This window comes from Taudactylus pleione, unplaced genomic scaffold (assembly GCF_031769625.1).
Source record: "Taudactylus pleione unplaced genomic scaffold, aTauple2 ptg000781l, whole genome shotgun sequence".
NCBI classification, from domain to species: Eukaryota; Metazoa; Chordata; class Amphibia; order Anura; family Myobatrachidae; genus Taudactylus; species Taudactylus pleione.
Window position 1 is genome coordinate 4,546,037 of NW_028285183.1, and position 123,668 is coordinate 4,669,704.

A 123,668-nucleotide genomic window follows, 5' to 3' on the forward strand; every position below is an offset into this window, starting at 1 on the left:
GCAGACATAGAGCACACCTCACTGATACGGTCTCGCATTGAGGCTGACATAGAGCACACCTCACTGATACGGTCTCGCATTGAGGCAGACATAGGGTACACCTCACTGATACGGTCTCGCATTGAGGCTGACAAAGAGTACACCTCACTGATACGGTCTCGCATTGAGGCAGACATAGGGTACACCTCACTGATACGGTCTCGCATTAATGCTGACATAGGGTACACCTCACTGATACGGTCTCGCATTAATTATGACATAGCACACCTCACTGATACGGTCTCGCATTAATGCTGACGTAGAGTACACCTCACTGATACGGTCTCGCATTGAGGCAGACATAGAGCACACCTCACTGATACGGTCTCGCATTGAGGCTGACATAGAGTACACCTCACTGATACGGTCTCTCATTGACACTGATATAGCACACCTCACTGATACGGTCTCTCATTGACACTGACATAGCACACCTCACTGATACGGTCTCGCATTGAGGCTGACATAGGGTACACCTCACTGATACGGTCTCGCATTGACGCTGACATAGGGTACACCTCACTGATACGGTCTCTCATTGACACTGACATAGCACACCTCACTGATACGGTCTCTCATTGACACTGACATAGCACACCTCACTGATACGGTCTCGCATTGAGGCTGACATAGGGTACACCTCACTGATACGGTCTCGCATTAATTATGACATAGCACACCTCACTGATACGGTCTCGCATTAATGCTGACGTAGAGTACACCTCACTGATACGGTCTCGCATTGAGGCAGACATAGAGCACACCTCACTGATACGGTCTCGCATTGAGGCTGACATAGAGTACACCTCACTGATACGGTCTCTCATTGACACTGATATAGCACACCTCACTGATACGGTCTCTCATTGACACTGACATAGCACACCTCACTGATACGGTCTCGCATTGAGGCTGACATAGGGTACACCTCACTGATACGGTCTCGCATTGACGCTGACATAGGGTACACCTCACTGATACGGTCTCTGATTGACACTGACATAGCACACCTCACTGATACGGTCTCGCATTGAGGCTGACATAGAGCACACCTCACTGATACGGTCTCGCATTGAGGCAGACATAGGGTACACCTCACTGATACGGTCTCGCATTGAGGCTGACAAAGAGTACACCTCACTGATACGGTCTCGCATTGACACTGACATAGCACACCTCACTGATACGGTCTCGCATTAATGCTGACGTAGAGTACACCTCACTGATACGGTCTCGCATTGAGGCAGACATAGAGCACACCTCACTGATACGGTCTCGCATTGAGGCTGACATAGAGCACACCTCACTGATACGGTCTCGCATTGAGGCAGACATAGGGTACACCTCACTGATACGGTCTCGCATTGAGGCTGACAAAGAGTACACCTCACTGATACGGTCTCGCATTGAGGCAGACATAGGGTACACCTCACTGATACGGTCTCGCATTAATGCTGACATAGGGTACACCTCACTGATACGGTCTCGCATTAATTATGACATAGCACACCTCACTGATACGGTCTCGCATTAATGCTGACGTAGAGTACACCTCACTGATACGGTCTCGCATTGAGGCAGACATAGAGCACACCTCACTGATACGGTCTCGCATTGAGGCTGACATAGAGTACACCTCACTGATACGGTCTCTCATTGACACTGATATAGCACACCTCACTGATACGGTCTCTCATTGACACTGACATAGCACACCTCACTGATACGGTCTCGCATTGAGGCTGACATAGGGTACACCTCACTGATACGGTCTCGCATTGACGCTGACATAGGGTACACCTCACTGATACGGTCTCTGATTGACACTGACATAGCACACCTCACTGATACGGTCTCGCATTGAGGCTGACATAGAGCACACCTCACTGATACGGTCTCGCATTGAGGCAGACATAGGGTACACCTCACTGATACGGTCTCGCATTGAGGCTGACAAAGAGTACACCTCACTGATACGGTCTCGCATTGACACTGACATAGCACACCTCACTGATACGGTCTCGCATTAATGCTGACGTAGAGTACACCTCACTGATACGGTCTCGCATTGAGGCAGACATAGAGCACACCTCACTGATACGGTCTCGCATTGAGGCTGACATAGAGCACACCTCACTGATACGGTCTCGCATTGAGGCAGACATAGGGTACACCTCACTGATACGGTCTCGCATTGAGGCTGACAAAGAGTACACCTCACTGATACGGTCTCGCATTGAGGCAGACATAGGGTACACCTCACTGATACGGTCTCGCATTAATGCTGACATAGGGTACACCTCACTGATACGGTCTCGCATTAATTATGACATAGCACACCTCACTGATACGGTCTCGCATTAATGCTGACGTAGAGTACACCTCACTGATACGGTCTCGCATTGAGGCAGACATAGAGCACACCTCACTGATACGGTCTCGCATTGAGGCTGACATAGAGTACACCTCACTGATACGGTCTCTCATTGACACTGATATAGCACACCTCACTGATACGGTCTCTCATTGACACTGACATAGCACACCTCACTGATACGGTCTCGCATTGAGGCTGACATAGGGTACACCTCACTGATACGGTCTCGCATTGACGCTGACATAGGGTACACCTCACTGATACGGTCTCTCATTGACACTGATATAGCACACCTCACTGATACGGTCTCTCATTGACACTGACATAGCACACCTCACTGATACGGTCTCGCATTGAGGCTGACATAGGGTACACCTCACTGATACGGTCTCGCATTAATTATGACATAGCACACCTCACTGATACGGTCTCGCATTAATGCTGACGTAGAGTACACCTCACTGATACGGTCTCGCATTGAGGCAGACATAGAGCACACCTCACTGATACGGTCTCGCATTGAGGCTGACATAGAGTACACCTCACTGATACGGTCTCTCATTGACACTGATATAGCACACCTCACTGATACGGTCTCTCATTGACACTGACATAGCACACCTCACTGATACGGTCTCGCATTGAGGCTGACATAGGGTACACCTCACTGATACGGTCTCGCATTGACGCTGACATAGGGTACACCTCACTGATACGGTCTCTGATTGACACTGACATAGCACACCTCACTGATACGGTCTCGCATTGAGGCTGACATAGAGCACACCTCACTGATACGGTCTCGCATTGAGGCAGACATAGGGTACACCTCACTGATACGGTCTCGCATTGAGGCTGACAAAGAGTACACCTCACTGATACGGTCTCGCATTGAGGCAGACATAGGGTACACCTCACTGATACGGTCTCGCATTAATGCTGACATAGGGTACACCTCACTGATACGGTCTCGCATTAATTATGACATAGCACACCTCACTGATACGGTCTCGCATTAATGCTGACGTAGAGTACACCTCACTGATACGGTCTCGCATTGAGGCAGACATAGAGCACACCTCACTGATACGGTCTCGCATTGAGGCTGACATAGAGTACACCTCACTGATACGGTCTCTCATTGACACTGATATAGCACACCTCACTGATACGGTCTCTCATTGACACTGACATAGCACACCTCACTGATACGGTCTCGCATTGAGGCTGACATAGGGTACACCTCACTGATACGGTCTCGCATTGACGCTGACATAGGGTACACCTCACTGATACGGTCTCTCATTGACACTGACATAGCACACCTCACTGATACGGTCTCGCATTGAGGCTGACATAGGGTACACCTCACTGATACGGTCTCGCATTAATTATGACATAGCACACCTCACTGATACGGTCTCGCATTAATGCTGACGTAGAGTACACCTCACTGATACGGTCTCGCATTGAGGCAGACATAGAGCACACCTCACTGATACGGTCTCGCATTGAGGCTGACATAGAGTACACCTCACTGATACGGTCTCTCATTGACACTGATATAGCACACCTCACTGATACGGTCTCTCATTGACACTGACATAGCACACCTCACTGATACGGTCTCGCATTGAGGCTGACATAGGGTACACCTCACTGATACGGTCTCGCATTGACGCTGACATAGGGTACACCTCACTGATACGGTCTCTGATTGACACTGACATAGCACACCTCACTGATACGGTCTCGCATTGAGGCTGACATAGGGTACACCTCACTGATACGGTCTCGCATTGAGGATGACATAGAGTACACCTCACTGATACGGTCTCTCATTGACGCTGACATAGGGTACACCTCACTGATACGGTCTCTCATTGACACTGACATAGCACACCTCACTGATACAGTCTCGCATTGAGGCTGACATAGAGTACACCTCACTGATACGGTCTCGCATTGAGGCTGACGTAGAGTACACCTCACTGATACGATCTCGCATGGACGCTGACATAGCGTACACCTCACTGATACGGTCTCTCATTGACACTGATATAGCACACCTCACTGATACGGTCTCGCATTGAGGCTGACATAGAGCACACCTCACTGATACGGTCTCACATTGAGGCTGACATAGAGTACACCTCACTGATACGGTCTCGCATTGAGGCTGACGTAGAGTACACCTCACTGATACGATCTCGCATGGACGCTGACATAGCGTACACCTCACTGATACAGTCTCGCATTGAGGCTGACATAGAGTACACCTCACTGATACGGTCTCTCATTGACGCTGACATAGGGTACACCTCACTGATACGGTCTCTCATTGACACTGACATAGCACACCTCACTGATACGGTCTCGCATTGAGGCTGACATAGGGTACACCTCACTGATACGGTCTCGCATTGACGCTGACATAGGGTACACCTCACTGATACGGTCTCTCATTGACACTGACATAGCACACCTCACTGATACAGTCTCGCATTGAGGCTGACATAGAGTACACCTCACTGATACGGTCTCTCATTGACGCTGACATAGGGTACACCTCACTGATACGGTCTCTCATTGACACTGACATAGCACACCTCACTGATACGGTCTCGCATTGAGGCTGACATAGGGTACACCTCACTGATACGGTCTCGCATTGAGGATGACATAGAGTACACCTCACTGATACGGTCTCTCATTGACTCTGAAATTATTACATTTGTGATTGCAACTGCTGCACATAAAACAAGTGTCTGCTCAAAACAATCTCCCTTGTGTTTAAGGAGTGAATGAACGGTTGTTATATTATAGTAGTTGTCATATTATATATGAGTATTTTTCGTCTTCTCACTCACTCTCCAGCTCTCTCTCTGTAACACGGGATGCCCGTACTCTCACACGCTTGCTCACTCGGTCACACTCTCCCACTGTGTTTTGATTGCTGTGTTGCTTTCTCTCTCTCTTGCTGTCTCTCTGTCTCTCTCACTCTCTCTTACTCTCTCTCACTGTCTCACCCTCGATCACTTTCAAGCTCACTCTTACACGCATTCTTGACCGCACTGTCATGCAATCTCTCACTTAGGGGCCTAGTTATCATTGAATATTTGCGGGATATGTTTCGGGGATACCTGCAAATATTTAATATCCTCCGGATGTACTATGGAGGGGCCTCAGCAGATTATCTCCAGTTTCTGCTGCGGTCCCGCCATTTCCGACAGCAGCCCCAGCCCCCATAGGTTAGCAACTTTGGTCCCCGCAGCTCACGCTATGTAAAGATAACATGGTGCTGCTGTAGCCTACGGGCTACACTTCGTACTATCAACTGCCCCCACCCAGCAATGACTGCCGCGCATACGTGATCTGTAGACGTGCAGGCGCAGGATTCCCAGCACAGAAGTGCACATTGCAGGGACAGGGGCTTTGGAAGGAACCAGTCCCTGCGATGTGCAATTTGATGCATCCTGGCGCTATCATTGCATCCTGGAATGCCATCCAGGGCGCCAATCTCCTTCCCAGATCGCAGTGCAAATAGCAAATGGCATCATTGATAAATGGGCCTGTTAGACTCTCGCTCTCTCACGCCAGACTTGTTCTTGCTAACTTAGTCTTACTCGCTCTCCCCATCCCCCGCAGCTGTGGAAATGTGTAAAACCAGTAACTTGTGTCCTTCAGGAAGACGGACGAGGGGCTCATTTATCAATGATCACATGCTGCAATGCGGTCTGGGTGCGTTATTCCTGCCCATGATTGCGTTGCAATATGCCATAATGGCGCACAAATGTATGATATTACGCATGGACAGGAGCTTGTGCCTGCGTTGTGCTCAGGGTGAAGTCGCGACGCATTAGCGATCTCTTCACTCTTCTCTCAAGACTACTGCGCAGGCGCGGTCTACAGGTCACACGTGTGTGGCCATTTCCGGGGGAGGGCTCTGGAGGAACCCTTTTTACTGGTAATTTTTGCGACGTGCAGTCCATAGGCCGCAGCAGGTACCGCCATCTTCAGCATCTTTGCATTCCGGAGCTTTGTAAATCCAACAGCATCACATCCCCCATAGAAACCTCAGGGATTTGTGGCTACTGTTGGGAATGAAGAGACTATGGCCCTCATTCAGAGCAGTACGCTCTGAGCAGAGCGCACGCTCTGAATGAGGGCCGCCCTCCATGAAAATGGAGCGTCCTCCTGGACGCTCGTATAGCTGTGGGTCACCACCCACAGCCTATACGAGCGTGCATTTTGATGGCCGCGATGGTCATGACCATCGCGACCATCGAAACTGCGAGCCGGAGCCTGCGGTTGAGGTTTTCAACCGCAAGCTCCGGAGTTATTTTGGTTCTATCAGAGCCAAAATCACTCCCACTGACATCACTAGTGATGTCAGTGGGCCGGCTTCTGACGGGAGGCGTTCCCGTGGGAACGCCCCTGTCAGGGAGGCACGCCCACCAAAGGGGGCGTGCTGTCAATCAACATCGACAGCACGCCCCCTTTGATCAGACACAACGAGCGAAGGACTTTCCTTCGCTCGTCGCGTCTGGCGCATGCGCACGACGGAGCTCCCTCCGTCGTGCGCATGCTCAGTGCATAACATCGACCCACTTGCGAGCGGACAGCCGCTCGCGAGTGGGTCTGAATCAGGCCCAATATCTGCTATGATCCCTACATAATACATACAGGGGATACTTACTATATGCCACGGGAATATCCTGCAAATGGAATCGGTATGATTTACCGCCAGACGCATGGAATCACACCAGCATCCCGGCAGCAGTGGAAATCCTGATCGTCCTCAGGTAAGTATTGGCTAACTTAATTCTACCCCCTAACCCTCCCTTAGGGGTGCCTAACCCTAATCCCCCCTCAAAGTGCCTAACCCTAATCCCCCCCTCAAAGTGCCTAACCCTAATCCCCCCCTCAAAGTGCCTAACCCTAATCCCCCCCTCAAAGTGCCTAACCCTAATCCCCCCCTCAAAGTGCCTAACCCTAATCCCCCCCTCAAAGTGCCTAACCCTAATCCCCCCCTCAAAGTGCCTAACCCTAATCCCCCCTCAAAGTGCCTAACCCTAATCCCCCCTCTAAGTGCCTAACCTCCCCCCCCAGTACCTAACCCCCCCTCTAAGTGCCTAACCCTAACCTCCATCTAAGTGCCTAACCCTAATCCCCCCTCTAAGTGCCTAACCCTAACCTCCATCTAAGTGCCTAACCCTAATCCCCCCTCTAAGTGCCTAACCCTAATCCCCCCTCTAAGTGCCTAACCCTAACCTCCCCCCCAGTACCTAACCCTAATCCCCCCTCTAAGTGCCTAACCTCCCCACCAGTACCTAACCCCCCCTCTAAGTGCCTAACCCTAATCCCCCCTCTAAGTGCCTAACCCTAATCCCCCCTCTAAGTGCCTAACCCTAACCCCCCCCTCTAAGTGCCTAACCCTAACCTCCCCCCCAGTACCTAACCCTAATCCCTCCTCTAAGTGCCTAAACCTAAGCCTCCCCCCCAGGGGTGCCTAACGCTATCCCCCCCTCCCCTAGCCTAAACCTACCCTCCCTGGGGGGTGCCCAACCATAAGTCCCCGCCCCCGGGAACCCTAAACCTAACCAAGCCCCCACCCCCCCCCCCCGGCGGCTATCCGTGCTCAGCGCCTGGCGGCTCTTCGATCAGGATTCCCGGTGTATGTCTAATGACAGGTGTCGGCATATCGACGCCTCTCTTTAGAGCCTTGCCGGGATATGACAGTCGGGAAGCCAGCTGTCGGGATTAGGTCTGCCAGCTTCCCGGCTGCATACCGCTGCAAATATATAATGATAAAATAACACCCAAAGACCCCGTATATCTGCAATAAGTTAATGGTGATTTGCTGCAGAGTGAAGTCTTTGAGACTAAAGAAAAGCTACAGTGATAACACCTGCAGCACCCTTAGCAGTAACATACGAAGCTCTGCATCTAGTGCTCATTGTAACATCGGTTGAGCATTCGGGGCATATTTACTAAAATGAGAGTGTCTAGAAGTGGAGATTTTGCCCATAGCAACCAAGCAGGTTCTAGCTATTATCTGCTAAATTGTTGCTGGTATAATATTAACTAAAATCTGGTTGCTATGGGCAACATCTCCACTTCTAAACACTCTCACTTTAGTAAATATCCCCCTTAGACTTTATTCTGTTCTGTTTTCAGTGTGTTGAGCCCCTGAGAGTCTGATTGTTAATTTGTTTAGTTAATTCCTCCCTTCCTGGGCCACTAATTCCCACCCAGTAGCTGAATGTCAGGAAAAGACCTTTTACACAGTTTCTGTGCCGTGTCTGCTGTGCCCACGTCCGATATCTGCTCTGTTCCTGTACACAGCGCAGAAGCTGGGTTATCTTACATTCAGTCATTGTCACGCTTTATAGAAATGCCCCAGAACCTCCCCAGACATTTCGCTGAGTATTTTTTGTTCTTGAAGACGTCATTAAGCAAACACAATGTACACGACATGACGACCAAGTAGTATTATAATTTAGTGTAAAATAACAAACCTTTGTGCGGATTTGAACTACGGCCCTGATTCAGAGCCGGACGCTCTGACCAAGCGCTCGCTCTGAATCAGGGCCGGCCTTCTAGTTTTTTAGAGCGGCCTCCTGGCCGCTCGCATAGCTGTGGGTAACCACCCAGAGCTATAGCGAGCGGCCAGGAAGATGGTCGCGATGGTCAAGACCCTACACCAAGCATCTCGTTGCCGCAAGCCCCAGAGAGATTTCGGCTCTAACAGAGCCGAAATCTCTCCCACTGACATCACTCGTGATGTCAGTGGGGCCGCCCCCAAACGGAGGCGTTCACATGGGAGCGCCTCCGTTTGAGCAGCCACTCCCCCGGCCAGCCCACCCAAGGGGGCATGCTGTCACAACATCGACACCACGCCCCCTTTGCTACGAGACCCAGAGCGACGGATTGCCCGTCGCTATCTGGATCTCGCGCATGCGCACGACGGAGCCGGCTCCATCGTGTGCATGCACACTGGGCCACCATCGACCCGCTTGCGGGCGCTATGCGCTCGCGAGTGGGTCTGAATCAGGCCCTATGATCAAGACGAGCGGAATTCATAACACAAGTTTACAGATTTTCTTTTTCGCCACATAGACGCTCCGCCACGGATAGCGATTCCCTAACTTTTTTTTGTACTCTTACCTAAATGTAACATCTTATTTGCATTGTAGCTGCGTAGAAAAGCCACTTATAGTGTAGCAGGCACTGGGATTAGTGTTCTTGTTGCAAAGGAATTGGCACAAAGTCGCAGATTAAGCACAACAATGCGTTGCGTGAAGCTGGCGCAGCTCACTCTTATCTGACCTCCCTCTTCTGACACAGGTTAGCGTCTGAGTCGCACACCGCAGCTGTGCGCATTGGCAAAGTCATTGTCTAAGGTTCTCATGCATTGTACTCTTGTCGCATTTGCAATTATACAAAGATGCATATTTTGTGAAAAAGTCTGTGGTGAGATGGCGTGGCTTAGTCGGAAAGTCTCTAGCGAGATGGCGCGGCTTAGCTGGAAAGTCTGTGGCGAGATGGTGCGGCTTAGTCGGAAAGTCTGTAGCGAGATGGTGCGGCTTAGTCGGAAAGTCTGTAGCGAGATGGCGCTGCTTAGTCGGAAAGTCTGTAGCGAGATGGCGCGGCTTAGTCGGAATGTCTGTAGCGAGATGGCGCGGCTTAGTCGGAAAGTCTGTAGCGAGATGGTGCGTACTAGACAGAACCACCAAATGTACTATTCACAGTTCATTATAATCCATAGAGTAAATAGGATTTATACAGAATATACACAGCGGCCGATCACATAAACTGTACAGACTTACCGATCCGCAGCTCGAACTGTGTTCCCTGACATGACAACTGGGCGGGCATTGAGCTGTCAGTCACTGGCGGTCCCTGAAGCAAGTGTACGGGAGGTTGGCGTACACACAGCCAGACGCACCGATATGTCTGCAAATATATCCGCCATCTGCTGTGCTGCAGAGCTGATGCGATATGTCTGTGAACGACGTCGTTCACAGACATATTGGGGGTACATAGCCGCCAACGTGCTCGCGATATGTCGCCCATACGATTGAACGGCTGATTTATCGCCCAGTGTGTACCCAGCGTTAGAGGTATTGCAATGCCTTATGATGTGAGATATGTGTGTGTATTCTACTTAGATTACCTAGATGTCTGTAACAGGATTTAGCTGCAGGCTAGATGCGGGAACAAAGGACAGGTCTGAGTCAGGGTTAGCACCTAGGGATCAGGTGACTTATTGTTGTGTTGCCAGGTCGGTAACTTCTGTTGACTAATGGGAAAATGATTAGATTTGTTTTTGACTGAGGGCCTGATTCAGTAAGGATCGCTATTCTGCTAATACGCACGTAACGCAGTTGCTAATATCAGTGGTGATATGCAAATAATTGCATTTGCATTGCGATCGCAGCCTGACATAAGGACGCCCCCTTACTCGCATCCGTATACTTTGGCAGCATAGCAAAGTAATCGGTAACATCGGACCCAGACGCACAGTTAAGGCAGGTCAGACCTCATTCCGGAATTGCGAACTTCAGCGCACGCTATGAGGTCTGACCTGATGTAAACTCATACCAGGCTGCGTATGGTAATGCAGTGGCCAATTTATGCACGCCTCTGCAACGCCATTGAAACGCACTAGCACGCCTGCGTTCGCCCGACACCACCCACAAATGGCACTTTCCGTCAGTTACTCTGCGATGGATCTGTGTAGTCCCTGTGGTCGCAGTTCCGATCGCAGCGGCTGGTTTGCGCATGCGCACTGCAATGCATGCACAGTGCAAAACAATCGGCCGGTTACGTGCGCATAAGCAACTGCCATCCTTGCTGATTCAGGCCCTGAGTGTGAGATGACCTACAAGATGAAATGGCAGAAAGGCAAATCAGTACCTGGGGAGGATAGGTAAATTTGGGCACCATCCGCACAGAGCAGATCCTCGAATCCATAAAAGAGCTGCTTAGTCTTTCCTAGAGACGTGGTATAGATAAAGAGCGGAGCGCCTAGGCCTGAGATTGTGGTCTCCAACTGACAGAGGAAGTGGAGATAAAGTGGTTATAGACGAATGAACACTGGACTAGGCGTATGAGAACAAGGATAGGACGGTATACTAAAAATCTAGGATTGTAGTGTTTGCTGCATATGATGCTGTGATCACATCAATGACCACAAAAGTCAGTGCAGTCTCTGCTGCGGAATATTGGGAACGAAAGCTGGACTGAGTTGTGTGGGGATGTAGTTTTGAGAACGGTGGCCGCAATGCCGCCGGTCCCGATACCTACACTGAAATCCCAACAAGGGACTTAAGATAGGCATTGTAATACCGACGCCTATCTTAATCCTGACAGCGAAGGACGCCAGACCGAATGAGGTAAGTCCGGGGCACCGTTAGTCGCTGGGGTGGGTTGGGGTTTTAGGTTTAGGGAGCGTATCGGGGTTAGGTTTTGGGGTTAGGCTCTAGAAGGGACGGTTAGGGTTAGGCACTTACTGGAGGGTTAGGTTTAGGCACTAGGAGGGATGGTTAGGATTGTGCACTTACCGCATGGTTAGGCACTTGGAGAGGCTGTTGGAGTTAGGCACTTACTGGATGGTTAGGCAATTACTAGAGGGCTAGGTTTAGGCACTAGGAGGGACGGTTAGGGTTATGTAACAAGGATGGATGGTTAGGGACGAGGATGGACGGTTAAGCTGGGCATCCACTATACAATTTTGCTCCCATACATTACCAGGTTTTCATTCCAACCAGCCAGATTGGTCAGATATCTGACAGATAATTGTATAGTGGATGCCCAGCTTTAGGGTTAGGCTCTAGAAGGGACAGTTAAGGGTTAGGGTTAGGCACTAGGAGGGATGGTTAGGCACTAGAAGAGCCTGTTAGGGTCAGGCACTTACCGGAGGGTTAGGGTTAGGCACTAGGAAGAACAGTTAGGATTAGGCACTTACCGGATGGTTAGGCACTAGAAGGGACGGTTAGGCACAGGAGCGATGGTTAGGATTGCGCACTTACCGGAGGGTTAGGTTTAGGTACTAGGAAGGATGGTTAGGGTTAGGCACTAGAAGGATTGGTTAGGCACAGGAGGGACGGTTAGGAATAGGCATTTACCAGATGGTTAGGTGCGAAGAGGGACGGTTAGGATTGCACAGTTACTGGATGGTTAGGCACTAGGAGGTATGGTTAGGGTTAGGCACTAAGAGGGTTGGTTAGGGTTAGGCACTTACCGGATGGTTAGGCACTAGGAGGGATGGTTAGGGTTAGGCACTAGGAGAGACTATTAGGGCTAGGCACCAGGAGGATTGGTTAGGGTTAGGCACTTACCGGATGGTTAGGAACTAGGAGAGACTGTTAGGGTTAGGCACTAGGAGGGAATGTTACGGTGAACAAACCGGACACAGATCAGACTGAGGGCCACACACCGTTATATTGTGATAATTTCAGACGGAAACAGTTCAAATGTCCTCCCATACAGCTCATTAAACGCCGGATACACAGCGAACTCTCCCAGTTTCCCCAGTTGAAAAACGTTTTGTGTTTTTTACCCTCATCCGCCACTATCTGGACATCTATGTATAACCAGCGCAATGGCACAGAGGTATGCGCCTTGTATTAGGACACATTCACGACCTGTCAGCAGTTTTACTGCTTCATAAATTACCTATAAATCCGCCTTTTCGCTGGGCCTGGATTTTTTGGGCTTCGCCTAAAACCTCTCAGTGGAGTGAAAGCATTAAGTCCTAGTTATTAAGAATTGCATCAAGTTCACAGAACATAAGAAGTGATAGAACAGCATATCGGTATGACGTGCTTCTACGGCTTACATCCAGTATGTGACTGTATGTATGTATGTATGTATAGAGAGAGAGAGAGAGAGAGAGAGAATTACATCTACTATACATGACAAGAGAGGTGGAAATGTGCATTAACAGGATGATACTGAGAATTGCATAAACAATATGAGAAGTGTGACCATGCGGTAAGTATAGAAACCGATACTGAGAATGACATGTAATATACAGAATAAGGGGAGTGTTCTGGGCTGTGACTATAGGAACAGATACTGAGAATGACGTAATATACAGAATAAGGGGAGTAAGACTATGAGGTAACTATAGGAGCTGATACTGGGAATGACATGTAATATACAGAATAAGGGGAGTAAGACTATGAGGTAGCTAGGAACAGATACTGAGAATGACATGTAATATACAGAATAAGGGGAGTAAGACTATGAGGTAACTGGAACAGATACCGAGAATGACATGTAATATACAGAATAAGGGGAGTAAGACTATGAGGTAACTATAGGAACAGATACTGAGAATGACATGTAATATACAGAATAAGGGGAGTAAGACTATGAGGTAACTATAGGAACAGATACTGAGAATGACATGTAATATACAGAATAATGGGAGTAAGACTATGAGGTAATTATAGGAGCTGATACTGAGAATGACATGTAATATACAGAATAAGGGGAGTAAGACTATGAGGTAATTATAGGAACAGATACTGGGAATGACATGTAATATACAGAATAAGGGGAGTAAAACTGAGGTAACTATAGGAACTGATACTGAGAATGACATGTAATATACAGAATAAGGGGAGTAAGACTAGGAGGTAATTATAGGAGCTGATACTGAGAATGACATGTAATATACAGAATAAGGGGAGTAAGACTGAGGTAGCTAGGAACAGATACTGGGAATGACATGTAATATACTGAATTAGGGGAGTAAGACAATGAGGTAACTATAGGAACAGATACTGAGAATGACATGTAATATACAGAATAAGGGGAGTAAGACTATGAGGTAACTGGAACAGATACCGAGAATGACATGTAATATACAGAATAAGGGGAGTAAGACTATGAGGTAACTATAGGAACAGATACTGAGAATGACATGTAATATACAGAATAATGGGAGTAAGACTATGAGGTAATTATAGGAGCTGATACTGAGAATGACATGTAATATACAGAATAAGGGGAGTAAGACTATGAGGTAATTATAGGAACAGATACTGGGAATGACATGTAATATACAGAATAAGGGGAGTAAGACTATGAGGTAACTATAGGAACAGATACTGAGAATGACATGTAATATACAGAATAATGGGAGTAAGACTATGAGGTAATTATAGGAGCTGATACTGAGAATGACATGTAATATACAGAATAAGGGGAGTAAGACTATGAGGTAATTATAGGAACAGATACTGGGAATGACATGTAATATACAGAATAAGGGGAGTAAAACTGAGGTAACTATAGGAACTGATACTGAGAATGACATGTAATATACAGAATAAGGGGAGTAAGACTAGGAGGTAATTATAGGAGCTGATACTGAGAATGACATGTAATATACAGAATAAGGGGAGTAAGACAGGTAGCTAGGAACAGATACTGGGAATGACATGTAATATACAGAATAAGGGGAGTAAGACTATGAGGTAATTATAGGAACAGATACTGGGAATGACATGTAATATACAGAATAAGGGGAGTAAGACTGATGTAACTATAGGAACAGATACTAGGAATGACATGTAATATACAGAATAAGGGGAGTAAAACTGAGGTAACTATAGGAACTGATACTGAGAATGACATGTAATATACAGAATAAGGGGAGTAAGACTAGGAGGTAATTATAGGAGCTGATACTGAGAATGACATGTAATATACAGAATAAGGGGAGTAAGACTAGGAGGTAATTATAGGAGCTGATACTGAGAATGACATGTAATATACAGAATAAGGGGAGTAAGACTGAGGTAGCTAGGAACAGATACTGGGAATGACATGTAATATACTGAATTAGGGGAGTAAGACAATGAGGTAACTATAGGAACAGATACTGGGAATGACAGGTAATATACAGAATAAGGGGAGTAAGACAGGTAACTAGGAACAGATACTGGGAATGACATGTAATATACAGAATAAGGGGAGTAAGACAGGTAACTAGGAACAGATACTGGGAATGACATGTAATATACAGAATAAGGGGAGTAAGACTATGAGGTAATTATAGGAACAGATACTAGGAATGACATGTAATATACAGAATAAGGGGAGTAAGACTGAGGTAACTATAGGAACAGATACTAGGAATAACATGTAATATACAGAATAAGAGGAGTAAGACTATGAGGTAACTATAGGAACAGATACTGAGAATAACATGTAATATACAGATTAAGAGGAGTAAGACTATGAGGTAACTATAGGAACAGATACTGAGAATAACATGTAATATACAGAATAAGGGGAGTAAGACTATGAGGTAACTATAGGAACAGATACTGAGAATTACATGTAATATACAGAATAATGAGAGTAAGATTATGAGGTAATTATAGGAACTGATACTGAGAATGACATGTAATATACAGAATAAGGGGAGTAAGACTAGGAGGTAATTATAGGAACAGATACTGAGAATGACATGTAATATACAGAATAAGAGGAGTAAGACTATGAGGTAATTATAGGAACAGATACTGGGAATGACATGTAATATACATAATAAGGGAAGTAAGACTGAGGTAACGAACAGATACCGAGAATGACATGTAATATACAGAATAAGGGGAGTAAGACTATGAGGTAATTATAGGAGCTGATACTGAGAATGACATGTAATATACAGAATAAGAGGAGTAAATCTATGAGGTAATTATAGGAACAGATACTAGGAATGACATGTAATATACAGAATAAGGGGAGTAAGACTGAGGTAACTAGGAACAGATACTGAGAATTACATGTTATATACAGAATAATGGGAGTAAGAGTGAGGTAACTATAGGAGCTGATACTGAGAATAACATGTAATATACAGAACAAGGGGGGAAAGACTATGATGTAACTATAGGAACAGATACTGAGAATGACATGAAATATACAGAATAAGGGAAGTAAGACTGAGGTAACTAGAAACAGATACTGAGAATGATATGTAATATACAGAATGGGAGTAAGACTGATGTAACTATAGGAACAGATACTGAGAATGACATGTAATATACAGAATAAGGGAAGACTGAGGTAACTAGGAACAGATACCGAGAATGACATGTAATATACAGAATAAGGGGAGTAAGACTGAGGTAATAATTATAGGAGCTGATACTGAGAATGACATGTAATATACAGAATAAGGGGAGTAAGACTGAGGTAGCTAGGAACAGATACTGGGAATGACATGTAATATACATAATAAGGGAAGTAAGACTGAGGTAACGAACAGATACCGAGAATGACATGTAATATACAGAATAAGGGGAGTAAGACTATGAGGTAATTATAGGAGCTGATACTGAGAATGACATGTAATATACAGAATAAGAGGAGTAAGTCTATGAGGTAATTATAGGAACAGATACTAGGAATGACATGTAATATACATAATAAGGGAAGTAAGACTGAGGTAACTGGAACAGATACCGAGAATGACATGTAATATACAGAATAAGGGGAGTAAGACTATGAGGTAATTATAGGAGCTGATACTGAGAATGACATGTAATATACAGAATAAGGGGAGTAAGACTATGAGGTAACTATAGGAACAGATACTGAGAATGACATGTAATATACAGAATAAGGGGAGTAAGACTATTTGGTAACTATAGGAACAGATACTGGGAATGACATGTAATATACAGAATTAGGGGAGTAAGACTATGAGGTAACTATAGGAACAGATACTGGGAATGACATGTAATATACAGAATAAGGGGGGTAAGACTATGATGTAACTATAGGAACAGATACTGGGAATGACATGTAATATACAGAATAAGGGGAGTAAGACTATGATGTAACTATAGGAACAGATACTGAGAATGACATGTAATATACAGAATTAGGGGAGTAAGACTATGATGTAATCTATAGGAACAGATACTGGGAATGACATGTAATATACAGAATAAGGGGAGTAAGACTATGAGGTAACTATAGGAACAGATACTGAGAATGACATGTAATATACAGAATTAGGGGAGTAAGACTATGAGGTAACTATAGGAACAGATACTGAGAATGACATGTAATATACAGAATAAGGGGAGTAAGACTATTTGGTAACTATAGGAACAGATACTGGGAATGACATGTAATATACAGAATTAGGGGAGTAAGACTATGAGGTAACTATAGGAACAGATACTGGGAATGACATGTAATATACAGAATAAGGGGGGTAAGACTATGATGTAACTATAGGAACAGATACTGGGAATGACATGTAATATACAGAATAAGGGGAGTAAGACTATGAGGTAACTATAGGAACAGATACTGGGAATGACATGTAATATACAGAATAAGGGGAGTAAGACTATGAGGTAACTATAGGAACAGATACTGGGAATGACATGTAATATACAGAATAAGGGGAGTAAGACTATGATGTAACTATAGGAACAGATACTGAGAATAACATGTAATATACAGAATAAGGGGAGTAAGACTATGATGTAACTATAGGAACAGATACTGGGAATGACATGTAATATACAGAATAAGGGGAGTAAGACTATGATGTAACTATAGGAGCTGATACTGAGATTAAGGCCACTGATTACAGGGATACATTTCCTGTCAGTGGGAATAACAGGGACAGCGTGTAAAGGTCGGGACTGTGTGATGGGGGCCGGCTCTGCTGTCTCCTCCCCGTCCTCCCCGGTCTCACTGTGCTCAGTGACCGCTCCATGCTGCTCCGGGGGCCGCTCCCGCATGATGCTCCCCGGCTCCTGGCTGCTGCTCCGGGCTCTGCTGCTGCTGGGCGCCGCCCATGGTGCTCCGGCTCTCCGGGACAGGCTCTGGTCCACACCGGGGACCCCATCTCCCAGCGACCGTGCAGCAGAGCCTCCAGAGCCCGGGGGGACTGACTCCTCTCCTCCGCCAGGTGCAGGGGGGACTCTCCTGTCTGCTTCATCAGTATCTGGGTCCCACATCCCGGCGGGGAGATCCGAGGTATGGAGCAAGAACAGCTCATTGCACGGAGCCAGGACCCAGGCTGGTCCAACATGGAGAACAGCTGACACAGGAGCCAATTCCTTATCAGGACCGAACCGGGCACAGACCGACCCACCATCCGAACTAAACCAGACCGACCCACCACCAGAACCACACCGGACACAGACCGACCCACCAGCAGGACCACACCGGACACAGACTGACCCACCACCAGGACCACACCGGACACAGACCGACCCACCACCAGAACCACACCGGACACAGACCGACCCACCACCAGAACCACACCGGACACAGACCGACCCACCACCAGAACCACACCGGACACAGACCGACCCACCAGCAGGACCACACCGGACACAGACTGACCCACCACCAGGACCACACCGGACACAGACCGACCCACCACCAGAACCACACCGGACACAGACCGACCCACCACCAGAACCACACCGGACACAGACCGACCCACCACCAGAACTACACCGGACACAGACCGACCCACCACCAGAACCACACCGGACACAGACCGACCCACCACCAGAACCACACCGGACACAGACCGACCCACCAGCAGGACCACACCGGACACAGACCGACCCACCACCAGAACCACACCGGACACAGACCGACCCACCACCAGAACCACACCGGACACAGACCGACAAACCACCAGGACCACACCGGACACAGACCGACCCACCACCAGAACCACACCGGACACAGACCGACCCACCACCAGGACCACACCGGACACAGACCGACAAACCACCAGGACCACACCGGACACAGACCGACCCACCACCAGAACCACACCGGACACAGACCCACCCACCACCAGAACCACACCGGACACAGACCCACCCACCACCAGAACCACACCGGACACAGACCGACCCACCACCAGAACCACACCGGACACAGACCGACCCACCATCACAACCACACCGGAAACAGACCGACCCACCATCACAACCACACCGGACACAGACCGACCCACCACCAGAACCACACCGGACACAGAGTGACCCACCATCACAACCAAACCAGACACAGACCGACCTACCTTCCGTGCCTCACAGATCAAAGACAGCTTCACCATCAGACAGGACCGACACCATTCCATCATTCAGTGGTGACATAGACAAATCCCAGACAGTGTCAGAGCACCGGGGACCCCAGGTTTATTTTAAATCGAAACCTGGCTGGACAGAGGTGGATGTTACACGTACAGAAAACCAGACAAGTTCAGGTGAGTGACTCCTTAACCCTATAAAGACAGAGACACTCAGGGGGGGGAGGGGATGCATTATATAATTTAAGGTTACTATGGGAGGAACGGAGACCACTCATTTGCGCTTTATAATCTGTGTGCAAACAACAAATCCCAAATATTCTTTCTACCGTGGTTGCAAATTGTCCGTTTAACGTAAGCTGGGTCCACACTGTACCATGTGACACAAGGCGACGGTCGTCCCAAATTCACGAAAGTCCCGGAACACACTATACGGAGCGTACATACTACACAATCTTCCAAGCGACAGCGATATATATTGTGCCGGTGGTCGTATGCAGTTGATGGTTTCTCCTGTACACTAATGTGCGGTCGTGCGTACAGACTGCACCATGTTCATCGCGGCGTCCCATCTGCTTTGCAGCACAGCAGGTGGGACAACGCAGTGAACGACAGTCGGGAATGACGGAATGGGCTTACACACTATACGATGAATATAACATATCGTTCCGATCCACGTTGGGTATATAGTGTTTGTGAGATGAAGGTGTGTGGCTTGATGTCACCAGCATGTTATGTACAGGATTGGTGTAGACCTGTGCCCTGCAGGTGAGGTTGGTGCAGAGATAAATGGGTGATGAGGGCAGGCCAGGTGGTGGAACGTAAGTGAGTAAGGGCAGGTAATATAACATAGGTGAGGAAATACGGCCCCCACACACTTCATATTCATGGGTCGCCCGGACCTCAGAGCTCTGCGTCTCCTGTACACAATTCTCATTTCCTCTAACAAAAAAAAAAAAAAAAGTGTTTCCTCAACTCTTTCCCTTCATTTACCAGCAATAAGGGACCGTTGGGTTCTCTATCACACTGATCGGAACAGGGCGCTCAGATTCCACAGACGAACATACACTACAACACGGATTGTAAGCTTATAAGCACCACTTTGTCCCTTGATATTCAATCTTGTTTTATTACTGTGTGTAAAGTGCTGTAGAGTCTGCTGGCGGCTATATATAGAAACTTTATTAAGAATCATTAATAATGCTTTGTCAATACAGGCTATATAGCGCTGTACACAACGGGCGGACACAGTGCTGGGTACACTAACAGGACAGGGGCTACATAATTAGTGTACAAATCAATTTACATGGTTCACACAACACGGCGTTCCTCCTCCTTGTACACCTGCGGAAGAGCGGCCGGTTGTGTCCAGACCACATGAACGCTCTGCTATAACAAGATTGTTATATTACCTATTATTAGGTATATTGTTATGTGCCATGTATTATCATGTATTAGTTTTTCACCCACCCACCAACAGGCTTTACAGAATAAATAGTACATACGATCTGCTGTTCTATATGTGGCACCATATAATTCTGCAGCGCCAGCTACAGTATAGAGCACCGAGCAAAGATATAGGGAGACAACCGGAAGAATACTTGTCACTATTCATAGTGATATATGGAATGAACCATAATAATTCATACTGAGGCCGTTACCAGTCATAACAGAAGGTATGGAGAAACTATCGGAGTGAAGTGCTACTCACAAGAGCTTACAATCTAAAAGAGGTGCGCCGCACCGTAATAATGAGGCTTCTGAGTTACATACATCTGTCACAGACACTTTGTACATATTTGATGATAAGGAGAGTTACTGTAGGTGTACAGCGATGGTAATACAGGTTCAGTAATCCTTATCCAAAATGCTCCAAAATCCGGATCTGTGGCTGAGATAGCGACTCCTTTGCTTTCTGATGCTTCAGTGTACACAAATTTGACCTCATGCACGCAATTGTTAAAACTATTATATAAAATTACCTTCAGGCTATGGAGCTCATTCAGAGCCACTCGCCAGATGCGATCACTCGCACCCAGCGTACGCAAATTCGGCTAATTTACACCACGGCAGGCGCTCGCTCGGAAAGGCATAAGCAAGTCCACTTTGTGTTGGTGAGCGGTCACTTTGCGTCTATAGACGTCCATTAGCATATGTGGAGACGCCCACTAGCGCACGTCATCTCCTGGAAGTGTATTAAAACATTGGTACATCGAGGACCATCAGAAGGGCTCGCAGCGCTTGTGGTTGCCTTACTTTACCGCAAGCACTGCGAGGACTTTAGTGTTAAAAACAGGCAGGTGACGTGTACTATGACGCTGGCTGATAATTATGCACGCCTCTGAAACGGTGTTGCTAAACTCAGGCACGCCTGCGCGTCTCCACTCCCCCGTTATTAGTGTCCTGCCCCTGTTACCACCCACAAACGGCCTCTCCTTTCACGCATTACACTGGGCTGTCTTTCCTTAGCGAGCGAACGGATTCCGATCGCTCCGAGTAGTTTGCGCACACGCAGAACGAAGCGTACGCTTGCGCGGTCTGACATCGGCCGCATATGAGCGAGCGTCCGCTTGCGAGCAGGTCTGAATCAGGTCCAATGTGTATTATTATCATTATCCTTTATATGGCACCAAAAGGGTTCCGCAGCGCCTTACAAAGTACATAAACAAATGAGTACACAAGAAAAAACAGTTATTAACAGTACAAACAATGCAGGACAAGGACACGGTGTATACACATTGCTGCATAACACTGATATACGCTGCTGGGCGTCAGCAACCAAGTGTTAGGTGCTGCCGTTGTGGAGAGTTAGTAGTAAATGATAGTATAAGTGAGGGAAGAAGGCCCTGCTCGTGAAAGCTTACTTCTAAAGGGGGGGTCAGACAAACGGGTGAAACACAGATGGGGTAGGTAGTGAGGAAAGAGCATGGAGCAGTGGGTTAGGATGAGAGCTGGAAAGCGTTGAGGAAGAAATGGGTCTTGAGAGCCCATTTGAAGATTTGGAGCCAGGAAGCAAAGTTTTCAATGAATTTGGAGCTAGGGCAGAGGGGCGATAAATGACAGCTACTCAGAGGGAACTATGGCCAGGGGGGCGATAAATGACAGCTACCCAGAGGGAACTATGGCCAGGGGGACGATAAATGACAGCTACTTGAAGGGAGCTAGGGCAGGGGGACGATAAATGACAGCTACTCAGAGGGAGCTATGGCCAGGGGAACGATAAATGACAGCTACTTGAAGGGAGCTAGAGCTAGGGGGATGATAAATGACAGCTACTCAGAGGGAACTATGGCCAGTGGGATGATAAATGCCAGCTACTCAGAGGGAACTATGGCCAGGGGGATGATAAATGACAGCTACTTGAAGGGAGCTAGGGCAGGGGGACGATAAATGACAGCTACTCAGAGGGAACTATGGCCAGTGGGATGATAAATGACAGCTACTCAGAGGGAACTATGGCCAGGGGGACGATAAATGACAGCTACTTGAAGGGAGCTAGAGCCAGGGGGACGATAAATGACAGCTACTTGAAGGGAGCTAGGGCCAGGGGGACGATAAATGACAGCTACTCAGAGGGAGCTATGGCTAGGGGGACGATAAATGACAGCTACTCAGAGGGAACTATGGCCAGTGGGACGATAAATGACAGCTACTTGAAGGGAGCTAGAGCCAGGGGGATGATAAATGACAGCTACTTGAAGGGAGCTAGGGCCAGGGGGACAATAAATGACAGCTACTCAGAGGGAACTATGGCCAGGTAGACGTTAAATGACAGCTACTTGAAGGAAGCTAGGGCCAGGGGGACGATAAATGACAGCTACTTTAAAGGAGCTAGGGCCAGGGGGACGATAAATGACAGCTACTCAGAGGGAACTATGGCCAGGGGGACGTTAAATGACAGCTACTTGAAGGAAGCTAGGGCCAGGGGGACGATAAATGACAGCTACTTTAAAGGAGCTAGGGCCAGGAGGACGATAAATGACAGCTACTTGAAGGGAGCCCGAGCTAGGGGGACGATAAATGACAGCATCTCAGAGGGAACTATGGCCAGGGGGATGATAAATGACAGCTACATGAAGGGAGCTAGAGCTAGGGGTACGATAAATGAGAGCTACTTGAAGGGAGCTAGGGCAGGGGGACGATAAATGACAGCTACATGAAGGGAGCTAGAGCTAGGGGGACGATAAATGACAGCTACTTGAAGGGAGCTAGAGCTAGGGGGACGATAAATGACAGCATCTCAGAGGGAACTATGGCCAGTGAGATGATAAATGACAGCTACATGAAGGGAGCTAGAGCTAGTGGGACGATAAATGACAGCTACATGAAGGGAGCTAGAGGGACGATAAATGACAGCTACTCGAAGGGAGCTAGGGCCAGGGGGACGATAAATGACAGCTACACGAAGGGAGCAAGGGCCAGGGGGACGATAAATGACAGCTACTCGAAGGGAGCAAGGGCCAGGGGGACGATAAATGACAGCTACTCGAAGGGAGCAAGGGCCAGGGGGACGATAAATGACAGCATCTCAGAGGGAAATATGGCCAGTGGGACGATAAATGACAGCTACTCAGAGGGAACTATTGCCATTGGGACGATAAATGACAGCTACTTGAAGGGAGCTAGGGCCAGGGGAACGATAAATGACAGCTACTTGAAGGGAGCTAGAGCTAGGGGGAAGATAAATGACAGCTACATAAGGGAGCTAGAGCTAGTGGGACGATAAATGACAGCTACTTGAAGGGAGCTAGAGCTAGAGGTACGATAAATGACAGCATCTCAGAGGGAACTATGGTCAGTGGGACGATAAATGACAGCTACTTGAAGGGAGCTAGAGCTAGGGGGAAGATAAATGACAGCTACATAAGGGAGCTAGAGCTAGTGGGACAATAAATGACAGCTACTCAGAGGGAACTATGGCCAGTGGGACGATAAATGACAGCTACTCAAAGGGAGCTAGAGCTAGGGGGACGATAAATGACAGCTACTTGAAGGGAGCTAGGGCCAGGGGAACGATAAATGACAGCTACTTGAAGGGAGCTAGAGCTAGGGGGAAGATAAATGACAGCTACATAAGGGAGCTAGAGCTAGTGGGACGATAAATGACAGCTACTTGAAGGGAGCTAGAGCTAGAGGTACGATAAATGACAGCATCTCAGAGGGAACTATGGTCAGTGGGACGATAAATGACAGCTACTTGAAGGGAGCTAGAGCTAGGGGGAAGATAAATGACAGCTACATAAGGGAGCTAGAGCTAGTGGGACGATAAATGACAGCTACTCAGAGGGAACTATGGCCAGTGGGACGATAAATGACAGCTACTCAAAGGGAGCTAGAGCTAGGGGGACGATAAATGACAGCTACTCAGTGGGAACTATGGCCAGGGGGACGATAAATGACAGCTACTCAGAGGGAACTATGGCCAGTGGGACGATAAATGACAGCTACTCAGAGGGAACTATTGCCAGTGGGACGATAAATGACAGCTACTTGAAGGGAGCTAGGGCCAGGGGGACTATAAATGACAGCTACTTGAAGGGAGCTAGAGCTAGAGGTACGATAAATGACAGCATCTCAGAGGGAACTATGGTCAGTGGGACGATAAATGACAGCTACTTGAAGGGAGCTAGAGCTAGGGGAAAGATAAATGACAGCTACATAAGGGAGCTAGAGTTAGTGGGACGATAAATGACAGCTACTCAGAGGGAACTATGGCCAGTGGGACGATAAATAGCTACTCGAAGGGAGCTAGAGCTAGGGGGACGATAAATGACAGCTACTTGAAGGGAGATAGGGCCAGGGGGACGATAAATGACAGCTACTTGAAGGGAGATAGGGCCAGGGGGACGATAAATGACAGCTACTTTAAAGGAGCTAGGGCAGGGGGACGATAAATGACAGCTACTTTAAAGGTGCTAGGGCCAGGGGGACGATAAATGACAGCTACTTTAAAGGTGCTAGGGCCAGGGGGACGATAAATGACAGCTACTTTAAAGGAGCTAGGGCCAGGGGGACGATAAATGACAGCTACTCGAAAGGAGCTAGGGCCAGGGGGACGATAAATGACAGCTACTCGAAAGGAGCTAGGGCAGGGGGATGATAAATGACAGCTACTCGAAGGGAGCTAGGGCCAGGGGGACGATAAATGACAGCTACTCGAAGGGAGCAAGGGCCAGGGGGACGATAAATGACAGCTACTCGAAGGGAGCAAGGGCCAGGGGGACGATAAATGACAGCATCTCAGAGGGAGCAAGGGCCAGGGGGACGATAAATGACAGCTACTCGAAGGGAGCAAGGGCCAGGGGGACGATAAATGACAGCATCTCAGAGGGAAATATGGCCAGTGGGACGATAAATGACAGCTACTTGAAGGGAGCTAGAGCTAGGGGGACGACAAATGACAGCTACTCAGAGGGAACTATGGCCAGGGGGACGATAAATGACAGCTACTCAGAGGGAACTATGGCCAGTGGGACGATAAATGACAGCTACTCAGAGGGAACTATTGCCAGTGGGACGATAAATGACAGCTACTCGAAAGGAGCTAGGGCCAGGGGGACGATAAATGACAGCTACTCGAAAGGAGCTAGGGCCAGGGGGACGATAAATGACAGCTACTCAAAAGGAGCTAGGGCCAGGGGGACGATAAATGACAACTACTCGAAAGGAGCTAGGGCCAGGGGGACTATAAATGGCAGCTACTCCAAAGGAGCTAGGGCAGGGGGACGATAAATGACAGCTACTTGAAGGGAGCTAGAGCCAGGGGGACGATAAATGACAGCTACTTGAAAGGAGCTAGAGCCAGGGGGATGATAAATGACAGCTACTTGAAGGGAGCTAGAGCCAGGGGGACGATAAATGACAGCTACTTGAAGGGAGCTAGAGCCAGGGGGACGATAATTGACAGCTACTTGAAGGGAGCTAGGGCCAGGGGGACGATAAATGACAGCTACTTGAAGGGAGCTAGGGCAGGGGGACGATAAATGACAGCTACTTGAAGGGAGCTAGGGCCAGGGGGACGATAAATGACAGCTACTTGAAGGGAGCTAGAGCCAGGGGGACGATAAATGACAGCTACTTGAAGGGAGCTAGAGCCAGGGGGACGATAAATTACAGCTACTCGAAGGGAGCTAGAGCTAGGGCGATGATAAATGACAGCTACTCGAAGGGAGCTAGAGCCAGGGGGACGATAAATGACAGCTACTCGAAAGGAGCTAGGGAAGGGGGACGATAAATGACAGCTACTTGAAGGGAGCTAGGCCAGGGGGACGATAAATGACAGCTACTCGAAAGGAGCTAGAGCCAGAGGGACGATAAATGACAGCTACTCGAAAGGAGCTAGGGCCAGGGGGACGATAAATGACAACTACTCGAAGGTGAATAGGTTGTAAGAGGCAAAAAGTATAAATCTCGAATGGAAAGAATGAAAGGGAGGGTTCAGAGGGTAAGAGTTGTTTGGTCACTTCTCAGGATAGAAAGACCGCAACATCACCACCATGGCTACCCCCAGGCCGGGGTGTGTAAGAGAATGGTGTATATGAGACATAAATTAATTTTGTGTGTAGACTTGGTCCCATCCCCAATATATCTCATTATGGGGTCTATTTATCAAGCAGTGAGAAGTGGACCAGTGGAGAAGTTGCCCATATCAACCAATCAGCTCCTACCTATTATTTTATCGACTGCACTTGATCAATGCTATTTGAAAGCTGATTGGTTGCTATGGGCAACTTCTCCACTGCTCCACATTTTTCACTGCTTGATAAATAGACCCCTATGTATATGCAAATATTCCAAAGTCCAAAACACGGAATCGGTATGAAATACAGATGGACAGGATTCCGGCTGTCAGTACACCGATGGTGCAAATCCCGACAGGGGAACGGTGAGTAATGTTCCCCTGTCCTATTTACCCCCTAACCCTCCTTTCCTGAACCCTTATACTAAACTTCCCTACCCCGCACCCTAACCTTTCCGATAAGTGCCTAAACCTAACCCTCCCCCCCTTAGTGCCTAACCTTCCACCCCCCCCACGGTGGTGCCTGAACATAACCCTCCCCCCCTTAGTGCCTAACCTTCCACCCCCCCCACGGTGGTGCCTAAACCTAACCCTCCCCCCCTTAGTGCCTAACCTTCCACCCCCCCCATGGTGGTGCCTAAACCTAACCCTCCCCCTCTTAGTGCCTAACCTTCCACCCCCCCCACGGTGGTGCCTAAACATAACCCTCCCCCCCTTAGTGCCTAACATTCCACCCCCCCCCCACGGTGGTGCCTGAACATAACCCTCCCCCCCTTAGTGCCTAACCTGCCACCCCCCCCCCCCCACGGTGGTGCCTGAACATAACCCTCCCCCCCTTAGTGCCTAACCTTACACCCCCCCCCCCACGGTGGTGCCTGAACATAACCCTCCCCCCCTTAGTGCCTAACCTTCCACCCCCCCCCACGGTGGTGCCTGAACATAACCCTAACCTTCCTCAACCTAACCCTATCTCCCCCCCCCCCCCCCACGAGGCTGATACTTACCTGTCCCAAGTGTCCTTATGATCAGGACGGCATCCCGAGTCTTTTCAGGATTTCTGCGCCACTGTTGTCTCGGCGATTGGGATTCCGATGACGGCATCCCGGTTGTCAGGATCTTGACCTCATCCCCCAAAACACTTGTATTCCCAAGCATAACAGGTATGGGATACTCAGCCTGTAGAATGGAAATGGTGCGTATTCAGCATCGCCCTGTAGCCCCCACCTGCTGCTGGACATGTAAATGAGAGAAGGTTAACGTCTGTCTATGGCAGGGGTATTAATCATGCAGCTCTCCAGCTGCTGTGGAACTACACATCCCAGCATGCCTTGCCTCAGTTGTATGCCCTAATAGCAAAATTATGGTAAGGCATGCTGGGATGTCTAGTTCCACAGCAGCTGGAGTGCCGCATGTTAATTACCCCTGGTTTATATAGCATAATTAGCTCTCATTCGTTTCCCATTTATTATACTGATATAATCAGTTAGCCAGTGCGCACGCGGTGAAAGTCATACTAACGGCTGGTTTGTGATTACGCTGGCATGGAAGACTCACTAACAAAGTGAGTGGCAGGTAGTCAGCGTTTGGGGGAGGTAAAGGGGGGTGGTTAAGGAAACAGGTGTGTTGGGACCGTTTAAACGCTGTTTCATGGATGTGCATAAATTAGCTATTGCGATCTCTTTCGCAGCGTGAGACCTATCAGCGTGTCAGGAGAGACGCTGCGTTTGCGGCTGATCGGACTTCACCCAGACGCTGTGTGGCTGCTATATCTGCGTCAATGTTTACGCAGTTGCACGTCATCGGACAGATATAAGAAGGCAGCAGTGGGCGGCCTATGCTCTGGGAGGCATTAGCGTATTTTCGCAATTGTGATCCGTAAGAGATCGTACTTGAGATTGCATTAGCATAAGTCCCGGAATCGGTCCCACTGAATGAGGATCTATAGGAGGCCAGTATTCACAGTACTGTGTCGCTGTTTGATGATCTCTTCCAATGTTATTACTGGTGACGGAACCACGTTACAAGAAGAAAATGATGAGAAATCATTAAGTGTAACACAGTTTAGTCAGACAGGAACAAACCTGTTTCCATGACAACTAACTCTGAGCAGATTCCATACACTGATGCTGCTGGACAGGGAAGCTTACTAGCTGAGAAATTGTTCTGTGCATCCAGTAACTTCCTCTGTATACGGGGATTCTCTAGCTGCATTGTACTCATCAGATACATTGGCTTAATAACCTGTGAGTGAGCAATGAGAACCTGTCACCCTGTGAGCCATTCAGAGAGATAAGGATATTGTGGAGACAGAATGATGACACATACTTGGTAGATTAAACAGACCAATTGGTCTTTATTTGTGATAAACTTTCTACATCTACAAAAGCACTGTATTGCAGCAGGGAGGGACAATGCTGCCCAGCCAGCTGGTAGAATATTAGGCACATTTTGTTTAATGAACATATCAGTAATCTTTTTAAATGAAGCTTTCTAAGAGGCCTCGTTTATCAACGAACTTTATCATATGCAGCGAGTGATGAAACGTGTTGCGTATAATACCGGTGCTCCAGCAGTGTTGGAAAAATGACGGTTGGGAGCTGATTGGCTGGAGCACTATTTATCATGCGCAACAAGTTTTATCCCTCGTTGCATATGATAAAACTTGTTGATAAATAGGCCCCTAAGAGTCTCTATTTAAAAAGCAATCTCTACCCCACTACATGGCTGATATTTCTCACTGCTTCTGACGCCCCACAAGAACCTGAACACTTCTATCACAATAACAAGAAAACACGCTGTAGCTGTGGTTACCTCTGTGTGTGTGTGTCTGCACTCTATATGGGGACAGTCGCATACATAAAATATCCATATGTCACTTCACATATAGGGGCCTATTCAAGATGTTAAATATCGAGGTTCCGAACGGCAAAAAAAAAAATTATAGATCGCCCAGATATATCAATAATCAACCACAGGGACAGTGGCTCCGAAAGGAGTCCTTTCCTGCGGAGGGCTCCGAGCAAAATTAAGAGGATTCGGGCTCAGAACGGGTAGCGAACCTCGCAACCTTTGCATGGAATAGGATTGACCCTTAAGTTTGTGGTTGGTATATCAAGTGTGCCAAGTAGCATTGCATCTGTTTGTGGTCTATGAACAGTGATGGTTATCACTTGTAATGTGTGACTGGTACATTATTTATAACCATATATAATCTATTGGTCTAGTAAAACAGTATTCTCTTCGGGGGCTGTGTGCACTATTGCGCTTGTGCGGCCTGCTGATCATGCGTGCGCGAGGGGTACTTTTATGCGAAGTGTAGCCAGTAGGATACAACAGCTAAGGCCAAATAAAGACGCCGTTGGCTACTGGGGCTAAGCTTGGTATATTTGGCATTGAAGCAGCCCCCCATGGAAACCTATGGGGGATTTCTTCTTTGAGTGTAAAGGGGGGGGGGGGGGCTGCAAGCAGATGGCTGCTGTGGTCCCCTGTACATACATTCAGGGGGTTCTTACAAAAGGGTGTTTTCAGGGTATATTCCACAAATATTAATTGCTAAATAGACCCCCATAGTCTGAAAATGGAAGGTCATGATTTAATGGGGAAAGCAGGATGGCCCCTGTATGTCCCTGGAGTCCCCATTTCCTGCTTCCTCCCTTTCTCTATGAGAGTGTAGGTGGCCGGGGAGCAGAGAGTCTGGCCTCGTACAATGGTCGCCTTCCTGCAATTTGTTATGCGGCTTATTAAGTGTCTTGTTCCACTTGTGACACAAATATAGATGCAGTGATATAAAGAGGCCGCCGTGTACCAGGAAAGCGTTGCCGTACTGTATATAGGTATTTATTGTACGTAAATCACCTGATCCGTATCTGTCTGACGGAAACTGTTTTCCTTTGCTTAGAAATCCAGACTCCGATCATTTCGTCTCCGGTACCCGAGTCTGTGAGAATGATTTTCAGCAGCCGGGGGTTCAGCAGATGTTTAAGATCGGGCCATGACCTTGATGGCTCAAACTGCGCACACTAGGACTGGTTCGGAAGGTGGACGCAGCGCCGATGGCGGACGCAGAGGAGCGAAACTTTGCTATGTGCGTGCGTCGAAGTCGCTTTGTGTCCAGATTGTGTCCGTCCAAGTGGCAGTTTCAGTGGTGCGACCGATGGCGGCGCCTTAGGACGCACCAATCGGTATTACTGCGTGCATGGACGCTGGCAGCGGGCGCCTCAATCCTTGCACATGCGGATGCACAGATGTACACCATGGAAGGACAAGGTAGCGGCATTTGCTTAATGCGCAGCTGTGGCCACGTCTGTGTGTAAGCCGACTTACGTGCGCAGTCGTAGCGTGCGGACAGAGGTTGGGCGCTTGTCTCAGGCGGACCTTTTGTACCCAGCATGGGGCAGGTGCAAGTGCAGATATTAATGATGGCGGCTGCCCATGGAACAACAGTGGGTGGAATAGGTTAGTACATGCGGGCGCAGGGGTTTTCAGTATACACGAGGCGATTCGTGCACTGGCATAAGAAAGTAAGCAGTCTGCTGCTAATGAGGCCCTTTCACCGCAAGCGCCATTAGTGCAGGGCAGTGCTGCATAATGTTATGGATATAGCTATATACTGTAAAGGGTAATAATATACAGTATGTGTGTGTGTGTGTATACACACCCTAACCCTCCCTTAGGGGTGCCTAACCCTAACCCTCCCCCCCAAGTGCCTGACCCTAACCCCCCACTGTGTGCCTAAATCTAACCCCCCTTCCTCGTAGCCTAAACCTAAGTCTCCCGGGGGGGGGGGGGGGGCATGCCTAACCCTAACCTCCCCCCGGGGGTGCCTAACCCTAATCCCCCTAGCCTAACCCTAACCCTCCCGGGGGGTGCCTGACCCTAAGTCACCCCCCGGGAGCCCCTAACCTAACTCTCCCCCCACCCCCTCCCCCCCCCCCCCCACCCCCCGCGGCTATCCCCACTCGTCTTACCTTCGATCGGGATGCCGGGCGTCGTGCTCCCGGCGTAGGCAAAATGACAGGCGTCGGGATTTCAATGCATACTATATATATATATATATATATATGCACATACATACATACATTAAATTAACTTTAGTCACTGTTTAGACCCAGCTGTCCATATCAGTAATCTCTATCTCATTGCCAGTACAGTGTTGTGGGTTCAATTTATTACACTACTTTTGCGGTAGAAGTCTTCCTGCAGTGGCGTGGCCATTTACTGGGGTTGTTGCTGTGACCGATTTACCGTGTTCATTATGTGTCCATTTTGGTGGCACTGTGTGCTGGGGGTGATTTGTGGCACTGTGTGCTGGGGGTGATTTGTGGCACTGTGTGCTGGGGGTAATTTGTGGCACTGTGTGCTGGGGATAATTTGTGGCACTGTGTGCTGGGGTAATTTGTGGCACTGTGTGCTGTGGGTGATTTGTGGCACTGTGTGCTGAGGGTGATTTGTGGCACTGTGTGCTGAGGGTGATTTGTGGCACTGTGTGCTGGGGGTGATTTGTGGCACTGTGTGCTGGGGGTAATTTGTGGCACTGTGTGCTGGGGTAATTTGTGGCTCTGTATGCTGGGGGTGATTTGTGGCGCTGTGTGCTGGGGGTGATTTGTGGCACTGTGTGCTGGGGGTGATTTGTGACACTGTGCTGTCTGTGATTTGTGGCACTGTGTGCTGGCGGTGATTTGTGGCACTGTGTGCTGTCGGTGATTTGTGGCACTGTGTGCTGGGGTGATTTGTGGCACTGTGCTGTCGGTGATTTGTGGCGCTGTGTGCTGGGGGTGATTTGTGACACTGTGCTGTCGGTGATTTGTGGCTCTGTGTGCTGTCGGTGATTTGTGGCTCTGTGTGCTGTCGGTGATTTGTGGCTCTGTGTGCTGTCGGTGATTTGTGGCACTGTGTGCTGGGGGTAATTTGTGGCGCTGTGTGCTGGGGGTAATTTGTGGCTCTGTGTGCTGGGGGTAATTTGTGGCACTGTGTGTTGTGGGTAATTTGTGGCACTGTGTGCTGTGGGTGATTTGTGGCACTGTGTGCTGAGGGTGATTTGTGGCACTGTGTGCTGAGGGTGATTTGTGGCACTGTGTGTTGGGGTGATTTGTGGCACTGTGTGCTGGGGGTAATTTGTGGCACTGTGTGCTGGGGGTAATTTGTGGCACTGTGTGCTGGGGTAATTTGTGGCTCTGTATGCTGGGGGTGATTTGTGGCACTGTGTGCTGTCGGTGATTTGTGGCACTGTGTGCTGGGGTGATTTGTGGCACTGTGCTGTCGGTGATTTGTGGCGCTGTGTGCTGGGGTAATTTGTGGCTGTTTGCTGTCGGTGATTTGTTGCTCTGTGTGCTGTCGGTGATTTGTGGCTCTGTGTGCTGTCGGTGATTTGTGGCACTGTGTGCTGGGGGTAATTTGTGGCGCTGTGTGCTGGGGGTAATTTGTGGCTCTGTGTGCTGGGGGTAATTTGTGGCTCTGTGTGCTGGGGGTAATTTGTGGCACTGTGTGTTGTGTGTAATTTGTGGCGCTGTGTGCTGGGGGTAATTTGTGGCACTGTGTTGGGAGTAATTTGTGGCGCTGTGTGCTGGGGGTAATTTGTGGCACTGTGTGTTGTGGGTAATTTGTGGCGCTGTGTGCTTGGGGTGATTTGTGGCGCTGTGTGCTGGGGGTAATTTGTGGCACTGTGTTGTGGGTAATTTGTGGCGCTGTGTGCTGGGGGGTGATTTGTGGCACTCTGTGCTGGGGGGTGATTTGTGGCGCTCTGTGCTGGGGGTAATTTGTGGTGCTCTGTGCTGGGGGTAATTTGTGGCACTGTGTGTTGTGGGTAATTTGTGGCGCTGTGTGCTGGATGTGATTTGTGGCGCTGTGTGCTGGAGGTAATTTGTTTCACTGTGTTGTGGGTGATTTGTGGCGCTGTATGCTGGGGGTAATTTGTGGCACTGTGTTGTGGGTAATTTGTAGCGCTGTGTGCTGGGGGGTGATTTGTGGTGCTCTGTGCTGAGGGTAATTTGTGGCGCTGTGTGTTGTGGTGATTTGTGGCACTGTGTGTTGTGGGTAATTTGTAGCGCTGTGTGCTGGGGGGTGATTTGTGGCGCTCTGTGCTGAGGGTAAGTTGTGGTGCTGTGTGCTGGGGGTAATTTGTGGCGCTCTGTGCTGGGGGTAATTTGTGGCACTGTGTTGTGGGTAATTTGTGGCACAGTGCTGTGACTGTAAATTGCACACAGAACGTCCCGTGCTATGTAAGGGGCTGCCAGTTGGTCAGAAATGAGGATTACAGATTAGATTTAGCATGGGGCAGTCTGGCTGAGAAACTGGTTTATAATTGACTACAAAGAGGTGTCACCTCCCCCCACCATCCTCTAATCCGGGTCCACCTGTCTTCACCCGCTGAGGACCTCTCACCAGCCTCTTCCTGCTGCAGATGCCCACTTAATCCTATTACATTATCCGGGCAGCCAGGATTAACCTCTTTAGTGCTGGAACAGATGCCGCTGACAGTCTTGCACTTGGCCAGCGTCAGACACTGATAACTCTGGCACCTGTCACAGCAGCAGGGGCCCCGGGTGTAACGTGTCAGGCAGAGGACTGTGACAATAACCAGCTCTGACACCTGTAATCTGGGAGCAAGCACTGCACCTCCTCATGGGCCAGGGGCCATAGTATAGACCCTGTCTGAGTACTTCATACAATGTCTCTAAATAGACTTTGTGTTTAGAAGCAGGAGTGCAGCGGAAGGGGAGAGGGAGGCAGAGGTGGGAAATATTTATGTGACTGTATAATATCCATTTATCAGAGATTTAACACACACTGGAGCGATCCGCGGGCCAGGAAGAGAATACACTCACTAGAGTGATCCGCGGGCCAGGAAGAGAATACAATCACTAGAGCGATCCGTGGGCCAGGAAGAGAATACACTCACTGGAGCGATCCGCGGGCCAGGAAGAGAATACACTCACTGGAGCGATCCGTGGGCCAGGAAGAGAATACACTCACTGGAGCGATCCGCGGGCCAGGAAGAGAATACAATCACTAGAGCGATCCATGGGCCAGGAAGAGAATACACTCACTAGAGCGATCCGCGGGCCAGGAAGAGAATACACTCACTAGAGCGATCCGCGGGCCAGGAAGAGAATACACTCACTTGAGCGATCTTTAGGCCAGGAAGAGAATACACTCACTAGAGGGATCCGCAGGCCAGGAAGAGAATACACTCACTAGAGCGATCCGCGGGCCAGGAAGAGAATACACTCACCAGAGCGATCCGCGGGCCAGGAAGAGAATACACTCACTAGAGCGATCCGCGGGCCAGGAAGAGAATACACTCACTAGAGCGATCCGCGGGCCAGGAAGAGAATACACTCACTAGAGCGATCCGCGGGCCAGGAAGAGAATACACTCACTAGAGCGATCCGCGGGCCAGGAAGAGAATACACTCAGTAGAGCGATCCGCTGGCCAGGAAGAGAATACAATCACTAGAGCGATCCGCGGGCCAGGAAGAGAATACACTCACTAGAGCGATCCGCGGGCCAGGAAGAGAATACACTCACTAGAGCGATCCGCTGGCCAGGAAGAGAATACACTCACTAGAGCGATCCGCAGGCCAGGAAGAGAATACACTCACTAGAGCGATCCGCGGGCCAGGAAGAGAATACAATCACTAGAGCGTTCCGCGGGCCAGGAAGAGAATACAATCACTAGAGCGATCCGCGGGCCAGGAAGAGAATACACTCACTAGAGCGATCCGCAGGCCAGAAAGAGAATACAATCACTAGAGCGTTCCGCGGGCCAGGAAGAGAATACAATCACTAGAGCGATCCGCGGGCCAGGAAGAGAATACAATCACTAGAGCGATCCGCAGGCCAGGAAGAGAATACACTCACTAGAGCGATCCGCGGGCCAGGAAGAGAATACAATCACTAGAGCGTTCCGCGGGCCAGGAAGAGAATACAATCACTAGAGCGATCCGCGGGCCAGGAAGAGAATACACTCACTAGAGCGATCCGCAGGCCAGAAAGAGAATACAATCACTAGAGCGTTCCGCGGGCCAGGAAGAGAATACAATCACAAGAGCGATCCGTGGGCCAGGAAGAGAATACAATCACTAGAGAGATCTACATGCCAATGTCTAGATAGACACCAGATGTTAGACAGTCAATAGTTAGACAGGGAAAAAAGTTAGACACAAACAAAACTCAGACAGATTAAAGTTAGACATGTTAAAAGTTTGACAGGTACAAAAGATCGACAGGGTCAAAAGTTCGACATGAAAAAGATTGACACAAAAATGGTCGACAATTTTTTTTACTTTTTTTTTTTTAGCCCTAATCTTCACCCTAACCCTTGGTGCCTAACCCTAACCCTCCCTCCTGGTGCCTAACCCTAACCGTGGGGGTAAGTGCCTAACCCTAACCCTCCAGTAAGTGCCTATCCTTAACCCTAAACCTAACCCTAATCCTAAAAATAATAATAAAAAATGTGTCGACCATTTTTGTGTCGATCTTTTTCATGTCGAACTTTTGACTCTGTCGATCTTTTGTACCTGTCGAACTTTTTACATGTCTAACTTTAATGTGTCTGACTTTTGTCTGTGTCGAACTTTTATTCTTGTCTAACTATTAACTGTCTAACAACTGGTGTCTATCTAGACATTGGCCCGTATTCAGTTTGAGGCGAAAAGTCCCGGACTTTTCGCCAGCCGGACTTTCCGCCTACATCGCGTGTTTTTGGAGAAAACACTTTCCACGTGCGCCCGCTTTTCACTGTATTCAATTTCAGAGGACGCGAAATCAGGACCCGGCGACACTTAAACAAGCGGAAAGTACTGTCAGATTTGGGGAAATCAGCCTGACACCCCCTAAAAGATGCTCTGACATGGGGGTTCCCTATGGTACCCCCCGATTTGGCTTGCTGAAGGTATTTGGTGTTTTTAAACAGGCTCAATAGCTGCTAAATTGTGTTTTTGTATAAGTGGTGCAGAATGGTATTCAGGAGGTTTTTTTGCAGAAAATAACTTATCCCAGCAAATTTGGGGTACTTGAAAATGGGGGAAAATCGTGAAAAATCCACCTGCCGCAAGCACCTGCAATGAAAAAAACACCTGGGGCATACTTGGGGACCCCCCATAGTCCAGTTCCCTAATTTTTATCTTTGTCCCCCATTAATTTTTTTTTCGCCCCCAAATTCAAAGTGATTTTTTGGGGTGTTCTTAAGTGTTGTTTTACAAAAAAATTTGGCACAGTTTACCTTTGGGGACTATCTGAAGGCTGCAGGGGGGTTCCTGCAACGTTGCACCCCAAAACCCCAATTGTGCACTTTTTTCCGCCTGCTATTCATAGGCGAAACTTTTCCGCCTATTACATTGTATTGACTTTCCGCCTAGGCAGAAAGTCTTTCAAATTTTATACAACAATACTTTTCTGCTTGGCGAAATGACGTTAGCGGCAAAACTTTTCCATCAAAAACACGTGAAAACGGCTTTTCGCTCCAAATTGAATATGGGCCATTGTCTAATTACTGTCTGTCTATAGTATGGAACCCAGAAGGGAATACATTCACTAGAGCGATCCGCGGGCCAGGAAGAGAATTCAGAGGACAAGGCATGGTACAAGGAGTCTCAGAACACTTTCATAGAGCAGGTAACGATAACACAGGACAAGCAGAGGTGCTGGAAATTGCACCCAAACTGCAAGGCATACAGATATCCTGGGCATTGCACCTTACATACAGAACAAGTAGATATCCTGGGAATTGCACCTTACATACAGGACTAGAAGAGATCCTGGGCATTGCACCTTACATTCAGAACAAGTAGATATCCTGGGAATTGCACCCAACATACAGGAATAACCTGGGAATTGCACCTAACATACAGGACTAGAAGAGATCCTGGGCATTGCACCTTACATTCAGAACAAGTAGATATCCTGGGAATTGCACCCAACATACAGGACTAGAGGAGATGGGCATTGCACCTTACATACAGGAATAACCTGGGAATTGCACCTAACATACAGGACAATAAAAACTATACTGTGCCGTTTTCTTTACATACAGATAAGAACCGATACTGGGAATTGCATACAGCATCCGCCTTGTCTTGTGCACTACCGGCGCCTCGCATTCGCCGCTTACGTCCAAAAGCAGACATCTGTCGCAGATGGAATGTCTGAGTAAGTCTATGGGATCTCTGACAGAGCGGCTCTCCTAAGACGCCGGGGCCTCTGCAGCTGCGTACGAATATGCAGAGTCTCACTAGCGGTGTCTAGACGCCTGAGTTTTTCTAACCACCCCCAAACACTGACTACCTGTCACCCACTTCACAAAGAAATCCTCGCCGGTGATCCATCGCTGTGTGCGCAGTGTGGCTTTGTCGCATGTGCAATGGCAAAAAAAAAAAATCGCTCCACTGCGTCTAACATCAACATTGCGTCCATCTCAGGCCCTCAGTCCGCTATCTCCACGGTGATGAAAGTCTCCGGTCAATCTCTGCAGCCAAAAATCCTAGCAGGATAGCGACCCTTGCTGAATCAGGCCCTCAGAACGCTCTCTGAGACAATGAGACACGTTCTGTACTGGGCATTGCACCTTACATAGAGGACAAGCAGAAATCCTGAGCATTGCACCTTACATATGGAACTACCAGAGATCCAGGGAATTGCACTCAATATATATAGGACTAGAAGAGATCCTGGGCATTGCACCTTACATAGAGGACAAGCAGAAATCCTGAGCATTGCACCTTACATACGGAACTACTAGAGATCCAGGGAATTGCACTCAATATATATAGGACTAGAAGAGATCCTGGGCATTGCACTTTACATAGAGGACAAGCAGAAATCCTGAGCATTGCACCTTAAATATGGAACTACCAGAGATCCAGGGAATTGCACTCAATATATATAGGACTAGAAGAGATCCTGGGCATTGCACCTTACATAGAGGACAAGCAGAAATCCTGAGCATTGCACCTTACATATGGAACTACCAGAGATCCAGGGAATTGCACTCAATATATATAGGACTAGAAGAGATCCTGGGCATTGCACCTTACATAGAGGACAAGCAGAAATCCTGAGCATTGCACCTTACATATGGAACTACCAGAGATCCAGGGAATTGCACTCAATATATATAGGACTAGAATAGATCCTGGGCATTGCACCTTACATAGAGGACAAGCAGAAATCCTGAGCATTGCACCTTACATACGGAACTACCAGAGATCCAGGGAATTGCACTCAATATATATAGGACTAGAAGAGATCCTGGGCATTGCACCTTACATAGAGGACAAGCAGAAATCCTGAGCATTGCACCTTACATATGGAACTACTAGTAACATCTGTTATAGAGAGCGAGTTAGACAGCAGACACCTGTCCTGTAACTGAGCCCTGAGATCAGTCATTATGTGTCATGTTAGAGGCTGGAGCTGGCCTGGGAGCCCTGACAATATCGCGGTCCGGTTCCTTTTCCCAGCCTCTGTGTGTAAGGGACAAAGTCATCATTGTACAGCTCAGCGCTTTGTGTGCTGGGAACGTCAGGTAAATGTCCGGGAGACGAGAGGATCCTCTTGCTGGCCCTGACAATGCGGCCTCTCAGGGATCGATAACGTGGTTAGGGCTCTAAAAGCCGCTTTGTGTAATGGAATCGCTGCTTCTCTCATCTCTGAGCTCCGGGTATTGTCCAAAACCATCTCACTTCCTGGCACGATGGCTGCGCAGGGACACGGTGCAGGAATCACACAGATCTAAGATCACATCACAGGGATACAGTGTTACATCGCACAGATACAGCGTTATTCCACAGGGATACAGTGTTACATTGCACAGATACAGCATTATTCCACAGGGATACAGTGTTACATCGCACAGATACAGCGTTATTCCACAGGGATACACAGGTTACATCGCACAGATACAGCGTTATTCCACAGGGATACAGTGTTACATCGCACAGATACAGCGTTATTCCACAGGGATACAGTGTTACATCGCACAGATACAGCGTTATTCCACAGGGATACAGTGTTACATCGCACAGATACAGCGTTATTCCACAGGGATACACAGGTTACATCGCACAGATACAGCGTTATTCCACAGGGATACAGTGTTACATCGCACAGATACAGCGTTATTCCACAGGGATACACAGGTTACATCGCACAGATACAGCGTTAATCCACAGGGATACACAGGTTACATCGCACAGATACAGCGTTATTCCACAGGGATACAGTGTTACATCGCACAGATACAGCGTTACTCCACAGGGATACACAGGTTACATCGCACAGATACAGCGTTATTCCACAGGGATACAGTGTTACATTGCACAGATACAGCGTTATTACACTTGTTACATCGCACAGATACAGCGTTATTCCACAGGGATACACTTGTTACATCGCACAGATACAGCGTTATTCCACAGGGATACAGTGTTACATCGCACAGATACAGCGTTACTCCACAGGGATACACAGGTTACATCGCACAGATACAGCGTTATTCCACAGGGATACAGTGTTACATCGCACAGATACAGCGTTATTCCACAGGGATACACTTGTTACATCGCACAGATACAGCGTTATTCCACAGGGATACACTTGTTACATCGCACAGATACAGCGTTATTCCACAGGGATACACTTGTTACATCGCACAGATACAGCGTTATTCCACAGGGATACACTTGTTACATCGCACAGATACAGCGTTATTCCACAGGGATATACAGTGTTACATTGCACAGATACAGCGTTATTCCACAGGGATACAGTGTTACATCGCACAGATACAGCGTTATTCCACAGGGATATAGTGTTACATCGCACAGATACAGCCACAGGGATACAGTGCTACATTGCACAGATACAGCATTATTCCACAGGGATACAGTGTTATATCGCACAGATACAGCCACAGGGGTACAGTGTTACATCGCACAGATACAGCCACAGGGATACAGTGTTACATTGCACAGATACAGCGTTATTCCACAGGGATACAGTGGTACATTGCACAGATACAACGTTATTCCACAGGGATACAAAGGTTACATCGCACAGATACAGCCACAGGGATACAGTGTTACATTGCACAGATACAGCATTATTCCACAGGGCTACAGTGTTACATCGCACAGATACAGCGTTATTCCATAGGGATACACAGGTTATATTGCACAGATACAGCGTTATTCCACAGGGCTACAGTGTTACATCGCACAGATACAGCGTTATTCCATAGGGATACACAGGTTATATTGCACAGATACAGCGTTATTCCACAGGGATACAGTGTTACATCGCAAAAATACAGCGTTATTCCACAGGGATACAGTGTTACATAGCACAGATACAGCCACAGGGATACAGTGTTATTCCACAGGGCTACAGTGTTGCATTGCACAGATACAGTGTTATTTCACAGGGATACCGTGTTACATCGCAAAGATACAGCGTTATTCCACAGGGATACAGTGGTACATTGCACAGATACAGCGTTATTCCACAGGGATACAGTGTTGCATCGCACAGATACAGCGTCATTCCACAGGAATACAGTGTTACATCGCACAGATACAGCCACAGGGATACACAGGTTACATCGCACAGATACAGCCACAGGGATACAGTGTTACATTGCACAGATACCGCGTTATTCCACAGGGATACAGTGTTACATTGCAAAGATACAGCGTTATTCCACAGGGATACAGTGTTACATCGCACAGATACAGCGTTATTCCACAGGGATACAGTGTTACATCGCACAGATACAGCGTTATTCCATAGGGATACACAGGTTACAATGCACAGATACAGCGTTATTCCACAGGGATACAGTGTTACATCGCACAGATACAGCGTTATTCCACAGGGACACTGTTACATTACATGGGTACAGGTTCATATAATACATTGTTACATTACATAGGTACGTTGTCACACCGTCCCTATACATTGTTACACTGCATTGTTACACGGTCACACCGTCCCTATACATTGTTACACTGCATGGGTACACAGTCACACCATCCCTATACATTGTTACACTGCATGGGTACACGGTCACACCGTCCCTATACATTGTTACACTGCATGGGTACACAGTCACACCGTCCCTATACATTGTTACACTGCTTGGGTACACGGTCACACCGTCCCTATACATTGTTACACTGCATGGGTACACAGTCACACCGTCCCTATACATTGTTACACTGCTTGGGTACACGGTCACACCGTCCCTATACATTGTTACACTGCTTGGGTACACGGTCACATCGTCCCTATACATTGTTACACTGCATGGGTACACGGTCACACCATCCCTATACATTGTTACACTGCATAGGTACACGGTCAAACCGTCCCTATACATTGTTACACTGCATGGGTACACGGTCACACCATCCCTATACATTGTTACACTGCATGGGTACACGGTCACACCGTCCCTATACATTGTTACACTGCATGGGTACACGGTCACACCGTCCCTATACATTGTTACACTGCATGGGTACACGGTCACACTGTCCCTATACATTGCTACACAGCATGGGTACACGGTCACACCGTCCCTATACATTGTTACACTGCATGGGTACACAGTCACACCGTACCTATACATTGTTACACTGCTTGGGTACACGGTCACACCATCCCTATACATTGTTACACTGCTTGGGTACACGGTCCTATACATTGTTACACTGCATGGGTACACGGTCACACCGTCCCTATACATTGTTACACTGCTTGGGTACACAGTCACACCGTCCCTATACATTGTTACACTGCTTGGGTACACGGTCACATCATCCCTATACATTGTTACACTGCTTGGGTACACGGTCACATCATCCCTATACATTGTTACACTGCATGGGTACACGGTCACACCGTCCCTATACATTGTTACACTGCATGGGTACACAGTCACACCGTCCCTATACATTGTTACACTGCTTGGGTACACGGTCACACCGTCCCTATACATTGTTACACTGCATGGGTACACGGTCACACCGTCCCTATACATTGTTACACTGCTTGGGTACACGGTCACACCGTCCCTATACATTGTTACACTGCTTGGGTACACGGTCACATCGTCCCTATACATTGTTACACTGCATGGGTACACGGTCACACCGTCCCTATACATTGTTACACTGCATGGGTACACGGTCAAACCGTCCCTATACATTGTTACACTGCATGGGGACACGGTCACACCGTCCCTATACATTGTTACACTGCATGGGTACACGGTCACACCGTCCCTATACATTGTTACACTGCATGGGTACACGGTCACACCGTCCCTATACATTGTTACACTGCATGGGTACACGGTCACACTGTCCCTATACATTGCTACACAGCATGGGTACACGGTCACACCGTCCCTATACATTGTTACACTGCATGGGTACACAGTCACACCGTACCTATACATTGTTACACTGCTTGGGTACACGGTCACACCATCCCTATACATTGTTACACTGCTTGGGTACACGGTCCTATACATTGTTACACTGCATGGGTACACGGTCACACCGTCCCTATACATTGTTACACTGCTTGGGTACACGGTCACACCGTCCCTATACATTGTTACACTGCTTGGTACACGGTCACATCATCCCTATACATTGTTACACTGCTTGGGTTCACGGTCACATCGTCCCTATACATTGTTACACTGCATGGGTACACGGTCACACCGTCCCTATACATTGTTACACTGCTTGGGTACACGGTCACACCATCCCTATACATTGTTACACTGCTTGGGTACACGGTCCTATACATTGTTACACTGCATGGGTACACGGTCACACCGTCCCTATACATTGTTACACTGCTTGGGTACACGGTCACACCGTCCCTATACATTGTTACACTGCTTGGGTACACGGTCACATCATCCCTATACATTGTTACACTGCTTGGGTACACGGTCACATCGTCCCTATACATTGTTACACTGCATGGGTACACGGTCACACCGTCCCTATACATTGTTACACTGCTTGGGTACACGGTCACACCATCCCTATACATTGTTACACTGCTTGGGTACACTGTCACACCGTCCCTATACATTGTTACACTGCTTGGGTACACGGTCACACCATCCCTATACATTGTTACACTGCTTGGGTACACGGTCACATCATCCCTATACATTGTTACACTGCATGGGTACACGGTCACACCGTCCCTATACATTGTTACACTGCATGGGTATACGGTCACACCGTCCCTATACATTGTTACACTGCATGGGTACACGGTCACACCGTCCCTATACATTATTACACTGCATGGGTACACGGTCACACCGTCCCTATATATTGTTACACTGCATGGGTACACGGTCACACCGTCCCTATACATTATTACACTGCATGGGTACACGGTCACACCATCCCTATACATTGTTACACTGCATTGTTACACGGTCATACCGTCCCTATACATTGTTACACTGCATGGGTACATGGTCACACCGTCCCTATACATTATTACACTGCATGGTCACACCGTCCCTATACATTGTTACACTGCATGGGTACACGGTCACACCGTCCCTATACATTGTTACACTGCATGGGTACACGGTCACACCGTCCCTATACATTATTACACTGCATGGTCACATCGTCCCTATACATTAATACACTGCATGGGTACACGGGCACACCGTCCCTATACATTGTTACACTGCATGGGTTCACGGTCACACCGTTCCTATACATTGTTACACTGCATGGGTACACGGTCACACCGTCCCTATACATTATTACACTGCATGGTCACACCGTCCCTATATATTGTTACACTGCATGGGTACACGGTCACACCGTCCCTATACATTGTTACACTGCATGGGTACACGGTCCTATACATTAATACACTGCATGGGTACACGGGCACACCGTCCCTATACATTGTTACACTGCATGGGTACACGGTCACACCATCCCTATACATTGTTACACTGCATGGGTACACGGTCACACCGTCCCTATACATTGTTACGCTGCATAGGTACACGGTCACACCATCCCTATACATTTTTACACTGCATGGGTACACGGTCACACCGTCCCTATACATTGTTACACTGCATGGGTACACGGTCACACCGTCCCTATACATATATTACACTGCATTGTTACACGGTCACACCGTCCCTATACATTGTTACACTGCATGGGTACACGGTCACACCGTCCCTATACATTATTACACTGTATGGGTACACGGTCACACCGTCCCTATACATAGTTACACTGCATGGGTACACGGTCACACCGTCCCTATACATTGTTACACTGCATGGGTACACGGTCACACCGTCCCTATACATTATTACACTGCATGGGTACACGGTCACACCGTCCCTATACATTGTTACACTGCATGGGTACACGGTCACACCGTCCCTATACATTGTTACACTGCATGGGTACACGGTCACACCGTCCCTATACATTGTTACACTGCATGGGTACACGGTCACACCGTCCCTATACATTATTGCACTGCATGGGTACACGGTCACACCGTCCCTATACATTATTACACTGCATTGTTACACGGTCACACCGTCCCTATACATTGTTACACTGCATGGGTACACGGTCACACCGTCCCTATACATTATTACACTGCATGGGTACACGGTCACACCGTCCCTATACATTATTACACTGCATGGGTACACGGTCACACCGTCCCTATACATTATTACACTGCATGGTCACATCGTCCCTATACATTATTACACTGCATGGGTACACGGTCACACCGTCCCGAAACATTGTTACACTGCATAGGTACACGGTCACATCATCCCTATACATTGTTACACTGCATGGGTACACGGTCACACCGTCCCTATACATTATTACACTGCATGGGTACACGGTCACACCGTCCCTATACATTATTACACTGCATGGGTACACGGTCACACCGTCCCTATACATTATTACACTGCATGGGTACACGGTCCTATACATTGTTACACTGCATGGGTACACGGTCACACCGTCCCCATACATTATTACACTGCATGGGTACACTGTCACACTGTCCCTATACATTATTACACTGCATGGGTACACAGTCACACCGTCCCTATACATTGTTACACTGCATGGGTACACGGTCACACCGTCCCTATACATTATTACACTGCATGGTCACACCGTCCCTATACATTATTACACTGCATGGGTACACAGTCACACCGTCCCTATACATTGTTACACTGCATGGGTACACGGTCACACCGTCCCTATACATTGTTCTACTGCATGGATACACGGTCACACCGTCCCTAAACATTATTACACTGCATGGGTACACGGTCACACCATCCCTATACATTGTTACACTGCATGGGTACACGGTCACACCGTCCCTATACATTATTACACTGCATGGGTACACGGTCACACCGTCCCTATACATTATTACACTGCATGGGTACACGGTCACACCGTCCCTATACATTATTACACTGCATGGGTACACGGTCCTATACATTGTTACACTGCATGGGTACACGGTCACACCGTCCCCATACATTATTACACTGCATGGGTACACTGTCACACTGTCCCTATACATTATTACACTGCATGGGTACACAGTCACACCGTCCCTATACATTGTTACACTGCATGGGTACACGGTCACACCGTCCCTATACATTATTACACTGCATGGTCACACCGTCCCTATACATTATTACACTGCATGGGTACACAGTCACACCGTCCCTATACATTGTTACACTGCATGGATACACGGTCACACCGTCCCTAAACATTATTACACTGCATGGGTACACGGTCACACCATCCCTATACATTGTTACACTGCATGGGTACACGGTCACACCATCCCTATACATTGTTACACTGCATGGGTACACGGTCACACCGTCCCTATACATTATTATACTGCATGGGTACACGGTCACACCGTCCCTATACATTATTACACTGCATGGGTACACGGTCTCACCGTCCTTATACATTATTACACTGCATGGGTACACAGTCACACCGTCCCTATACATTATTACACTGCATGGGTACACGGTCACACCGTCCCTATACATTGTTACACTGCATGGGTACACGGTCACACCGTCCCTATACATTATTACACTGCATGGGTACACGGTCCTATACATTGTTACACTGCATGGGTACACGGTCACACCGTCCCCATACATTATTACACTGCATGGGTACACTGTCACACCGTCCCTATACATTATTACACTGCATGGGTACACAGTCACACCGTCCCTATACATTGTTACACTGCATGGGTACACGGTCACACCGTCCCTATACATTATTACACTGCATGGTCACACCGTCCCTATACATTATTACACTGCATGGGTACACAGTCACACCGTCCCTATACATTGTTACACTGCATGGGTACACGGTCACACCGTCCCTATACATTGTTACACTGCATGGATACACGGTCACACCGTCCCTAAACATTATTACACTGCATGGGTACACGGTCACACCATCCCTATACATTGTTACACTGCATGGGTACACGGTCACACCATCCCTATACATTGTTACACTGCATGGGTACACGGTCACACCGTCCCTATACATTATTACACTGCATGGGTACACGGTCACACCGTCCCTATACATTGTTACACTGCATGGGTACACAGTCACACCGTCCCTATACATTATTACACTGCATGGGTACACGGTCACACCATCCCTATACATTGTTACACTGCATGGGTACACGGTCACACCATCCCTATACATTGTTACACTGCATGGGTACACGGTCACACCGTCCCTATACATTATTACACTGCATGGGTACACGGTCACACCGTCCTTATACATTATTACACTGCATGGGTACACAGTCACACCGTCCCTATACATTATTACACTGCATGGGTACACGGTCACACCGTCCCTATACATTGTTACACTGCATGGGTACACGGTCACACCGTCCCTATACATTGTTACACTGCATGGGTACACGGTCACACCATCCCTATACATTGTTACACTGCATGGGTACACGGTCACACCGTCCCTATACATAGTTACACTGCATGGGTACACGGTCACTCCGTCCCTATACATTGTTACACTGCATGGGTACACGGTCACACCGTCCTTATACATTGTTACACTGCATGGGTACACGGTCACACCGTCCCTATACATTGTTACACTGCATGGGTACACGGTCACACCGTCCCTATACATTGTTACACTGCATGGGTACAAGGTCACACCGTCCCTAAACATTATTACACTGCATGCAGTGGTTACATGGTTATAGCACACAGGTTACACTATTACTTGGAAGCACACCACAGATGTAGTGTCACATGACCAAAATGTTACATCACACTGATAACATGCCGCAGTATGACATCATATGGCTACAATAGTAAATCACACACAGAGTCAGAAGTCTGGTTACTCTTGGACACAGCTATACCGGGAAGAAGATTATGTCCTTTTAATTATAGTAAATGTTGATCTTTGTGGTAATAATAAATATTTTCCAACTGGGTGATAAACGACTATAAATTCATTAATTATTACAAAAGAATGCATAAGAATTGTTAAACGGCATTCTATAGTCTCCAGTACATGGTGCGTTTTGTGGGTCATAAATAGCTTCATCAAATTGTACTTAAAATGCTAGTTTCAGATATGTTGACACCCTGTGTGGTCTTTAATTCCCCAATAGCTGCCATTTCTTATAATATGCCCTAAGGGGCCTATTTATCAATCTTTGGGGTCTATTTACTAAGCCTTGGATGGAGGTAAAGTGAACGGAGATAAAGTACCAGCCAATCAGCTCCTAACTGCCATAATAGGCTGTGTTTGAAAAATGACAGTCAGGAGTTGGTTGACTGGAACTTTACCTCCCTCCAGGGCTTAGTAAATAGACCTCTTTGTCTTCATAAAATTATGTAGAAACGACGATTTCCCCGCTATGTACTAACAGCGTAATGCAGGCGATTTCACAGAAATCTCCTCCAAAAGGCTGCAGAGTGCAGACCACAATCCCTATTCATATCTATGGCAACTACGGTCTGACCCTTATGTAGATTGGTCCCGTTGGTTTACGCCATCCTTCCCCCTCAGCCTGCGTCCGGCTTCGGGAACTGACACCGTGCGCATGCGCTGCATCAGATTCTCATGATGAGGTTTTCGGAAATGTGACAGATTCCTCCAATTGTGGTCGGGATGTAACTCGCAGGGACCGCGGCTAGCGCTACTGCTGTCTCCGCTAGTTACACTTAGTACATAGGGCTTTATTCAGAGGCGGCCGTACGGTCTACAACCGCATGGCCACCTCGATGTTTGTCTAGTGCGCATGCGCACGAGGGAGCCGGCTCCCTCGTGCGTGTGCGTGAGACCCGCTATGACCGACAGCGCCGGTCGTAGCGGGTCTCTTTCCAAAGGGGGCGAACTGTCGATGTTGATTGACAGCTCGCCCCGTTTGGAAGGCCCCATGGGAACGCCTGCCATTTGGGGGAGGCCCCACTGACATCACTAGTGATGTCAGTGGAGAGCTTCCGGCTCTGACAGTGCCAGAAGCTCTCCGGGGTTTACGACATGTGAGACCCTATCCTAGGGTCTCGTCGTAAGCCCCAATGGTCGCGATGGTAAATGACCATCGCGACCATCACCCTAGCGGTCGTTAGAGCTGTGGGTGTTAACCCACAGCCTAACGACCGAAACAGAGGCGGCCGGTCAGGATGCAAGCGGCCGCCCAGTTTCTGAGCGACCGCTTGCATCCTCCGACCGCCTCTGAATGAGGGCCATAGTGGGGATACTTTAATAATTAAAAAGTCAGTCACGATACTGACTGATAATGTTCTTGGCACTTATTATTAATACGTAAGCCCCTAGATCACTGAAATCCTGCTGCTGCTGCTGCGTGCTACTCGCAGGCTATTACATTTGCCCCCTGCCTGGTGACCACTTATTAGAGCACAGGGTAACTTTGTAATTATCACCCCCGCCTGCTGATCACCCACATCTTTCCTTCTGACATGATGCTATTAGTTCATAATATTATATCATCATTCTATATGACGAGGGTGAGTCAAAAATGATCCGCACTCTGGCTGTAAAATTTATTTTAATCAACAAATACATTATTTTTCGACATAATCTCCCAGCTTTTCTGTACACTTTATCCATCTGTCAACAAGCTTTCGTATTCCCTCATTAAAAAATGTTTTAGCCTGAGCTGCGAGCCACGAATGCACCGCTGTCTTCACCTCTTCATCAGACGTTAATCTTCGTCCTGTTAGGGCTGCTTTCAGGGGACCAAACAGGCGATAGTCCGATGGGACAAAATGAGAACTATAGGGAGGATGCTTTAACACCTCAAAACTACATTTTTGGAGAGTGTCGACAGTATGAACAGCGGTGTGCGGACATGAATTGTCATGCAACAACACAACACCCTTGGATAACAGTCCTCTGCGTTTTGTTTGAAGTTTAGGCTTCAGCTCCTCACTGTAACGAGCACAGTTGTTGATTGTTGAACCTTTTTTCCTGATAATGTTCCAATACTGGCCCTTGAGAATCCCAGAAAACTGTAAGCGCCAATTATCCAGCTGATAGGTGACTTTTTAACTTTTTCTTGGTCGGTGATTGAGGATGTTTCCATTCCATACTCTGCAGTTTACTGTCAGGCTCGTAGTGATGATCCATGTCTCGTCACCAGTAATGATTCTTTTTAAGAAACTTTAATTTTCCTTAGCGGATCTGTCCAAATTTTGTTTGCAGATGTCCAAACGTTTGTTTATGCTCTTCCAGGAGTTGTTTCGGTACCCATCTCGCACAAACCTTTCGAAACCCTGATGTGGATTATTGCATAGACAGAGCCATGGCTGATTTGCAAATGATTTGCAACATAATCCACTGTCACTTGTCTATCCAGCAAAATAAGTCCACGTGCGCGCTCAATGTTCTCATCAGTTGTGAATGTGGACTGGCGTCCGGCTCCTTCTTCATGACTGACACTTGTGCGACCTTCTTTGAACTTCTCTATCCATTCATACACACTTCTTCGTCACAAAACACTTTCTCCATACTATGTATAAAGTCTTCGATAAATATCGGCACCAGACGCACCCTCAGGCCGCAAAGAACGAATCACTGCGCGCAACTCTTTCGTGCGAATCACAAGTGGGGCAGCCATATTTTTTTTGCACTACAGCCACAAATGAACGGACGGAACACCTACAAGCCTGCACAGCAGCGACTGGGGAGACAGCGACCTAGTACGGAGAGCTTTGATAAGAAAGTGTGGCCAACAGAAGATTTAATATAACTGGAGTGTGGATCATTTTCGACTCACCCTCGTATTTACACCAACACGTCCGGCTGCATTGATAGGGATGACCGTGTGCTGTGCAGCCACATCACCAGAAGGGGGCGATGTAACATTGCATCTGAGAGGTCCTGCTGCATTGGTCGTTATCAGACATTCAGCGCTGGGAGCAGAGACAGGAGATTTGCTATGGTATTTCCTGGTAACACCCAGTATGTGAGGAATCCAATGTATTAATAGAGGGTGACAGTAACAGAAGCAGAAATTAACCCATTCACTGCCCCCCTTTCCCCCCAATTAGCAGCCAGAGTGCCGTCCTGCTCCGCAGACTGACAGGGTTAATGCCGTGTTTACTGATGAATATGCAGCTATTGATTCCAGTCGCTGGATCTCCAGGATCCTGCGCTGTCTGATGTGATGCCCAGGCTGTAATATTGCTGCTGATCTGGGATGGGATTGTAGCAGCCTCTCTGCAAACTATGGAATGGGCTAGCGGGTAACTGTCCAAGGCTGCTATTTATCGGGGTGGGGGTCGGCAGAAGCGAAATGAAGCGGGCAGATTTGGGAACAATTAAGTTTGCGTTCGTTTGCGCAGTTCGTCAAGACGCTGTTTCTGAAATGCCAAAACAGTCAACTGTATTTACATTACATTTGAACCAGCCATTTATATAAAAATAACCGTATATAGGGGTAGCGTCAGGGACTTGGGCTCAATTAATTAACGGATGTAAAATTCTTGCGTAGCTCATATTTGTTAATTCATTGTCCCCAGGTTAATTCAGCCAGAAAATTGGCGATTAGGCAGATTCCCAGGGGCGCTTCATAATACTGCAATGGCGGCAATACATAGTGATGCTTTGCCTCTTAGCGTGTCTTTCACGTGAATGGGAATAGCTCTTCCCCAGCTGCGCCAAAGTGATTTTACTGACAAAACGCCAACATGCAGCACTTTAATTGCGGCCTTACTTTGGCAAGACAGAGACAGCATATTAATCTGTATAATGCGCTGACAGGTGGCGCGTCCTCGCTTTGGCACAATGGACCTCATTCAGAGCCGCTCGCAAAATGCGAGCGCTCGCTCTGAATAATGGCGGCCGCATTTATTTATTTTTTAGCCGGCCTCCTGGCCGCTCGCTAAGCTGTGGGCGCACGCACATGCTGCACCAGCAACCCGCTTGCGAGCGGGTCTGAATGAGGTCCAATGTCTTTTGAAATAGCCATTGATTTAGGAGCACACAAATCTTTTTGGGCGAAATGCGTCAGCTTTATGTCTTTGTTGTTGTAGAAAGCTGCCTGGAGCCGCTTTGAGCCTGTAATGGCTGTATTCATGCAGGTTGCTTTGAGTATTTTACCAGATATGTTTATAAATGCTAACAGAACCAGCCACGTCTCAGCCAAACGCATCAGGTTGATTTCTTTTCAGATCAATTTTTTTTTTTTTTAAAGTAGAATTTTCCAGACTAGGATTTGTTTTTAAGCTTTTATTTCCTGCATAATGCAGCTGACCAGGAATGCTTTTACCATCATCGCTGCCGTAGGCATTGTGATTACGCCATAGGTTCACAAACTTTTTTGAATCACATAAAGTACCTACCAATCAGCTCCTGTCATTTTTTAGCCTGTAAAGTGACAGTTAGGAGCTGAACTGTCCATTAACCTGGTCTGAATTAATTAACTAATTAATAACAGACCAAAACACTTTTCCACCCAATTTGACACAAGAAAGTGTCTCTGAAATACGCAAGACAGATGCCTGATAGCTGGGTCATTTATGAACACTATAGGAATTGAAGTTTTCCACACTCTGGGATGGGATGTAGTCAGGAAGCCGATGGTCTAAATGCCGACTGCCGGCTTCCCGACTGTCAAATCATGGCAAGGTACTAATGACAGGCGTGGAAAACCGGACACCTGTCATTAGACCTACGCTGGGAGCCCGACGGCCTGTATACTGAACGAAGGTAAGCCGGGCGCGGACAGCCACGGGGGTAGGGTTAGGTTTTAGGGCTCCCGGGAGACTCAGGGTCGTGCACCACCCCGGGAGGGTTAGGTTTAGGCTAGGGGAAGGGGATTAGGGTTAGGCACCCAGGGGAAGGGGATTAGGGTTAGGCACCCCCTGGGGGACTTAGGGTCAGGCACCCCCCGGGAGGGTTAGGTTTAGGCTAGGGGAAGGGGATTAGGGTTAGGCACCCCCTGGGGGACTTAGGGTCAGGCACCCCCCCGGGAGGGTTAGGTTTAGGCTAGGGGAAGGGGGATTAGGGTTAGGCACCCCCCCTCCCCGGGAGGGTTAGATTTAGGCTAGGAGAAGGAGCGGTTATGGTTAGGCACCCCCTGGGGGGAGGTTAGGGTTAGGCACACCCTCGGGAGACTTAGGTTTAGGCTGCGGGGAAGAGGGGGTTAGGTTTAGGCACTTAGAGGGGGGTTAGGATTAGGCATTAGGGGGGGAGGTTAGGGTTAGGCACCCCTAAAGGAGGGTTGGGGGGAGTAGGGTTAGTAGCAGTTACCTTAATTAGCGATCGGGATCTTCACCCCTGCCGGACTTCCGCTGTCGGGATTTGAACCGCCGGCTATGCGGCCGGTGGTAATACCTACTACCCCTTCTGGGACATTGATCAGACTGATATAAATGTTACTACAATGAGACCTACCGACAGGACCAGGGGACTGATTCACAGCTTTTACCTTTGCGAATGAGTCCGAGTCGCCCTGCGCATATGTCAAGGTACATCTCCCGTAGTCGCACGCTGCAAGTCTTTATTCGCAATGTGATTGGCAGGCAGGGAGAATTTGGGGGAGGCAACGGGGAGTGTCAGATAAAAACGCAGGCGTGTCTTGACCATTTCGGGAGGCGTTTCACATCCTGCGCCTGCGATCCCGTATGCAGGAACTTGGCTCCGTCCTCTCAGTTATGACGCCCAATCTGAGAGACCACAGACACACTCAGGAAGTCGATGTTTGCATGATCCGCGTCCAATGCTGCATACGTGTGCGTAATTGCGGGCAGCCGCGATGGCTCAGGAGGACATCTCATTACCGTACTGGCCCCTGTTGCATTAGCGTATCTTCGCAAACCCAGAGCTGCAAAAAAATCGTGGATGCAGGAGCATTAGCAAACAGCTCTGAATGAGGCCCCAGGTACCCCTGTGAGACAACATACTGCTTCTGATTTTCCTACTTCTACTTAATCAGCCCCAGTTATTAGAAAGCAGGTTGGAAAGTGACATCACTAAGTCCCACCTGTCCCTGATTTCATGGTGCTCCCCTTTGCATCTGATCAGAATAAGCAGCTGTGATTACATGTGTCAGACGTGTTTCTGCAGCTGTCTGGGGCTTTGGATACCAGTTCATAGGTCAGAAACCCAGACACGTATGAATTACACATGCTGCACGGCTGACATTCAGGGCCGTATTCAATTAGTTTCGCACCCGCGATACATTTTCGCATGCCGCACTTTTCGTCGACTTCACGTGTTTTAGCCGCGGAACCTTATCGTGCGCACTCCCGCTATTTGTCATATTCAATTCCGAAGGACGCGAAAACGCATCCCGGCGAAACTCTAACAGGCGATAAGTGTTGGCAGAATTGGGGAAATCAGCCTGACACGCGTATGCGAAAAGTCGCAACAATTGAATATGGTGGAAACTTTCCGACTGGCGAAATGACGTCACTTGCGATACTTTACCGTGGATTCTGACTTTTCGCTTGGAATTGAATACGGGCTCAAATTAGATAACACAAACCACCAATCTGATCCAGAGGTATAAAGCAGGCATCCTCAATGCCCCTCGAGTGGGTCAGATACCAACTGACAATATGGTTGTCAATGCCCCTCTCCCATGAGGTCCCAATTCATTACAGGGACTCTTTAATGTTGCAAGCCGGCAGATATTACTATATGCACTAACATATCCCATGCCTGTGAATTAATAGCAGTGCTATGAAAGTCATATCTGCATTTATATGTCTGATCTGGTATCTCTGTATAGCTGCAGTCTGCCCAGCTGTTTGCTCTGCCTGTTTTGCCCGTGCCTAGCCACAGGATAAACAGCAGGGGGCGACCCAGTGCTGGGGGGGGTCAATCCACCCATTTATTGTGTGACCGCTCTGGAAGTGCAGTTCTGTCCCAGTGTTACCGCTAAGTTCACGGCCTGGCTTTCACACATTGCAGTGACGCTTCCTGTGCATTTTATACTGAGTTTATGCAAAAAGCGCACATATATACGTAGCATTGGGATCTATAGGTGAATGAAGACTAAATCAAACCAGTTTTGCCAGGAACGCCCGCAAAAAGGCGTATCCATGGGATTGTGGTTCCTCACAGATTAGCCTGGACAGTGAAGGGTTAAACTATATATCTGCTTTTCCCATTTAACTCTGTCTGATCCCAGCCGAGGTGTTTGACATTTGGTTGCTATAAAATGAAATAACATGCAGGAGCCAGGGGTTACAGTGTCCTGCACCTGCCAGAGAGTCTGTCCCGCCATAGGTGATGGGGATCTGGGGCTCTTTGTTCCCTGTAATCAGAATTTAGGATGTTTATAAGAGCTGTCTAGACAATGGGCGGGCCGTGATAAAGCTGGGTCCTGGGGCTGGATCTGTCACTAGGAAGGAAACCTCAGGACACTCCGCAGACTGACCTCCGCCTTTGTAACACAAATTCCTCTGGACGCCAAATCTCCTCCACCCAATTCGTGACATCCGTAGCTGAGGCCTCACAACATTCACATGATGCGGGGGGCGCTCTAAATTTTAGGCAGAATAATGGAGACCCATATTACAGAGTGGCCAACTAACCTGATCGTCAAAGAGAAAACCATCTCTCCTCTCTCTCCCTCTCTCGCCTCTCCCCCTCTCTCTCTCTCCCCCTCCTCTCTCTCACCTCCTTCCTCTCTCTCTCCCTCTCTCTCCTCCTTTCTCTCTTCTTCTCTCCTCCTCTCTCTCTCTCCCTCTCTCTCTCTCCTCTCCTCCACCTCTCTCACCTCTCCTCCTCTCATCCACCTCTCCTCTCTCTCTCTCTCTCCTCCCTCCTCCTCTCTCTCTCCCTTCCTCTCCTCTCCTCTCTCTCTCCTCTCCTCCTCTCTCTCTCCTCCTCCTCCTCTCTCTCCTTCTCTCCTCCTCTCTCTCTTCTCTCCTCCTCTCTCTCTCCTCCTTTCTCTCTCTCCTTCTCTCCTCTCTCTCTCTCTCCTCTCTCTCTCTTCCTCTCCTCCTCTCTCTCTCTCTCTTCCTCTCCTCTCCACTCTCTCTCCTTCTCTCCTCCTCTCTCTCTCTCCTCCTCTCTCTCACTCTCCTCTCTCTCCTCTCTCTCTCCTCCTCTCCTCCTCTCTCTTCTCTCTCTTCTCTCTCTCTCTCTCTCTCCTTCTCTCTCTCCTTCTCTCCTCTCTCTCTCTCTCTCTCTCTCTTTCTCTCCTCCTCTCTCTCTCTCTCTCCTCTCTCCTCCTTTCTCTCTCTCTCCTTCTCTCCTCCTCTCTCTCTCTCCTCCTCTCTCTCTCTCTTTCTCTCCTCCTCTCTCGCTCTCATCTTCCTCTCCTCTCTCACTCTCTCTCCTTCTCTCCTCCTCCTCTCTCCTCCTCTCTTTCTCTCTCTCCTCTCTCCTCCTCTCTCTCCTTCTCTCCTCCTCTCTCTCTCTCTCTCTCTCTCTCTGTCTTTCTCTCCTCTCTCTCTCCTCTCCTCCTCTCTCTCTCCTTCCTCCTCCTCTCTCTCTCTCTCTCTCTCTGTCTTTCTCTCCTCTCTCTCTCTCTCTCTCTCTCTCTCTCTCTTTCTCTCCTCTCTCTCTCTCTCTTTCTCTCCTCTCTCTCTCTTTTTCTCTCCTCTCTCTCTCTCCTTTCTCTCCTCCTCTCTCTCTTTCTCTCCTCCTCTCTCTCTTTCTCTCCTCCTCTCTCTCTCTCTCTCTCTCTCTTTCTCTCCTCCTCTCTCTCTTTCTCTCCTCTCTCTCTCTCTCTCTCTCTCTCTCTCTCTCTCTCCTCTCTCTCTCTCTCTCTCTCTCTCTTTCTCTCCTCTCTCTCTCTCTCTTTCTCTCCTCTCTCTCTCTTCTCTCCTCTCTCTCTCTCTTTCTCTCCTCCTCTCTCTCTTTCTCTCCTCCTCTCTCTCTTTCTCTCCTCCTCTCTCTCTCTCTCTCTCTCTCTCTCTCTCTCTTTCTCTCTCTCTTTCTCTCCTCCTCTCTCTCTTTCTCTCCTCCTTTCTCTCCTCTCTCTCTCTCTCTCTCTCTCTCTTCTCTCCCAATTTCCTACTTCCCTTTTTCTGCCTGTCTATCTGGTGATGACTGATTGGTTGGATATTGCTCAGTCCCTCACACCCCAGGTCAAACAAGTTAAAACAGGAAAACTGGAACCCATGCAGATGAGATGTAGATGAAGTACAGGTCAGATATAGGTGAGTACAGGTGAGATGTAGATGAAGTATAGGTCAGATATAGGTGAGTACAGGTGAGATGTAGATGAAGTACAGGTCAGATATTGGTGAGTACAGGTGAGATGTAGATGAAGTACAGATCAGATATTGATGAGTACAGGTGAGATGTAGATGAAGTACAGGTCAGATATAGTTGAGTACAGGTGAGATGTAGATGAAGTATAGGTCAGATATTGATGAGTACAGGTGAGATGTAGATGAAGTACAGGTCAGATATAGGTGAGTACAGGTGAGATGTAGATGAAGTATAGGTCAGATATTGATGAGTACAGGTGAGATGTAGATGAAGTACAGGTCAGATATTGGTGAGTACAGGTGACATGTAGATGAAGTACAGGTCAGATATTGGTGAGTACAGGTGAGATGTAGATGAAGTACAGGTCAGATATAGTTGAGTACAGGTGAGATGTAGATGAAGTATAGGTCAGATATTGATGAGTACAGGTGAGATGTAGATGAAGTACAGGTCAGATATAGTTGAGTACAGGTGAGATGTAGATGAAGTATAGGTCAGATATTGATGAGTACAGGTGAGATGTAGATGAAGTACAGGTCAGATATAGGTGAGTACAGGTGAGATGTAGATGAAGTACAGGTCAGATATAGGTGAGTACAGGTGAGATGCAGGCCAAATTCCATTGAGATCTAGATGGCATACAGGTGAGATGAAGGCAAAGTACAAAGAAGATATAGATGAGTTACAGGTTGCATGTAGGTGAAGTACACATGAGATATAGGTAACGTACAGGTGTGACATAGATGATTTACAGATGAGAAACAGGTGACATACAGATGAAGTTAAAGTGAGACACAAGCCTCAATGGATGTAGTACATTTGACATTTAGATGAGGTACAGGAAAGATGTCAAAGAAGTGCAGGTAAGATATAGATTAACTATAGGTGGTATATAGATGAATATAGGTGGTATATAGATGAATTATAGATGAGAAATCGGTGAGATAAAGATGAATAAGAGATGAAATACATTCAAGCTATTACTGCAGGTGAAATACTGGTGAGCTACAGATGAATTACAGGTTAGCTATAGATGAGGTACAACTAAAATATAGGTTTGAATGGACGTAGTACACGTGACATATAGACAAGGTACAGGTGACAGATGAAGTACAGCTGAGATATATGTTTGAATGGACATAGGGCCTGATTCAGAGGCACTCGCAAAAAGCAAGCGCTCGCTCTGAATCAGGGCGGGTGCAGGTTTTTTTAGTTGTGACCTCTTGGCTACTAGCATAGCTGTGGGTTACCACCCACAGCTATTGCGAGCGGCCATGATGATGGTCGCGATGGTCAAGATGGTCACCTTGTGGTAGGGTCTCGTGGCCGCAAGCCCCAGAGAGCTTCTGGCTCTAATAGAGCCGGAAGCTGTCCCACTGACATCACTGGTGATGTCAGTGGGGCCGCCCACAAACGGCAGGCGTTCGCATGGGAACGCCTCCGTTTGTGAAGCCACCCCCCCCGCCACGCCTACAAAATGGTGCGAGCTGTCGATCAACATCGACAGCCGCCCCTTTCGCTGTGAGTCCTGGAGCGAGTGCTTTTTGCGCTCGCTCCGGAGCTTGCATGCGCACTGAGCCACCATCGACCCGGTTGCGAGCGCTCAGCGCTTGCGACCGGGTCTGAATCAGGCCCATAGTACACGTGACATATAGACGAGGGACAGGTGACAAATGAAGTACAGCTGAGATATAAGAGTGGACGTAGTACACGTGATATATAGACAAGGTACAGATGAGCTGTAGGTTTGAATGGATGATTTACACACCCATAGAAATGTAATAAAATATCTATTTTTTTTTTTCCATCTTATTTCAGGAACTGGCATCACCCAGAAATCAGCAACACGAAGACATGTCAATAAAAGGACCCCACATATGGACACTACATACATTTCTACCACCTTCACAAGAACCCTATTATCTGTGACTAATGAGAGCAACTTGGCAGACATCACGGAGATTCCCACCGCTTACACATCTGCTTTGGACTCGGGTTCCACAAATACTGGTAGTCAGAAAACTAGATCTACAACAAAGGAACTGGGGAACACAACACAGGACTCGCTGGCAACAGCAGAAGATGCTGGAAACTCAACAGAACAAACAGTTTCTGATTCTGAATCGTCCGTGCCCAGCACATACCCTCTACAGACTCCTTCTTACCTCGTGACTACCTACCCATCCTCCACATCTCACCATTTGTCAGATTCCACTGTCCCTTTCACCAGCGTCTCAGTCACTGCTCCGAACACAACAAACTATTTCAAGGAGACAGATTCTCCAGCTGACAGTTCATCGGTTTTCCTGCCATCATCATCATCATCATCCTCAGATCCTTCTTCATCCTCCAACTCTTCATTGTCCACTGTTGAATCCCCATTCTCTACATCAACATTTGCAGCTTCTTCTAGTGAGTCATTTTCTTCTCTTCCTGGACATTCGAACCAATCTTCATCGGAAGTCTCCTCGTCATCTCCCATTTCCTCCACGTTAGTTTTTTCACCTCACTCCTCTGTCACCCAAACACCCTCTGAGAACTCCCCAAGGTCTTCCACAAAGTCTTCTGTCCCTCTGACCACCCAGTCAACAACCCCTTCGCTGTCACCTTCCTCATCGCTGCCAACGTCTTTCCAGACATCATCATCATCTTCTGCCAGGAGCACAGTGATAGGTACCACTTATCTTTCTTCTGTATCTCCAACTCAGACTAGTGAGCCGTCTAGAGCTTACAATAGTTCTGTAACTGGTGTGGTTGAGTCGTACCACACGGCCACTGTACCTGGAAGTACAATGTTTGATGGAACAACTTCCACCGTAACATTATCATCAACCACTCTAGAGTCAGTGACTGATACACATATGACGGTCTCTTCCATGGAAGACAAGAGAACCCAAAGTGTCATTACTGTAACGGATCTCGGTGGACCTCCAGCACAGCCTACTGATAATGTGCCATCTACAACGACTGGCAACAATCAATTGTTACCTTCATCAAATGATAGTACACACGGAATCAAGCATGAGTCTGTGAAGACAACGGCATCAGGAAGCCCAACATTGCCAACTGGTGATGACAACAGGCAGGTTGTGACTGTCCGAACAACCAGAATGGACCTTAGAACTGAAACCCCAAGACTGGACACCACAACCAGTGCTAAAGACAAGAAGTTACCCATTTACACTACCTATCCACCGGACATAGTCATTGTACAGTACCCATCTACCAAAGCAACTATCTCCCCTGGAGGTCCCAGAGCTACTGTAACAGGTGCGGCATTGACTGTATTGTTGATTGCGTTGTTTGGGCAGTAGACTGTCGCAAATAGTCGTCTCACCCTGTTTTCTCATACCCCCAGCTAGCTTCTGCTCCCCCAGCCCTTGTCACAATGGAGGCCTCTGTGTGGACAGTAGCGAAGGCTACAGGTGTGACTGCCCATCAGCCTGGCATGGAGACCACTGTGACAGAGGTGAGTTCCCAGAGGTTTGTTCAGGGCACTGTCTATTCCCTTATTTAAGAGACATTGGGGTGATATATTGACGATGCAGAGAGGCAGAATAACTCCGAGCATCCAATCGGCAGTAACCTTGTATCAGACCAGAATAAGTACGTCATGAAAAGGAGTCGTCTGACTAATTTGCGCTATGGGGCTTATTCTGAGTTGGGAGCAAAGCAAAAAAAAGTAACTTTGCACCTGGAGAAACCATGTTGCAATAGAAGGGGCGCAAATACATTTATTTTATTTTTTTCATGCTGGTTAATGTATGCATTCAGAATGTCTCCCCCCACGATGTGGACATTCATGAAGTCACAAGTTTGGGTTGCGGAAAATCCCCCTCTGCTATGGGACTGAGGGTTCATTCAGACCCGGTCGTTAGCGCCGATGCGATTGGACCTGGTCGATGGCTCCCCCACAGAGCATGTGCACGACGGCGCCGTTGTGCGCATGTGTGAGACCCGCTACGACCGACAGCGCTGGTCGTAGCGGGTCTTGATCCAAAGGGGGCGAGCTGTCGATGTTGATTGACAGCTCGCCCCGTTTGGAAGGCGGACCGGGGGGGTGGCAGCCCCAACGGGGGCGTTCCCATTCAGACAGAGCCAGAAGCTCTCCGGGGTTTACGACAAGGGAGACCCTACCCTAGGGTCTCGTCGTAAGCCCCGACGGTCGCGATGGTCTTGACCATCGCGACCATCACCTTAGGCAGTCGTAAGGCTGTGGGTGTTAACCCACAGCCTTACCACCGCAAAGGAGGACGTCTTGAAAATTCAAGAGGTCCTCCCCTCATTCAGACCGACCGCACGCTCTGTGCGACCGGCTCTGAATGAGGTCCTTATTGTACCAGGGGTTGTCAGAAGTCATTTTTTTTTATAAAGTTATAATCTTGGGGGTAGATATTTTCCTACGCACTACAGACTTCCTGTTCAGTAATTCCATGGACGGACACTGCAGCCAGACTCTCCCCAGCCTGATATGGCTGATAACAGAGAACAATGGCCCTGATTCACTACGGAACGCAACTGCGAATGGAATAGCGATTACACACCCAGTTCAACTGTGATAGTATGCTAATTCATTGCGATCGCAATGCCATACGCAGCACTACATAAGGACGCCCACCTTACCTTACACATCCGTAATGTTTAGCAAGACTGCGAAACCATCGGTACAATCGAGTACCATCGCAACCTCACACACACTTGCACAAGCTCTGACCTTACTCAGGAATTGATAACAACCACACACTATGAGACCTCAGGATGCATATGGCATCGCAGTGGATAATTTATGCACGCCCCTGCAACAGCGTTCAAACGCTCTGGCACGGCTGTGTTCGCCCGACCACCCCCCGTCACCCCCCACAAACGGCACTTCCTGTCAAACACTCTGCGATGGGTCTGCTTAGTCACTGCGATCGCAGTGGCCAGTTTGCGCACGTGCACTGAGATCCATGCCCACTACGCAACAATCGGCCGATTGCGCACGTTATCGCAGTTGCGTACAGTAGTGAATCAGGCCCAATAGCAACAAATGTCCATGCGAACTATCCAGGCCTAGGACTGGAAACTTTTACTTCTATTTTTGTAAATGTTTATAATAACTTCTTTATTTAAGGCATCTTGTGTAGTAAATATAGTGGTCCTGTAAGCAAGAGATGTTATACAGATATAATTTACAGGCCATGGTAATGACACTTGTCTACATAGCATGTATTTGTCTTGTGTATGGACAGTAGCTAAACATACGTTAATATATAATATTTCCTCTCCCCCAGACGTGGATGAATGTCTCTCAGACCCATGTCCAGCACAGACCACGTGTGTAAATTCCAAAGGGTCCTTCAGCTGCCGCTGTCCCCTGGGGTATATTCTGGAGAAAGGAGCCGGCTGCGTTCCGGGTAAGTGCAGCGCAACATGGCGATTCAGTTCTCTCTGTCTGTGACTTCCATCTAGGATAGATAATAATGTCACTTTATAGAACATAAGGAAGAAACAGAGATATAGAGAGAGGTACAGCAGCGACTCCTACCCACTTGCATGAGGGTGACTGCCGATGCTGGGCCGGCCGGCTTCCGGCACCTGCGCAATGGATCTGGCAGGCCCCGGGACCGGTGGCTCCGCGCATGTGCATAACACCGGCTTCTAGGGACTGTCCTTGAGGCTGCCATTAGCAGCGGCTTCCATCGGAAGTCTCTCTCTGCTAATGGCAGCCTCAAGGGGGAGAAAACACCTTCCCATAGGGCCGTCTGTCCTGTCTGTGACTGGCAGGTAGCGCTTCCAACGGGAAGTCACTGGCTCACTGAGGTGGCTGATTTTACTGGGGGTATCTGCAGCTCTGTAGCCCCTAGGTAAAGTCTGCCCCAGGATACGTATTTGCCTATTACCATGTAAAGTGCAAGAAACAGTGTTATTTGCATTAGCAAGAAAAACGGGAATTCTTATACAGCGCTACACCTGAAAGTGAGCAGCTAACAGTCAGATCTCAGTCCCCCCAAGGACTAATAAACTTTGAACTAAAAAATTGATTGAAAAACTGACACAAGCGCTACCTCTTTAACCAAAAAAGTTCATGATAGATGATGATAAAGATGGTAGAATTACTTATGTAACTATGTCTGGTACATTGAAAACAATCATAGGGTGTACACTATTTATTGACATGGAACATATAAGTATAAAACACAATACATATGAAACATAAAAACTTCAACTTGGTAACTCTGATGTAAATAACTATGTCACCAAGAAATCACGGTTTGACGACTCGAACTTCCGGTTTGACGCTATAAACAAGCGTTCATAGAAAATAAATAAAGGGAATCTTCGGAATAAACAAGAACATGTCTACATGCTGCTTTCAAGCTGGGAGGATATACAGAATGTTTTAGAGGGACTGCAATTAGAAACGGACGACCACTTCCGGTCCGCGATAACCGGAACCGGAAGTCATCATCAAAAGGGGTATTTAAGAGAGCCCAATCATCTACACCTCCAGGCCTTGATAAAGGTACACGGAGTACCGAAACGCGTTGGCAGGAGGGAGTTAGAACCACTGCAGCACCAGGATTGTGGAGAATCAATGGACCTGTGGATTTGAGGGACCCGGACTACCTCTCCGCAATTTTTTACACCTATGCCCATGACCTGCATAATTCTGGTAAAGCAGCCACCTTATATTATAAACACCGGGATTGGACTTATATGTATTATATATGTCATGCATCTGTGATTTCTTGGTGACATAGTTATTTACATCAGAGTTACCAAGTTGAAGTTTTTATGTGTCATATGAATTGTGTTTTATACTTATATGTTCCATGTCAATAAATAGTGTACACCCTATGATTGTTTTAAATGTACCAGACATAGTTACATAAGTAATTCTACCATCTTTATCATCATCTATCATGAACTTTTTTGGTTAAAGAGGTAGCGCTTGTGTCAGTTTTTCAATAAATTTTTTAGTTCAAAGTGTTATTTGCATGGTCACGCCCACCCATATATTGGGCGGGCGTGACCATGCAATATATAACATATAGTCAAATATTGTTCTCTTTATACCAGTCTATGCTTTCACGTCCTCCCTTGTATTTTCCCTGGTGGTATTGTGGCCACTAATGTAACCTTCGCCCTGAGCTCACTAATGTGGCGTAATACTGAATGTTTTATTGTGTATATAATGTTCTTGTCTTACAGTGCGGACATTCCTGGGACACATTGAGATACCGCGAAGTCTACTCAACGGCACTAGTGAGAAATACAGCCGCTTACATCAGATCGAGGAGCAGATTATACACATAGTGAGTATGAGCGCAGGTGATGTGGGTGGGCGTGGCCATGTAAATAGCGGGGGAGGCACTAGTGAGAAATACAGCCGCTTACATCAGATCGAGGAGCAGATTATACACATAGTGAGTATGAGCGCAGGTGATGTGGGTGGGCGTGGCCATGTAAATAGCGGGGGAGGCACTAGTGAGAAATACAGCCGCTTACATCAGATCGAGGAGCAGATTATACACATAGTGAGTATGAGCGCAGGTGATGTGGGTGGGCGTGGCCATGCAAATAGCGGTGGAGGCACTAGTGAGATATACAGCCGCTTACATCAGATCAAGGAGCAGATTATACACATAGTGAGTATGAGCGCAGGTGATGTGGGTGGGCGTGGCCATGCAAATAGCGGGGGAGGCACTAGTGAGATATACAGCCGCTTACATCAGATTGAGGAGCAGATTATACACATAGTGAGTATGAGCGCAGGTGATGAGGGTGGGCGTGGCCATGTAAATAGCAGGGGAGGCACTAGTGAGATATACAGCCGCTTACATCAGAGCGAGGAGCAGATTATACACATAGTGAGTATGAGCGCAGGTGATGTGGGTGGGCGTGGCCATGCAAATAGCAGGGGAGGCACTAGTGAGATATACAGCCGCTTACATCAGAGCGAGGAGCAGATTATACACATAGTGAGTATGAGCGCAGGTGATGTGGGTGGGCGTGGCCATGCAAATAGCGGGGGAGGCACTAGTGAGATATACAGCCACTTACATCAGAGCGAGGAGCAGATTATACACATAGTGAGTATGAGCGCAGGTGATGTGGGTGGGCGTGGCCATGCAAATAGCAGGGGAGGCACTAGTGAGATATACAGCCGCTTACATCAGAGCGAGGAGCAGATTATACACATAGTGAGTATGAGCGCAGGTGATGTGGGTGGGCGTGGCCATGCAAATAGCGGGGGAGGCACTAGTGAGATATACAGCCGCTTACATCAGAGCGAGGAGCAGATTATACACATAGTGAGTATGAGCGCAGGTGATGAGGGTGGGCGTGGCCATGCAAATAGCGGGAGAGGCACTAGTGAGAAATACAGCCGCTTACATCAAATCGAGGAGCAGATTATACACATAGTGAGTATGAGCGCAGGTGATGTGGGTGGGCGTGGCCATGCAAATAGCGGGGGAGGCACTAGTGAGATATACAGCCGCTTACATCAGAGCGAGGAGCAGATTATACACATAGTGAGTATGAGCGCAGGTGATGTGGGTGGGCGTGGCCATGTACATAGCGGTGGAGGCACTAGTGAGATATACAGCCGCTTACATCAGAGCGAGGAGCAGATTATACACATAGTGAGTATGAGCGCAGGTGATGTGGGTGGGCGTGGCCATGCAAATAGCGGGGGAGGCACTAGTGTGATATACAGCCGCTTACATCAGATAGAGGAGCAGATTATACACATAGTGAGTATGAGCGCAGGTGATGTGGGTGGGCGTGGCCATGTAAATAGCGGGGGAGGCACTAGTGAGATATACAGCCGCTTACATCAGAGCGAGGAGCAGATTATACACATAGTGAGTATGAGCGCAGGTGATGTGGGTGGGCGTGGCCATGCAAATAGCGGGGGAGGCACTAGTGAGATATACAGCCGCTTACATCAGATCGAGGAGCAGATTATACACATAGTGAGTATGAGCGCAGGTGATGTGGGTGGGCGTGGCCATGTAAATAGCGGGGGAGGCACTAATGAGATTTACAGCCGCTTACATCAGAGCGAGGAGCAGATTATACACATAGTGAGTATGAGCGCAGGTGATGAGGGTGGGCGTGGCCATGCAAATAGCGGGGGAGGCACTAGTGAGAAATACAGCCACTTACATCAGAGCGAGGAGCAGATTATACACATAGTGAGTATGAGCGCAGGTGATGAGGGTGGGCGTGGCCATGCAAATAGCGGGGGAGGCACTAGTGAGAAATACAGGCGCTTATATCAGATAGAGGAGCAGATTATACACATAGTGAGTATGAGCACAGGTGATGAGGGTGGGCGTGGCCATGTAAATAGCGGGGGAGGCACTAGTGAGAAATACAGCCGCTTACATCAGAGCGAGGAGCAGATTATACACACAGTGAGTATGAGCGCAGGTGATGAGGGTGGGCGTGGCCATGCAAATAGCGGGAGAGGCACTAGTGAGAAATACAGCCGCTTACATCAGATCGAGGAGCAGATTATACACATAGTAAGTATGAGCGCAGGTGATGTGGGTGGGCGTGGCCATGCAAATAGCGGTGGAGGCACTAGTGAGATATACAGCCGCTTACATCAGATCGAGGAGCAGATTATACACATAGTGAGTATGAGCGCAGGTGATGTGGGTGGGCGTGGCCATGTAAATAGCGGTGGAGGCACTAGTGAGATATACAGCCACTTACATCAGAGCGAGGAGCAGATTATACACATAGTGAGTATGAGCGCAGGTGATGAGGGTGGGCGGGGCCATGCAAATAGCGGGGGAGGCACTAGTCAGATATACAGCCGCTTACATCAGAGCGAGGAGCAGATTATACACATAGTGAGTATGAGCGCAGGTGATGTGGGTGGGCGTGGCCATGCAAATAGCGGGGGAGGCACTAGTGAGATATACAGCCGCTTACATCAGATCGAGGAGCAGATTATACACATAGTGAGTATGAGCGCAGGTGATGTGGGTGGGCGTGGCCATGTAAATAGCGGTGGAGGCACTAGTGAGATATACAGCCACTTACATCAGAGCGAGGAGCAGATTATACACATAGTGAGTATGAGCGCAGGTGATGTGGGTGGGCGTGGCCATGTAAATAGCGGGGGAGGCACTAGTGAGATATACAGCCGCTTACATCAGAGCGAGGAGCAGATTGTACACATAGTGAGTATGAGCGCAGGTTATGGTGGTGGGCGTGGCCATGCAAATAGCGGGGGAGGCACTAGTGAGATATACAGCCGCTTACATCAGATAGAGGAGCAGATTATACACATAGTGAGTATGAGCGCAGGTGATGTGGGTGGGCGTGGCCATGCAAATAGCGGGGGAGGCACTAGTGAGATATACAGCCGCTTACATCAGATCGAGGAGCAGATTATACACATAGTGAGTATGAGCGCAGGTGATGTGGGTGGGCGTGGCCATGTAAATAGCGGTGGAGGCACTAGTGAGATATACAGCCACTTACATCAGAGCGAGGAGCAGATTATACACATAGTGAGTATGAGCGCAGGTGATGTGGGTGGGCGTGGCCATGTAAATAGCGGGGGAGGCACTAGTGAGATATACAGCCGCTTACATCAGAGCGAGGAGCAGATTGTACACATAGTGAGTATGAGCGCAGGTTATGGTGGTGGGCGTGGCCATGCAAATAGCGGGGGAGGCACTAGTGAGATATACAGCCGCTTACATCAGATAGAGGAGCAGATTATACACATAGTGAGTATGAGCGCAGGTTATGGTGGTGGGCGTGGCCATGCAAATAGCGGGGGAGGCACTAGTGAGATATACAGCCGCTTACATCAGAGCGAGGAGCAGATTGTACACATAGTGAGTATGAGTGCAGGTTATGGTGGTGGGCGTGGCCATGCAAATAGCGGGGGATGTACTAGTGCGATATACAGCCGCTTACATCAGAGCGAGGAGCAGATTATACACATAGTGAGTATGAGCGCAGGTTATGGTGGTGGGCGTGGCCATGCAAATAGCGGGGGAGGCACTAGTGAGATATACAGCCGCTTACATCAGAGCGAGGAGCAGATTATACACATAGTGAGTATGAGCGCAGGTGATGTGGGTGGGCGTGGCCATGCAAATAGCGGGGGAGGCACTAGTGAGAAATACAGCCGCTTACATCAGAGCGAGGAGCAGATTGTACAGGTAGTGAGTATGAGTGCAGGTTATGGTGGTGGGCATGGCCATGCAAATAGTTTAGCCGGGCATCGCAATGTGTTAGCCGCAGGGGTGGAGGGTTAGGTTTAGGTACTCCCGGGGGTACTTAGGGTTAGACACACCCCTGGGAGGGTTAGGTTTAGGCTAGGGAAAGGGGAAGTTAGGGTTAGGCACCACTGGGAGGGAGGTTTGGGTTAGGCACCCCCTCGGGAGGGTTAGGTTTAGGTTGTGGGGAGGGGAGGTTAGGGTTAGGCATGCCCCCGGGATGGTTAGGTTTAGGGTGCGGGGAGGCAGGTTTAGGGTTAGGCCCCACCCCCGGTTCTTAGGGTTAGGTACCCCCAAGGGAGGGTTAGGGGGGGAGAGGGGAGGGTTAAAGATACTTAGAAGCCGACGTCAGGATTTTCATCTATCGGGCTTCTCTCGTTGGGATTTGAACCGGCGGCGTGTAAGCTGTCGGTATTTCATACGCAACCCGTCTCTTGGCCGGATTCAGCAAGGATCATTATTCTGCTTATACGCACGTAACGCAGTTGCTAATATCAGCGGTGATATGTAAATGTACATTCGGATTGCGATCACAGCTTACCATAAGGACGCCCACTTCCCCTCACTCACATCCGTATACTTGGGCAACATAGCAAAACAATCGGTAACATCGAGTAACATCGGACCCATACGCACAGTTATGGCAGGTCAGACCTCACTCCGGAATTGCTTACTTCAGCGCACGCTATGAGGCCTCAAGCGGCGTCTGGTACCGCAGTGGCTAATTTATGCATAACCCCTGCAACGGCGTCCCAATGCACAGGCACGCCTGCGTTCGCCCGAACGCCCCCTCGTCACCACCCATAAACGTCACTTCCTGTCAATCCCTCTGCCACGGGTCTGCGTATCCTCTGCGATCCGCGATATAATCGGCCGATTGCGTGGGTATAAGCGATTGCGATCCTTGCAGAATCAGGCCCACTGTACGTTAGAAGGCGGTCTCGTTTAAGGGGAGGTCTCATGTCTCTGGAGATAACCAATTCATGACTTTCTTCCCACAGCTGAATTCCTCCTTCTCCACAATCAGTGGCTATTACCAGTCAACGGTCACCAATACCAGGTGAGCGGTTCAGCTTTTATGTAGCCCTACAGACCTCTGTCCCGCTGCTTTCCATGTCATTCACAGAAAACATTCTTGTGTAAGCCATTCAGGCAGGACCGCCGAGACCTATATTAGCGAGTATTGTATAACACGCCCCCTCTTAAATCACTGGCCCCCAGCACTAGGGAACTGCTTGTGATTGGCTGATTTTGTATGCATCACAGATATGGATTGGTGCTTTTATCGTAGCTAATGATATGTTATGTTTTTGTGTACATGTTTTAGCAATTTGTTTTGTTTAGTTATTTTGGTACACGAGTTGTTTCTGCTGAGTTATTCAGTTTTTCTTTATTAAGTTTTATTGAGGCCTAACTGCGAATGCAACTCTTCATTATAAACACACTTTGTAACCTTTAGAAGAGATCAGATCTGGAAGTGCCAGATATACGCTAAACATATGGACAATTGTGACACTAATTCTGGTTCTGTTCACTTTTAGTTACGGCAATACTATTGTGCTCACCGTTCAGAATATTTTTTCTCTGGCCTCCAACGTTACAATGTTTGATCTAAAACGCAATATCCAGAAATATATAAAAGTGTGTGAATCAACGCTGGAGAGCTCCCTGGCCTGCCGGCTGGTACTGCACCCCCAGCTGTATTACCGAGGTAATGTCATATGTCCTGTACGCTACCTGCACCCTCACCTGTATTACATAGGTAATGTCATATGTCCTGTACACAGCCTGCACCCTCACCTGTATTACATAGGTAATGTCATATGTCCTGTACGCAGCCTGCACCCTCACCTGTATTACATAGGTAATGTTATATGTCCTGTACGCTGCCTACACCCTCACCTGTATTACATAGGTAATGTCATATGTCCTGTACACAGCCTGCACCCTCACCTGTATTACATAGGTAATGTCATATGTCCTGTACGCAGCCTGCACCCTCACCTGTATTACATAGGTAATGTCATATGTCCTGTACGCAGCCTGCACCTTCACCTGTATTACCTATGTAATGTTATATGTCATATGTCCTGTACGCTACCTGCACCCTCACATGTATTACATAGGTAATGTTAGATGTCCTGTACGCAGCCTGCGCCCTCACCTGTATTACATATGTAATGTTATATGTCCTGTACGCAGCTTGCACCTTCACCTGTATTACCTATGTAATGTTATATGTCATATGTCCTGTACGCTACCTGCACCCTCACATGTATTACATAGGTAATGTTAGATGTCCTGTACGCAGCCTGCGCCCTCACCTGTATTACATAGGTAATGTTATATGTCCTGTACGCAGCTTGCGCCCTCACCTGTATTACCGAGGTAATGTCATATGTCCTGTACGCAGCCTGCGCCTTCACCTGTATTACATTGGTAATGTCATATGTCCTGTACGCAGCTTGCGCCCTCACCTGTATTACATAGGTAATGTTATATGTCCTGTATGCAGCCTGCACCCTCACCTGTATTACATAGGTAATGTTATATGTCCTGTACGCAGCCTGCGCCCTCACCTGTATTGCATAGGTAATGTTATATGTCCTGTACGCTACCTGCACCCTCACCTGTATTACCTATGTAATGTTATATGTCCTGTACGCAGCTTGCGCCCTCACCTGTATTACTGAGGTAATATTATATGTCCTGTACGCAGCCTGCACCCTCACCTATATTACATAGGTAATGTTATATGTCCTGTACGCAGCCTGCACCCTCACCTATATTACATAGGTAATGTTATATGTCCTGTACGCTACCTGCACCCTCACCTGTATTACATAGGTAATGTTAGATGTCATGTATGCAGCCTGCGCCCTCACCTGTATTACATAGGTAATGTTATATGTCCTGTACGCAGCTTGCGCCCTCACCTGTATTACCGAGGTAATGTCATATGTCCTGTACGCAGCCTGCGCCTTCACCTGTATTACATAGGTAATGTCATATGTCCTGTACGCAGCTTGCGCCCTCACCTGTATTACATAGGTAATGTTATATGTCCTGTATGCAGCCTGCACCCTCACCTGTATTACATAGGTAATGTTATATGTCCTGTACGCAGCCTGCGCCCTCACCTGTATTGCATAGGTAATGTTCTATGTCCTGTACGCTACCTGCACCCTCACCTGTATTACCTATGTAATGTCATATGTCCTGTACACAGCCTGCGCCCTCACCTGTATTACATAGGTAATGTCATATGTCCTGTACGCAGCCTGCACCCTCACCTGTATTACATAGGTAATGTCATATGTCCTGTACGCAGCCTGCACCTTCACCTGTATTACCTATGTAATGTTATATGTCATATGTCCTGTACGCTACCTGCACCCTCACATGTATTACATAGGTAATGTTATATGTCCTGTATGCAGCCTGCACCCTCATCTTTATTACATAGGTAATGTCATATTTCCTGTACACAGCCTGCATCCTCACCTGTATTACATAGGTAATGTTATATGTCCTGTACACAGCCTGCACCCTCACATGTATTACATAGGTAATGTCATATGTCCTGTACGCTACCTGCACCCTCACATGTATTACATAGGTAATGTTAGATGTCCTGTACGCAGCCTGCGCCCTCACCTGTATTACATAGGTAATGTTATATGTCCTGTACGCAGCTTGCGCCCTCACCTGTATTACCGAGGTAATGTCATATGTCCTGTACGCAGCCTGCGCCTTCACCTGTATTACATAGGTAATGTCATATGTCCTGTACGCAGCTTGCGCCCTCACCTGTATTACATAGGTAATGTTATATGTCCTGTATGCAGCCTGCACCCTCACCTGTATTACATAGGTAATGTTATATGTCCTGTACACAGCCTGCGCCCTCACCTGTATTGCATAGGTAATGTTATATGTCCTGTACGCTACCTGCACCCTCACCTATATTACATAGGTAATGTCATATGTCCTGTACACAGCCTGCACCCTCACCTGTATTACATAGGTAATGTTATATATACTGTACGCTACCTACGCCCTCACATGTATTACATAGGTAATGTTATATGTCCTGTACGCAGCCTGCGCCCTCACCTGTATGACTGAGGTAATGTTATATGTCCTGTACTCAGCCTGCACCCTCACCTGTATTACATAGGTAATGTTATATGTCCTGTATGCTACCTGCACCCTCACCTGTATTACATAGGTAATGTTATATGTCCTGTATGCAGCCTGCACCCTCACATGTATTACATAGGTAATGTTATATGTCCTCTATGCAGCCTGCACCCTTACCTGTATTACATAGGTAATGTCATATGTCCTGTACACAGCCTGCGCTCTCACCTGTATTACATAGGTAATGTTATATGTCCTGTACGCAGCCTGCGCCATTACCTGTATTACCTATGTAATGTTCTCTCCTGTACCCAGCCTGCAACCTCACCTGTATTACCTATGTAATGTTATATGTCCTGTACGCAACCTGCACCCTCACCTATATTACATAGGTAATGTTATATGTCCTGTACACAGCCTGCACCCTCACCTGTATTACCTATATAATGTTATATGTCCTGTACGCTACCTGCACCCTCACATGTATTACCTATGTAATGTTATATGTCCTGTATGCAGCTTGCACCCTCACCTATATTACATAGGTAATGTTATATGTCCTGTATGCAGCTTGCACCCTCACCGGTATTACATATGTAATGTTATATGTCCTGTACGCAGCCTGCGCCCTCACCTGTGTTACCTATGTAATGTCATATATCCTGTACCCAGCATGCGCCCCCTCTTGTATTACCTATGTAATGTTATATGTCCTGTACGCTACCTGCACCCTCACCTGTATTACATAGGTAATGTTATATGTCCTGTACGCTACCTGCACCCTAACCTGTATTACATAGGTAATGTTATATGTCCTGTACACAGCCTGCACCCTCACCTGTATTATATAGGTAATGTTATATGTCCTGTACCCAGCCTGCACCCTCACCTGTATTATATAGGTAATGTTATATGTCCTGTACGCAGCCTGCACCCTCACCTGTATTACATAGGTAATGTCATATGTCCTGTACGCAGCCTGCACCCTCAGCTGTATTACATAGGTAATGTTATATGTCCTGTACGCTAACTGCACCCTCACCTGTATTACCTATGTAATGTTATATGTCCTATACACAGCCTGCACCCTCACCTATATTACATAGGTAATGTCATATGTCCTGTACACAGCCTGCACCCTCACCTGTATTACATAGGTAATGTTATATGTCTTGTACGCAGCCTGCACCCTCACCTGTATTACATAGGTAATGTTATATATACTGTACGCTACCTACGCCCTCACATGTTTTACATAGGTAATGTTATATGTCCTGTACGCAGCCTGCGCCCTCACCTGTATGACTGAGGTAATGTTATATGTCCTGTACCCAGCCTGCACCCTCACCTGTATTACATAGGTAATGTTATATGTCCTGTATGCTACCTGCACCCTCACCTGTATTACATAGGTAATGTTATATGTCCTGTATGCAGCCTGCACCCTCACATGTATTACATAGGTAATGTTATATGTCCTCTATGCAGCCTGCACCCTTACCTGTATTACATAGGTAATGTCATATGTCCTGTACACAGCCTGCGCCCTCACCTGTATTACATAGGTAATGTTATATGTCCTGTACGCAGCCTGCGCCATTACCTGTATTACCTATGTAATGTTCTCTCCTGTACCCAGCCTGCAACCTCACCTGTATTACCTATGTAATGTTATATGTCCTGTACGCAACCTGCACCCTCACCTATATTACATAGGTAATGTTATATGTCCTATACACAGCCTGCACCCTCACCTGTATTACATAGGTAATGTCATATGTCCTGTACGCAGCCTGCACCCTCACCTGTATTACATAGGTAATGTTATATGTCCTGTACGCTGCCTGCACCCTCATCTGTATTACCTATGTAATGTCATAAGTCCTATACACAGCCTGCACCCTCACCTGTATTATATAGGTAATGTTATATGTCCTGTACGCAGCCTGCACCCTCACCTGTATTATATAGGTAATGTTATATGTCCTGTACGCAGCCTGCACCCTCACCTGTATTACATAGGTAATGTTATATGTCCTGTACGCAGCCTGCACCCTCACCTATATTACATAGGTAATGTTATATGTCCTATACACAGCCTGCACCCTCACCTATATTACATAGGTAATGTTATATGTCCTATACACAGCCTGCACCCTCACCTGTATTACATAGGTAATGTCATATGTCCTGTACGCAGCCTGCACCCTCACCTGTATTAAATAGGTAATGTTATATGTCCTGTACACAGCCTGCACCCTCACCTGTATTACATAGGTAATGTTATATGTCCTGTACACAGCCTGAACCCTCACCTGTATTACATAGGTAATGTTATATGTCCTGTACGTAGCCTGCGCCCTTACCTGTATTACATAGGTAATGTTATATGTCCTGTACACAACCTGCACCCTCACATGTATTACCTATGTAATGTTATATGTCCTGTATGCAGCTTGCACCGTCACCTGTATTACATAGGTAATGTTATATGTCCTGTACACTGCATGCACCCTCACCTGTATTACCTATGTAATGTTATATGTCCTGTACGCAGCCTGCACCCTCACCTGTATTACCTATGTAATGTCATATGTCCTGTACACAACCTGCACCCTCACCTGTATTACATAGGTAATGTTATATGTCCTGTACGCTACCTGCACCCTCACCTATATTACATAGGTAATGTTATATGTCCTATACACAGCCTGCACCCTCACCTGTATTACATAGGTAATGTTATATGTCCTGTACACAGCCTGCACCCTCACCTGTATTACATAGGTAATGTTATATGTCCTGTACGCAGCCTGCATCCTCACCTGTATTACATAGGTAATTTTATATGTCCTGTACGCAGCCTGTGCCCTCACCTGTGTTACCTATGTAATGTCATATATCCTGTACCCAGCCTGCGCCCCTTCTTGTATTACCTATGTAATGTTATATGTCCTGTACACTACCTGCACCCTCACCTATATTACATAGGTAATGTTATATATCCTATACACAGCCTGCACCCTCACCTATATTACATAGGTAATGTTATATGTCCTATACACAGCCTGCACCCTCACCTGTATTACATAGGTAATGTCATATGTCCTGTACGCAGCCTGCACCCTCACCTGTATTACATAGGTAATGTTATATGTCCTGTACGCTGCCTGCACCCTCATCTGTATTACCTATGTAATGTCATAAGTCCTATACACAGCCTGCACCCTCACCTGTATTACATAGGTAATGTCATATGTCCTGTACGCAGCCTGCACCCTCACCTGTATTACATAGGTAATGTTATATGTCCTGTACGCTGCCTGCACCCTCATCTGTATTACCTATGTAATGTCATAAGTCCTGTACTCAGCCTGCACCCTCACCTGTATTACATAGGTAATGTTATATGTCATATGTCCTGTACGCTTCCTGCACCCTCACTTGTATTACATAGGTAATGTCATATGTCCTATACGCAGCCTGCACCCTCACCTGTATTACCTATGTAATGTTATATGTCCTGTACGCTACCTGCACCCTCACCTATATTACATAGGTAATGTTATATGTCCTATACACAGCCTGCACCCTCACCTATATTACATAGGTAATGTTATATGTCCTATACACAGCCTGCACCCTCACCTGTATTACATAGGTAATGTTATATGTCCTGTACACTGCCTGCACCCTCACCTGTATTACATAGGTAATGTCATATGTCCTGTACACAGCCTGCACCCTCACCTGTATTACATAGGTAATGTTATATGTCCTGTACGCAGGTAGAGGCCTCACCTATGTTACCTGAATTATGTCCTGTACACTGCATGCACCCTCAGCTGTATTATTGTATTTTGTATATATGTAGTACACATATATACATGTTTGTCTTTCTCTGTTTTGTAGCTATCAGTCTGTGTAATGTGAAGAACCCAGGATGTGACAATGAGACCGCTGAGTGCACAGACCCCGGCGGTGTAGCTCTCTGCCAGTGTAAGCAGGGATATTTCAAATACAGCAAAACGGATCACTCATGTCGTGGTGAGAAACTGACAGTGCAAATATGTATCTAGTATTGTTATTATGCAGGCAAGTGTAGATGTGACTGTATGTGGACAGGTGTGGATGTGACTGTGTGTGGACAGGTGTGGATGTGACTGTATGTGGACAGGTGTGGATGTGACTGCATGTGGACAGGTGTGGATGTGACTGTGTGTGGACAGGTGTGGATGTGACTGCATGTGGACAGGTGTGGATGTGACTGTGTGTGGACAAGTGTGGATGTGATTGTATGTGGACAGGTGCGGATGTGACTATATGTGGACAGGTGCGGATGTGACTGTATGTGGACAGGTGTAGATGTGACTGCATGTGGACAGGTGTGGATGTGACTGTATGTGGACAAGTGTGGATGTGACTGCATGTGGACAGGTGTGGATGTGACTGCATGTGGACAGGGTGGATGTGACTGCATGTGGACAAGTGTGGATGTGACTGTATGTGGACAGGTGTGGATGTGACTGTATGTGGACAGGTGTAGATGTGACTGTATGTGGACAGCTGTGGATGTGACTGTACAGTATGTGGACAGGTGTAGATGTGACTGTATGTGGACAGGTGTGGATGTGACTGTATGTGGACAGGTGTGAATGTGACTGTATGTGGACAGGTGTGGATGTGACTGTATGTGGACAGGTGTGGATGTGACTGTATGTGGACAGGTGTGGATGTGACTGTATGTGGACATGTGTGGATGTGACTGTAAGTGGACATGTGTGGATGTGACTGTATGTGAACATGTGTGGATGTGACTGTAGGTGGACAGCTGTGGATGACCATGTGGTTAAATTTTTCCTTTGTATTTACGCTGATTATTATATATCAATTACTTTAATCTCTTTATTTTATTCTTTCTCAGCCTGTGATGATGGCTACAAACTTGAAAATGGAGCTTGTGTGAGGTGAGATGGGGATTGTGCCTATGGAACATGAGAACTAAGGTGTGTTAGAACTATGTCATGTGATCATGAGGTCTGAGGCTTGTTATAATTATATCATGTGATCATGAGGTCTGCTGCGTGTGTATAAACTGGTGATGGGTGAGATGTGTGTAAGCTGAGGACAGGGTATCCGTCTAATCTCAGCCCCACTACAATCACCGCTCTGTCATTTCTCCATCACTTCTCAGTTACCGCTCTGTCATTTCTCCATCACTTCCCAGTTACCGCTCTGTCATTTCTCTATCACTTCTCAGTTACCGCTCTGTCATTTCTCCATCACTTCCCAGATACCGCTCTGTCATTTCTCCATCACTTCCCAGTTACCGCTCTGTCATTTCTCCATCATTTCCCAGTCTGAATATGTTCCAGGTATAACTCCTCTGTGTCTTTCGTACTTTCCCCCTAGACCTAATATATCCATCCTATGTACCAGACTGTTCTGTTTGAATTTTTCATTCAGTATATAACCACATATCACATCAGTTACACTAACAAGATCCAGTTTGAAACATACTGTCTCATAAAAGCTAATTCTATGCAAGTGGGATGCCGGCGCTTAGAATACCGGCAGCGAACTCCCGACACCTGTCAGAATCCCGGAGCCGGCATCCCTACTGTGGGCATCAACAAGGTAAGTATTGTGGTTAAAGGGGGGGGTTAGGGTTAGGCACTAGGGGGAAGGGTTAGGTTTAGGCTGCGAGGGAGGAATGGTTAGGTTTAGGCTGCGGGGGAGGAAGGGTTATGTTTAGGCTGCGGGGGTGGATTAGGTTTAGGCTGCGGGGGGGGGGAGGGTTAGGTAAAGGTTGCAGGGGTGGATTAGGTTTAGGCTGCGGGGGGAAGGGATAGGTAAAGGCTGCGGTGGGGGGAAGGGTTATGGTTAGACTGCTGGGAGGGAGGGGTAGGGGTAGGAGAAGGGTTATGATACCTACCGACATGTGTCGGTATCCTAACCCTTTTGGGATGCCGACGTCAGCATTCTGACCGACGGGATCCCAAGCACCGGCATCCCGTACCCAACCCAATTATGATTGTCACGTATGCCTGGTCGTCATTAAAACAAGCTGACACTGTGACATCCGGATATTGGGGCTGAGTTAGAGCTGTGAGTTATTTGAATGATAACGCACGTCTCCGATGTTGTAAGAGCCGCACTGCGCATGTTCAGGTCAGGGTCTTGTGATGTCATCCTCAGTGCCCCTTAAGCTGCAGCGTGATTGACAGGCTGTTGGTGTTTGGGGGGGGCGGTGACGGCCAGCGTTCCAGGAAACGGGAGGGTGTTCTGCCTCGTTATCTGGGCCAGTGTCTGCGTCCCAGCTTCACCGGCCCCGGCAGCGTGATTTCACCGGTCATGCCGAGTAACCGGAGGTTGCACCAAACCCTCTTCCCAGCCCAGCGTGACCTCTGGGTGATTCACTTTTACAGCCAAATTCCTTGTTATTATTTTGAGCTCTGTTCACGTAACGTTGCTCCTGTTACCGATATGTAACGTGTCCACTGGTTCTCCCAACAATCTACTGACCTGATCCACCTGCCCAGCACCCAGGGTATAGCGCCCGGCGATAGACCCTTAATCACTTCTTAATCACCTTTTAATCGTTCCATAGTCTCCTCTCATTAACTTTCCCTTCAGCTCTCTGTCATTTCACAATCGCCTCTAAGTCATGTCCAATAAATGAGATTATTTCTCTTATTTATAGCTAATTATTAATATTATTTTAGGTGCCCTTTTGGTCTGGGAGGATTCAACTGCTCAAACCGTAAGTCTGATCCTCTCTGCAGGGCTGTGGCTCTCTGCATTCTATTAGCTTTAATATTGACAGCGCTATAGAAAGAGACAGTCAAGTTATTATGTAGTGTTATGGGAGTATTATCGTATAAAGTGCTATAATAAAGTGCTATGGCGCTGTTATATAGAATGTTTTATCGGAGTGTTACTATAAAGTGCTATAATAAAGTGCTATGGCGCTGTTATATAAAATGATATATCGGAGTGTTACTATAAAGTGCTATAATAAAGTGCTATGGTGCTGTTATATAAAATGATATATCGGAGTGTTATTATAAAGTGCTATAATAGAGTGCTATGGCGCTGTTATATAGAATGTTATATTGGAGTGTTACTATAAAGTGCTATAATAAAGTGCTATGGCGCTGTTATATAAAATGATATATCGGAGTGTTACTATAAAGTGCTATAATAAAGTGCTATGGCGCTGTTATATAGAATGTTATATCGGAGTGTTACTATAAAGTGCTATAATAGAGTGCTATGGCACTATTATATAGAATGTCATATCGGAGTGTTACTATAAAGTGCTATAATAGAGTGCTATGGCGCTGTTATATAGAATGTTATATTGGAGTGTTATTATAAAGCGCTATAATAGAGTGCTGTTATTATAGAATGTTATGTCGGAGTGTTATTATAAAGTGCTATAATAGAGTGTTATGGCGCTGTTATAATAGAATGTTATATCGGAGTGTTATTATAAAGTGCTATCGGAGTGTTATTATAAAGTGCTATAATAGAGTGCTATCGTGCTGTTATTATAGAATGTTATATCGGAGTGTTATTATAAAGTGCTATAATAGAGTGCTATGGCGCTGTTACATAGAATGTTATAACGGAGTGTTATTATAAAGTGCTATAATAGAGTGCTGTTATTATAGAATGTTATGTCCGAGTGTTATTATAAAGTGCTATAATAGAGTGTTGTAGTGCTATTATTATAGAATGTTATATCGGAGTGTTATTATAAAGTGCTATAATAGAGTGCTATGGCGCTGTTATAATAGAATGTTATATCGGAGTGTTATTATAAAATGCTATAATAGAGTGCTATGGCGCTGTTCTAATAGAATGTTATATCGGAGTGTTATTATAAAGTGCCATAATAGAGTGCTATGGCGCTATTATAAAAGAATGTTCTATCGGAGTGTTATTATAAAGTGCCATAATAGAGTGTTACTAGAGCAATTTTATGATAGACTGACATATGGTACAGTTATAATACAATGTTACATGGGACCATTATTATATACTGTAGTGTAATAGGGCCTGATTCACAGATTTACGCAATGCCGATATTTACTCAGATCAAGCGATTTTTTATCATTGCGCATTAGTGTAAGCCGCACCGCACACAAGCAGCGTTTGGTTTGCGATTACACTCGCACAGAGGACTCAGTCGCAAAGTGAGTGACAGGTAGTCAGCATTTGGGGAAGGTAACGGGGGGGTGTGACTAGGCAAACGCAGGTGCGTCAGACCATTTAAACATCGTTTCATGGACGTATAATAAATTGCCCATTGCGATCTCCTTCGCAGCATGAGAGCTCTCTGCGTGGCAGGAGAGACGCAGTGTTTGCGGCTGGTCAGACTTGCCGCATATGCTGCGTGACTGCCCGATCTGTGTTGATGTTACCGATGTTTGCGCTGGTGTACGTCGTCTGATGAGTATGAGAAGGCGGCAGTGGGCATCCCTATGCCAGGGAAGCTTTGGAATCATTAGCCTGTTATCGCAGATGTGATTGCATTAGCGTAAATCTCTGAATTACGCCCATAGTACAGTGGTATATGAGAGTGATACAATTGACTGTTTAATGGCAGCGCTACATGGTACAATTATAACTGAACATTGTATGTGAGGGTTATTATATAGTGCAATATGGTTTTACTGGTGCAGTTATAAGAGCGTTATTTGTGAACTTATTATACAGTGTTATAAATTTACAGTATAATCTGAGAGTGTTAAAATGGACTGTTATCCGGTACAGTTCTAAAACAGTGTTATATGAAAATGTTATTATATAGTGTTATATGATAGTGTTATAATAAAGTCTTATATGGTATAAGAGCATTATCTTTGACTTTATCATATAGTGTTATTATAGAGTGTTATATGGGAGTGTTATAATACGTCATCTGGTATAGTTATAAAACAGTGTTATATGAAAATGTTATTATATAGTGTTATATGATAGTGTTATAATAAAATCTTATATGGTATAAGAGCCTTATTTGTGAATATAGTGTTATTATAGAGTGTTATATGGGAGTGTTATAATAAGTAATCTGGTATAGTTAGACCACAGCGTTATATGGAAATGTTATTACATAGTGTTATAATATAGTCTTATATGGTACTGTTACAACAGTGTTATATGTGAGTGTTATAATATACATGAGTGTAATAATAGACTGTTATCGGGTACAGTTATAGAGCTTTATATAGGAGTGTTATTATATAGTGTTATATTTCAGAGTTAAAAGAAAGTCTTCTATGATTCCGCTACAGTACAATAGAGCATTCTATGGGAGTGATATTATATAATGTTATAATAGAGTGTTACATGGCAGGGCTATAATAGTGTTTTATGGGCCTGTACAGTTGGATATTACATATATGTCTCTCGGGTCCTCTGACCACGCTCAGTAATAAGCCCTGCCAGGAATGAGAGGTCAGATTGGATGCGGCTCTCTGGAGAGTAGGTGGATAGCGCAGCTGTCAGGAAGAAAATATTTACTATGAGAATGAGGAAGGCGCGGAATCCTGTGCTGTTATTCTACCCTCCGATCAGAAAGGGGCACGGATTGTGTCAGGTTACCCGTGTCATCTGCTGGACCTGAGGGTAACATATTGTAATCACTGCATTATAAAGTGCAGCAGGGCCCTCACAGGGCAGATGTAGGGGTGCAGCTTGGATTGTAATGTGGTCACACTAATCAGTACTGGGAGGTTTAAATGTTCCTTTTATGAGAGAGACACCTAGTGGCCATGCTTTGTAATGTCACAGAACAGCAATCATCCAATGGGTGTATCCTGAGGCTAATATTTACTTTCTCTCTAACCAAGGGGCCAATAAATGTAAATATACAGATATACAGAGATAAGGAAGCTCTGCAGAAAATAAATGACACACCTGTAATAAGATAAACATTCATATAAAGTAACAAAAAGTACGTCCTAGACCAGCTGCAGCTTTGGTCACTTATTAATGAATTCTTGAGATAAAAGTGAGATAATAAAACTCTCTGGGGCACATTTATCCCCTGTACCCTGAGCTGGATTTTATATATAAGAAGTATTTCTGTAGTAGAGTCTTCCGCAACAATATACTCCTAAAAAAAAAAAATCATGAAGCGCGTAAAAATGGGTAATACAAATAGGTCATCCCAGAGCGTCCCCATTGGACCGTACATAACACATACACAGGTGGGTCATCCCACAGCGTCCCTATTGGACAGTACATAACACATACACAGGTGAGTCATCCCACAGCGTCCCTATTGGACAGTACATAACACATACACAGGTGGGTCATCCAACAGCGTCCCATTGGGCCGTACATAACACATACACAGGTGGGTCATCCCACAGCGTCCCTATTGGACAGTACATAACACATACACAAGTGGGTCATCCCACAGCGTCCCTATTGGACAGTACATAACACATACACAGGTGGGTCATCCAACAGCGTCCCATTGGGCCGTACATAACACATACACAGGTGAGTCATCCCACAGCGTCCCTATTGGACAGTACATAACACATACACAAGTGGGTCATCCCACAGCGTCCCTATTGGACAGTACATAACACATGCACAGGTGGGTCATCGCACAGCGTCCCTATTGGACAGTCCATAACACATACACAGGTGGGTCATCCCACAGCGTCCCTATTGGAGAGTACATAACACATACACAGGTGGGTCCATCGCACAGCTTCCTTATTGGACAGAACATAACACATACACAGGTGAGTCATCCCACAGCGTTCCTATTGGACAGTACATAACACATATACAGGTGAGTCATCCCACAGCATCCCTATTGGACAGTACATAACACATACACAGGTGAGTCATCGCACAGTCTCCCTATTGGACAGTACATAACACATACACAGGTGGGTCATCGCACAGCGTCCCTATTAGACAGTACATAACACATACACAGGTGGGTCATCCCACAGCGTCCCTATTGGACAGTACATAACACATACACAGGTGGGTCAATCCCACAGCGTCCCTATTGGACAGTACATAACACATACACAGGTGGGTCCATCCCACAGCGTCCCTATTGGACAGTACATAACACATACACAGGTGGGTCCATCCCACAGCGTCCCTATTGGACAGTACATAACACATACACAGGTGGGTCCATCCCACAGCGTCCCTATTGGACAGTACATAACACATACACAGGTGGGTCATCGCACAACGTCCCTATTAGACAGTACATAACACATACACAGGTGGGTCATCGCACAGCCTCCCTATTGGACAGTACATAACACATACACAGGTGGGTCATCGCACAGCCTCCCTATTGGACAGTACATAACACATACACAGGTGGGTCATCCAACAGCGTCCCTATTGGACAGTACATAACACATACACAGGTGGGTCATCACACAGCGTCCCTATTGGACAGTACATAACACATACACAGGTGGGTCATCCCACAGTGTCCCTATTAGACAGTACATAACACATACACAGGTGGGTCATCGCACAGCCTCCCTATTGGACAGTACATAACACATACACAGGTGGGTCATCACACAGTGTCCCTATTGGACAGTACATAACACATACACAGGTGGGTCATCCCACAGTGTCCCTATTAGACAGTACATAACACATACACAAGTGGGTCATCGCACAGTGTCCCCATTGGACAGTACATAACACATACACAGGTGGGTCATCGCACAGTCTCCCTATTGGACAGTACATAACACATACACAGGTGGGTCATCCCACAGCGACCCTATTAGACAGTACATAACACATACACAGGTGGATCATCGCACAGTCTCCCTATTGGACAGTACATAACACATACACAGGTGGGTCATCCCACAGCGTCCCTATTGGACAGTACATAACACATACACAGGTGGGTCATCGCACAGCGTCCCTATTGGACAGTACATAACACATACACAGGTGGGTCATCGCACAGCGTCCCTATTGGACAGTACATAACACATACACAGGTGGGTCATCGCACAGCGTCCCTATTGGATAGTACATAACACATACACAGGTGGGTCATCGCACAACGTCCCTATTGGACAGTACATACATACTCAGGTGGGTCATCGCACAGCGTCCCTATTGGACAATACATAACACATACACAGGTGGGTCATCCAACAGCGTCCCTATTGGACAGTACATAACACATACACAGGTGGGTCATCGCACAGCGTCCCTATTGGACAGTACATAACACATACACAGGTGGGTCATCGCACAGCGTCCCTATTGGACAGTACATAACACATACACAGGTGGGTCATCGCACAGCGTCCCTATTGGACAGTACATAACACATACACAGGTGGGTCATCGCACAGCGTCCCTATTGGACAGTACATAACAGGTGGTTTGCACACATGGACAAGTTTATATTTCCAATTCTCAAGACCTGTTATTGTCTTGTTTTTCATTTTCCCAATACATTTTACCCTGTACAAATAACGCATCAGCCATGTTGCCGCACATCTGCGCATTTCTTTATAAAATGGTCGGTAAAAAGTAGCCGTAACTGTTAGTGTAATATCTTCCATATTGTCATCCTGTATTTACTGTCTGCAGCCTCTGATAGTTATTCCGCCCCTGTCGTTTTATCTCGCAGCCTACCAGCTCATCACCGTGATAATAGCGGCTGCCGGTGGCGGGATCCTTCTCATCCTGGTTGTCGCTCTGGCTTTTACTTGTTTCAGGTTTGTAGAGAATTATTCCTAACAAGCAAGAAAGGGATGCCGTCAAGAAGTCGACAGTGACCTTCATGGCGTCAACATGGCTAAAATGTCAACATAAATGTCGATAACCTGGAAAAGGACAGTGAGAGAATGTTGACATCAAAATCGACCGTTGCATTAGGGTTACCGTTAGGGTTAGGGATAGATTGACATGAAACAGACAGTGTCGACATTCTCATGTCGACTTTATGAATGGAGACATTTATACTATCCCGAACCCAGCAAGAAAATCTCTGTATTCCCCTAAGCATGCACTGACCCATAGCATAGCTCACTAACTGTATAATAGATGATGTCATTATCCGTCACTCTATGGGGCATATTCAGACCCGCTCGCTAAGGCGCGATCACTCGCTCTGAGCGATTTTCGCCAATTTGCGAATGCGTATAATTCGCAGTGGGCGTGCGCAAGCCATTCGTTGCAATCTGATTTTGGTTGCTCGTAAGCCACTATCAGTTCGCTGCTTTGAGTGAGAGAATGCGCCGTTTGTGGGTGGTAACAGGGGAAGGTGCTTGTGAAAGGGGGAGTGGATGTGCGAACGCAGGCGTGTCTGGCCGCCAAAAACGCTGTTTAAAGGGCGTGCATAATTAGCAAAGTAGCGTCATTGTACACGTCACCTGCATGAATTTCAGCCAGCGCTGATCGCTGTGCTTGCGGCAGGCTAAGGCAACCCCAGGGGCTGCGAGCAGCTCCGATGGCTCACGATGGTCCCGATTAATCCTACATTTCCCGGAGATGACGTGTGTTGCGAGTGGCTAGGGGGCGTCTACAGACATTTGCGAGCGCACTTTGCCGTAGCTCGCTAAAACATAGTGGGCTTCCTTACGCGAGCGCTTAATTTAAATATCCGTCTCCTTTTTGCCAGCGAGCGATCGCATCTTGCAAGCGGGTCTGAATGAGCTCATATGTGTATTAGGGCAAGGGCGCCATAAGCAGATGATGGCGGCTGTATAAGTCAGGTGATATGGGAGCAATAACGCAAGTCATAAAAGTGCTTCAATGAAAAGTAAAACTACGTCGTCCATCTGTAGGAAGCTTCACGCTATTTAGTTACATCCCCCCCCCGGCTGGTATTCTCGCCCAGTTTAGGATGGATGAACCGACACAATAATAATTCTGCTTTTTCCAAACTTTTCAGGAAGAACAAACATGACATCAGCAAACTTATCTTCAAGAGCGGAGATTTCCAGATGTCTCCTTATGCCGAGTACCCGAAAACCCAGAGGTCCTCCGAATGGGGACGAGAGACCATCGAGATGCAAGAGAACGGGAGCACCAAGAATCTGCTGCAGATGACGGACATTTACTACTCTGTGAGTGCTCACGTGAGCCAGGGATTATACGCGGGGACAATGTCAAACAAAGGGCCTGGTATTAATGAGGTAGTAATCACAGTCAGCAGCCAACCAGGCATTTGCTTTTATCATCCAACTTGCACAACAGATAAAAGCTTGTTTCTGATTGGTTGCTGTACATTAACACCAACAATTCGCCCTATTCCTGGCAACCACAATCTACATGCAAAGCCGCGCCACTGGGGGAGACCTGCGATATTTTCCAGGTCACCACCGGGGGCAGCTGAACCCACTTTCCCATGTTAGGCATTACTAGCCGATTGCCGCTATGGCTGTAATAGTAATGAGAATAGTAGAGGTTCCGGCGACTGCTGATTTTCTCCTCTATGTAAACATATAAATATATATAAAATGACAAAAAAATAAATAAATACATTTCCCAGCAATAAACTGACTTGTTATAAGGCCATTAGCTATAAAATACACTGAAATGCAGAGAATTCTTATTACGCCTCCAGGGACAAGTTCGCCAGCAGTAAATATATAATCCGTCCCCTTTAATACTAGGTGATAGATACACAGGACCTGATCATGAGTTACGCGGAAGCATACGCCGCAGCGCCTGTTAGCGGCCGCCCATCGGCGAGTTTATGCAAATGCCGCTGCAAACTCCTCCCCTTCTGTCTCTATCCGTGCGTCGGAATGTGCAAGGACTGAGATGCGCACTGTCAGCGCCCGTTCATGCTGTAATAGCAGTTGGCACGTCCTTATACGCCGCCAGCAGTCGCACCATCGCAACTTCCACGCCCTGTGACAGGTGCAGTATCACCGTCTGACCATGCCCTCCTATGCCCACGGCTGTGCGTCTGGGAATGTAGACGATTCCACTAGCAGCCGCCTCCCAGCCATCACCCAGGAACGCCCGTCATTTTTGAGCCCCATTTCCGGTACCATCTGTCCCGATCGCAACAGCACTCTGTGTAACGCATGCGCCATGGGGGTTTTCCGAAATGTTTGCATATATGAGCAGTAACAAAACATCGCTCAGCTACGCGACCATCGGGATCGCGTGCGACACAGAATCCGCACCACAGCCATTAACATGAGGTCAGGGTGTTTGTATGTAAATATAACAGACCTGTTCCCCTGTGACCCATCCTGGGATCACTGTGTCCCATCTGCTGCTGCCGGGCGATTCCTAAACACTGACCATGTTTTTATTACCTCTTACAGCCCGGATTACGGAACTCGGAGATTGAAAGGAACGGACTTTATCCCTACACGGGCCTGCCAGGATCTCGCCACTCCTGTATTTACCCCGGACAGTACAACCCATCATTTATTAACGAGGAGAACAGGAGAAGAGACTATTTTTAGAACACAATGTAGACTAGATCTGTATTAAAAGATCACAAGCTGCGCCAGAGTCACCCCAATACCGCAATCACCCCTGAAACCTGAGAACCTTCATCTAATACGTGATTATTCAGCAGCGTTTCCCAGTATGTTACCACAAAGATGGATCCTAGCGCGGTGTCTGGTTATTAGACCATCTACTAGGCTCGGAGGCAGCGCGGTTTAAATAACAGGCCTGGCAGTTTTTGGAATAATTGCGCTGGATTAACGCAGATGTTCCAGTTGGTTCTCGTAACGTTATTTTTTTATGTGTGTTTCCTGTGGAATCAGACAGTTTAGCGTGTGTCATGATAACGTGTCTTATCAAAGAGCCGACCTTGCCTCAGCTTTCAATGATAACACGGCCTCGTCTCTGATCAGTTATTTACAGCAATTATTGATTATCCTGCGTGAAGAATGCGAGCCAGGCCGCTGGGGCTCAGCCACGGACACTCAGGAGAGATGTTTCTTCCCGCGTTTTCATTCTCTTAAATGTGTTAAGAAAACTAGGAATTGTCCGCTGTGCGTTACAGCGCTGCTCCTGTATCCGCAGTTCTGTAGGTGTCCACAAGTGTTTGTATTACAGTCATACATTAAGGCGGAATGATTTGTCCACGGATACCGCCAGACATCGGGGCCATGGCGGACTGTATATGGGAGGAGCCTAGAGTCACCGGGTCCTATTCTCTTCCACCCCGGGTTGTGAGACCATTGTTACTGCAAAATGTATTATTTATTTATTAGACGACACAAAAGTGTACACGGCGCCATACGTAGCGCAGACCTAAAACAACCAGCGTTTGGGGTAATGGGCAAACTGCACCCTTAGAGAGCTGGATAAATAGCATTAAAATATAAAACACATACTAAGAACGGGGAGCATATGGCTGTCCTGGGTATTATAATACACTCTGCGCTATACAAAGCACAACGTTATTACTATACTATCCACGCACTATGAACCGTCAATCACAGCGATCGGAAACAACGCGGATTCATTCCCTTATAATGCGTTTATTCACCAGGATAAAGTGATAACGGTTCTTCATTAGTGAGAATAGCGCGGCTGTGTGCGTGACATAAGTGCCGGGCTATATGCGGGTTTCTATCATATATAATACCGTCATTTTCTCTGCACTACAATATATACCAGGCTCGGGTCTGATTCAGAGCTGTACGCTAATGCCGCGTCTATGAAAATATGCAAATGGCGCAGCCGCCATGGAATGTACTGAGGCTCCCGCTGGCAGCTAGGCAAGTCCCCGCATCTACGTACAAAGACGCATCATTGGGCACAGGGCCCGATTCAGACATAGTCGCTAAGCCGCGAACGCACGCTATGGCCGATAGTCGCCCGTCTGCGCATGCGCTAGTCGCTCACTGCGATCGGGAATCGTGCACTCGTAGTACACAGAATGGACGCTGCTTTGAGTGACAGTGCCGTTTGTTGGTGGTAACGGGAAGGTGCTTGTGAACGGGGGAGTGGATGTGCGAACGCAGACGTGTCTGGGCGTCTAAACGGCGTTTTATGGGTGTGCATAATTAGCATGGAAGCGTCATTGTACATGTCACCTGGTTGTATGTCAGCCTGCAGTGATCGCAGTGCTTGCGGCAGGGTAGGGTCTACCTCAAGCGCTGCGTGCAGCTCCGATGGCTCGCGATGTTACTGACTAATCTCATACACTTCCTGGAGATAACGTGTGTTATGAAAGAAAAGTGGCCGTCTTTACACCAGCGTGCATTCGCTCGGCCGTCGCTCTTTAAGACATAGAGGGCGTCCTTACACCAGACAGTGCGATCGTGGAATTTCCGTACCTGGCCCCTTTTGGCTGCGATAGAGTGCAGCTTAGCGTCCGGGTCTGAATCGACCCCACAGATCATTCCATTCTCGTAGTCCTGAGTAACTCTATAGTAGCGCAGAATGGCAGCAGGAGCCATATTTCTTGCGTACCTCATCAGAGTCGCAGGGTGTGACACGCCCCCGAAACAGTCGCAACGTGCCTGCGTACTGTATCGCCACTCCCCCAAACGCTCCCTGACTGTCAATCACACTGCGAGTAAATAATCGCTACATGTGACTACAGTGATGTACCTTGACACTTGCGCAGTTTGCGATTATCGCTCAAAATGTGAAAAACATCGGAGTAGCGTACAACTCTGAATCAAGACCACCTCCCTAATTTGTGTCGGCAGAATGGACGGAGCCCCTTGGAGCTCACATGTGGTTCTGCGCGGATCTGCGTGTCCGTGCCTGGCCCATACAGCATTAATACATCTCGAATATGGTCCTATTCCCTATGTACAGCGCACGCAGCCATCATGAGAATCCGGCCTGTCAATTCACTAGGTACTCGTGCCATCCCTGAGGCATGAGGCACCCACCGTGCAGGAAACGGGAACACTGTAAGAGGCGGTCACAGTCCTTGTGTTTGATTGTCCTCATTGTAGTTAAATAGAAAGACATCGGCCTGTTAGAAAAGACAGTCAGCTATTGGGGCTCAGTGAATTATTATTTTATTTTTGCCATGCTGTTAGAAAAGGCCCCCAAAATCATCATGGCGATGTGGGTGTGTTTGTATTACCTGCATTGGATTCTTGTATTACGTGCATTGGTCTCTCCTAGTCAGGCCCCATTCAGGTTTTGAGGGCTACAGTTTAATCCCGGAAGCCCCATCCCTGGAGTCTGTTTAACCGATGTTACAATGTTCTTTCTCTTGGGGACACAAACTGTAAACTAGTCGCTTGTTTGGCAGAAGCTGTTACCCACAAGAACCCAGCCACTAATTATTGTATTTATATCGTATATATATTTATCATATTGTCACAAACAGCAGCCTAGTATCCCTGCACTGGCATCTCTCCGCTCTACGCTTCCAGTTTTCATACGGCAATTCGTGTAATGGCGGAGCAGCTGGGCAATCCTGCGCCGTCGGGACATGGGCCGTCATTCAGAGCCGCTCGTAAGCGACAGCTCGTTCTTTATGAGTGATGTTCGCTCATCTGCGCATGCGTACGGATTGTAATACGCATGCGCGAACCAGTCAGTGCGGCCGAAAATCGTTTGTTCGCTAAATAGCGAATGCCTGCTATTGTGAGTGACAGGAGGAGGCGTATGTGGGTGGTACCAGGGGAAGGTGCTTGTAAACGGGGAGTGGAGTTCACAACGCAGGCGTGCTTAAAGGTCAAAACGGGCGTTTTAAGGGTGTGCATAATTAATACAGCAGCGTCATTGACCACGTCACTTGGTTTTTTTATAGTCAGAACTGCTCACAAAATAGCGGTAGGAATAACCAGCCACAAGAATAGCGAGCAGTTCATACGCTGTACGATGTACTCGATTAATCTAATAAATAGCGGACATGACGTATGGTGCGAGCGGCCAGGGGGCGTCTTTTTCAAAATTACGACCGCAAGTTTTGTTCGATCGTTCAGACTTAGAGGCGTGAACAGACCGCAAAGAGCGAACGGTTCATTTGAATAGCCACCCCTTTTTTCTGAACGAGCGAGCGCAAATAGCGTCCGTCTCTGAATCAGGGCCATGGTCAGGTGACGTCTGTATCCACATCTGTGATCAGTTAGAAACACTGTATTAACCCCTCTAGCGCTGCCGGCCGCGGTGGGGGGCCGCAATCTGTATGAACATATGATCCTGCTGCAGCAAAAATGTCATTTTGTAGAAATTGGATTATTTTTATACTGTGTTGTGTAATTAAGCCTGGCGTTGTAGTCAGGGACATCATTAATATTAATAAAGACGGTTGTGATGATTATTTCCCGATTCTGGTCTGCTTCGTTGACATTAGGACTTTGCTTCCAAACGGGTGATAACATTTATACTATTGCCACGGTGTTAGTAATCCCGCCCCAGTCTGCGTTTAACTTTATCCCTCATGTACCGGCGGAGGGAGGGTGGGGGGAAGCTAGTTTTCCTTTTGCAAAGACAAAATCAATCAGTGAGACAATGTAATTTAGGCCCGGATTCAATTTGAGGCGAAAAGTCCGGATAGGCGATTTCGCTTTTTCGCCGATGACGTCATTTTCGCCTGTTTTGCGCTTACCCCTGTATTCAATTTGAAAGACTTTTCCGCCTAGGCAATGTACTAGTCGAAAAAGTTTTGCCTATGAATAGCAGGAGGAAAAAAGTGCAGAATTGGGGTTTTGAGGTAGAACATTGCGGGAACCCCCCTGCAGCCTTCAGACAGTCCCCCAAAGGTAAACTGTGTCAAAATGAAAATAAAAAAACACTTAAGGACACCCCAAAAAATTACTTTGAAAAAGGGGGCAAAAAAAATAATATTTTGGGGTACAAAGTTAAAAACTAGCGAACTTGACTCCGGGTGGGGTCCCCAAATATGCCCCAAGTGTTTTTTTGATTGCAGGTGCTTGCGACAGGTGGATTTTTCACGATTTTTTCAACTTAACTTTAGCAACTTTAAAATATGCTGACCCCCATTTTCAAGTACCCCAAATTTTCTGGGATAAGTTAATTTCTGGTATAAATACTCCTGAATACTATTCTGCATCACATATAGAAAAACGCTATTTAGCAGCTATTGAGCCCGTTTAAAAACACCAAATACCTTCAGCCAGCCAAATCGGGGGTAACCATAGGGAACCCCCATGTCAGGCTCATTTCCCCAAATCTGACAGGACTTTCCGCCTGTTCAAGTTTCGCCGGGTCCCATTTTCACGTACTTTCAAATTGAATACGGGGTAAAGCGTGCACGCGCGCGACACTTTTCCACCTACAAAACAGGTGAAGCAGGCGAAAAGTCCGGGACGCAAAAAAGTATCGCGGCTCGGTTCAAATTGAATACGGCTCTTAGCTGGAGACTGCCCGGATATCTCTGTGTCATTCACAGAACTAGAAAAATTAAGGGGTCTGTAATGTCTGTAATCCATATTATTATCATTATTCGAAATTAATGTAAAGGGGAAATATTGGGCCTGATTGAAAGCGGCACGAAGTACATGCGCGGTTGCGATTTTTCATGCACTCGCAAGTGCAAAAATGTCATTATCAGCTTCAGCGTTCCCGGTGTGTACTTGTGTGCGACGGAATGAGCTAACCCTACGACGCCCACTTTGCATAGCTGAGCGATGCTCCACCATCGAAGCAAAAATCTGTTGCAACATCGACTCCTAGAGAAGCACCTGCCCAGCACTGCCTCCATTGTAACTTTCTCAAAATATGGGCACAGTGAATGCGTTTGTGCGAATGAGAATGTAGCCACGTGCTGAAATGCGCCCATAACACGCCCTCGACACCTCCCACTTTTTGCAATCACTTTAGGTCACCTCCCAGTCTCCACCCTGACCCTCCCATGGATTGCAGACGCCGTCCCAAGTCATAGCGATGTTGTACTGTACGCAAATATGTACGCTATTGCACACATTGGTTTACGCATCTGCAGTACGAGTTTTCTAGACTTTCCGTGCATGAGCAGTAGCAAATAATCACTCAAACAACGGTACTGCATGTGCGCATAAACTGGGCTCATTGTTTCAAACTTTTTGTTGTCTTTGCTCTTAGTAATAAATTAATAATAACAGAGCATGTTATTAATATTAGCTTTTATTTATAAGGTGCCTCAAAGTGCCTGTAGCACCTTACAAAGGAAAATTACAGTAGGACACACAAATATATTCAAACAGACAGTACAGAGGCAAAACAATCACAGGTAGAATTAGTAGCATTCAATGGCCCAATGCCCTGGGAGGGGCAGATAGAGAGGATCACAGCTGCTTACTGTGAAGGGGAGCACACTGGGGACAAGGATATTGCAGGGTGAGAACCAAGAGGGCGAAGGGTCCTGCCCATGAGAGCTTACAGTCTACTAGATGCCCCCAACTGATAGTTGAACTGGGAAGAGGGGCATTTATCAAGCTTGGAGAAAGATAAAGGGGTAGATGAACTAAGCCATGGAGACATAAAGTACCAAGCAATCAGCTCCTGTCATATTACATGCTGTGTTTGAAAAATGACAGGAGCGGATTGGTTGATACTTTGGGGTAAATTTACTAAGATGGGAGTTCTATTAAGAAGTGATGTTGCCCATAGCAACCAATCAGATTCCAGGTATTATCTTCTAGAAGGTGCTAGATAAATGAGAAATAGAATCTGATTGGTTGTTATGGGCAACATCACTTCTTAAATAGAACTCCCATCTTAGTAAATTTACCTCTTTATCTACATAAACTTTATTGCTCTCCAAGTTTAGATACATCTCCCCCAAAGAGAGAGGACGGAGGCCATTAGTTAGGAATGTGTGGAGACCTTGTAGGCGCTGATGAGAATATGCGTTTTCAGGGCACATTTTGAAGCCCGGCAGGCTGGCAGAGAGTCTTATATAGGGCTAGGGAGTGAGATATTTTAAATCCCAATATCATATTCTACTGAATGTATATATACTGCCTACAAATTCTAGCAGAATAAACAGTAGCGAGGTACACGGTGGACGGGAACATCTCACTATAACTAGAAGAGACAAGCAGGAGAAGTGAGGGGAGAGGACAGGGAGCAAATCAGCGCGAGTCAATGTCCAGGAGCTTGGGTGGAACAAAGAGGGACCATAGCCGCTGAATGGCATAGGAGACAAGCGAGGCATGGAGGCCAGAGGGCAAGGAGGGTGTCGGGATGCAGCCTGGGATCGGCCACTACTCACCACTGTGCCGGCGTCCTTGAGCTTAGGTGTTCAGTCGTCAGGGGTGGAGGTGAGTGGTGGGCTGAGTATTCTCCCCAGGTTCTGCTAGGGCTTCCGCGCCTGCATCCTGGTTCCCGTGATGGCGGGCATGGGCGCAGCCATGTTGGTCCGTATCACCTGACTAGTCTCTACCAATGGTAGTCAGCTGATCTTCTGATCCAATGACCAACTACCTAAGGGTATTTAGTCTGACTCCAGGAACAGGAAGCTGCTGTTCAACTTCGCTACTCCCAGTGAATTCTAGCTATTGCAGCTTTCCAGCTTCCACGTTCTTTCCTACCAGTGTTATATCCTAGTGTCTGGATTCACTCCTAGCTTTATACTATTTATTTCCAGTGACTCCTTCCAGTGCCTCTCAGGATCAGACTCATCCAGTTATTTCTTTAGTACTTGTCTCTGTGCTGAAACTCCAGCACTAATCAGCGTCTAGTTCTCTTGTGTATATGTCAGCACCTGTCTCTGTGCTGAAACTCCAGTTTAACTAATTCGGCACCTGTGTATATGCTGACCAGCGTGCGTACTTAGTACAGCATCTGTGTACTAATTCCAAGGGCAGAATTTGCGAAGCAGCAGCTTCTGTAAGCCGCTGCTTCCCGGCGGGTTGCAGGTACATATTTAAAATGGCACCCGGACTCAGTGTAAAGCACACCGGGCTTTACACTGACTCCGAGTGCCGTTTGAAATTCTGCCCCAAGTATCATTTTCCTGTACCTGTGCCTGCGTCTGAATCACCAGCATGTGTACTCAGTTCAGCATCTGTGTACTGATTCCAGGTGTCATTCTCCTGTGCCTGCGTCTGAATCACCAGCGTGTGTACTTAGTACAGCATCTGTGTACTAATTCCAGGTGTCATTCTCCTGTGCCTGCATCTGAATCACCAGCATGTGTACTCAGTTCAGCATCTGTGTACTAATTCCAGGTGTCATTCTCCTGTGCCTGCGTCTGAATCACCAGCGTGTGTACTTAGTACAGCATCTGTGTACTGATTCCAGGTGTCATTCTCCTGTGTCTGTGCCTGCATCTGAATTACCAGCGTGTGTACTTAGTACAGCATCTGTGTACTAATTCCAGGTGTCATTCTCCTGTGCCTGTGTCTGGATCACCAGCGTGTGTACTTAGTACAGCATCTGTGTACTAATTCCAGGTGTCATTCTCCTGTGCCTGCACCTGGATCACCAGCGTGTGTACTTAGTACAGCAGCTGTGTAAAAATTCCAAGTGTCATTCTCCTGTGCCTGGATTTCCAGCGTGAGTACTCAGTACTGCAATTGTGTACTAATTCCAAGTGTCATTCTCCTGTGCCTGCGTCTGGATCACCAGCGTGTGTACTCTGTACTGCATTCGTATACTGACTCCTAGTGCTGCTCTTCTATACAGTCCTGTGTCCGGATCATCAGAGATACTCTCTAGTGCAAACCCCTGCTGGGATCTCCAGTGTTCTCATGTTTCAAGTTCCCTTCATTGTAGTCCAGTGTACAAACTCAGTATTCTTTACATTCATTATCCTGCGTATTTATTCCTGCTATTCTCACAGTCTCCTCGTCACTCCCAGGTACCTGACCAGAGGGCCATGACCTGCTCACTTGGTGTGGCGAAACCCAAATCCCAATAGGAGGGGTCACTGGTGAAGACCACCAAGTGCGTTAGACTCCGCACCTCTGGTCAGGTTGAGCCAACACCTGGATTTGACCAATAAAGAGGACATTATTATTTGACACCCCATCAGTTGCCTCCTAGCCACCCTAACCCCCCGGCTCCCAGTCCTCCAACTGAGGAATCCCTTGTAGCGGACCTTGACAGAGGGGATCTAGGGCATAGTTGTGCTGGTAACGTGGATAAAGGTAGAGAGCACGAAGGAAGTGAGACCTTACAAGGAGAAGGGTCTACAGCAGAGGGGGTATCACAGGACGGAAGAGTAGTATGGGAGGGAAGGTGGCAGATTACAAGGAAGGCTGATAGCCTTTTATGATAAGGTGACTTTATAGAGAGAGTTTAAAGCTTTAAGTTGAAATTCCGATTGAGGGGTCTATTTACTAAGCCTTGGATGGAGACAAAGTGAACGGAGAAAAGTCCCAGCCAATCAGCTCCTAACTGTCATTTCTCAAACACAGCTTGTGACATGGCAGTTAGGAGCTGATTGGTTGGTACTTTATCTCCATTCAGTTTATCTCCATCCAAGGCTTAGTAAACAGACCCCTGAGTTTCAGAGATGGAGAGAAATTCAGGACAAGTCTTGGAGATGGGAGTGAGAAGAGTGTCAGCGAAGGAGCGTAAAGGGCAGGAGGGAGTCTGGATGGAAATGAGAGTAGAGGGCAGGCGGGAGTGGGGATGGAAATGAGAGTAGAGGGCAGGAGGGAGTGTGGATGGTAATGAGAGTAGAGGGCAGGAGAGAGTGTGGATGGAAATGAGCGTAGAGGGCAGGAGGGAGTGTGGATGGAAATGAGCGTAGAGGGCAGGAGGGAGTGTGGATGGAAATGAGAGTAGAGGGCAGGCGGGAGTGTGGATGGAAATGAGAGTAGAGGGCAGGAGAGAGTGTGGATGGAAATTAGCGTAGAGGGCAGGAGGGAGTGTGGATGGAAATGAGAGTAGAGGGCAGGAGGGAGTGTGGATGGAAATGAGCGTAGAGGGCAGGAGGGAGCGTGGATGGTAATGAGAGTAGAGGGCAGGAGGGAGCGTGGATGGAAATGAGCGTAGAGGGCAGGAGGGAGCGTGGATGGAAATGAGCGTAGAGGGCAGGAGAGAGTGTGGATGGAAATGAGCGTAGAGGGCAGGAGGGAGTGTGGATGGAAATGAGCGTAGAGGGCAGGAGGGAGCGTGGATGGAAATGAGCGTAGAGGGCAGGAGAGAGTGTGGATGGAAATGAGCGTAGAGGGCAGGAGGGAGTGTGGATAGAAATGAGAGTAGAGGGCAGGAGGGAGTGTGGATGGAAATGAGAGTAGAGGGCAGGAGAGAGTGTGGATGGAAATGAGCGTAGAGGGCAGGAGGGAGTGTGGATGGAAATGAGAGTAGAGGGCAGGAGGGAGTGTGGATGGAAATGAGAGTAGAGGGCAGGAGGGAGTGTGGATGGAAATGAGAGTAGAGGGCAGGCGGGAGTGTGGATGGAAATGAGAGTAGAGGACAGGAGGGAGTGTCGATGGAAATGAGTGTAGAGGGCAGGAGGGAGTGTGGATGGAAATAAGATTGGAGGGCCAGAATTTAGCCGGCGCCGACCCAGGATATTCCTGAGTGCGCGCCGTTCACAGCCGAGCCGGGTCCGCGTGGAAGTGGACACTTTAAGATGAAGAAATCTCCAAGCACCACTGAAGCCGGCCAATCGTCCGGGATGCGACGTTTACACTGCAGAGTTTTACGGGTTATTCCCCTGTTACATCCTGCAAGTTACCTAGGTTGGATTGCCGGGTCACTCTGTCCCCTTTTACACCAAGGAGCTGCATGGGTTAACCCTGCAATAACCCGAGTTTTAGCTCTGGTGTAAAAGGGGTATAAGCCTAGGATGAAGATAAAGTCAATGGAGGTAAGGTACCAGCCAATCAGCTCCTAACTGCCATGTCACAGGCTGTGTTTGAAAAATGACAGTTAGGAGCTGATTTGCTGGTACCTTATCTCCGTTCACTTTATCTCTCTCCAAGGCTTACTAAATAGGCCCCTATATCAGAACCACCTGGAGTTACGCAAAGACAAATATGTTCACTATGGCGCATTGGACCCTAGCTCCGTCTCAGAATCAGGCCCATAGGGAGGAATGGACTCACAGAGGGCCAGGAAAGTTATTTGCAGGGAGAGGATGTTGATGCAGAGCAATGGGAAAAGCAGCGCCCCGGGAATCGCTATGCTGGAGGAACCCTCTTTAACAGGAGAGACATGTTGGAGGATTGCAGAGTCGGAGTGTGAGACGCATACTGAGATCGGAGTGTTGCACAGCTCCCGTCACCACTTAATGACTGTCGTTGTATACAGACAGACAAGGCAACTACAGAATCTAGTGGCTGCTGAAAAGGCCCAAAGAAGCGGTTACAGTGCAGCTGCGAGCACTCACCTAGGTTACAGTGCAGCTGGGAGCACTCACCTAGGTTACAGTACAGCAGCGAGCACTCACCTAGGTTACAGTGCAGCTGCGAGCACTCACCTAGGTTACAGTGTAGCTGCGAGCACTCACCTAGGTTACAGTACAGCTGCGAGCACTCACCTAGGTTACAGTACAGCTGCAAGCACTCACCTAGGTTACAGTACAGCTGCAAGCACTCACCTAGGTTATACAGCTGCGAGCACTCACCTAGGTTACAGTACAGCTGCGAGCACTCACCTAGGTTACAGTACAGCTGCAAGCACTCACCTAGGTTATACAGCTGCGAGCACTCACCTAGGTTACAGTACAGCTGCGAGCACTCACCTAGGTTACAGTACAGCTGCGAGCACTCACCTAGGTTACAGTACAGCTGCGAGCACTCACCTAGGTTACAGTACAGCTGCGAGCACTCACCTAGGTTACAGTACAGCTGCGAGCACTCACCTAGGTTACAGTACAGCTGCAAGCACTCACCTAGGTTACAGTACAGCTACGAGCACTCACCTAGGTTACAGTGCAGCTGCGAGCACTCACCTAGGTTACAGTGCAGCTGGGAGCACTCACCTAGGTTACAGTACAGCAGCGAGCACTCACCTAGGTTACAGTGCAGCTGCGAGCACTCACCTAGGTTACAGTGTAGCTGCGAGCACTCACCTAGGTTACAGTACAGCTGCGAGCACTCACCTAGGTTACAGTACAGCTGCAAGCACTCACCTAGGTTACAGTACAGCTGCAAGCACTCACCTAGGTTATACAGCTGCGAGCACTCACCTAGGTTACAGTACAGCTGCGAGCACTCACCTAGGTTACAGTACAGCTGCGAGCACTCACCTAGGTTACAGTACAGCTGCGAGCACTCACCTAGGTTACAGTACAGCTGCGAGCACTCACCTAGGTTACAGTACAGCTGCAAGCACTCACCTAGGTTACAGCTGTGAGCTATCCCGGGATTTGATCTGTGGATGAGCTGCATGAGAGAGACTTTTTATCACAGGCCAATACCGACATCTGAATCTATTATACACAAGTCTGTATTTCTATGCAAAGAATATATCCAGTACTGGCAGTGATTGACAGCCCAAATGGACAGGTGCTGTCGATCTGCAGATAGATCGGTGAGGCGTGTACCCACCTTTAGATTTGGGAGGACGTGTCCAAACTGACATCTAAATTGCAGTGTAACAATAAAGCTGTCCAGCATTTGTGGGCTACTTGCAGAAGCAGCCGGTATTTACCCCACATGCAAACATAATGTACAGTATGTCTTTGCACCACTTACATTGCAATATGGTTTGTCTAGGTTCACAGTTGCTTGCTCTATCATATGGGCCCCATACATCTGCGATGGATTGCCGCGATCCCGCGATGCGGCAACCTGGCATCGCAGGATCGCAGAAATCCAACATGTTGGATTTCGGCAATTTGACGATCGCGATCAAAAAAATTATCGCAATCGTCAAATCGGTGACATTTAACATTTCAAATGTCCGCGATCAGGCGATGGATCGCAGAACATCGATGGTGGGTGATCGGAAATATCCGATGGGCGATCAGAAATTTACGATCGCATGCCTGCATCACGGCGATCTGTCGCAGATGTATGGGCACCTTTACTCTATTCCAGAGGTTCCCAAACGCGGTCCCAGGGCTCCCCAACAATTCATGATTTAGAGATATCCATGATTGAGCACAGGTGACTTAATTAGTACCTGGGTCAATTTGATTTAACCACCTGTGCTCATCCATGGATATCTCTAAAAACATGAACCGTTGGGGAGCCTTGAGGACCGCGTTTGGGAACCTCTGCTCTATGCCCAAATCTGGATCAGGCCCTATGTGTTTTTACTGTGGCTATCTTGCAACAGTCTTATCGCTTCCCTGCAGAGGGCAAAGCATCTTGTAATGGATGAGATCACCAGGAAATAACATACAGTAGTTCATATCCTTGAACGTGTTTTTTTTTTCCTTTATTTCCCTGTTGACTTATTCCCTTTTGCTTCTCCCACTTCTTATCTGATTTTTATTTTTATTTTTTTTCCCACGCTGGTAGACATTTATCTATTTTACATTTTATGTTAGGTGCAGGAGAACTCCTCCACCTAGCTGGCGGCTTCTTTTCTCCCTGCCCCCATATCCCCAATACTACAGGCTCAGCGGGGAAGCAGCGCGGCTTCACACTTTCACAAATTTCAATGGTGAGAAGTTTGAGGCAGGTCTGACGGAGCGAGGCGGAGAGTTCCTGAGGACAGGATCAGCACTAGAAATGTCCTAAACAAGTCAATAGGAGGCATCCAGTGAGGCGCAACATGCGAGGATAATTACAGGCCACACATCCATTGTGGGGCAAAATTGTGACTTTGGAGGACTGAAATTGCCCCAGGGCTGGGGGGGTTGGGCTGGCAATGGGGGCAGCTGAGGTTGTGCGACCAATGAGATGAATAGGCCTGGCAGCAGACTGCAGTGGGGTCAGTTTGTGTTGGAGAAATTTAATTGCCTTAGCAGGGCCGGCTCTACCATTAGGCAGCTGCCTAGGGGTGCCAGGATCTAGGGAGGTGACACACCGTCTGCACCTCACAATATTAAGGATGTCTCTGAGAGACACAGTCTTATTGTACTAAATTCAGGTGGCAGCTCTGAAACTAAGATGACGCTTCCTCACTTTCGCCTGAACGGCTGGAAAGTGGGTATTGGTGGTGGTGGTGGTGGGGGGCAGTTCAGTAGGCTGCAGTTTTGCCTAGGGTGCCAAGAAACCTTGGACCGGCCTGTGCCTTAGGGTTACAATGGATAAAATATGTGCTCATTTGCTCCCTGTATCATAAATCGGTGTAAGTGACAACAGCAGCAGGTAATCGGTAATTATATAAGTGACAGGAGGTAATGCTGGAAAGAGAGGTACATACATACTGTGGGCCTGATTCTGAGACACGAGCAAAGTGGCCGCAAGTGCGGGCGGCAGCCAGACTTCCTTATGCTAAGTACCCGTAGTAGGGCTTCATGCTTATATTCGCACCACCCACTTTTTATCCATCATAGATATAGGTATACGTACATATATACAGTATATATTATATTATATAGTATAAAATAAAGTTCCTGGCAGGCGCCTGTTTGATCGGGCAAATCTCGAGAACCACTGGACGGACTATGTTGCAGTTGTCACTATTCTATAGAGCATGTGTGGAGGAAGGATTAGGTGTATGACACAGTAATGTATGACAGAAGAGAGCAGAGCAGTGATGATATTAGTGATAAAGCTGTCACTAGTGTATAGAGCATGTGTGGAGGAAGGATTAGGTGTAGGACACAGTAATGTATGACACAAGGGAGCAGAGCAGTGATGATATTAGTGATGTAGCTGTCACTAGTGTATAAAGCATGTGTGGAGGAAGGATTAGGTGTATGACACAGTAATGTATGACACAAGGGAGCAGAGCAGTGATGATATTAGTGATGTAGGTGTCACTAGTGTATAGAGCATGTGTGGAGGAAGGATTAGGTGTAGGACACAGTAATGTATGACACAAGGGAGCAGAGCAGTGATGATATTAGTGATGTAGGTGTCACTAGTGTATAGAGCATGTGTGGAGGAAGGATTAGGTGTAGGACACAGTAATGTATGACACAAGGGAGCAGAGCAGTGATGATATTAGTGATGTAGGTGTCACTAGTGTATAGAGCATGTGTGGAGGAAGGATTAGGTGTATGACACAGTAATGTATGACAATAGGGAGCAGAGCACTGATGATATTAGTGATGTAGCTGTCACTAGTGTATAGAGCATGTGTGGAGGAAGGATTAGGTGTAGGACACAGTAATGTATGACACAAGGGAGCAGAGCAGTGATGATATTAGTGATGTAGGTGTCACTAGTGTATAGAGCATGTGTGGAGGAAGGATTAGGTGTAGGACACAGTAATGTATGACACAAGGGAGCAGAGCAGTGATGATATTAGTGATGTAGCTGTCACTAGTGTATAAAGCATGTGTGGAGGAAGGATTAGGTGTATGACACAGTAATGTATGACAATAGGGAGCAGAGCAGTGATGATATTAGTGATGTAGGTGTCACTAGTGTATAGAGCATGTGTGGAGGAAGGATTAGGTGTATGACACAGTAATGTATGACACAAGGGAGCAGAGCAGTGATGATATTAGTGATGTAGCTGTCACTAGTGTATAGAGCATGTGTGGAGGAAGGATTAGGTGTATGACACAGTAATGTATGACAATAGGGAGCAGAGCAGTGATGATATTAGTGATGTAGGTGTCACTAGTGTATAGAGCATGTGTGGAGGAAGGATTAGGTGTATGACACAGTAATGTATGACACAAGGGAGCAGAGCAGTGATGATATTAGTGATGTAGCTGTCACTATTGTATAGAGCATATGTGGAGGAAGGATTAGGTGTAGGACACAGTAATGTACTTTATTTATTTTTTATTTATTAACAGTTTCTTATATAGCGCAGCATATTCCGTTGCGCTTTACAATTGTAAACATTAATTGAACAAAACTGGGTAATAACAGACAGATATATAGGTAGTAAGGCCCTGCTCGCAAGCTTACAATCTATAGGGAAATAGGCATTGACACACAAGGATAGGTGCTATATATTGCATTTTGGTCCAGCCAGAATGCAGAGTTTCTTGGTTGGCTGCATGATCCAGTCACACAGGAATGTCGACCAAATGTCAGGAGGATGTGAAAGAAAGACGATGTGTGAGGTTGTGTGTGGACTGTGAAAGGGGATGTAATTACATATGGAGGCTATGAAGGTTATGTGGGTGGTTCTGGGATCTGATAAGCTTGCCTGAAGAGGTGAGTTTTCAGGGATTGCTTGAAGGATTGGAGACTAGATGAAAGTCTTATTGTGCGAGGTAGTTCATTCCATAGAGTGGGTGCAGCCCGAAGAAAGTCCTGTAACCGTGAATGGGAGCAAGTAATGCGTGGGGATGAGAGACTCAGATCTTGTGCTGAGCGGAGAGGTCGGGTTGGGAGATATTTTGAGATGAGTGAAAAGATGTATATGTTGGTGTGGGGAGGCAATCGGGAAGCCGACTGCCTATATACCGGCAGCCGGCTTCCCGACTGTCTTATCCCGGCAAGGGTGAAATGCCGGGCATCTAGATGTAGACGCCCGCATTTCCCCGATGCCGGGAGACCGGCATCACGATCGTAGTGATGCCGGGCGCCGCAAGCGGACAGCCGCGGGGGGGGAGGGTCAGGTTTATGGCTCAAGGGGGGTCCTAGGGTTAGGCACCCCCCCGGGAGGGTTAGGGTTAGGCTAGGGGGAGGGAGGGTTAGGGTTAGGCACCCCCAGGGGGGACTTAGGGTTAGGCAACCCCCGGGGGGGACTTAGGGTTAGGCAGCGGGGAAGGGGTTGGTTAGGGTTAGGCACTTGGGGGGGAAGTTAGGGTTAGGCACCCCTAAGGAGGGTTAGGTTAGGTTAGTGGATACTTACCTATCCACGATCGGGATTTTCAGCGCTGTCGGGCTTCCGCTGCATCGCACTCTGCTCCTGTCAGGCTGCCGCTGATGGGAATCGAACCGCCGGCCAGGCGGCCAGCGGTATTTCATTCCAATCCCGTTGGTGTGGTTTGGTTAATAGCCTTATGTGTAAGTAAGAGTATTTTGTATTGAATACGGTAGAAAACCGGCAACCAATGGTGGGACTGACAGAGCGGGGCAGCAAAAGAAGAACGTTTGGCAAGGAAGATAAGCCTTGCAGCTGCATTCATAATGGATTGTAATGGCGATAGCCTGTTTTTGGGAAGACCAGTAAGGAGGCTATTGCAATAGTCAATGCGGGAAATAATAAGTGCATGGATTAGAGTTTTTGCAGTGTCTTGTGTGAGATATGGTCGAATTTTGTATATGTTTTTTAAGTGCATGTAACATGATTTTGAGACAGATTGAATGTGGGGAACAAAGGACAGTTCAGAGTCAAGGATGACACCAAGGCAGCGAGCTCGTGGGGTGGGGTGGATTGTCCAGTTATCAACAGTGATAGAGAGATCAGGTTGGTAACTGTTATTGGCCGGTGGAAATATAATTAATTCTGTTTTAGAAATATTAAGTTTCAGGTAGCAAGATGACATCCAAGATGAAATGGCAGAAAGACATTCAGTGACACGGACCAATACAGATGGTGATAAATCTGGAGAGGATAGGTAGATTTGAGTATCATCCACATACAGATGGTACTGAAATCCAAAAGAGCTGAGTAGTTTGCCAAGAGAGGTGGTATAGATTGAGAATAGCAGAGGACCTAAGACAGAGCCTTGCGGTACTCCAACTGATAGAGGTAGCGAAGAGGAGGCAGAATCAGAAAAATGAACAGTAAAAGAGCAAACATATAGGTTGGAAGAAAACCAAGAAAGAGCTGTGCCCTTAAGACCTAGGGATTGTAGTGTTTGTATGAGAAGAGAGTGGTCAACAGTGTCAAAAGCAGCAGAGAGATCTAGAAGAATTAGGAGTGAGTAATGGCCTTTAGCCTTGGCAGTGACAAGATCATTTACTACCTTAGTCAGTGCTGCCTCTGTGGAGTGTTGGGAATGAAAGCCGGATTGAAGTGGGTCCAATAAGTTGTGTGAGTTAAGAAAGTGTGTGAGGTGGGTGTAGACAAGTCTCTCAAGTAGCTTGGAGGGGCATGGCAGCTGGAAGATAGGATGGTAATTTGAGAGAGTACTAGGGTCAGAATTTTGTTTTTTTTCAGAATGGGAGTAATCACTGAGTGCTTGAACAGTAATGGAAAGTTGCCAGTAGAGAGAGAGAGATTACAGATTTTAGTTAGGGTTGGGATAAGCACAGGAGACAAAGCTTTACTGATTTGTGAGGGTATAGGATCTAGAGGAGAGGTAATAGAGTAGGAGGATGAGAAGAGTGTAGATACTTCATCTTCGTTTGTGAGATCAAATGAGGAGAATGTGCCAGAGGGTTCAGGTAGGGAATTGAGCAGGTCACTAGCTGAGGAAGAGCCTACTATTTCATTTTGGATCTTATCAATCTTGTCCCTAAAATAGGAAGCAAGATCTTGTGCACAGATAGTAGCAGGTGGTTTGGGTGATGGAGGGGTAAGAAGCAGTTTAAATGTATTAAAAATTTGCTTTGGGTTAGAAGCTTGAGCAGAGATTAGAGATTGGAAATATGTTTGTTTGGCAGTGTCCAGAGCAGTACGATAAGAGTTGTAGATAGTCTTATACGTGAGGAAGTCACTTGGAGTATGAGACTTTCGCCACTGACGTTCAACTTTACGCAAGAGTTTTTGTAGATGCCTTGTTAAGCTAGAATGCCACGGTTGACGTCTAACTCTACATGGTGTGTGATGGGTAGCTGGAGCTACTTCATCAAGGGCTTTTTCTAGAATCTGGTTTAGGTGTGATGCCGCAGTCTCAGGAGAAGTGAATGTAGAAATTGGTGAAAGTTGTTGTTGTAGAGAGGTAGATAGTTGTTGAAGGTTAATGGCATTAATATTTCTACGGGTTTTGGGTTTATGTTTGGTTGATTTCAATGATGTTGATGTAATGGAGGAGAGTGTGCAGGTGATAAGGTTATGATCTGAGAGAGGGAAAGGAGCATTAGTGAAATCAAAAACTGAGCATAGTCTGGTGAATACAAGATCAAGACAGTGGCCTCCTGATGAGTAGAGGAGTCAGTCCATTGGGAGAGGCCAAGAGAGGATGTTAAAGAGAGTAGTTTGGAGGCATGAGGAGATTGTGGGCCTGTTTCAGAGCCGGACGCTATTTGCGGACGCTCGTTCAGAAAAAGGGGCTGGCTATTTAAATTGAGTGCTCGCTCTTTGCGGTCTGTTGACGCCTCTATGTCTGAGCGAGCGAACGAAACATGCGCTCGCTATTTTGTAAAGACGCCCCTTGGCCGCTCGCATCATACGTCATCTCCGCTATTTATTAGATTAATCGAGTACATCGAAAGGCATATGAACTGCTCGCAGTGCTTGTGGTTGGATATTCCTACCGCAATCATGTGAACAGTTCAGGCTAAAAGACAACCAAGTGACGTGGTCGATGACGCTGCTTTGTTAATTATGCACACCCATTAAACGCCAGTTTTGACCGTTTGGCACACCTGCATTCGGATCTCCACTCCCCATTTTCAAGCACCTTCCCCTGTTACCACCCACAAATGCCTCATTCTGTCACTCAAATTAGCAGGCACTCGCTATTTTGCGAACACACGATTTCCGACCACACTGACTGGTTGGCGCATGCGCATTACGACCCATACGCATGCGCAGTTGTGCGAACATCACTCGGAGCAAACGAGCGGCCGCTTACGAGCGGCTCTGAATCAGGCCCTGTGTACTGTCAATGGGGATATTGAAATCACCCATAATGATGGTGGAGATGTCTGAGGATAGAAAGTGAGGGAGCCAGGCAGAAAAGTGTTCCAGAAATTGTTGGGGTGGCCCAGGTGGGCGATAGATAACAGCAACTCGCAGAGAGAAAGGGGTGAAAGTCCTGATAGAATGCACTTCAAATGATGTAAATGTGAGTGAAGGTACCTGTGGGAAAACTGTGTATGTGAAAGATTGGGAGAGTAATATTCCTACCCCACCTCCTTTACAATTACCAGGCCTGGAGGTGTGTGAGAAGTGTAGGTCACCATGTGAAAGTGCAGCAGGGGAGACAGTGTCTGATTGTGTTAGCCATGTTTCTGTTATTGCCAGAAGGTTGAGGTTGGTTGAAATAAAGAGGTCGTGGATGGATGTTAGCTTATTGCAGACAGAGCGTGCGTTCCATAAAGCACATTTTAGTGACTTGGATGGTGAAGGGAGGCACGCAATGTTTATGAGGTTAGCTGGATTTATAGCTCGCTGTGGGTGTGGCATGTGGGTTGGGCCTGGATTTGGTGATATGTCACCAGCTAATAGAAGCAGCAGGAGAGAGATATAAATATAATTGTTGGATTTGTCCGAAAGATTTTTATGGCGACAGGTTGTAAATGTTATTTTCAGTGTATGTAGATAAGCTAAAAGCTCATGTGTGTTCATAAGTGGAGAGTTGATTAATGGGGTAGCAATATGTACAGAAGGGTGAGCTGCAGGAAGAGTAAAGGATGTAGTAGCCTTAAGCTGCATACACACACAACAATTGAGTTAATGAACGATTTTAGTAAACGATTTTCCACCTTGAAAAAATTAACTAAAATCATTTACTAAAGTTGTTCATTTACTATGTTCATTTAAATGTAATGAACAATTTTTATGAACTACAAACGATTTTTGCATATTAACTTAATGAAAATCGTTGAGTTGACAAGTCTGACTGAACTACAAACTACAAACTACAAACGTGAACGCGCATGAACAATAATCGTTCATCGTTTGACTCAGAAAGTGAACGATTTTTTCAAACGATTATCATTAAACAATATCGTTAAACGATAATTGTTCAAAAAATCGTTGTGTGTGTATGCACCTTTAGAGAGGATTCCATTGAGTGAGATTATAAAAAGAAGTTTTGGATACATTGTCTTTTTTTGTATTTGTTCAAAATAAAATTTTCTAAGTAATGGGTTTGTAATTACCTGGTCTTCAATGTTGATCAACTGTTATTTAACTGTTCAGAAAGCACACTTGATTTTAACCACTTAATGCATAACCACATCAAGCTGCTACCCTCAGCAATCTGCCCTAAGCCTGAATGGTAAGAAATAGTATGCCTGATTAAGACCCTAGCTTACATCTGAGCCAATTGGTTGAAATGCAGATTGATCAGTGGACATACATTGCACTAAGTTTAAGTAAACAGGCAGTATGACACTATAAACTATGCTTCAGTGATCCCCATCCAAACACATGTCATGACTATGGCTAGCAAGTCAAAAAAGATTCACAGACATTTAAACAATACTAATAACAAACATGTACAGCATTAAACACATACTTTAAATACACAGCTAATTTTGCATTAATGCAACTATAGATTAGGAGTTGTACTTTGCAGGATGTCAAATAATATCACATACATTGCCTAGACAAGGTGCATGGGGGTTAATTCAGACTCAAGGGAGCACAGCAATGTTAATATATGACAATATGGAGCAGAGCAGTGATGATATTAGTGATGTAGATGTCACTAGTGTATAGAGCATGTGTGGAGGAAGGATTAGGTGTATGACACAGTAATGTATGACACAAGGGAGCAGAGCAGTGATGACATTAGTGATGTAGCTGTCACTAGTGTATAGAGCATGTGTGGAGGAAGGATTAGGTGTATTACACAGTAATGTGTGAAACAAGGGAGCAGAGCAGTGATGATATTAGTGATGTAGCTGTCACTAGTGTATAGAGCATGTGTGGAGGAAGGATTAGGTGTATGACACATTAATGTATGACAATAGGGAGCAGAGCAGTGATGATATTAGTGATGTAGATGTCACTAGTGTATAGAGCATGTGTGGAGGAAGGTTTAGGTGTATGACACAGTAATGTATGACACAAGGGAGCAGAGCAGTGATGATATTAGTGATGTAGATGTCACTAGTGTATAGAGCATGTGTGGAGGAAGGATTAGGTGTATGACACAGTAATGTATGACACAAGGGAGCAGAGCAGTGATGATATTAGTGATGTAGCTGTCACTAGTGTATAGAGCATGTGTGGAGGAAGGATTAGGTGTATGACACATTAATGTATGACACAAGGGAGCAGAGCAGTGATGATATTAGTGATGTAGATATCACTAGTGTATAGAGCATGTGTGGAGGAAGGATTAGGTGTATAACACAGTAATGTATGGCACAAGGGAGCAGAGCAGTGATGATATTAGTGATGTAGCTGTCACTAGTGTATAGAGCATGTGTGGAGAAAGGATTAGGTGTATGACACAGTAATGTATGACACAAGGGAGCAGAGCAGTGATGATATTAGTGATGTAGCTGTCACTAGTGTATAGAGCATGTGTGGAGGAAGGATTAGGTGTATGACACATTAATGTATGACAATAGGGAGCAGAGCAGTGATGATATTAGTGATGTAGATGTCACTAGTGTATAGAGCATGTGTGGAGGAAGGTTTAGGTGTATGACACAGTAATGTATGACACAAGGGAGCAGAGCAGTGATGATATTAGTGATGTAGATGTCACTAGTGTATAGAGCATGTGTGGAGGAAGGATTAGGTGTATGACACATTAATGTATGACACAAGGGAGCAGAGCAGTGATGATATTAGTGATGTAGATATCACTAGTGTATAGAGCATGTGTGGAGGAAGGATTAGGTGTATAACACAGTAATGTATGGCACAAGGGAGCAGAGCAGTGATGATATTAGTGATGTAGCTGTCACTAGTGTATAGAGCATGTGTGGAGAAAGGATTAGGTGTATGACACAGTAATGTATGACACAAGGGAGCAGAGCAGTGATGATATTAGTGATGTAGCTGTCACTAGTGTATAGAGCATGTGTGGAGGAAGGATTAGGTGTATGACACATTAATGTATGACAATAGGGAGCAGAGCAGTGATGATATTAGTGATGTAGATGTCACTAGTGTATAGAGCATGTGTGGAGGAAGGTTTAGGTGTATAACACAGTAATGTATGGCACAAGGGAGCAGAGCACTGATGATATTAGTGATGTAGCTGTCACTAGTGTATAGAGCATGTGTGGAGGAAGGATTAGGTGTAGGACACAGTAATGTATGACACAAGGTAGCAGAGCAGTGAAGATATTAGTGATCTAGGTGTCACTAGTGTATAGAGCATGTGTGGAGGATGGATTAGGTGTATGACACATTAATGTATGACACAAGGGAGCAGAGCAGTGATGATATTAGTGATGTAGCTGTCACTAGTGTATAGAGCATGTGTGGAGGAAGGATTAGGTGTATGACACAGTAATGTATGACAATAGGGAGCATAGCAGTGATGATATTAGTGATGTAGGTGTCACTAGTGTATAGAGCATGTGTGGAGGAAGGATTAGGTGTATGACACAGTAATGTATGACAATAGGGAGCAGAGCAGTGATGATATTAGTGATGTAGGTGTCACTAGTGTATAGAGCATTAGTAGAGGAAGGATTAGGTGTATTACACAGTAATGTATGACACAAGGGAGCAGAGCACTGATGATATTAGTGATGTAGCTGTCACTAGTGTATAGAGCATGTGTGGAGGAAGGTTTAGGTGTATGACACAGTAATGTATGACACAAGGGAGCAGAGCAGTGATGATATTAGTGATGTAGCTGTCACTAGTGTATAGAGCATGTGTGGAGGAAAGATTAGGTGTATGACACAGTAATGTATGACACAAGGGAGCAGAGCAGTGATGATATTAGTGATGTTGCTGTCACTAGTGTATAGAGCATGTGTGGAGGAAGGATTAGGTGTATGACACAGTAATGTATGACCATAGGGAGCAGAGCAGTGATGATATTAGTGATGTAGCTGTCACTAGTGTATAGAGCATGTGTGGAGGAAGGATTAGGTGTAGGACACAGTAATGTATGACAATAGGGAGCAGAGCAGTGATGATATTAGTGATGTAGATGTCACTATTGTATAGAGCATGTGTGAAGGAAGGATTAGGTGTATAACACAGTAATGTATGACACAAGGGAGCAGAGCAGTGATGATATTAGTGATGTAGCTGGCACTAGTGTATATAGCATGTGTAGAGGAAGGATTAGGTGTATTACACAGTAATGTATGACAATAGGGAGCAGAGCAGTGATGATATTAGTGATGTAGCTGTCACTAGTGTATAGAGCATGTGTGGAGGAAGGATTAGGTGTATGACACAGTAATGTATGACACAAGGGAGCAGAGCAGTGATGATATTAGTGATGTAGCTGTCACTAGTGTATAGAGCATGTGTGGAGGAAGGATTAGGTGTATTACACAGTAATGTATGACAATAGGGAGCAGAGCAGTGATGATATTAGTGATGTAGCTGTCACTAGTGTATAGAGCATGTGTGGAGGAAGGATTAGGTGTATGACACAGTAATGTATGACAATAGGGAGCAGAGCAGTGATGATATTAGTGATGTAGATGACACTAGTGTATAGAGCATGTGTGGAGGAAAGATTAGGTGTATGACACAGTAATGTATGACACAAGGGAGCAGAGCAGTGATGATATTAGTGATGTAGGTGTCACTAGTGTATAGAGCATGTGTGGAGGAAGGATTAGGTGTATGACACAGTAATGTATGACAATAAGGAGCCGAGCAGTGATGATATTAGTGATGTAGGTGTCACTAGTGTATAGAGCATGTGTGGAGGAAGGATTAGGTGTTTTGCACAGTAATGTATGACACAAGGGAGCAGAGCAGTGATGATATTAGTGATGTAGCTGTCACTAGTGTACAGAGCATGTGTGGAGGAAGGATTAGGTGTATGACACAGTAATGTATGACACAAGGGAGCAGAGCAGTGATGATATTAGTGATGTAGGTGTCACTAGTGTATAGAGCATGTGTGGAGGAAGGATTAGGTGTTTTGCACAGTAATGTATGACACAAGGGAGCAGAGCAGTGATGATATTAGTGATGTAGCTGTCACTAGTGTATAGAGCATGTGTGGAGGAAGGATTAGGTGTATGGCACAGTAATGTATGACACAAGGGAGCAGAGCACTGATGATATTAGTGATGTAGCTGTCACTAGTGTATAGAGCATGTGTGGAGGAAGGATTAGGTGTAGGACACAGTAATGTATGACACAAGGTAGCAGAGCAGTGAAGATATTAGTGATGTAGGTGTCACTAGTGTATAGAGCATGTGTGGAGGAAGGATTAGGTGTATGACACAGTAATGTATGACACAAGGGAGCAGAGCAGTGATGATATTAGTGATGTAGCTGTCACTAGTGTATAAAGCATGTGTGGGGGAAGGATTAGGTGTAGGACACAGTAATGTATGACAATAGGGAGCAGAGCAGTGATGATATTAGTGATGTAGATGTCACTAGTGTATAGAGCATGTGTGGAGGAAGGATTAGGTGTATGACACAGTAATGTATGACACAAGGGAGCAGAGCAGTGATGATATTAGTGATGTAGCTGTCACTAGTGTATAGAGCATGTGTGGAGGAAGGATTAGGTGTATGACACAGTAATGTATGACACAAGGGAGCAGAGCAGTGATGATATTAGTGATGTAGCTGTCACTAGTGTATAGAGCATGTGTGGAGGAAGGATTAGGTGTATGACACAGTAATGTATGACAATAGGGAGCAGAGCAGTGATGATATTAGTGATGTAGATGACACTAGTGTATAGAGCATGTGTGGAGGAAAGATTAGGTGTATGACACAGTAATGTATGACACAAGGGAGCAGAGCAGTGATGATATTAGTGATGTAGGTGTCACTAGTGTATAGAGCATGTGTGGAGGAAGGATTAGGTGTATGACACAGTAATGTATGACAATAAGGAGCCGAGCAGTGATGATATTAGTGATGTAGGTGTCACTAGTGTATAGAGCATGTGTGGAGGAAGGATTAGGTGTTTTGCACAGTAATGTATGACACAAGGGAGCAGAGCAGTGATGATATTAGTGATGTAGCTGTCACTAGTGTATAGAGCATGTGTGGAGGAAGGATTAGGTGTATGGCACAGTAATGTATGACACAAGGGAGCAGAGCACTGATGATATTAGTGATGTAGCTGTCACTAGTGTACAGAGCATGTGTGGAGGAAGGATTAGGTGTATGACACAGTAATGTATGACACAAGGGAGCAGAGCAGTGATGATATTAGTGATGTAGGTGTCACTAGTGTATAGAGCATGTGTGGAGGAAGGATTAGGTGTTTTGCACAGTAATGTATGACACAAGGGAGCAGAGCAGTGATGATATTAGTGATGTAGCTGTCACTAGTGTATAGAGCATGTGTGGAGGAAGGATTAGGTGTATGGCACAGTAATGTATGACACAAGGGAGCAGAGCACTGATGATATTAGTGATGTAGCTGTCACTAGTGTACAGAGCATGTGTGGAGGAAGGATTAGGTGTATGACACAGTAATGTATGACACAAGGGAGCAGAGCAGTGATGATATTAGTGATGTAGGTGTCACTAGTGTATAGAGCATGTGTGGAGGAAGGATTAGGTGTTTTGCACAGTAATGTATGACACAAGGGAGCAGAGCAGTGATGATATTAGTGATGTAGCTGTCACTAGTGTATAGAGCATGTGTGGAGGAAGGATTAGGTGTATGGCACAGTAATGTATGACACAAGGGAGCAGAGCACTGATGATATTAGTGATGTAGCTGTCACTAGTGTATAGAGCATGTGTGGAGGAAGGATTAGGTGTAGGACACAGTAATGTATGACACAAGGTAGCAGAGCAGTGAAGATATTAGTGATGTAGGTGTCACTAGTGTATAGAGCATGTGTGGAGGAAGGATTAGGTGTATGACACAGTAATGTATGACACAAGGGAGCAGAGCAGTGATGATATTAGTGATGTAGCTGTCACTAGTGTATAAAGCATGTGTGGGGGAAGGATTAGGTGTAGGACACAGTAATGTATGACAATAGGGAGCAGAGCAGTGATGATATTAGTGATGTAGATGTCACTAGTGTATAGAGCATGTGTGGAGGAAGGATTAGGTGTATGACACAGTAATGTATGACACAAGGGAGCAGAGCAGTGATGATATTAGTGATGTAGCTGTCTCTATTCTATAGAGCATGTGTGGAGGAAGGTTTAGGTGTATGACACATTAATGTATGACACAAGGGAGCCGAGCAGTGACGATGTTAGTGATGTAGATGTCACTAGTGTATAGAGCATGTGTGGAGGAAGGATTAGGTGTATGACACAGTAATGTATGACAATAGGGAGCAGAGCACTGATGATATTAGTGATGTAGCTGTCACTAGTGTACAGAGCATGTGTGGAGGAAGGATTAGGTGTATGACACAGTAATGTATGACACAAGGGAGCAGAGCAGTGATGATATTAGTGATGTAGGTGTCACTAGTGTATAGAGCATGTGTGGAGGAAGGATTAGGTGTTTTGCACAGTAATGTATGACACAAGGGAGCAGAGCAGTGATGATATTAGTGATGTAGCTGTCACTAGTGTATAGAGCATGTGTGGAGGAAGGATTAGGTGTATGGCACAGTAATGTATGACACAAGGGAGCAGAGCACTGATGATATTAGTGATGTAGCTGTCACTAGTGTATAGAGCATGTGTGGAGGAAGGATTAGGTGTAGGACACAGTAATGTATGACACAAGGTAGCAGAGCAGTGAAGATATTAGTGATGTAGGTGTCACTAGTGTATAGAGCATGTGTGGAGGAAGGATTAGGTGTATGACACAGTAATGTATGACACAAGGGAGCAGAGCAGTGATGATATTAGTGATGTAGCTGTCACTAGTGTATAAAGCATGTGTGGGGGAAGGATTAGGTGTAGGACACAGTAATGTATGACAATAGGGAGCAGAGCAGTGATGATATTAGTGATGTAGATGTCACTAGTGTATAGAGCATGTGTGGAGGAAGGATTAGGTGTATGACACAGTAATGTATGACACAAGGGAGCAGAGCAGTGATGATATTAGTGATGTAGCTGTCACTATTCTATAAAGCATGTGTGGAGGAAGGTTTAGGTGTATGACACATTAATGTATGACACAAGGGAGCCGAGCAGTGACGATGTTAGTGATGTAGATGTCACTAGTGTATAGAGCATGTGTGGAGGAAGGATTAGGTGTATGACACAGTAATGTATGACAATAGGGAGCAGAGCACTGATGATATTAGTGATGTAGCTGTCACTAGTGTATAGAGCATGTGTGGGGGAAGGTTTAGGTGTATGACACAGTAATGTATGACACAAGGGAGCAGAGCAGTGATGATATTAGTGATGTAGCTGTCACTAGTGTATAGAGCATGTGTGGAGGAAAGATTAGGTGTATGACACAGTAATGTATGACACAAGGGAGCAGAGCAGTGATGATATTAGTGATGTAGCTGTCACTATTCTATAGAGCATGTGTGGAGGAAGGTTTAGGTGTATGACACATTAATGTATGACAATAGGGAGCAGAGCAGTGATGATATTAGTGGTGTAGATGTCACTAGTGTATAGAGCATGTGTGGAGGAAGGATTAGGTGTATGACACAGTAATGTATGACAGTAGGGAGCAGAGCACTGATGATATTAGTGATGTAGCTGTCACTAGTGTATAGAGCATGTGTGGAGGAAAGATTAGGTGTATGACACAGTAATGTATGACAATAGGGAGCAGAGCACTGATGATATTAGTGATGTAGCTGTCACTAGTGTATAGAGCATGTGTGGGGGAAGGTTTAGGTGTATGACACAGTAATGTATGACACAAGGGAGCAGAGCAGTGATGATATTAGTGATGTAGCTGTCACTAGTGTATAGAGCATGTGTGGAGGAAAGATTAGGTGTATGACACAGTAATGTATGACACAAGGGAGCAGAGCAGTGATGATATTAATGATGTTGCTGTCACTAGTGTATAGAGCATGTGTGGAGGAAGGATTAGGTGTATGACACAGTAATGTATGACCATAGGGAGCAGAGCAGTGATGATATTAGTGATGTAGCTGTCACTAGTGTATAGAGCATGTGTGGAGGAAGGATTAGGTGTAGGACACAGTAATGTATGACACAAGGGAGCAGAGCAGTGATGATATTAGTGATGTAGCTGTCACTAGTGTATAGAGCATGTGTGGAGGAAGGATTAGGTGTATTACACAGTAATGTATGACACAAGGGAGCAGAGCAGTGATGATATTAGTGATGTAGCTGTCACTAGTGTATAGAGCATGTGTGGAGGAAGGATTAGGTGTATGACACAGTAATGTATGACAATAGGGAGCAGAGCAGTGATGATATTAGTGATGTAGCTGTCATTAGTGTATAGAGCATGTGTGGAGGAAGGATTAGGTGTATGACACAGTAATGTATGACACAAGGGAGCAGAGCAGTGATGATATTAGTGATGTAGGTGTCACTAGTGTATAGAGCATGTGTGGAGGAAGGATTAGGTGTAGGACACAGTAATGTATGACACAAGGGAGCAGAGCAGTGATGATATTAGTGATGTAGGTGTCACTAGTGTATAGAGCATGTGTGGGGGAAGGATTAGGTGTATGACACAGTAATGTATGACAATAGGGAGCAGAGCAGTGATGATATTAGTGATGTAGCTGTCACTAGTGTATAGAGCATGTGTGGAGGAAGGATTAGGTGTTTTGCACAGTAATGTATGACACAAGGGAGCAGAGCAGTGATGATATTAGTGATGTAGCTGTCACTAGTGTATAGAGCATGTGTGGAGGAAGGATTAGGTGTATGACACATTAATGTATGACAATAGGGAGCAGAGCAGTGATGATATTAGTGATGTAGATGTCACTAGTGTATAGAGCATGTGTGGAGGAAGGATTAGGTGTATGACACAGTAATGTATGACACAAGGGAGCAGAGCAGTGATTATATTAGTGATGTAGCTGTCACTAGTGTATAGAGCATGTGTGGAGGAAGGATTAGGTGTATGACACATTAATGTATGACAATAGGGAGCAGAGCAGTGATGATATTAGTGATGTAGATGTCACTAGTGTATAGAGCATGTGTGGAGGAAGGATTAGGTGTATGACACAGTAATGTATGACACAAGGGAGCAGAGCAGTGATGATATTAGTGATGTAGATGTCACTAGTGTATAGAGCATGTGTGGAGGAAGGATTAGGTGTATGACACATTAATGTATGGCACAAGGGAGCAGAGCACTGATGATATTAGTGATGTAGCTGTCACTAGTGTATAGAGCATGTGTGGAGGAAGGATTAGGTGTAGGACACAGTAATGTATGACACAAGGTAGCAGAGCAGTGAAGATATTAGTGATGTAGGTGTCACTAGTGTATAGAGCATGTGTGGAGGATGGATTAGGTGTATGACACATTAATGTATGACACAAGGGAGCAGAGCAGTGATGATATTAGTGATGTAGCTGTCACTAGTGTATAGAGCATGTGTGGAGGAAGGATTAGGTGTATGACACAGTAATGTATGACAATAGGGAGCATAGCAGTGATGATATTAGTGATGTAGGTGTCACTAGTGTATAGAGCATGTGTGGAGGAAGGATTAGGTGTATGACACAGTAATGTATGACAATAGGGAGCAGAGCAGTGATGATATTAGTGATGTAGGTGTCACTAGTGTATAGAGCATTAGTAGAGGAAGGATTAGGTGTATTACACAGTAATGTATGACACAAGGGAGCAGAGCACTGATGATATTAGTGATGTAGCTGTCACTAGTGTATAGAGCATGTGTGGAGGAAGGTTTAGGTGTATGACACAGTAATGTATGACACAAGGGAGCAGAGCAGTGATGATATTAGTGATGTAGCTGTCACTAGTGTATAGAGCATGTGTGGAGGAAGGATTAGGTGTATGACACAGTAATGTATGACAGAAGGGAGCAGAGCAGTGATGATATTAGTGATGTAGCTGTCACTAGTGTATAGAGCATGTGTGGAGGAAGGCTTAGGTGTATGACACAGTAATGTATGACCATAGGGAGCAGAGCAGTGATGATATTAGTGATGTAGCTGTCACTAGTGTATAGAGCATGTGTGGAGGAAGGATTAGGTGTAGGACACAGTAATGTATGACACAAGGGAGCAGAGCAGTGATGATATTAGTGATGTAGCTGTCATTAGTGTATAGAGCATGTGTGGAGGAAGGATTAGGTGTAGGACATAGTGATGTATGACACAAGGGAGCAGAGCAGTGATGATATTAGTGATGTAGCTGTCACTAGTGTATAGAGCATGTGTGGAGGAAGGATTAGGTGTAGGACACAGTAATGTATGACAATAGGGAGCAGAGCAGTGATGATATTAGTGATGTAGATGTCACTATTGTATAGAGCATGTGTGAAGGAAGGATTAGGTGTATAACACAGTAATGTATGACACAAGGGAGCAGAGCAGTGATGATATTAGTGATGTAGCTGTCACTAGTGTATAGAGCATGTGTGGAGGAAGGATTAGGTGTATGACACAGTAATGTATGACACAAGGGAGCAGAGCAGTGATGATATTAGTGATGTAGCTGTCACTAGTGTATAGAGCATGTGTGGAGGAAGGATTAGGTGTATTACACAGTAATGTATGACAATAGGGAGCAGAGCAGTGATGATATTAGTGATGTAGCTGTCACTAGTGTATAGAGCATGTGTGGAGGAAGGATTAGGTGTATGACACAGTAATGTATGACACAAGGGAGCAGAGCAGTGATGATATTAGTGATGTAGGTGTCACTAGTGTATAGAGCATGTGTGGAGGAAGGATTAGGTGTTTTGCACAGTAATGTATGACACAAGGGAGCAGAGCAGTGATGATATTAGTGATGTAGCTGTCACTAGTGTATAGAGCATGTGTGGAGGAAGGATTAGGTGTATGACACAGTAATGTATGACACAAGGGAGCAGAGCAGTGATGATATTAGTGATGTAGCTGTCACTAGTGTATAGAGCATGTGTGGAGGAAGGATTAGGTGTTTTGCACAGTAATGTATGACACAAGGGAGCAGAGCAGTGATGATATTAGTGATGTAGCTGTCACTAGTGTATAGAGCATGTGTGGAGGAAGGATTAGGTGTATGGCACAGTAATGTATGACACAAGGGAGCAGAGCACTGATGATATTAGTGATGTAGCTGTCACTAGTGTATAGAGCATGTGTGGAGGAAGGATTAGGTGTAGGACACAGTAATGTATGACACAAGGGAGCAGAGCAGTGATGATATTAGTGATGTAGCTGTCACTAGTGTATAGAGCATGTGTGGAGGAAGGATTAGGTGTATGACACAGTAATGTATGACACAAGGGAGCAGAGCAGTGATGATATTAGTGATGTAGCTATCACTAGTGTATAGAGCATGTGTGGAGGAATGATTAGGTGTATGACACAGTACTGTATGACAATAGGGAGCAGAGCAGTGATGATATTAGTGATGTAGCTGTCACTAGTGTATAGAGCATGTGTGGAGGAAGGATTAGGTGTAGGACACAGTAATGTATGACACAAGGGAGCAGAGCAGTGATGATATTAGTGATGTAGCTGTCACTAGTGTATAAAGCATGTGTGGGGGAAGGATTAGGTGTAGGACACAGTAATGTATGACAATAGGGAGCAGAGCAGTGATGATATTAGTGATGTAGATGTCACTAGTGTATAGAGCATGTGTGGAGGAAGGATTAGGTGTATGACACAGTAATGTATGACACAAGGGAGCAGAGCAGTGATGATATTAGTGATGTAGATGTCACTAGTGTATAGAGCATGTGTGGAGGAAGGATTAGGTGTAGGACACAGTAATGTATGACACAAGGGAGCAGAGCACTGATGATATTAGTGATGTAGCTGTCACTAGTGTATAGAGCATGTGTGGGGGAAGGTTTAGGTGTATGACACAGTAATGTATGACACAAGGGAGCAGAGCAGTGATGATATTAGTGATGTAGCTGTCACTAGTGTATAGAGCATGTGTGGAGGAAAGATTAGGTGTATGACACAGTAATGTATGACACAAGGGAGCAGAGCAGTGATGATATTAGTGATGTTGCTGTCACTAGTGTATAGAGCATGTGTGGAGGAAGGATTAGGTGTATGACACAGTAATGTATGACCATAGGGAGCAGAGCAGTGATGATATTAGTGATGTAGCTGTCACTAGTGTATAGAGCATGTGTGGAGGAAGGATTAGGTGTAGGACACAGTAATGTATGACACAAGGGAGCAGAGCAGTGATGATATTAGTGATGTAGCTGTCACTAGTGTATAGAGCATGTGTGGAGGAAGGATTAGGTGTAGGACACAGTAATGTATGACAATAGGGAGCAGAGCAGTGATGATATTAGTGATGTAGATGTCACTATTGTATAGAGCATGTGTGAAGGAAGGATTAGGTGTATGACACAGTAATGTATGACACAAGGGAGCAGAGCAGTGATGATATTAGTGATGTAGCTGTCACTAGTGTATAGAGCATGTGTGGAGGAAGGATTAGGTGTATTACACAGTAATGTATGACAATAGGGAGCAGAGGAGTGATGATATTAGTGATGTAGATGTCACTAGTGTATAGAGCATGTGTGGAGGAAGGATTAGGTATAGGACACAGTAATGTATGACAATAGGGAGCAGAGCAGTGATGATATTAGTGATGTAGCTGTCTCTAGTGTATAGAGCATGTGTGGAGGAAGGATTAGGTGTATGACACAGTAATGTATGACAATAGGGAGCAGAGCAGTGATGATATTAGTGATGTAGATATCACTAGTGTATAGAGCATGTGTGGAGGAAGGATTAGGTGTATGACACAGTAATGTATGACAATAGGGAGCAGAGCAGTGATGATATTAGTGATGTAGCTGTCACTAGTGTATAGAGCATGTGTGGAGGAAGGATTAGGTGTATGACACAGTAATGTATGACAATAGGGAGCAGAGCAGTGATGATATTAGTGATGTAGCTGTCACTAGTGTATAGAGCATGTGTGGAGCAAGGATTAGGTGTTTTGCACAGTAATGTATGACACAAGGGAGCAGAGCAGTGATGATATTAGTGATGTAGCTGTCACTAGTGTATAGAGCATGTGTGGAGGAAGGATTAGGTGTATGACACAGTAATGTATGACACAAGGGAGCAGAGCAGTGATGATATTAGTGATGTAGCTGTCACTAGTGTATAGAGCATGTGTGGAGGAAGGATTAGGTGTATGACACAGTAATGTATGACACAAGGGAGCAGAGCAGTGATGATATTAGTGATGTAGCTGTCACTATTGTATAGAGCATGTGTGGAGGAAGGATTAGGTGTATGACACATTAATGTATGACACAAGGGAGCAGAGCAGTGATGATATTAGTGATGTAGCTGTCACTAGTGTGTAGAGCATGTGTGGAGGAAGGATTAGGTGTATGACACAGTAATGTATGACACAAGGGAGCAGAGCAGTGATGATATTAGTGATGTAGCTGTCACTAGTGTATAGAGCATGTGTGGGGGAAGGATTAGGTGTATAACACAGTAATGTATGACAATAGGGAGCAGAGCAGTGATGATATTAGTGATGTAGGTGTCACTAGTGTATAGAGCATGTGTGGAGGAAGGATTAGGTGTAGGACACAGTAATGTATGACACAAGGGAGCAGAGCAGTGATGATATTAGTGATGTAGCTGTCACTAGTGTATAGAGCATGTGTGGGGGAAGGATTAGGTGTAGGACACAGTAATGTATGACAATAGGGAGCAGAGCAGTGATGATATTAGTGATGTAGCTGTCACTAGTGTATAGAGCATGTGTGGGGGAAGGATTAGGTGTAGGACACAGTAATGTATGACAATAGGGAGCCGAGCAGTGATGATATTAGTGATGTAGGTGTCACTAGTGTATAGAGCATGTGTGGAGGAAGGATTAGGTGTTTTGCACAGTAATGTATGACACAAGGGAGCAGAGCAGTGATGATATTAGTGATGTAGCTGTCACTAGTGTATAGAGCATGTGTGGAGGAAGGATTAGGTGTAGGACACAGTACTGTATGACAATAGGGAGCAGAGCAGTGATGATATTAGTGATGTAGCTGTCACTAGTGTATAGAGCATGTGTGGAGGAAGGATTATGTGTAGGACACAGTAATGTATGACACAAGGGAGCAGAGCAGTGATGATATTAGTGATGTAGATGTCACTAGTGTATAGAGCATGTGTGGAGGAAGGATTAGGTGTAGGACACAGTAATGTATGACAATAGGGAGCAGAGCAGTGATGATATTAGTGATGTAGGTGTCACTATTGTATAGAGCATGTGTGGAGGAAGGATTAGGTGTATTACACAGTAATGTATGACACAAGGGAGCAGAGCACTGATGATATTAGTGATACAGCTGTCACTAGTGTATAGAGCATGTGTGGAGGAAGGATTAGGTGTATGACACAGTAATGTATGACAATAGGGAGCAGAGCAGTGATGATATTAGTGATGTAGGTGTCACTAGTGTATAGAGCATGTGTGGAGGAAGGATTAGGTGTAGGATACATTAATGTATGACATAAGGGAGCCGAGCAGTGATGATTTTAGTGAAGCAAGCCAATGAAAACGGACGCCCTGAGCGCTTTCTTG

General features: G+C 46.6%; 1 protein-coding gene across 1 annotated transcript; it reads left to right on the forward strand.

The window, feature by feature from the left end:
* Positions 1-18,087: 18,087 nt before the first annotated feature.
* On the forward strand, positions 18,088-92,491 carry HEG1 (heart development protein with EGF like domains 1). The gene is made up of 13 exons (XM_088457750.1): positions 18,088-19,700; positions 59,688-61,139; positions 61,228-61,338; positions 63,143-63,265; positions 65,064-65,167; positions 70,108-70,166; positions 70,648-70,817; positions 77,162-77,296; positions 78,174-78,216; positions 79,975-80,012; positions 85,917-86,004; positions 87,183-87,357; positions 88,573-92,491. The coding sequence occupies exons 1-13, from the start codon at positions 18,116-18,118 to the stop codon at positions 88,714-88,716; spliced, it is 4,227 nt and encodes a 1,408-aa protein (XP_088313876.1). The 5' UTR covers positions 18,088-18,115; the 3' UTR covers positions 88,717-92,491.
* Positions 92,492-123,668: the final 31,177 nt, after the last annotated feature.

Coding starts and splice junctions, on each gene's coding strand:
- HEG1 (XM_088457750.1), top strand. CDS start 18,116: ATGGGGGCCGGCTCTGCTGTCTCCTCCCCGTCCTCCCCGGTCTCACTG. Junction 63,266..65,063: donor AGGAGCCGGCTGCGTTCCGG/GTAAGTGCAGCG, acceptor CTTGTCTTACAG/TGCGGACATTCCTGGGACAC. Junction 86,005..87,182: donor CTGGCTTTTACTTGTTTCAG/GTTTGTAGAGAA, acceptor CAAACTTTTCAG/GAAGAACAAACATGACATCA.